The sequence below is a fragment of the Lathamus discolor genome, chromosome 5 (genome assembly GCF_037157495.1).
Source record: "Lathamus discolor isolate bLatDis1 chromosome 5, bLatDis1.hap1, whole genome shotgun sequence".
NCBI classification, from domain to species: Eukaryota; Metazoa; Chordata; class Aves; order Psittaciformes; family Psittacidae; genus Lathamus; species Lathamus discolor.
In genome coordinates, this window is record NC_088888.1 from 96,445,126 (window position 1) to 96,588,063 (window position 142,938).

At 45.8% G+C, this 142,938-nt stretch overlaps 2 protein-coding genes across 4 annotated transcripts; one reads left to right on the forward strand and one right to left on the reverse strand.

Annotated features, from left to right (window-relative positions):
* Nucleotides 1-44,020: 44,020 nt before the first annotated feature.
* HPCAL1 (hippocalcin like 1) lies at nt 44,021-108,436 on the forward strand. 3 transcript variants are annotated; one of them, XM_065681617.1, is made up of 5 exons: nt 44,021-44,275; nt 59,921-59,967; nt 102,461-102,863; nt 104,038-104,143; nt 107,242-108,436. In XM_065681617.1, exons 3-5 carry the CDS (start codon nt 102,486-102,488, stop codon nt 107,337-107,339), a joined length of 582 nt encoding a protein of 193 aa, XP_065537689.1. In that variant the 5' UTR covers nt 44,021-44,275; nt 59,921-59,967; nt 102,461-102,485; the 3' UTR covers nt 107,340-108,436. The 3 variants fall into 3 exon arrangements, with proteins under 3 accessions (XP_065537689.1, XP_065537690.1, XP_065537691.1); XM_065681618.1 differs by lacking the exon at nt 44,021-44,275 and adding an exon at nt 44,310-44,386; XM_065681619.1 differs by lacking the exons at nt 44,021-44,275; nt 59,921-59,967 and adding an exon at nt 79,076-79,180.
* A 16,318-nt stretch (nt 108,437-124,754) lies between these two features.
* ODC1 (ornithine decarboxylase 1) lies at nt 124,755-134,479 on the reverse strand. Its single transcript, XM_065681620.1, has 11 exons — nt 134,185-134,479; nt 131,217-131,367; nt 130,875-131,048; nt 130,534-130,706; nt 130,113-130,247; nt 129,885-129,966; nt 129,474-129,557; nt 128,099-128,261; nt 127,899-128,011; nt 127,404-127,618; nt 124,755-125,233 (listed from the first exon to the last, which is right to left on the reverse strand). The coding sequence occupies exons 2-11, from the start codon at nt 131,316-131,318 to the stop codon at nt 125,092-125,094; spliced, it is 1,383 nt and encodes a 460-aa protein (XP_065537692.1). The 5' UTR covers nt 131,319-131,367; nt 134,185-134,479; the 3' UTR covers nt 124,755-125,091.
* Between the last annotated feature and the right edge of the window lie 8,459 nt (nt 134,480-142,938).

The following is a 142,938-nucleotide window of genomic DNA, read 5'->3' on the forward strand; positions in this document are numbered from 1 at the left end:
CAAATACAGTAAAGCAATCATGCCATCGTGAATTCTCAACTCTCAGACTTTCAGGTTTACAGCGACTTTAACTACTGATCAGTGGCAGTTGAGTAGCTACATCTTTTCTGAAGAAACCATCAAAGGTTTTATTACTTTTCTACCATCTCTTATGGGTGAAGTTCTGGTTTCATACCAGTCTTATTCTAATTTATGAGACAGACAATCACAGCTGTAAGTGCTGACATTTGCTCTTCACAGAAAAGCCAAGTAAAAGGACCCAATTCATTGTAGTGGGTAAGTCCAAAGTTTGTCTTCCGCTGAAGTCTGCTGAGCGGAGTTACAAATATGTGTGCATTTCAGTATGTGTTTAATCACAAACCAGCACAGGATGACCACCTGACTTCCCAGCACAGATGGGCTGGTCTGAGGCATGCTAGTGTAGTGATGCTGAGAAACACATGGCAGCTAGATCCCCTCTGTAGAAAAGAAGGCATCTTCAGTCTCCAGGAGTGGTGCCTTAATACTTTTTGCAGTGTTTAAATAGTTTTAAAAGATCTTTAAGAATTTACAGTAAGCCCTTGAGTTCCTCCACAGGCCACAAATTAATCACCTTGCTCCTTAAATTCCAACAAGCTAAGTGAAAATGCTGCAGAGGTTCCTTCCCTGGAAAATGTAAAACATCCTTTGATTAACTCCCCACTTCATGATAATGAAGGCCCGGATTTTTTAAAGAGCTTGATGTGACTTTTCAATTTAAGTGTCAGAGCAGGTTTCCAGGCAGTGTTAGAGATTAAACAGGTACTTTACTCAAAGCTAACGAATTTAGTTGGCCACCAACAAGGAAAGACCCTTCTGCCATGAGAGGAGTGTCCAGCTCTACCGGCTGGATGAGGCAGCCTGGAAAACAAAAAACCCAAAGCAATGTATTGCAGCTGGAGATGAACCAAAGGCTGTGGCTGCAGGCCCTGGGGGTATACTGACTTCACATGTTAGCTGTCAGTTCTCATGCCTGTCTGGGTTTGTCATGAGTCTGGAGAATGGGCTCATAGCTCGTCAGACCTGTAACGAGACTTGTGAGCTCTTCCCCTGGGCCAGGCTATATGCATGTCCTACCAAAGCATGGCTTGCATTGCCCTGCTAACCAGTCAGCCCTCTTTCTTGAAGTAATCTCCAGAGAGCTGGGGATCATGCTGCCTCCTCCTTGTGTTGTTCTTCCTTTAGTGCTTGAACACAAGTCCATCCTTTTCAATTGCTCTCAAAGATAGCACTGGTTTTCCTCTCTTTAGTGCTTGTTTTTTGGCACTTTCTGGATCCTCTGGCTGACAGATTTGAAGTGAGATCTTCTTATTGATGACGGTAAAGGAAAAAAATAAACCTATTGCTTAGGTAGCTAGTAAATGCAAAGGTCAGACAAAATCTCATGGGATTTGAAAGGCCACTGCAAGAGAACATGCTCCTCAGAGCTGCTGAAAACCATGAGCTGGCCAGTCCCAGAGCAAAGAAATCATACTGTCATTAACTTGGAGATAAAATAGCCTGAGGGGAGCTGGGATTTCTTGCGGAACATCTTGTTCCAATCAACCAGCTGAGGTGGGTTTGTTGGCAGCTTCTGGTAGCAGGTCCTGTGGTGGTTGGAGCATGGAACTGCAGACATGGAGGTCAGATATTACTCCAATCCTGATGCTGAAGCCTTCTCAGACAAGGCCTTGGAAGAGCTCTGTGAGGGTGCACTGCAGAAGTGAATTGCCATCAGGTGCAGACATGGCATATCTGTGCCAAAATGCACAGCTTCACTGTGAAACAGAGCTGGGAGCCGTATCTGGTCCTCAAGCCGGGGAATGGCTTCATGCAAGATCTGGAGGTGCTGGCACAGTTTAAAAATCAACTTTTACCCATTAAAGCCCTGTTCTCAGATCCTCTCTGCAGTGAAAGACAGGGCTGGGGAGACATTTCTGTGGCCTTCTATGTCCATGATCACTTAAACACTGGTATACCAAGTCCTGGAGTTCCTGGTTCACTTTCACTAAATTCTGGATAAGAAAACACTTTCACAGAGTTAGCTGACATTTTTGCTTTCTAAATCATGACACCCTTCATGACCAAGAAACATTACACCTCCAATATGATGGTATTTAGTTTGTGCCAGTGCTGGTTAAGCCCTGACTGTAGGAGACGATGCCACAGAACTAAGTGCTGTACCATTATGACCAGCTAGTTGAAAGTGCAAAATAACAGACTATCCTACAGTTCTGAAATGCTTAACATTTCTGCTGCACCATAGGATCCAAATGTACAAGTGCTTCTAAGGCGTGAGAGGTCTTCTTCCTGCTCTCTGAATGGGATCTGTCTTACTGCCTCCCAGCCCATCACACTGCTCACCTCTCGGTAGCATCCTGGGTGAGATGTCCCATCACCTCCCTGCCCTTTTCTGCACAACCTTCACCCCAGATCTTATTTTTCTTCTGTCCACAGCTGCAGGGATGGCTCAGACCCACATTTGTGCCAACCCCCTGTGATGCTGTATTTGCCTGAGGTTCCCAGTTGTGGCAAGACCTGTCAAACAATAGGTGGACCTCAACAGTAAGTTTTAGCTGCCTGTCAGCTGTGGTTTAGCTACCCAGTTCAGTTTGGGCAAGGCAAGTCTTAGCTTTGTGTGTTGTTTAGGAATGCTTGTACTGTGTGTAGAGTGTAAAACCCCCTATAAACTCTCCTGCTGGTTGTATCCCTAATACACAAATTGCTAAGGTATAGAATCACAGAATCACAGAATCGTTAGGGCTGGAAAGGCCCTTAAGATCATCTAGTTCCAACCCCCCTGCCATGGGCAGGGGCACCTTCCACTAAACCATGTCACCCAAGGCTCTGTCCAACCTGCCCTTGAACACCGCCAGGGATGGCGCACTCACAACTTCCTCAGGCAACCCATTCCAGTGCCTCACCACCCTCACAGGAAAGAATTTCCTCCTTATATCCAATCTAAACTTCCCCTGTTTAAGTTTTAACCCACTGCCTCTTATCCAATCACTGCAGTCCCTAATGAAGAGTCCCTCCCCAGCATCCCTATAGCCCCCCTTCAGATACTGGAAGTCTGCTATGAGGTCTCCATGCAGCCTTCTCTTCTCCAGGCTGAACAGCCCCAACTTCCTCAGCCTGTCTTCATACAGGAGGTGCTCCAGTCCCCTGATCATCCTCGTGGCCCTCCTCTGGACTTGTTCCAGCAGTTCCATGTCCTTTTTATGTTGAGGACACCAGAACTGCACACAATACTCCAGGTGAGGTCTCACAAGAGCAGAGTAGAGGGGCAGGATCACTTCCTTTGACCTGCTGGTCACGCTCCTTTTGATGCAGCCCAGGATACGGTTGGCTTTCTGGGCTGCGAGCGCACACTGAAGCCGGCTCATGTTCATTTTCTCATCAACCAGCACCCCCAAGTCCTTCTCTGCAGGGCTGCTCTGAATCTCTTCTCTGCCCAACCTGTAGCTATGCCTGGGATTGCTCCAACCCGGGTGTAGGACCTTGCACTTGGCATGGTTAAACTTCATAAGGTTGGCATCAGCCCACCTCACAAGTATATTGAGGCCCTCTGGATGGCATCCCTTCCCTGCAGCATATCAACCGGACCACACAACTTGGTGTCATCGGCAAACTTGCTGAGGGTGCACTCAATCCCACTGTCCATGTCAGCGACGAAGATGTTGAACAAGACCGGTCCCAACACTGATCCCTGAGAGACATGACTCGTTACTGGTCTCCAGCTGGACATTAAGCCATTGACCACAACTCTTTGTGTGCGGCCATCCAGCCAGTTCTTTATCCACCGAGTGGTCCATCCATCAAATTGATGTCTCTCCAATTTAGAGACAAGGATGCCGTGTGGGACAGTTTCTAAAAAGGCGATGTTTTTTGTGTGTCGTTGGCTTCTCAACACAAAATCTTATTCCTGTACTGGGGTGACTCGGCCGAGTAAAGCAGCTAACAGTGAAACTATAGCTAAAGAGTCTTTCTGTTTAACTCACATGCCACAGAACTAACAATTTGCTGATGATTTTGGTCATTAGGGATGAGACTTGCAGGAGGGGAAACCTTTTCTACCTGATCCTTCTTGATAGCTGTGTAACACTTGACTGTATTTTCTAGAGAAAGCAAAGTGTGCAGCTGCCAATGTTAGATCTGAGCAAAAGACAGCTGAGGAGAAAGATGGGAGTATAATAAAATGGAGCCTAATGAAAAGGCATTCTTGAAGGGTAGACAGACCAAGTACTTGGGCAGTAGTTCATGAAAGTCTGAGGAAGATGTCCAGCCCAGCAAAACACTTCATTGCTACAGGATGGTTGTTTCTGTATTACAGCTATTTAAATGTTTTCATCCATCTTCCAAGTAATAATAGTGTAGAAACTCATACTCACAAATCAAAATGTGCTGCTTTATTTTTCCTTCAATGGAGACATTGTGGGAGGTTCTTACCTGTGTCAGCCTACTGCTCCTCTTACTTAGGTTGTAGCATAAGGGAGGATACAGATTGTGTATTTCAGTGAATGTAGTAGTATTTAAGGAGATAACAAAAGCCAAAGTAGCTGAAAGCAAACTACTCAACCTCACTAAAAAGGGAAAGTTTGCAAAGCAAGCATGCTACAAGGAAGGGAAATTGTATAGACTCAGAAAGTAGGTTAGGGTTCCCAAGAGATAATTTAAATGAGCTAGTAAGGAAAAACAGATCTGGACTTATTGTGAGACATTCCTCTCTGTTAATATTGCAGAAATTAGTAAATCCAAGGAGTGGGGAAATCACATTTCATATGTACTATTTCATGTCGTGCTGATTTCTTAAGACCTCTGTGAATCATCTGCGTCTAAACTGCAGGAGATGAAGATGCCAGAAGGAGACTGACATGTGTGATCAAGTATAATTTATGGCAAAAATTAGGAGGGAAGCCTAAGTTTGGTTTTCCATGATTAAATGTAGGGGAACATTTGGGGATCTTTGGTTTTGTTGTGCACAGTTGTGTATCCGTGCTAAACTGTTATTGTTGCTATCAATGAGCAAGAATAAATCCTGCCCTGAGTGGGATGCTGCGATTTAGCAAGATACAGAACAGGAGTTAACACAGTTTCTTGGGAGGATGAAGGAGAGGAGTGCATCATGGTACAAGTGAGATGAAGAACATGAATGCTGGCATGCAGGCTGGAAAAGGCTCTTGCTAAGGCTTCTCTGAGCACCATACTTGCAGCTTTGGCAGCAGTGGCTGAATGTAGGAGCTCACCCAGTGCAAACAGCAGTCAACAATCACAAAGCGAACCACTGCAAAATGTAAGCCATTGGTTTTGGCTCTCGTTAGCCAAAGGCAAGTCTTTATGCCTGAGGTGGCTGCAGCCAGCCCATGTTGCAGTTTTCATGGCTCTGAGCACCTCTGGGGGCCTGGCACTCTGGGTACTCCCATTCTGCCACCCCAAGAGAAGTTCATGATAGAGTAAAGCCTCAAACCTTTTCATGTTGCGAGCTGGTAACCTTCTTTCCTAATGCAGAAAGGATCTTCCGTTTTAAACACTGAATTACTGACAGGCAGAATATTCAGTGGTCATAGAGCAGCTTTTATTCTTTTGTTCAGTTATGCTCCAGTTGTTCCTTCAGCTGAGAACTTGCCATAGGGGAAAACACCACTTATGCCCTGCCTTATACTTCCATAGCAGTCCTAGGTGAACAACACAATTTAAAGACATCTCTGAGTATTACCTTCCATCGTCTTTGTGACATGGGTCACTCACCTGAAAAAAAGATATTATCTGTTGGAAAATTAGAAACCTTTGTGTGAAGTCGAACTTCTTTCTACAGCTGTTTGTAACTGCATTCATTTCATCTGGGATTAAATCCTGCAACTTCTGAAGCAGTAACTGTGAATGCTAGTGAGCCTTATGCAGCAGAACTGCAGTGCTGAGCCCATTACAGTACTCAGCTGGAGCCAAGATTACAAGAAGAGAACAGGAGCAACATACAGATTTTTGTCCAGACGTTCCTGGTTTTAACTGTCTGGTAATATCATAGAGCAAAAGAAAGGGCTTGCTTGTAAATAGAATCCCAAAATTCAAATGAAAATCTTGATGAAAATGTGGGTTAAAAGCAGAGGACAGACTTTGTCCAGCAGCACCAAATTAAGACAATTGGCCTTATCTGTTAGCCCTCAGGAATTCCAGAATCAAGTGCTAGTCATATTTCTACGTATTGGAAGAAAGAACAAGCTATTTTGTGTGCACAGGCACTGATGAAGCCTGTTTTCCAGTGGATTTGTCTGCCAGTTGACCACTGGCACAGTGGATGTCTTCTTCCTAGGGAACAGAGGGACCTCATAAAATGGCTCACATAGCTGGCACTAAGGTATGAGCTCGGGCTACAGCTATTCCGTTTGTCAGTGCACTTGCAGTATGCTTTCTCTCTGCTACTCACTCAGCCCCTGTGCCCACGAAGCTTGATTACAAACTAGATTATCTCTGAGTTTTGCTCTTCTTCTGTCGACTTCTGGCTGCGATGAGCAAAAAGGGTTCAGAAGTTACTAGGAGGAGACAAGAAGACAGCGTGGCTGCGTTAAGCCTTGTTCCCATAGAAACATATCTAAAAAGTGTATTTATTGCCAAATGGCAGGAAGGGAATGCTGCAGGGGACAGCTCGCTTGTCCCGAGAGCTTGGCCACAGGAAGAGGGACATGCGGTAGCTGTCTGGTTTGCATGTTCGTGTGCTCAGTCCTGTGTGCAGTCAGGAGGGCATAGTCAGGCACCAAGCAGGGAGAATCCCCCTGGCTACCTTCTTCTGGTTGTGGATCCTACATAAGGTGGGGACCCTGTTTTGGAAAAGGGGCTGCACCCAGGGAAGGCATGTTTTCAACACAGCCTCCCATAAAGCCAGGCAGCAGCGAAAGACACTGGGAAACTCCGGAGGAAAGCGTGCTGGATTCAGACAAGAAGGGATTCACACAAGAAGGGAAGACAGACTTTTCCCTAAGGCTCAGAGGAACTGCACAGAGCTCACTGAAAACTGGGAGCCTCATATAGCTAGGTGACTGAAGGTAACCTCAGAGGCTGGGATCTGTCCCGCAAAGCCATGGATGGCAAGGAAGGAGCTTGCTTACATCTTAGTTGGCATAGTTGAGTTTCTCTGCATAAAAAGCTTATTTTTCAAGTAAAACACAGCTTTAGAGAGTAGAGACTCTCTTGGTGGTTTTGAGTGTTCATGTTAGATCTGCCTCTTGGTTTGCGCTGTTTTTTTTGTGAACCAGCTGTCATAGGCACAGTGCTTTGCCATTGTAAGGTTTCACTACATCGTAGAATCATAGAACGGTTATGGTTGGAGAGGACCTGAAGATCAATAGCAAAAAGATGCATAGCAGCAGAGCATGGCTGCTTTGAGCTGAGAGAGGGAATGATTTCACTGTGCCTCAGTGACAAAGACTCTGTTCCTCGTGCACACACTCTGCACAGGTGTCCTGTGGTTCTTATGTCCCATCACTGAGAATATGGGGTCTTTTCTCGCAGTCTCTTGAGGAACACCGGGTGGAAGTTGGACAGAATGAACAGGGTTTCTGGAAATTTGGGCTGAACTTGCATATTTCTTCAATGCAACTTTGTAGAAAACTATATTCCAGCATCCAAGTTATCATATTCTACCAGGCATGCTGCAGCATTACAGAGCAACTTTTGCACCTGAGGTCCTCCTACATTATTTCTCTCTGCAAGCACAATACATCCTAAAGCATTTTGACTTGTTCTGTGCAATAAGCATGTCCTTTGAACTCCTGACCAGCTGCATGTGCTGGGTCACTGAACAGAGCAACAACATGATGATGAGCTGTTGAAGATGCAGGGTTTTAGTTCAGTAGATAAGACTCTACTGGGTCTGCATGAAAAGTATTTTCCAAAAAGCCTCTGCAGGGTCTTTCCTAAGCCATTTAATAATGGGGGAAGGAAGGGAAACAAAACCAGACTAAATCCCCATAAGAAACACCACACTTTTGGTTTACTCCACTGTTTTTCTGAGTATCATTTTCTGAGTAGTTACTAAAACCTTCTGGAACCACATCCTCTGCAGTAGAGTTCCTCTTTTTGACATCTTCAGCAGGATTTCAGGCCTTAAATAGAGTGCACTTAATATAAATCGGCATTCCTGTATAAATCTAAGCTGACATTCCTGTGTATGAGTGCTTACTGTGGTCATCTGGGCTCCTTCTAAACCAATCATTGTTCTTACAGAACTGAGCATCCGAAGCCTTGGAAATATGCAAAGGAGATGTAGAAGAATAATTGAAATGGTGATAGGAAATCATACGAATGCAGTTCATGGCTCCAGGTGACTCCTGTTCTGATTTTGACAGTGTGATTGTGTTAGAATTGTTCCTTTTTTCCCCATTGGGATGATATTGCAGCCTGGTGATGATCCAAGCTGTCAGAGTTGAAATGCCACCCATTTCTACCCTCCTTAGTTGCAATATTGCATGGGAGAAATGAGAAGTCTTCTGCATATAGATGGGGAGATGTGGCGCAGGAGTGAGCAGTTAGCATTCTGGTAAAGGTCTGATAATGCCGAGCCAATTAAAGATAATTCAGGATTATCTGCAGGCTGAAAACATTATTTTTTTCCCCCCAGAAGATGAATACATTTTCTTCCTCAACTGTTTGGAGTTGTTGAAGAATTTTGTTCTATTTTTAAAGGAACTTTTTTAAGCATTGATCTTTTCTTCCCTCCACGTCACTTGAATCTAATAACTGCATTTTATTTGGGTAAGAAAAGCTTTTTGCTTCTTTACACTGAAGTTCTTGCATCTTACTTTCTGCTGGTCTCTTTGAAATCCTGAGGTTTTCTATAACCAGCCTGAACTTGAGGAACTGATGAAGGCAATTAATTTAAATAAGCCAGCAGTGTGCACTCGCAGCCCAGGAAGCCAACCGTATCCTGGGCTGCATCAAAAGGAGCATGACCAGCAGGTCGGAGGAGGTGATCCTGCCCCTCTACTCTGCTCCTGTGAGACCTCACCTGGAGTATTGTGTGCAGTTCTGGTGTCCTCAACATAAAAAGGACATGGAACTGCTGGAACAAGTCCAGAGGAGGGCCACAAGGATGATCAGGGGACTGGAGCACCTCCCGTATGAAGACAGGCTGAGGAAGTTGGGGCTGTTCAGCCTGGAGAAGAGGAGGCTGTGTGGAGACCCCACAGCAGCATTCCAGTATCTGATGGGGGCATACAGGGATGCTGGGGAGGGACTCTTCATTAGGGACTGTAGTGACAGGACAAGGGGTAATGGGTTCAAACTTAAACAGGGGAAGTTTAGAATGGATATAAGGAAGAAATTCTCTACTGTGAGGGTGGTGAGGCACTGGAATGGGTTGCCTGAGGAAGTTGTGAATGCTCCATCCCTGGCAGGGTTCAAGGCCAGGTTGCACATGGTCTAGTGGAAGGTGTCCCTGCCCATGGCAGGGGAGTTGGAACTAGATGATCTTTAAGGTCCTTTCCAACACAAACCATTTGGTGATTCTAAATGTGCTTAGAGGAGAACTCGGTAAAAGTTTTGGCTTAAAATGTGCCGTGGCTTTTTTTAGATTATTTTCCCTTTGTTAAATCCTCTAAAACATTGGAATAGAAATCTTCAGGCTTTCAGAATGGCATTTTATATTCACAATGATTTTTTAATGTCAACAGTTGTTTGTGGGTGTAGCTCGCAGGTTTTGGAAAACTCTCTCTCTCTCTTCCATCAGAAAAATGTCTTTAATATTACATATGTTGAATTCAGCAAATTGCGCCTTCAATGATAATGTAGGCTGATGTGAGATCTTTCCCAGACTATACCCAGCTACCTTTCTCCACAAGGTTTTTTCATTTCTCAGTTGTCTTCTCTCCCATGTTTCTGGTATTATTTGTATAGACATGTAACCATTTCACAGAGTTCACACTTCTCTTGTTTTCTTCTTTTTATTCCATATCAGCATTCTGGGTTCACCATAAAGCTCTCCACCTAATGTGTGCTCTTAGGAACAGAAGTCTCACTGATAGGTTGAGTCTAATCACTAATATTATGGCCCAGCTCACTGTGATTGCCCAAGCTGAAGCTGATAGGCCCAACAATCCCTTCTACTCTGTGTTCCTACCAGTGAGTTACAAAAGGTAAGAAGTTATGTCCTTCTCCTCCTCCTTGTAAAGTAACAGCAACCAAGAGTAGACTTAACATGGAGATCCTATGAAGAAACAGGAGTTGCAAGTTTTTGGTCATGATATTGAAGTGAGGACAGGTAGTGTGGTTATAATAGTTGTGTAGCTGTTGTAATTTTAGAGTATTGCCATTATTTGTCATCCAGTATTACCTGGAAAAACTGCTGACAGAATTCAGGTGTAGCTTGTGCCCAGCGCTTTGTGGTCACTACTCAAAAGATGATTTGTTGGTTTCAGTTTCCTCATGTATTGAAATGTGAGGCAAATACTGGAGAGGAAACTCTTGCACAAGAAGATGAAGTGAGTCACTTGTGGTTGTACTGTCAGTCAGCTGCAGAGCTGGCACCAGTGCTTGGCTCTGGAGAGTCCAACCAAGGCAGCCAAGTCCTGTTACTAGCTTGAATTGACTGATTTTAACTACAGCTTCCAGATGGAAAGAGTGGTTGTTGGTATCCTGTTGTGCTTCTTGGGATGGTAGTAACTTGGTAGGGCTGAGAGCAATGTCTTTCTAATGCAAAGTCTGGGGTGTCATCTTTGGTGGCTTAAAATGGTTTTGCTGTTAAGAGGTGAGCTGTGCAATCCATGCATTTCTGACTGAACGTAGCCAGAGAAACCCATCTCATTAGCATTTCTACCCACAAACATCCTTAGTCTACTCAGAAATGGGAACTATTTAAAAAACAGGCTGTGAATAGAGATGCAATAAGGTTGTTATAATTACTGTACCAGACAAGATGGCTCATTTTAGGAAGGGAAAAGTAGTTACAAATACAGCATCTCATAAAAGAGACTTTAATTAAGTTGAGAGGCAAAATATAATAACAGTCTTTTGAATGTAGACATGCTGTATCAAAGATCCCCAGACTGACAGGAAGATTAAGCTGGTTATGGTTTCTACATCAGCTTAACTGTTGAATTCAGCACTTGCCAAAATAAAGCCTGGATCATAAAATAGGCAAGTTCCCAAATAGAAACCATGGAAAGTTTTCAGGATTTTTAGTGTTTTTAATCTGGATGAAACAGTTTTATTCACAGTGAATGGCTTAATACTATCAGCATTTGTATAATGAGAGACAGAAGATCCTTAAATTAATGAAAATTGCCCAGATTCTACTTCAGATCTTCCCAATACAACTAAAAGTTGGGCACATCTGTTCATACTTACAATGCTAGCCATATGTGCAGTGCTCCCACCAAAGCACTGCCGGTCATGACCACAGCTTCAGTGGCTTTTCCCATGTCCTTCAGTGGTGGTCCCGTGATCCCACCCACTAAACCTTTCCCAAATCTCCACAGCCCTTGGAACCTTTTGCCTCTCTGGAGGTGACTCTACTTCCTACCCCGACTTGTCTGTTCTTGCTGTCTTTCCCCTCTCTGTGTTGTTACCTACTCTCCATCCCAGCAAGGTGGCCTGGCTTCTCTGTCTAGGTTGGGTTTGGGATGCAGCAACAATCTTAGCTGGAAGCCAGTCGACCTTTATTCATACGCTTATTCTCTGAATAAGCAACTGCTTCCTTGTGTGGTTGAGAAAGCCAGGCTGTGTTGGATTGATCACTAGCACTGCCTTTTCAGTAGATGGTCCACCTGGGCTGGTTCCTGGACATCCCCCTTCTTGCATGCCATGGTTAAAGCCCCCCCGGGTTTGGCTGCTCTGGCAGCAGATGGGACCATCAGGGACTAATGCTGGAGCTTGTACCCTAGGAAAGAAAAGGCGAACTTCTCTGGCCAAATAAGCATCAAGTACCTATTGCACTGTGTGCTTGTGCTGCCAAGTCCTTAAGATTTTGGACTGAAATCAGAGGCACCAATTCCTACCATTGGCACAGAGTTTTTTTCCCAATTCAGGTAGGTCAATGTCAATAAAGACAACTTTAGAAGTTTCACTGCACTTGGAAAGTGATTTATTTATGGTTAACTTCAGCGTGACTTAATCACTTGAACCTAGACCTTTCCTATTTATGAGATGTGGTTCCTTTGCCGCTTATTTGCCAAATCTGGTAAGTCTGCTCCCCAAAGAGCTAACTTTGTGAATGTGAAATAATTTGCATAATAGGACACCACTACAGCAATACTATTAATTGTTAGTGAAATTCTGGCAGAAGCAGTAGATGAGAGCTGAGAATCACTATCTGCTTATACAACTTTGTTAGGACTTCAAAGTAGGGAGGAAAGCAAGAGTATGGTGCTATAGGCTGGACTGTAACTTCCTGATAATATTTATAATGGACCTTTTGGGTGAAAGATACTTTGTGAATGTTATTTGTAACCATTCAATACTTCAGAGCTACCCTTCTATTGCTAACTGTCATTACGGGCAAAAAGCAAGCCTTTTAGAATTCAAATGAGATGCAGAGAGCATCATTCACAGGGCTGACTCCACTTTTGTTGGCAGTCTATCAAACACACTACCAGTGGGAGTCCGATTCTGCAAGATGAAGAACCGTCAAATCCACTGGTCCTGCTGCACCCCACACTGGTTTTCACCCAGGTTTGAAGATAGGTTACTAAACACCCATTCTCAGCCACAGCTGGTAGCGGGGTTGGTCATGGCTGCTTGAAATTCTCTCAAAGGTGATAATGTTCCTGGCAACAGGGAAGATGCTGAAAGCTCCTGGACGAGGGCCTCTGCAACAGTATAAGCATTTTCATCCGAAAGACCTTCAGAAAAACACTGTCTCTACCTGTAATATTTCTGTTGCTTGGGTTTTTTCACTCCTCAGGCTTGCTGTCAGTTTTTAATAATGATGTGAAGGGTATCATCTGTTTTCACCAGGAGTATATACACAGCATTCTCTGGAGACAAGTAACCCTTGTCTCCTGGTTAAGGGTTTGGTTTGATAGTTTGTCCCACCCAACTTATCTTTCACTTAACTAGGAAATTACAGGGAGGTACTGGGGTAGTTTGGAGCCAGGAAGCAGTTTCCCAGGGCCGGGGTTGTCTGCCTGTATGTTTGGGTGAGCTCCCCCAGCACGGTCCCACAGGCAGAGCTTCTCCAGGGACATGTTGAGGAAGCTGCTATAGCTGTTGCAGTTCTGCTGGTTGTGCAAAGGCTTGTGCTGGTTGTTCAGAGCTCTGTCCTGGGCTGCCTGGGAGATCCCTCATTTGGGCTGCACTGCAGCTTTCAGCTGCTTGGCTTCTGCTCTGTCATCAGGCATGCTGCAAGCATCCCTCTTTTGCCCTCTTTGGGGGGCCACAGGCTCCAGTTAACATGTAAACCCATGCTGCCCCAGGGCTCCCCTCCTTTCTGTGTGCACTTCATCACAAGCATAATTCCTATCAACAACTGAAGGTTTCAACCCAGAACAGGAAAAGAATGGGTTAGAAGGTAGTTCCTGAAGTTAAGAGTTCATTCTTGCTTTCATCTTTGAAGACAAAGTGATGTGAGGACCATGATGAATGGATTAGGTTTTTGGAAGTCAAGGAGCATGCAAGGTATCCTGAAGAGTAAGTGAAAGAAAAGACTCAGAGATGAGTCAGCTGAAGGTACAACCCTCCTACCCAAAAGCACATGGAAGAATAGACTGTTGGAAAGCAGCTGGAAGGAGCAGGTAAGACAGGTAGCAGCAAATACAGTCTGGTCTCTTAAATTCCCAGGTGTTTTCTCTGTATAGTTAGATAAAAGCCAATATGCTAAAGGGAGAAGTAGGTATCAGAAATACTGACCTCAGATTTTGGATATTATATGTAAATGCCTTGTCTGACCAGGAAGAGAAACATGGTCTGTCTGAATCTACCGTGACATTGAAGTGAGGTTGGTTGATAACAGTGTGGTAATGGTTCACTTCAAAATGAGATGAGGGTACCACTAAGAATTGCCGCATCCATCTGGGACGTGGTTTTGCTGTGTTCTTCAGTGATTAACTGGATGGGGGGCCAAGGCAGACTCAGCTTGTTAATCTGCAGACACCAAACAGCCAGGAGTATTTGCATGCACATCAGTGGGCAAGGTGAGAATTAAAAATAACCTTATAAAATGGACTAAAAGTGTAGGAGGCAAGTCAGTGATGGCAAACATAAGGTGATGATGGGTGGGGGAAGATAGACAACATGAGGGTGGGTGGCAGCCCACCCTCTGGGGGAGGGATGGCAGAGGTGGCAGGCTTGCGGTGACCTGCTCGAGAGGCAGAGAAGAAAGAAGTCAGTTCTTTGTGCCTCTGGTGGGTAGGCAGAAAAATGGGAAGCTTAGATTTGCAGGAAGAAAGATTCAGGTTTTACATTATTGAGAAGCTCATGAACTGCCAGGAAAGCAAGGCAGTGGCAGAGCAGGGGGAGGAACTTTTCCTATGTCTCCCTCCTGTCAACCACCATATTATTAACAACTGAACCGTTTGCAGTGGTGGACACTGTAGTTCATCTGAATTGGTTTCAGGTGAGTGCTCCTTGTTTTTCAGACCAGATCAGTGCTCAGTCGTCTGTCTCCATGACAGCAGAACACTAATTCTGTGGGGAGGGAACACTTTGGGAGGTTTAAATCAGGAACCTTTTGGCTGTAGAAGCCTGGTGAGCAAACACTGGTTCTGCTCTTGGCAGATGTTCTTAGCGTGACAATTCAAGAATGGAAGATGTGAAGTTGGGCCGTGACTGAACGCACAGGCGGTGTGCGGCGATGAGCTGGCACAGAATAGAGGAGAGAGAGGTGGCTCTGCCTCTCTTCACGCAGTGCTTGGGAGCTGGTGAAACAAAGGGCTAAATATAAGCCTGGCGTTATTGTTAATGTTATAAATGAGATGTTAAGCCACAAAAAATGGAGAGACCAAGACATTCCTTTTTGTCCCTTACCCTCTCTACTTGTCATCTTCAGCTTGCCTCTTCTCGTCATGCCTTTTTCTCCCGTCCAGCAACCAGTCACAGGCTCTGGCAGGTTTCCCAGCCCTCCTCCATGGTCTGGCCACCACAGCTGGAGGCAGTAAGCTCTGTCGCTGGCCACACTGTCCCTAGAGGGTGGATGAAGACACTTTCCTCAATCCATGACTACATGATAACATTCTTTATAAATAATATATATTCTTTATAAAAAATCCTAGATTTTGCAAAGATCTTGACATGCCTCCAGCTGCACTTACTCCTCTATGAATCCTTATGCAGTGAAGGGTCCCAGTGCTTGCTGTGATAGGGTGTAGAAATAGCTCACTTATTTAAAGAAGCAAACCTCTGATAACTATGTTGGGTTATATTCCTGTGTCTAAATTCTCTTCTTCCACACTGTTGCTCATTCAGTTACTGTGAACACTGGATAGGTGAAAAGCAGTGTTGGGTTTCTGTTGGTTTATGTTCCTTCTAAGTTGCTTTCAAATTGGAAATTCAAATAATGTGTGGGTAGAGTTCCAGTCAAGCTCTAGAGATCCCATTTGGGTGCTGTCACAGTTATATTCTGATCCTTAGAGATGCTGAAATATGTTTTGTGAGATGGAGGCTGGCAGTGGTCAAGGATACTTGACTTTTTTATGACTGATTTGATAAACGAATCTTTTATTCTATTGTAGCAATCAGGCTAGTAGATTGAGTTCTGTGATTGCTTTCTGATCATTTAACAATTCCAAATGCTTAAGCACCTTTATGGGTTTTGATATCTGCAATATCAGAGTTAAATAGAAATGAAAGTAAGCTTTGCTTCTCCATGACAAGTATTTCCTGTTTTATTTCTGAGATGTTACCAATACCTGCGTGATATCATGCTCTGGGAACAGTTTTACCTTATAAAACATGACAACTATTAGCACATTACAGGTTACGGTTTTAGGCATAAGGAATCGTGCAAGTGCATAATCCTGCCTAGATGATGATCCAGCCCTTCCCAGAAACATGGTGATTTTCAGAGTGAAGAAGAGTGAAAGAACGGAGTGAGTATGTGGCAACATGTTCACAACCTCATTCCATCTGCATCTCCTACCTGTTGAGAGCCACACATGGTGTTTCTCCAAGTTGATACTCTTAGGAGGCTCCCATCCTACTCCATATTTAACTCCATTTTTGTGCACCACAGGATTTTTATAACCACTGGCAAGGTACTCTAGAGGTGTTTCATCATCTGATATTTTCTGCATGTTCACCATTTTGTCCAGTTGGAGAGCATTAAACAACACTGGTAGGAGCCAGGTTCACAAACGATCACCCCGTTTGCCTTACCTGTCCCACTTGGACTTTGTGGCTCCTCCCTGTGGTGCTTCTGATCCATTGTCTCTTCTGGCCTGAAGATAACCAGTGTGTTGAGTCTTCACTGCCCTTCCCTGTGTCCCTCCCAGCTCCAGCCAATGCTGCTGGAGGTGACAGGCACCTGACCCCACATCATGTGACAGATGACAGTGTTCCCTGCATGGTCATAGTTCCATGAGGACAATTTTTTTATGTTCTTTACTTCTCTCCTTACTTTTATGTTCCCTGTATCCAACAACTACTGTGTGATTTTGTCCAAAACGATCCTATCCATTAATTGTATGCAAAAAAATAATTTAAAATCCATCATTGTGCAGGATTACACATGCATTTTCTATGGCAAGTGAATTGAACTGGCCATTTTTTGCACGTGTGTCACTTTGTACATTCTCCGTGAATTACCTACCAGCTTGCTGCCAATCGCTGCCAGTGAGGTCCTGAATCTCCTCTGCCATCTTTAGATTTTCTTTCTCCATCCCTGGCAGTGTTCAAGGCCAGGCTGGGCAGCACCTTGGGCAATGCAGTCTAGTGTGAGGTATCCCTGCCCATGGCAAGGGGATTGGAACTAGATGTTCTTTAGGCCCTTTCCATCCCAAACCATTCTATGAGTCTATGATTCTGTAACTCTGTATCATCAGCAACTTTTTTTGTGTCATTATTCAAGCTCTTTACAGCTCATTACATCTATTATAACTTCAGGATCTTCTTCCTGAGTGTTAATGGTTTGTTCAAAAACCGCTATCTTGGAAGTAAAGCAAGAACTGTTCTCATGTTTATTTATCCACGGTAAATTTAATTTGTCATTATAGAAAATTACATTGCTTCAAAAACTAGAAGATATTTATTTAAAAGAAGCAAAGTTAAAATTAAACTATAATAACAAAACAGACGATCTAAGACATGAAATTATGACAAGTGTAGTAACGCCAGAACTTGCTGTAACATCTGAGAACTTAAGCTGGTGTAAATAAAATATATTTAAGAATGACAGTGCTTATTTCCAAAGTTTGAAAAAGTAATAGCATAAAGCTCATAAAAGTCACCAGACAAGCATCTAAACCAAGTGTTTTGTCAAAATAATGAGACAGTTTTACAGCTATTTCATCTCAGCAGGAAGTCGGAGGGGTTTTTGTTTCAGCATGTTCATCTAGTTCAGCTCAAAGACAAGTTAATTGAAAGATGAAAAACTGTTTCAAAATGGGAAAAGCAAAGTGCATTTTTTCTGCACTAACATAGAAGAAAGTGGGATGTGAGGAGACCAGCTCGTTTTAAAGGACCTTGTGGCTGGTAATAGCCAATTCAATTCACTTGCCATAGAAAATGCGTATGTTAATAAATTAGATACTTTTTCAATAGCAATTATATTTCATTCAGGACTTAGAGATATAAACCCAAAATAATTGTTGTTGTTGTTTGTTTGCTTGTTTGTTTGTTTTTCTAAGTTGCTGTTGTGCTTTGTATCTGTATTTTTAACCAAATACAGCTTGACCCCTGTTACCTAGGAAAAGAGTCACAAGCAAATAACAAATCTTTAACTTATATTTTAAAAGAGGAAATGATGATCTACAATAAAGATTTACAATCTGGATGTATAAATACAGCTTATCCCCCAGTCCTCAGACAGTACCATTTGTACTTCCATCTTTTACTAAGCTGTAAAATGTCATACCATGATAGATGCCCAGCAATGAGAATTTTGTGTTTGCTTGTTTTCAAGTAAAATATACAAAGTATGATTAAAGTTAATTCGTTTCTATCTGCAGTTGGCAGAACTTGTTGAAACTGGTGAAAATTCCAAGTGGTCAGAGTCAGTTCTTCAGGAGAGAGCTGTTCTTGTATGGGTACTTCAGCACCTTCTGGTCAGCCAGCAGCTTGGTGCACAATTCTGCCAGGCTGATGGAATTAAACTAATCTAATCTCAGTTCCAAGTCTGTAAGCAAGATTATCACAGCTAGAGAGTCACATATGATATCAGTCTATGGCAATAGGTTAAAAGCAAGGGCACAGCAGGAGGACTTGAACAATATCTTCTAGCTAAAAGTCCTAATGCAATTTTGCAGCTATTCCAGGTAAACCTCAGCACTGATACTCATAGAATGGTTTGGGCTGGAAAGGACCTGAAATATCATCCAACCCCCTGGCCATGTACAGGGACGCCTTTCACCAGACCAGGTTGCTCAAAGCAGGCAGGTAGGAACTACCTTATAATAATGGTATTAACTAGATGATAGATGAGTCTCCTGACTGGGAATGAACCAAGGATTCCATTCTTGATAATGCCTCTGACACCATGAACTTGTGTGAGTTTTCATTTTCAGGGACTCGGTAGTGACGTGCGAATGGCCACCAACACCGCAGCTTCCTCCAGGTGAGATCTGACACTGAGAACTTCCCTAATGTTAACAGACTACTCCTGGACTCTTTCGGCACCAATCCAAATCTTGGCCAGCACAAATCCACTTAGCCCCATTGACTGCAAAGGAGACCAATTAGCAGCATCTACAGACTGAGCCTTGGCTATGCATAGATGAGTTAATATAAAAGAAATGTGGTAATCGTTTGTGTCAGTAACAGCCTCCCTTCTGAATCTACCCCCTCTGAGGTATGAATCAGCTTTCTTGCTTCTCTGGTGAGCTAAGCAGGGTGGCCATCTTGGAGAAGGAATCACTTAGCATGCAAATATTAGATTATATAGAGAAGAGCTGACACCTCTGTCTCGACCTTTGTGAACTTGATTCATAAAGCATTGTAAGCAAAATAATTGCTTCTTTTCTGAGGCTGTAATTGCTGAGTGCATTATACTTGGTGTTCAGGAAGAAATTATCACTGTGCTATCAGACAAAAAATCAAGAACTAATAGGAAACACACAATTTTATGTCAGGGAAATACAAAACAAGGTCATGCATTTTCTGCACGTAATTGTGATAATGTAAGGCCTAATTCTGCAAGACCATGAAATTCACCCGCTGAACAAGAGTTCTGATCATTAGCGTAATTCAGGAGTGGGTTCCTATTAGAACAACATTTGTGAATAACATTCCTAACTAGATTTAAGTTAGGATAACAAAGCAGTGCAGAAAGCATTTGGATAAGACACATGTTGGATTCAATCATAAGATACATACATAGATATTGACATTTTAAAGTGTCAGGGAGGATAAAAGCAAGCTGACTTGTTTTTCTCCCATGTAGATTTATAAAGCAAACTATAACAGTCTGATTAGGGAGATAATATCTCAGTTGCTGATATGAGGCAGAACTTGAGAGTAGATGCTGTTACTCCAAATCAGTAATCAAGTATCATCAGGCAGATTGCTTTTGACTGCAGTATTTTTGTGGAAGCACTAGATCAAAGAGATAGAGCCAGTCTTAAAAAGCAGCTTAAAAATGTAAAAAGCAAGTGAGAAAAAAAAGCCATCCAAACCAAACAACTCTCAAACTCCAACTTTTAAACAAAGAAAATATGAACAGAACTGTATTGGAAAGGGAGAATGCTAGATGCTAAAATCTCGTGTACTAAACTTGGCTAAGCAAGACACCTGTAACAGTGTTATCAGCTTCAAAACAAGACTCATGTTGATAGCGTTGGCTTCTGAGCTGTTGCAGTGGTCCTGGGGTACCTCAGGTAGCCAGAACACTGACAAAGCTGATCCTGTAACATATGAAATGAGAAGAAATCTCTCTCAGTGTAAAGCAGGAGCAAGTAATGGCATGGACTGAAAGAGGGTAGATTTAGATGAGGTATTGGGAAGAAATTCTTCACTATGAGGGCAGCGAGGCACTGGAATGGGTTGCCCAAGAGACTGGGCAAAGAAGAGATTCAGAGCGGCCCTGCAGAGAAGGACTTGGGGGTGCCGGTCGATGAGAAAATGAACATGAGCCGGCTTCAGTGTGCGCTCGCAGCCCAGAAAGCCAACCGTATCCTGGGCTGCATCAAAAGGAGCGTGACCAGCAGGTCCAAGGAGGTGATCCTGCCCCTCTACTCTGCTCTTGTGAGACCTCACCTGGAGTATTGTGTGCAGTTCTGGTGTCCTCAACATAAAAAGGACATGGAACTGCTGGAACAAGTGCAGAGGAGGGCCACGAGGATGATGAGGGGACTGGAGCACCTCCCGTATGAAGACAGGCTGAGGAAGTTGGGGCTGTTCAGCCTGGAGAAGAGGCTATGTGGAGACCTCATAGCAGCCTTCCAGTACCTGAAGGGGGCCTATAGGGATGCTGGGGAGGGACTCTTCATCAGGGACTGTAGTGACAGGACAAGGGGTAACAGGTTAAAACTTAAACAGGGGAAGTTTAGATTGGATATAAGGAGGAAATTCTTTCCTGTTAGGGTGGTGAGACACTGGAATGGGTTGCCCAGGGAGGTTGTGAGTGCTCCATCCCTGGCAGTGTTCAAGGCCAGGTTGGATGAAGCCTTGGGTGAGATGGTTTAGTGTGAGGTGTTCCTGTCCATGGCAGGGGGGTTGGAACTAGATGATCTTGAGGTCCTTTCCAACCCTAACTGTTCTATGATTCTATGAACTATTCTAAGGTGTCCCTGCCCATGGCAGGTGGGTTGGAACTGGGTGACCCTTAAGGTCGCTTCTGACCCAAACCATTCTGTGATCCTAGACTAGACTCCTGCCCAGGCTCTGCTGGCTGGGTGGCTTGGAGCAGTTCAGAAAGCCCCATATCCTTCCTTCCCTTGGGAGCTGCCCTTACCAGGCGCTGGAGGGGGATCATTCCAGAGGCACCAGGGTGTGTAAATGCACACAGGGAATGGATGGGATCCCTGCTGCCAGCTGTGTCAGAAGGACTGCTAGGAACACCTCCACAGCTCTGCCAGCCCTGTGCAGCCTGTGGCTGGCCAGATCACACCTGCCCTCCCTCTTGGTGTTGACAAGGTGAAGTGCTTTACAAGAGTGCATAAAAGCTTCAGATGTCCCTGTCCACACCACATGAAGAAGACAATCTGCAACAGCAGCTGAGAGCCAGTAACTAACACAACTTGGGGCCTAGACCTGAGCTCACTTGTCCTACTGCAGAAACACGCTTTGTCTTTCCACGTGTGAAGCCTGATATGTGATACTTGCATTAATTTTGAAAGGAGGTAGTAAAGCCTCTTTAACTATGCTTTTTAATGCAGACCAATACTGCTGATGGAAGTGTGCATGGGCTTGCCTTGGACTAGGTGAGGGAGTAATCAAGCTTTGACACAATTGCTGTATAATGAGAGGTAAGATTGTCCCTTGGAGAGAGATTTTCATTGCTACTAGATTAATCTTGTTAGGCTTACTTGTGCCAGGCATTTATGAGCATGTTTAAATGAAGACAAGACGTGCTTCTTTTTCAGGATTCACTTACTGCATATGTACTGCTTGCCTTTCCTTGCCGTTCGCCCGTATGTCAGTGTCCAGTAGGAGTAGCCACAGCCTTTGTGAGCTGGAGGTGCAGCTTCTCACACAACGGGACCCCAAGTCAGGGCATCCCGATACAACTCTAGGATATACAGCAGCATATGGGTGGTAGTGTGTTACATAAACTAGGAGAGAAAGGGATGTTAATATTATTATGAGATATTCATTGTTTCAGAAGCTAATACCTGCTGTGTATGCACACCACTCTGCACCTGGGATTATTGATAGAATTTTAATTTATATGTTAAATACAATGCACTTACAGTATTGGTGTGATATTGCAGGAATCTTCTTATCTTTCATTACCAACTCCAGAAACAAAGAATATTTCATGCTGGCATCTGCATTATTTGTAAGATGTTCTCCCTATCCATCACAATAATTTTGTTTCTTCTCTCCTTCTATATGCATATGCAACATATCAGCCTGGTTTCACTATTTTCTTTCTCTTATTGTCCAAGATTAAATTCCTCAGAATTATATTTTCTCTTCCAAGTAAGACTGACCATGCAGTCTGATATTGCTTCTTTTCTGAGTATTAGATTTCTCAACAGATAAAATATGGACGCTATTAGATGGCATTGATTTTTTTAAAGCTGTAAGTAGTAACTGATAAAATCAGTAATACAGACCATTTTAAGTGACCTTTCATCCTAATAATTCTTCGGCTTAGTCTGATATGGAAATTCATTTCACATAATGGGAGAAGATACATTTGTGGAGTCTTCAAAGAGCATATCTTCTGAGTAATTGAGAAGAGCAGCTCAATTCACTTTTTAAGTTTGTGTCATTCTTTGTGGTAAATGACTGAAGATGCTATCCAGCTCTGTATTTTAAAATTGTGTGCAGTGGAAGATCTGGCTAATCTGCCATATAGTTATTACAGTCACGCTGGGCAAGTCTTGTAACTCTGTGAGGGTCTGCAAGAGGCAAGCTGTAGCTGGTGCTGCTTAGGGCAACATGGTCTAGTGGAAGGTGTCCCTGCCCATGGTGCAGTGGCAAAGGAGGTTCTGCAGTGCTAGAGTCTTCTGCTAAAGCTGTGAAAGCAACTGGCAAAAGTGTATGTGGCTGAGGATGATGGTGGTGGGGTGAAGCCAGCTTGCCCAGGGCTGTGTTGTTTAGGTAGGGTCAGAGACAACTTGGCTGTGTGTGTTTGAGGATGGTCCAGCAGCTTGTGTTCTGTAAGGAGGAAGGTTTGCATGCAGAGCTGAAACAATGTCTAGCAGATCCTGAAGCCAGAGCCACTGGAGTTTGCTCCTTTACCATAGATGGGCGGGTAGAATAGATCTGCATATCCAGGAAAACTAATGTCGTCCAAAACCGAGCAGCACATACTCATTAGAACAGCGCTCTCACGGCTGTCACAGACGAACATCTGGGTACACATGTGTGAAAGAGGACTGGGGTGGGCAGGGCAGCCTGCAGCGTTAGGGTTAGGAAGGGACAGGAGCCAGAGACTGAAGCTATTGCTGCTATTGAAGTGTGAGGAATGGCACCTGCTTCTGTGAAGGATGGAGAAGGAAACAAAGACCTGTGGAAAAGCTGTGCTGGTAATAGAGAAGTAATACTGTTGATTCATGTTGTTGTAACACTCCAAGGGCAAAGCTTGGGGGTCTGCTGTGTGGACTGCCCGGTAAATACGTAATTGCCGTCAGCAGATGAAAGCAAATGTCAACACTCCTTTGAGGTGAGAACCCCTTTCTAATTAAGGGTAAACTGAAGCCCATGACAGACCCAAATTACACGGAAATATCATGCTCTGCAGCATGGTACAGGGTAACAGAGACCAAGGTAAACGAGCGAGGGGTTCCTGAGCTATGAAAGGTCTTCCATCACTCTGTAACTCAAGCTTGCATTTTTTGTCTTGCAGAAGCTTGAACTGGGTATTTAGCAGGGGCTCAAGATGATTGCTGGCAATGAACTTGACATTTTCCCAGCACTTTATGGGATAAGGCTTGTTTAGTCTCTAATTTATTATTTTTTGTTACTAAATATGAAGACTTTACAGGTGACTTCTATTTCATCAAGTGTTACCTTTTCTCTGTGCCTCCAGACCCTTGGAAAAGGGCATTCTAAGTTGCACAGTTGAGTAGACTTGGAATTACTAAGCAATTTCCATTCTGAAGTCCTGTTTATAGTTGCTTCTGCCTTGTCAAATAAGATTGAATCCAAGTGGATTATGTATTATACTGCCTATCCCAGAGCTTGGTGGCTTTGCAAGCTTCAGCAAACTTGATCCAGCAAATCTGGAAAAAAGTCTGACACAAACCAACTCAATTATTTCCTTAATTCAGAATTCTTGCAGCTCTTTAGCCCAAACTGCAGCCCCTCTTTTTTGAGTAGGAATTACAGCTCAGTAGGAGGTGTGTGAGGTGTCCCTGCCCATGGCAGGGGGGTTGGAACTAGATGATCTTGAGGTCCTTTCCAACCCTAACTATTCTATGATTCTATGATTCTAGGAGGGATTGATTCACAACTGGATCAGTTTTCAGTTTTCCCTCTTACCCAAATCTGACCAAGATACAAACCTCTGAAAAACATTAAAGACCACTATTTCATGTACACTTTAGATATGTGGCGGTGCAAGGAAGTTCCTGGATTATTTAATCTCCAAACAGAAGGCTCCAGCCCAGCATAATCTCTGGAGCTTCTCCTTTGTAATTGGACACTGAAACAAAGAACAAAGAAATGCTGTGCTTGCAGTTGAAGCATACAGATGCATAAGGCAGAGTTGTGAAAGCAGGTGAAGAAGAGGCAGATTAGCGAGTGGGGATCAGATATAAAGATAGACAGGGCTATCTGGGTGGTAGGAATAAGGGCAGGGTAAAAAGCAGAGTAAGGAGCTGGGATATGAAGCAAGAGAAGATAGTGGGGAGGCAGGGGGGTCTGTAACCAGCAGGACATCTGACCTAAGATCAAACTCAGGATGAGCGGGTTTCTTCAGTATCTTCCCCAAAACAAGTGGACCAGAAATAATGTCAAGTAAAATGTGAATGTTTTCCGCTACAGAAGGCAAGAGTTTGTGGTCTCTGCTCCACTAGCTTAGTTTGAAGGGATTCACAGATTGAAGCAGCTCAGTTTGGGTAAGGGCTGCTTTGGGGTGGAGCATAGAAGCACCTGAGGTGCCCTGTACACACCAGAGACAACAGACCAGTGCATCAAAGGGACATAGAAAAGCATTGAGACATTTCAGTAGAAAGCCACTGGTGTGGGATAAGGCCACCTCTAAGGAGCACGACCACAGTATTAAGCAGACGAGTTTCTAGTGATAGCGTTTGAATAACATGATCAAAAAGCTGGCAGATGTGTTTTAGAACACCCTAATATCTTATATAATATCATCCGAGGACTGAATAGCTTTGCCAAGCTTCATCAAGACAACTAGGACAGATTGGCAGAGTACATCATGCCACGGGATGCATGATACTTCAAGAGACAGAAGTGCAGGAAAGGAGATACTGAACTTAGAATCTTTTGTATTAATACCAGCTGCAAAATATAGAGACCTCTATGTTTTGCTTTGCCAAACCTGAAGCAATCTATTCACCTTTGTACAGCAAACCCTAGCACTTATTTGACATATGGGTTAAGGATCTGCTTATCTCAGACAGGAGGTGCAACTTGAGTGATAATGAAAGGACTGTGAAGGGTTGAGAGCATTTGAGCAGGGTTGATGCAGGGATGCAATGGATGGACCAGTCAGGTATAAAATTTAGCAGGTGGCTAAGGGGCATTGATTACAGGAAAGTGACAGTCCTGCAGCTTGGGCACAGGCTGAGTGTGATACCTTGGCTGGGAGCAGAAGTGAAAGGCTGGGGAAAAAGCAAGGGATGCAGCTAAGCTGTGAAGGCTGTGGGCATGTGAGGGGTGTTTTGTGCTTCCATTCAGAGCCAGGGGGATGTGAACAGCAGTGTTTCAGTTGTGGATGGCTGATGCTGGCTTGTTCTGAAGCAGCAGCCTTGATTCTGAAGCAGCAGCCTTGAGTCTCTGCAAAATATTTGTTGGAGGTAACATTTGCAAGAGCAATACATTTCCAATACAAGATTAGTGCTCCTGAATTCAGCTGAGGAGGTGCTTGTGAAAAGCTATTTGCCTTACAGGCAGCACTGGGGTGCACCCCTGTTGGGGCATGGGGGACAGGAGACCATTCAGCAGTCTCAGCAGGGCCCCTGAGCAGCAGTGCGAGGGGCATGACATTAGTGCAGGGAAGGGACCTTCCCCTGTGCTCCCAGTTACATCCTGAGTTTGAGCACCTTGGTGGGGTGGAATGTGAATGATCCCATGGTTGCTGAATGATTGTTTGTAGAACTGCTAGAAAATAATACTGAATTTGTGAGAGTAAAGTCAAATAATTGAATTTACTCATTTGGAAATTTTTCCTGGAGCTTTGTTTGAGTTCTGCATGCCTTTAGCACATGCATATGCTGTAAGTGCCAGGAGAAATTCTATATGCAAGTCATGAAAGGGACCTTTGGGTGGCCCCCCTGGGAAATGCAGCGATATTTAAAATACGACTGAAAAATTCCCCTCCAGGGCAATGCTTCTCTGGCAGAGATGGCCTACATCGCCCTTTCTGATTGTTGTATCAACATGAAAAAGTGTGTCAGAGTCTTACTTTTAAAACTTTTAAAACTCTCAACTATTGGATTCAGCAGAAATATATAACTTAACAGCTTAATTTTATCAATATATTAGCATAAACTTCATATTGCGTGCTGCTTTATCTGCACTTCAACAGAGTCTAAAATGAGACATAGGTCTTTGTCCCTGTCCCCTGCAGCTTTAGTCCCCAGGATGGGACTAAACTCAGGGCTTCAGTTCCCAGGATGTAACTAAACACAGGGCTTCCTTTCTACAGAGTGGAGGGAGAAGCTGGCATGTGCCCGTGTCCTGACACAGACTTGGGGAATGCTTGTATCCCTTTACATCTAACAGAGCCTAACAGATATTGTGTGTGTCACAACAGGCTTTTTCTTGCCTGGCAAAGGTTTGCTTAAAAGAAACTAGCCTTGAGACACACTTTCAGTGAAGAAATAGTGTGCTTAATAAACACAGAGAACATAGGACTCATGCATAAATAACACTTTCCTGGAAACAAGTTTTCATGGGACAGCCTTTTCTGTCAGTATTAATGACTTACATTGGAAATATGAACCTATAACTCAGGTTATTCATATCAATAAAAGAAGATAAACGATGAGCTTCAGAGTGTGAATCAGAGGATCTGCAAACTGGTTCTGGTGGTGGCTGCATCATATTTCTGTAAGTGCTGGTTTCAGTGCTGATACCACCAGCATAGGCCTATTGCAGCGGCGTTGTGTGCGCAGAAGAAAAAAGAAAAGAAAAAACAAGAAAGCATCAGTTTGGAGATGAAATTTACTTTCCCCTCTTCTTTCAGGCTCATGGTTTTGTATAACTCAATTCTGTGGTCACTTTTCAGGAGCTCCTGCAGGGGATTTTGCCTCCTTTTCCCTGGGAGGAAGGTAACACAGGGAGTTTCCAGCCGTGTTCAAGTACTGTGCAAGTATGAACTGGTTTTAAAAAGTCTGTCTTTTTAAAATGTGAGAGTCAGACATCTGCACAAAGTTGCAGGAAATGATGGATGAAGTTTGGAAGCTTGTTAGGAACATGAGTGGTTCTGCTGTTTGATCTATTTGGTTTCTACTTATTTGTGGCTTAGCTTTAGCTGAAGCTAAATGCCAGAGGTGTCGATCTAGCACAGAAACGGTACAAAATCTGTGAATCTGGCTGCAGAGCTCATGTTGCTCAAGGCAACCTGCATTCATAGTCAGAGATAAAGGTAGCCCATCTTGCTTTTCCTACAACACAGTCAGCCATTCGGGTGATGTATTTGCTGCTGTCTACTGTAAGTGTTGATGATACTTTCCATGTAGAGAATGCCATCAGCGTGACAGATACTCACTGCCAACACATTGAAATGGAAAGCCTGCTGCAATTCGAATAGAAATATCCTGGGAGATTCTCAGCTATGTTGAATTAAGGAAGAAGAATAGATCAAATGCTTTTTTCTAAGCTCAGTTAACTCCATGAGAACAGGACACAGCTGTGAATCCCTTACAGGCAGTACACATTCTCTGCCAAGTTAGAAGGCAATTATTCTTCATAAATCTGTCTTTTTAAACTCAAGCAGATTGATTGCCTCGTCCATCCTATGCCTATGCAAGCACCCAGAAAAGCTCTTTTAGCACCTCCTATGACTAGGTACCCCGCTTACCAGGAGAGCCACACCATGGAGGCAATGAAAGCCCTGTCAACCCTGCGCATCTCTCTATAATGGTGGATGCAAAGGTATGTTCAGATTTTTAATGTTTTAACCAAGAAGTTTCTGTGCTGTTTTTAAACATTGTCTTGGCTTTAAAGATCTGATCCTTATGCAAAGAAATAGGATACTCCTTAAAATTTATTGTCTAGGCTAGTAGGCAGAAGACTGTTGCAAGAAGACAGGATGGTTTCCTTACATGTACTATCAGTCATGGTTTTATCAGCATAGGGATTCTAGAGCTGTGCTAAACTGGCTTGGTTACAAGACAGTCATCTCCTAATAGCTCTGTGCTGGCAGAGCAGCCTGGCTCTGAAAGTCAGAATGGCTTCTGCCCTTTCTGGTGACCTGCAATCACTGCGAAACACTCAGCATGTAAAGCAAAGGCAAATATTGTTTGGTGGAGTTGTGAGCAAAGCCGTGTAAAAGCATGTGTGAGACTGGGGAGGATTAGACATCTTCACAATAAAGTCTTGATGTTTTTTCACTTCTTTTCTGCTTTGCAGTCTTTGTAAAGTGCTTTTTGAGATTACAGCCATTACTGTCATGGTGTGTCTTCTCTGGCTGACATTTGGTGGATTTACTACAGCCCTAAAAACCAACAAACACTATGAGAAAAGGAGAGGAGTGGGCATATATTGTCTCCCATGCTGCAGTAGCACAGCACTGAAAGAACGGGTTTTCATTAATTTTTCACTTTCTTTTTTGAGACCATATTGGTATATGTACCTCATTTGCAATCTGTTATAATAAAACAAAGCAGGTAAACGAGATGTTTGTCCTTATCAACCAGCCTCCAGCGCCCAGCAAGAGAAGTGAGCCAAGGAGAGCTGAGGGGTGGGATAAGGTGTGGAACAGACCCAGTAGCAAGTCCTTGGTCAGCTGCTTGGTGGCACTGGGTAGGAGTGGGGCAGCCTGGGAGGACATGCTTATTGTTGCAACTTAAATCCAGGAGAAAAGCATGTTCAAGGTATGAAGAACTGTTGGAAATTCTGCTGTGACTTGGGAAATTTATGCTGGCATCATAGAGGAGTCCCGTAGGGTCTTAGTCCCACCTCTGACCACGGTATGGCCAACTTCAGAATCAGGGGAGGCTGTTCAAGGGCTTGTCCCATTCAGTTTGAAACTCCAGGGTGGAGGTACCACTGCTTCCCTGGACAACTTCTTCCTGTGCTTCACCACCCACCCTCATGATGAAAACTTCTTCCTTGCTTCTAACCAGAGTTTCCCTTGCTGCATCTGTGACAGCTGTCCCTTGTCCTCTTGTGGTGTGTATCTGCAAAGAGTCTGGCTTTGTCCTTCTCTGTCACACACCATGCTATTAGGTAGCGGGAGGCACTGCTCCCCCAGAAGTAGCAAATGAAGGAACTAGAATAGAGCCAATATATCCATAATAGCTTCTGGGGGACTGAAAGGCCATGTGAATCTCAATTTGTGAATCATTTCTGCTACAAAAGCAGAAGGAATTCAGAAAACTCAACAGCTTGGCATTGGCACTTCCAGGACAGGAATCTGAGTTTTCTTTTTATTTCACCTTGACTTTGAAGAGACCAAACGGTTGTTAAGGGATGATGGGAGAGAACAGGGTTAAACAACCTGGAAGCGGAACGGAAATACTGCTCTTATTTTGTCTCCTCTGTAATCTGTTGTTGATATTTTAGTGCCACAAAAACTGGAGAGAAAAGCTTTGAGTGTTACCTTCTCAGATCCTGAGGAGACCAGAGCACAGCTTGCTGGTGACTTCACGGGGGCTTTGCTCCAAAAGTGGTGGGTGTCACTGGGCTTAAACAAGAGGGTTTCCTCTTTCTCCCAACATCTCCACTGTGGTGCTGGCCAGTAAAGCTGCATTTTTAAACCGTGAAAACTACATCTGTGAATCCACTGATAAATCACAGAAAAACAGGGCCAGAAAGATTCGCAAGGGCTCATTTAATCTTTCCTCCAGCCTCAAGGCAGGTTGTACCACTTTATCATCTCTAACCACCACTTGTCTGACCTGTTTGTAGTGTGATGGAAAATTCAATAGCCTCCAGCCATCCAGTCCAGTGCTTCGCTGCCCTTACCTGCAGAAATTCTTATTCCTATGCATGCTCTGACTCTTACTTGTTTTAATTTAATCTCATTGCTCCTGTTCACTGCAGACATCCTCCTCCATTTAAGACAACATTTTATGTAGCCAGAGGATTATGTTTTCCTTCAGGCTTCACATATTTAGGCTAAAGCCCAATTCAGTCAGCCTCTGCTTTCAGGGTGTTTTCCATCTCCCTGTTTGGCAACTGGGCTCTGTGCAAGTGCCACTCCTCAAGCCACAGTGCATCACTCTAGCTGGTGTGGAAGGGGGCATAACATTTCCCGTTGTATGGGCTCTACTCTTCCTTTAGCCACCTTAGAACATCTGTCTTCTTCATAACAACATGATGTTGTTGACTCATGTTCACTCTGCAATCCACAACCACCCTCTCAGACCTTTTCTTGGCAGAGCTGCTGCAGCTGAACCCAGGCTGTGTTTGCACAGCTGATTGTTCCTGCCTACATCACACGCGTCTCTACTGAACCGCATCCTTTCTTCCAGGCCTTTTCCCCAACTTGTCAGCATTGCTTTGAATTGTCATCCTGCCTTCCTCTGTGCCTGCAGCTCCCACTTGCTTTAACTTGTCTATAAGCTCGTAAGGATACTCTCCATTTCTTCATTATCTCTACCCTTACCAGCTACTCTTCTCTTCGATTGACCCTAATGCTTTTGGACACAAGGGAAATATGTGATGCTTTACCTGCCACCCACTTAAGAGCTTAAGAGCTCTAAAGAGCTGTGTCTCATGGAGTCGGCCTTTTGTTCCCCTTTCATCAAGAACCACACAGCAGAGTTGCATGCATTTTTGACTGATAAAGTAATGCTTGCTTCCTCTCTCCAGTTGCTTTGTCTTGTGTCAAACAGCTCCTACACTTCAAAACGAAGGAGAGGATATCTGCTTATAGTACATGCCTCCTCTTATGCACATTTTAAGTTCAAGGAATGGCACTGGCTTAGAGGGGAGCCTTTCACTTTGAAGGATGCCAATGCTCTTAAGTCTATAAAACATCATAGCTCACCACTATGAAAAGAGTACTTGTTTGATAGAATGCTATGACTGTACCAAATAACTTTGTTCTGGGAATGAATAATGCCATAACAGGGAGCTCAAACATAAGCTGACATGGGAGAGACCCCTTTGCCATTCTGTCCTTGTCTTTGGCCAGGAGATACAACTGGAAGTGCCTGGCCCTGTGCACCAAAGTCACACTGAAACAGGGTACTGGACATTAAACTGCACTTCTGAAGTAGTGGTAATCTCCCTGTTTGTTAGTCTGTGAGCAGCCTGCCAACTCTGGCTTGCATAAAACCGAATTCTCAGGTGATATGTTGCTATTGCTAAAAAAAGGCAGCAAACTTCTTCCTCTCTGTGGGTATGCTGTTCTACCTGACAGCAACACCTGAAGGCCAGAGCCTGTCCTGGGGAGCCTTGTGTAGAGCCTTGGGGAGCCCACTGACATGCTGAGGGCACTGGGGTTTTGTGATGCCAGCCATAATCCAGTCACCCAACACTGGCTCCTCAAGTATTCAATTAAAATGTGCCCAGTATACAGCCTGAGTCCATGCGTTAGTATGTAGCTGAAAAAATCCCACATCCCCATACCTGAAAGTGGTGAGTTAAATAAGCAGTCCCAAGGATTCAACATCTTAAACTGGACACTGGACACTGTAATGACTGGAGTAAAAAATGGGAAAATGGGAGAAATCATCTTTGCTTGGTTGCTCGTGACTCAGGGCCCAGGGTTAAAGTTTTCAAACTTGCCATGAGAAATACAGACTAGGAATATAACTGGTTAGAAACCTGAAGATCTGCGTTCGCAAGCAACACGTGAATTCCAGCATCTGCAGCTTTGAAAAAAGCCCGTATGTGATAAGGTCTGCAAACAAACTGGGATGTTAGAGAACCAGCTGTAACACAGTAGACATGCAAGTGGAGGCAGGGTTGGGGGAAGCAGGCTAAACTAGCATTAAACCAAAATACTTCAGAAAACATCACTCCCCATTTGCCCCCGGGACGTGAATGCTAACCTGAAACCATTTCACTCCTTTCTTTTATGCTTTCTATATTAGGAGGTGCTATTTCAGATTTCTACTCACTTCATTACACTGCAGAGTCTCTCTTCTCTCCCTGGGCTGAATTAATCCCGGGAGGAGCCCTGCAGAAGTCTGTGCAGCTCTGCCGAGTATGAATTTGACCCACTGTGCTCAGTTGTCCTACTAATGCATCTGTCTTGGGTCCAAGTGCTCTCCTGATTTGTACTATAATTATCCTAAAACTAGATTTTTCTAAATTTCATTCCCTCACAGCTTTTTATAGTTCTGGGGATTAATTATTCAGAGCTGTAGACGTTCTCAGCAGTGCTTTTCCTCAGCTTCTACGGACACGAATGCGTCTGGCTCATGTAGAGTGGAGCACACAGTGATGCTTCAGACGGGGACAAGGGAATGAACTTTAGCCAAATGTTAAACACACCGTGTTCATGTTTTCTTTTCTGACACCACCTTCTGCCCTCTGCTCTGGTAAGACCCCACCTGCAGTACTGCATCCAGGTCTGGAGTCCTCAGTACAGGAAAGACATGGACCTTGTGGAGGGATGCACTAATTGAATTGTGATTGGAAGTTCCAGAATCAAAGTGCCAAGGACCAGCACAGGAGGTTACATTCCTGGGAGTCTGGTGGATTAAAGGAGCTGCTTCTGTCCTCTCCCCACCTTTCACATGACCTGTTGGAGAGGGTCCAGAGGGGCCACAGAAACGATCAGAGAGATGGAACATATCTCCTGTGAGGAAAGGCTGAGAGAGGTGGGGTTGTTCAGCCTGGAGAAGACTTCAGGGAGACATTATTGTCGCCTTTCACTACTTGAAAGGGGCCTATAGGAAAGATGGGGGTCAGACTTTTCAGCAGGGCCTGTTGTGACCTGATGGGGGGTAATGGTTTTAAACTAAAAGAGGGGAGATTCAGCCTGGATGTGAGGAAGAAGATTTTTACAGTGAGGGTGGTGAAACACCGGCACAGGTTACCCAGAGAACTGGTGGATGCCCCATCCCTGGAGATGTTCAAGGTCACGCTGGATGTGTTTCTGGACAACCTGATCTAGTTGAAGATGTCCTTGCTCATTGCAGGGGTTTGGACTGGATGAGCTTTGAAGGTCCCTTCCAACCCAAACCATTCTATGATTCTTGAATCTTTTGAGGCGCAGATAATCACTGCATTCCCTCGCTGGCGTTCACAGGCTTTAGAGTCTCTCTTTACCTGTTACAGCTGGATGTCACCTGTAGCATTGTGGGTCAGGAGGGACTGCAATGAGGATGGGGACCAGTGTGCCTGCAGAATGGGGCAGTGCCAAAAGCCCCCTGCATTCTGGCTGAAATGAAGTTGAGCTGGGGTGCAGTGAGTGGCTGAAGGGGACAGACTTCTAGCCTGGAGCCAGAAGCTGGGGAGAAGTCAGCAAACTCATTTTGCTGGCTGGGAGTGAGTGGACATGCAGTCAGGTGCCCAGGCTCCGGGGAACACATCCAAAGGGTGTCTCTATGGGCTGTAGGCTGCGGAAGATGTGTCCTTACAGCCTTAAGGCTTTGTTTGAATCCCTCTTGAGCTGGAAGTTAGGAGGTGTGTTTGGAGGATGTGGAGGCACCAAAGCACAGACCTATGAGGCTGTTGCCAGCACAGCTCCTCTGGCTTCCTCAGCTGGGGACAGAGCAGTCTCCAGCGCAGGTGTGTGGAGCAGTGCCTGCGATGCGGTGTCCTTCCCTCCCTCACCAGGCTCATCCTGTCTGCCCAGGGAGCCACCGTCACGGAGTCCTTTCCCTTGGAAGCTGCCACTCACACATGGGGGGGTTTCCATCACACAGAGAAGGGTGAAGGGAAGGGTCCATGCTGCGGCTGCCAGGCTCTGAGCAGGACCCCAGCTCCCCTGCAGTTGGCTCTGCAGAGGCAATACAGCAGTGGAAAATGATATGGAGCCTCTTCTGCCTCCCACATCCTCGTTTGGGTAAGTGCAGCATGTGTACTTTAATTAGCGATGATACATGAGGGAGACAGGAGATGAAGCAACGCTCAAATTAAATATCTGCAGTGCTGGTGAGAAGGTAAATATGAGCTCCCAGACTTGGGGGAGCTTTTTCAGTCCCTTCTTCTGCAGCAACAGTTTGAGTTTTAATTTAAAAAGCAAAGAAATCATTGTTGCACCATATTCTTTTCCCCTAAATCCACCACCTTTGTGGTCCACCTTCACAGGCCCTGGGGCTTTATGGCGTGGCAAAACCCAGGGAGGGATAGCTGGGCTCCCACTGCAGGGGAGGAGGCCAGATCCCTCCCAGACACAGCTTTGCTTCAGGCAAAAGGCTGCTGCTCCCTCGCTGCAAACCCACGGGCAGGGTGATGGACTGATGCCTGCATCACACCACCAACCCTCCTGCAGCAAATCACACTTTAACAGAAGCAAACACAAAAGGTTTGGGTCTTTCCCGAGGGATGGAAGCTTCAGTGATCTGTTAACCAGCCCGACCCCTCTCTGCCATCACTTTGCACTGCTGGGGGGGCTGTGGGTGCTCCTCTGCTCCCACAGTCAGGAAGTGCCGCTCACAGCCACGTGCTTTGTAGTCCTGCCCATCCCCAGGGCATCTGAACACCTCCAACTTTTATGCTGAGCATTCTGTGCCCTGCTGGCATGGATTGGGGCTTCAGACTGAAAGTGGATGGGATGCTGAACACAAATATTACACGTGTCAGGAGGATAAATGAAGGTTTATTGAAGAATAAATTAACCTTACATTTCAAAATTGTTGTTTCTTATATGCTTGATTTCCCCTGTGCCCTATATGACAGATTTTTGTTTGGTTTTGTAAATAACATGGTATTTCGTTACTGGACAAAGCATACTCCACAGTGAAATATGGTTTCTAATGCATTTTAAACTGGTAAGTGCAAAGTATCCACACCCCCTTTGTTACAATTTCACTTTAATAATGACTTTGGTGTTTCAGTATGAGTCAGGCAACAACACAGGAATCGCTGAAGAATTTTGCTGAAAACCTCTCTGAAAAACCAGTTATGAGTCAGAGGAAGCACAGACGAATTTTACCGGTTCAGGCCTGGTTTGGTTGGGTCTGTAATTTCAGAATCCAAATTCCACATCTGGAATTGTCTACAGCTCAGTTGTTAATAGGATGTCTGTATTGTCCTTTCAACACCACCACTGAGAGATGGGACCTACCTTGGGAAGGGGAGTGGCCACTAGGGCTGGCCTCGACCTGGAGGAGGGGACCCTACTAGAACGGGAGATTTCCTGCAGAGATGACTCAGGGGAAAAAACCTTTTTTCCAGTGGAAAAATGCATTGCCAATGTGACAGAAAGACACTACTCCAAAGGCTCCAGAGTCTCTACTTTTTGCCTTCTGCCCCTGCTAGTGTAACTTGTTTACCTACCTTTTTATTACCAAACATGAAATTTTATATGCCATTAAATGCTGGCTGTTCCCAAAAGGAGCCTAAAGCAAAGCAGCAGTTGTGTTGCTCTTGGAGTTCACGTGTGCAAGGGCAGAAATGTGCTCTTTGCACGGCTTCAGCCAAACTGTACATTAATTAATCAGTGATGAAATTCTTATGTGAAAGGTGACCCATTCCACCATTTTCTAGGAATTCATCTGGTTTAGGAACTCAATTACTTCTTAATCTCTGTCAGCATGAAGAGATGTCTCCAAAATCTGTGTCAGACAGAATTACTGTCGTTCAGATACCCCCAGCATGGAGTAAGTAACTGAATCGCTCTTCCTTGCCTGGGTATCATTTTAAATAAAACAGGACACCTGGTATCGTAATATGAAAAATCTGGTGGTGTTTGCACTGCAATCTGAGCGCGGAGGAGCTGCTGTGGCTTTAATAAGCTGTGCCACTGTTTGCCTTTGAACGCTGCTGGGCGGAGAAGCTGAGAGCGGCCGCACCAGCGGGTGCCTTGAGCACCAGGTACCTTGCCAGATCACTGTGGGATGCTGATGAGAACATGGTGTCATGCATTGTCCAGGATCCTGCTAGCAGGCTCTCTTATAGGATTATTATCTGTTTGTTTGGACGGGGAAGAAAATATCCTTTGCTTGAAGCAAATTGCCTCATGGTTTGTGTTGTGATACAAGGTGATTATATATCCCTGAAGGCTGCAACTGATTTTAGTTGCAAAGTTGCTGTTGGTCCTACAGAAAAATGCATGTTTTGGTGGTGCTGTGGTAAAGGTAGGGCAGGATGCTTGGCAAGGCTAGAAAGTAGCCTGCCCCTGGGAAAAGTCCTCCACTTCAGCAGGTGTCCTCTATATTTTGCTGTGATAACGCCATAGGGTGAGAAGCACAACCTGGGGGGATGCTGCTCCCCTTTGTGTCCCAGCCCAAGGGCCACCATATCAATGGGTCTTTCCGCTTCCCCCTCCTCCTGCACCCACAGGTCGGGCACCAAGTATGCATCACTGCCTGTCCCAGCTAAACCGATCCCAGCTAATCCCAGCACCCAGCAGGTCAGAGGCCCTGCAAAGCCAGGAGGCTGCTGCTCAGCCCACAGGCTGCTGTAGCTTTGCAGGATCATGTGTTGGGCTCTCCAGCCGATGGGAAATGCACGTGGACTTTGCAGGTGAAGGCCAGTCAGTGAAACACGGTTGTCTTATGCTTGAAATTAAGTATATTTTTCACTTGAAAACAAAGCTCGTGGCAGCAGAACTAGGACGTTCCTGCAGCAGCATGGAGGATCTGATGGTTATCTAAATGCAGAATCAATACCTCCGTTTAATTATTAGTACACATCTGTCAAATGCCCAACAATGTGATTACCCTATTTAAGTATTTTCTCCAGGCATAAACCAACCTTTTTAAAATTACTTTCTTTTTTTGTTGAAAGTGTTGTTAATTAATACTTTTATTGTCCTCCCGTGTGATTTGCTTTCTCTTAATTACCGACAGGAGCAATACAGGAGTGCTCCATTGCCTGTACCAAAATTAATCTGACTTCCTCCAAATTGCACTGAACGATCTACATGGCTTTGCCTTCAGGTACTGAGTGGGAAATCTTGATCCCATGGGAAATGCTGCTTTATGAGGCCCTCTGAGTTCACAGAATTACAAAATGGCTTGGGTTGGAAGAGACCTTCAAAAGTTCTTTAGTCCAACCCGCCTGCAATGAGCAGGGACATCTTCAGCTAGATCTGGTTGCTCAGAGCCCCATCCAGCCTGACTTTGAATGTTTCCAGGGGTGGAGAAACTGTTCCAGTGTTTCAGCAGTCTTGCCATAAAAAATTTCTTCCTTATATCTAGGTTGAATCAACCCTCTTTCAGCTTAAAGCCATTACTCTTGTCCTGTCCCAACAGGCCCTGCAAAAGAGTTTGTCTGCATCTCTCTTACAAGCCCCCTTCAAGTATGAAAAGGAATGTCAGTATTCAGTATTTCAGGGTGGATTTATGCAGATGGGAATGGTGTGAGGACATGGATGTCCTGGCAGGAACCTGGATGAGGGGTGCAAACGTGATGCAGAAGCCCCTTAACTCCAGAGTGGGGGGGCAGCAGCATCCTGATGCTGGTGTGTGGGGTCCCCCGGCTCTCACAGGGCTCTGGAAGGCATCCCAGAGCATGCAGGCTGGCAGAGCACTAAATTAGCATCTTGTTGGCTCCAACATCCCAGAAAGCACTGTCAGGTTTCTTTCTTTCCCTCTTTTGTTCAGCCATATGAAAAAAAGCGGTCTGAGCAAAACTGAAAGTCCCTGTGGGGAAATACCAGGTTTACTATATCATTCAGTATTGCCCTGATTGAACAAAAATACTTTGCTTTGTTTTGCCTTTTAAAGCCTTTGTAATGCCAGGCTAAACCACTGATTTTCATTTAGACACAGTGGTATTTCTCATACTTAATTTCTGACTTTTGCATTTTCCTGTTGTGGTTCAGAATGGAAAATGTAACAGCACTGATGCCTAGAAACACTTGAATCTTCTTACTCTATCCCACCTCTCTCAGCATAAATCTGCCATGTTGGATCACGAAACCAGTGTTCATTCTGGAACAGGTTGCCCAGGGGGGTTGTGGATTCTCCTACACTGGAGATATTCAAGGCCCGCCTGGACAAGTTCCTGTGTGATGTACTGTAGGTTACCCTGCTCTTGCAGGGGGGTTGGACTAGATGATCTTTTGAGGTCCCTTCCAACCCTTGGGATTCTGTGATTCTGTGATTCTGTGATACAACAGTCTTTGAGGGCTACTTTGCTCTGTAGAAGCTCATCCATTTCACAAGCTCCCTATTATTTTCTGCTCGGACAAATTAGACACGTCATTTTGTGTTTTGAAATAGCTGCTGCTGCCAGTGTGAGGAAATAGCCCATGTGGGGATGCCAAGTCCAGGTGGGAATGCAGCGGGATCATGGGCAGACACCCAAGGCCCTGATGCTCTTTCCTGATAGCAGGTATCCTTGTGTGTAGAGCCCGCAGGATAACTGGGTTGTTGGTAGATGCAACTTGAAATAAGCATGTGCAGGCTATGGAGCACAGGAAATTCCCCTGGCCCCACACTTTGTTTGATGACAAATCCTAGCAAACATTGTGGCAAACCCCTCAGTGCAAAACTGCACCACAGGGAGAAATGAGGCTTTTTATTTTTCCATATTTAGCAAGGTTTTTCCCTTTTTGTGTAAGAAGCTTTAATATTAAAATCTTACCTAAACCACCTAACTTTAGTGTCTCGCATAGCAACTGCAGCCTGGGAGGCACAATCAGGTCCTTTTTAGATTCCCATGTAATAAGCTACTAGACAACAGCAAATAAAATGAAAATGTGCCGTTTAATTCATAAATTCTTCATCCCTGTCAGGGCTGATGTTCTTTAATATTGCCACCCCCAGTCATTCTATTATCAGAGGGAAAAACCAGGAAGCCAAATTTCTTTTCATCATTACTCTCTGACTTTGAAAAGGACACCAAGTGTTCTTATACATGTAAATGCGCCTGATGGCTTTGGCTGTTCATGAGCTAAAGCCCCTGTAGTCGCTGGGATATCCCTGGGGCAGCCTTAATACAAATGTAGGTGGCAGAGTGAGTTTTTGTCTTTGTCCAGCTGTGCAGGCACACATCTGCTGTTCTCAGGCTTACTGCCAATCATCGCAGCTCTTACTGTTCGTTTCTCCTTGTAGGGGAAGAAAGCACCCAAGACAATCTCCTGCTAAGAGAAAGCAGAACAATCATGCAAAGATGGAGTACTGCCACTATTTCTGATACTTATTTTTTAATCTATCTGACGTTACTGGCACAGTGGCAGGCATAGCAAGTAGGTTGGAGACGAAAAAGCATGCAAAACTTGCATTAAACATTGTGTCGTAGCTAAATTTGCTGAACATCCATTTGCCCTTGCTCCACATTATATTATTCAAACTAGACAAAGAGACTCTAGAGGGTACTAGCAGATTCGCCCCTCCTGCCTCTCCCCATCCTCCAAGGTCATTTTAAACAGGCCAGGAAAGTGCGCTAGAAGGTACTGCAGGGAACAATCCTGCTTTGGCAGGAAAATGCACTGTAAAAATCTACCTGCTCATTTCCACCTCCAGTTTCTGTGATACAGACGACTGGCAAAACCCCTTGGTATATTTGTTTTGGTAGTGTGTAAATACTGGGTCTGCCTGCTCAGGCAATGCTGCTTGTCCATACTGAGGGTGAGAGCAATGTGTGCAGCTGGCATTTCCCAAGTTATGTTTGCTTGCCTGTTAAGTCCAACTTGGAAATGCAAAGGAGGGCAAAGAAGGGTTAAACTGATAAAGCCCATCATCTGGTAGCACAAAAATGGGAGGCTTTATAGATGAGCACTCAGGGGTTTATTACTGGAAGACAAAACTTATCAAAGAAAATAGTTCAGATGAACAGTTTTGTCTCTTATTTCCCCAAGCACGTGTCATCGAGCTTGGCTTTATCACAATGAAATAACAATTGGCTGCACCACTCCTTTACTATTTTATATTTTCTCTGAAGTGATTCTTCAGTGAGGGATTTCCAAAAGCAAGATTCTAACAGGATGAAGAAAATAATTACAGTGTCTTTTGAAAGGTTGCCTTCTTGCATCAAATGTAGGTTGTGAGGCAGCTCCATGATGGGGGGATGCTCCTGGGGGTGCTCCTCCAACCGCTTGTGAGAGGTTGTCCTGCAAACGCCCCAGCCAGGCAGGAGCTCCTTCCCAGGCAAAGATCCTGGCCAGTGGCTCCCCCTAGAGAAGTGCCATCTGCCTCCAGAAGGACAGTGTGGGTACGAGCAGGGGGACCGCATCCACAGCCCACAGCCAGAAGACATGCTTTTGCTGTCACTGCCTGCAGTGGAGGCACATCCTGGCTCTTATGACAGGCAGATCAAGGCCTCTCAGACCCACACAAGCTTTGCACCAGACACATGCCTTGAAAGTGGCTGGAGCAATTGTCTGCCTTCAAGGATACTACCAGCCTTTTCCATCCCAACAACCACGACAGGTATCAGGAGACCAACAGGGAAAGAGCGGGATGAAGCCTTAATCCTTGCTAGCAGTTTCTTTCTTTTTTCTTTTTGGTGCTGGGCTGCCCATGTCAAGCTGATGGAACTGCTCAAAAAAGGTAAATATTGCTTTAATCTCTTCCTTGAGTTAATCATGCCAAACCACAGGAAGGCAGGTAATAATTCAAGATTAGCAATAGCCTCATAAAGCTCACATTATTATGGCAGATATTAAAGAATAGCAGCATGCCACACAACTCAAACACTTTAGCTTCCACCTAATCCCTCGGTGATTAAACCCCAGACAGCAGAAGGAATTTCACATAGTATCTTCAAATCCAGCATAGTTAGAATGATGCAGATGAATCTAATTTAATCCATCTTTGTTTCTTACTCCTGACTGTGGAAATAGAATGAAAAGCAGAAAGAAAAATCAAACAAAAGGTGAAATGCCAGAGCAGCTATGGATTTAAGTTTGTGAAGGTCCATGCTAGGGCATCATGTATTACAGATAGGCTTAACAACATACACTATCAAAAGAAAAACTTTAAATAAGCCAGAAACACCCAATGGGCCCAATTTTACAAATGCTTTCATAGAATCACAGAATCAGTTAGGTTGGAAAATACTCTTAAGATCATTGATCATTGAGTCCAACCCTTAACCCAGCACTGCCAAGTCCACCACTAAACCATCTCTCTGAATGCCACATCTACTCATCCTTTAAATACTGCCAGGGATGGTGACTCCATCACTTCCCTGTGCAGCCTGCTCCAATGCTTGACAACCCTTTTGGTGAAGCCATTTTTCCTAATACACAATCTAAATCTCCCCTGGCGCAGCTGAGGCCATTTCTTCTTGTCTTATCGCTTGTTACTTGGGAGAAGAGACCAACCCCCACGTCCCCATCCTTCTTTCAGGTAGGATGAATACAGTATTTCACGGGACATTAAGTTCTCACCACAGTATACTCAAGTATGCATTTAAGCACTTAACATGAAAAAGTAACTACCTACATTCTCTGGTACATTCTTTGAAGAGGACAGCAGCACTGGGATGCTGCAGAGTGGGAACAGCGGCCTCCCCAAACTCATTGCAGGAATTAATATGAGGCTTCTTTTAATTTCAGATTGTTTGTGAGCAGTTGACAGTTTTCTACAGGCCATCCTTCCTTGTTTCCCAGGGGATTTCTATAACCTAGGAGCTGCATGTTATCAAGCAATGGGACTCAAAATGAGCTGAAATCTTGGCAGTGTTTCTTTGGTTGGATATCTATTGGGGTTGCACCATCCTGTATCCAGTTACAACTGGAAGGGTGCAATTCTTGAAGAAAGAAGTTTGGTATAAATGTCTCATTTGGTCCTTGTTATGTGTTTCCCAGTAACTGTTGAATCGAGAAAGCTTTTCAGTACTTGTGCAATTTATCATAGGATAATATACAAAATGCTAGAGGGCTGAAAGAGGGGAGCAGCCATGGGCACTTCTCATAAGTACTCACTGACCATGTCCATGAGTTTCCAAGCACAGGCAGCTCCTGACAGAAACATTTGAGCATTGTGCTGAGCAGGGTGCAGTGGGGACACCCACCCAAGAATCACCCCAAACTGAGGCAGGGTGCTTGCATCCACCAAGCACCATCGAACCAAGGCATCCCTGCAAGGAATCAGTGGCTGCAGGTCTCATCTCACAACCTGTCCATTGCAGGATGCAGGGTGGTGCTGTGCCGAGGAAAACGTGCTGCTGTTGGAGCAACCATGTTAAAAATGAAAGTGGAATTGAGTGCCATAAACTGCCTCCTCTTGCCAGATGTCAGCCCCAAGGGCTGTAAATCACAGAGGAGGCTTCAAGTAGGTACTTGCTCAGTTGCCACCTATTCCTGGGCTGCGGGTGGTGGTGTCACCCACGCCACCTCCTCCCTGGCAGGGCGGCTGGTGAGGCACAGTGACAGCCACAGCAGGGAAGGGATTGCAGGGAAGTCATGGGGATTACTCACATGTAATCATCTGCGAGGAGAACCCAGTTTCAAGTATGTGAAGTTGGCAACCACGATGGTGGTTGCATACAGTTTTCCATTATATGTTCCTGGTCAAGCTGCTTCTAGTTTTAACTTCAGGTTCTTTAGTTTCCACATTGTTCTTTGCCTTGGGCTGACATTTTTATTTATTTATTTTTTAAGCTGGCAAAATGGTTGAACTATTTCTGAAAGACCTTGGAGAAAATGGTATTATTGGGTAAAATTTAATCTGTTTGCGTCTATGTATTCAGTTTCAATGGATTCAAGCTTTTGAGTACATGTGAAAGGGTTTGGTGCTCTCTTTTTTATTTCTCTTTTTTTTTTCTGTCCTTATAAAAATCTGCTGGCCCCAGTGCAGATTAGCTTTGACAAACTGCTGCTTTGGGGGTGGTGGGCTTTTTCTCTTTGCTCCTATCCCTCTTTGCCTCCCAAGGTTTGTCGCTAAGATCTTTAAGTATCTTTTTCTTGGTGTGGCCTTGATTTCAGCTCGGAATAGTTCTTATCTAGTGACTGCGCTCAGCGTGCTCACCTAGTCTCCTGTAACGGGAGGCAGACTGAAAGCTACCGATAAGGCACAGTGGCAAACAACTACATGAAATTCTCCATACGTTTTTGCTTTGAAAACGTGCTGGGCAGGAGCTGGGGAGGGAGATGGGAGAGAGATATCCTAACAGCAAGATTCACTTCTTTGTGCTGCAGGCCATATTTCTGAGCAACGCTTCCAATTATCTCCCTCGGGAGGCAGATTAGCATCAAGCCCTAAACCCGCTCCATTTTGTAGTGGGGTGCGCGGGCAGGCTGGGCAAGCTCGTGTCTCGCACAGAGCCGCGACCGCCTGGCTGCAGCCGGACGGGACTACACCGACGCCGGACTCAGCCGAGGGTACCGAATTCACCTGCATCGCTGACAGCCCTGGTGGGGACACCGGTGGGATGGGAGGGGGCACCGCGGGTGGCAGGGGGCTCAGCGGGGCTGCCGTGCTCGTGTCCACCGGCCGCTCCGGAGCGGCCGCGTCCTCCCCGCTCACCGAACGCTCGCCACCTTCAGCCGCGCTGAGGATGCGCGCAGGGCCTGGCGTGAGCCGCTGCCGCGCGAGTTCTGCGGCTCCATCGTTTCCTTGTTTGCTTTGGGGTTAGAAGAAAAATAAAACCATATATAAAGAACAGAAAACCCCAAACTTTTTCCACCCTCCCCACACGCCGGCACGGACGGCAGCGAGCGCCGGCGGGGCGGGCGCGCCCCCCGCAAGCGCGCAGCCCCGCGGAGCCACCTCTCCGCGCTGCCCCGCCGGCCCCGCACTTCCTGCCCGCCGGCGGCAGCGGCGGCGGCCCGGAGAGGCGGGCAGGGCGATACCAAGTGGCCCGGCTGGGCGGGAGCGGCGGCGGGCGGGCCGCCCCTACGCGGGGCTTGGCGCTGCGCACGCCGCGGGGCGGCCGCGGAACAGCGGCGCGGTGCGGTGCGCTCCGCCCTCCCCCCCCCCCCGGCGTGCCCGCTGCCCCGCCGGGGAAGTTGAGCTCCGTCTCTCGCTCTCCCCGGTCCCTCGGCGACGGCTCCTTCCTCCCCCTCCCTCCAATGCGCCTCCCGCTCATTTCCTCTTTTCCTCCCCGCTCGCCGCCGCTCCGCAGGCGCGCGGCTCGCCCGGGCGCCGCCGCGGAGTTGTAGCTCCCCGGAAGCCGCCGCGCAGCCGCCGCCGCCGCGGGACCCTGCTCTGACAGCCGGGTAAGGGGCTGAGGCTGCCCCGCCGCCGCCCGCGGAGCGGCGCGGAAACTTCGGCGGGGCGGCGGGAGACCGCGCTGCCCTGCCTGCCGCGGGGACTGTAGAAGGGCGGAGGTGCGCAGCGGGCTGCGGGGGCTTTAACCGGCTTTTGCAGGGGGATTTTTGCGGAGCGAGGGTGGGAAGGATCCCGGCTGGATTGCGGGTGCGGGGCGCCCCGCGCATCTCTTACTCCCCCGCGGGGCGCGGAGCGGGGCGGGGCGCGCCGGGAGCCCCCTTAGCAGCCCGCGGACGCGGACCGGGACCTCCCGGCCCCGCCGCCCTGAGGCTGCGGTGACAGCGCTCGCCGCGCCCCGAGCCGTGGGAGCGCCAGCGCTTTCCCCTTCCCTCGGAAAAAACGCGTATGTGCGTATCTGTGCGCCTTGCTCTGTATGTTTGTGTGTGCGTGCATGTCTGTACGCATGTACACATGTGTGTGTTTATGCACATGCGGCCCGCGTGTGTGTCTGGGGTGTGTGCGAGGCTCGTTGATGATGAAGGGGGTTACGCAGCTCAGCTTTATGGTGGTTAATGGTTTACCCGGCGAAGTTCCCGCCGCATGAATGTTGCAGGGCGATTTGAGTCAACTCCTTGAGAGCAGGACTTCCTACTTGCCACCCTCCCAAACAACCTCTAAAAATGCTGGTCTTTGCCTCTGGTGAGTAGGATTTTTGGGCTGTCATCCCCTGGGAGATGTCTGGGGTGCACTGGAAGCCAGATGGCTGCAGCTGAGGTCACCCCGGCTCCCTGAACCTCTGTCTGCCAAGCATGGTTTGCATCTGGCTGCCGGGGGACCTGCAGGAGCGCGGGGCTCCAGCGTGCAATAGCTGTTGGGGTACCGAGAATCGCAAGAAATATGGGATAAAACAAGGCAAGTGTATTTACAAGTAAGTTTCCATGCAGTAAGTTCCTGCTCAGTTTGGGAAAAGGTCACGTAATGCATCATCTGGAGTGAAGGGCTGACTGGGAACAGCAGCTGGGTGTTCAGTAGGTCTGTGTCTTCTGCTTGCAGCTGGGTAATTTATGCCCTTATGACAAAATCCTGATTTTTTTCACAGGAATACTTAGTGGCAAGCACTGGAACTGAGTGTTACTCTGTAATCCCATTCACAAGTGAAAATCTGGAGGGGAGGTCAGATTTTCACTGTGGGGAAAAGAAAGAAAGGATCAAGTACTTGCTCCCCAAAATACTCCCCAGTTTTCCCAGTAGAAGCAGTTTGTTGCAATTTCAGGTTCAGAAGCTCTTCTTGCCTGAGGTGAAACTGCAGCAAAGACCAAAGGGTTATTCCAGCAGCCCGCTGCCCTGCATGGGGTCCCACCAGCATCATTCATTGCTTCCCGTGGCAGCAGGGGAGCAGAGCTAGAGAGGAGCCCTCTCTGGGGCCAAATACCCATCTCGCTCCTGGTCCTTCAACTCTTCTCAGGTGCTTGGATCAGAGCCCTTCTATTCGGGTGAAAGATCTTACAACTGCATGTGTTTGATTTCAGATAGTGTGGTGAGGCTTGGGGGACAGGGCAGATCATCTCCTCGCATCTTCCCTTTGGTCAGGTGAGGAGCTGCTGGCTAGCTAGCCGGACACATTGGCTATTCCTGATACCTGTTTTTTGTTTGTCTTTGTTTCTTGCCTTGAATTTTGGATTTCTGTGTGCAGGGGAGAAAGTGTAGGAAACTGGGAAGGAAAAAAAGCGTGTGCTGCTATAGAGTAGCTGTCGCAACGCTGGCAGCGGCTCAGCTGAGGAGTCAGCTATGCTGGCAAAAAAAAGTGTGTTTTGTTGGCACAGTTTAGTGCATTCAGGGAATTGCAAGGGTGAGGAGAGTTCTGCGAGCTGCAGGAGTGGGGTTTGCTCTTGCAGCTGGATGCTTGCACGAGCAGGAACTTATGTAAGGATAGACAAGCCTCTTGCATTCTCAACTCAGGCTGTCTCTGTGCAGGCACAGGCAATGGTTTGCTTGCAGCTGGCACTGCGATGCCTCCTCTGCCACCCGAGCGCATGGGCATGGCAGTAACATGGGCCAGTTGTTGGGAGCCTGTGGTAGAGATTACTTGGTAGCCTAAGCAACATTAAACTTGGATTATGGCTCTGCAAAAGAAGAAAAAAGCAAAAGAGGCAAAAAAAAAAAAAAAAAAGAAAAAAAGAGAGAAAGCATATGATTTGTGATTAGAAATGGTTGCAATTAAAAATATTCATGCAATGTGATCTATTTTTCTGTCCAAGGAAGACAGCATTCTTCTGAGTGTCAATTACTTTGACGTGAGACAAGAATGCTGGTGGATGAAGGGGGCAGTTGTGGATTAAATGTTGGGTATATTGGTATATTGTTGGGGTTTTTTTCTTGCTTTTCATGATGTGAGTCTGTAGGGAATGAGGTTGTGCTGTCTGCATGTGCAAGATGCACTGATATGGGAAGAGGATCTCACACTTTTCCAGAGAACTGCTGGTCTTTCTTTCAAGCATGACTTTTGGGGCAGATCCAGTAACAAATGCAATATGTTTTCCAGCGAGTGGAAGAAAACCAGACTTTTAAAAAAAAAATAAATGTGTTTTTCCTCATGTTCCTAGGATGCTTCCCATAATGTCTGTATGTGGGATCAGTTTCTTTGTTGTCTGCATTAGAAAATGGTGTGTGTCCAACTTCAGTATCTTCATGGAGCTTAACTCGGACTGAAGTTAAATTTCTTTCATCAAGAAGTGATTTATCTTAGCTCATGTTTACTATATTACTGTATTGTGTGGGATACTACCCATGGATTGTGAAAGGATTTGCTCTTGCAAAATTGTTGGGGTTTAGCCTTAATGAGCAGGAAATGTCTTAAATCAATGCTTGAAATTTTTGTTGTTCCAATAATCCTTCACCATCCTGAGAGGATAACAGATGCAAACAGTTGTCTTCAGTTCATCAGCCTTTAGCTGTATAAAAGCTTTCACAGGTTGGTCATGTTCTGTTAACCTGCTAATCAACCCATTGATTTCTGCATTTCTTGACTTCCCCAGATAAGTATCTTCTTCCTATTGTCACGCTCCGATAGCAAAGTGATTATGAAACCTTCAACAGTGAGGGCATATACTTCATGAAGGAGCTCCTTACCTTACCTCCAGAGTCTTTCAATGGATGGAGAGAACTTTCTTCAGCTGAACCTCCTGGAAATGTGACCTTTCAGGAAGTTCAGTGTTACATTGCTTAATGACTGGGAGACTCAGACTGCAGGATGAATTATTCATTCCCCTGCACTGATTGCACTGGAATTTGAAGGCAAGAGCAGATCCATCTCATAATCTAAGAAATATTGCAGTTCTTCTGGATTGCACTGCATGAAATACTCCTTTATTAAGAAATACTGCTTATAATTCACAGAGTAGATGTGTGAATACCACAGTGGAAGAGATGGCAGTGGTACTGTGACTGTTTCGGTGTTTCTTGTCCTCTAGGTGTGTATCTTTTAAAGTCAAAGAAAGCAGCAAGTAGTTAAAGGAAATCTCCCTGGTGATCTATGTTACTTGAGATACCGTGGAAACCCTCACCAGCAGCATTCCATGCAAAAGATGCTGGCTACAACCTGGTCAGCTTTTCTCTTCTCTTGCATGCAACATGTTTCCTGATGATCAAACTGCCTGTAGCAAGCAACACAGTCTACTTGAAATCTGGCTAGGGAAAAAAGCCCAACCAAAGAGTAACAAAACTTAGACATAGCTATAGTTACATACGGTTCACCGTCCTGCCTTTGAGACCTTCTGCCAGGTTTTTTTGTGACATTTACAAAAATGTTTTATCCTTATTTTCTTTTTCTGTGCCCTATTTTAAAGGGAGATCAGGCTGCCTAAATGGGAAAGGGTGCAGCTGTGTAAATGCGTATTTAACAGCTGGAGGGGGGGGGAGGGTGAAGAGAAGGATGCTTGCTAGTGTTGCAGTTCCTGAAATCCTGATGTAGTCAGAGGGGTGTTCTGAGCTGATGGTATCCCTTTAAATATTCACTTGGGTTGGAAAACACTGGTTTAGGGTAATTGGGGCACCTGGAGACTTCAACGGTGGAAGGCACAGCTTGCACCTACAAAGATGCCTGCTGTAATGAGGCGTACTGAGATCCTGACATGCTTGCCAAGAGCAACAGCTAAACTTGGGCATCTGGTTTAGCAATTAAAGTATGTTTTTGTTTTGGACAATAGGTTTTTCGTAATGAATTAACCGGACTGGTCAGAGTGGCAGAGGGGTTTGTTTTTGATTCCCCAACCATGCAGCATGCCAGCATCAGGAATGTACTTCCCACCCTTGGAAGTGCAAGAAGCATTTCATCCTGAGTTCCCCTGAGGAGAAGGGAGCACTCAAGTGTGCCTTCTGGTGCGCAAACCTCAAATTCTTGTAATGTCTTGAAAATACAAGCATATGATGGATGGTATAGCTTGGCCATGGGGTAAAGAAATACATTATGCTGAGGCTTGAAAGTTGGCACGTCTCATGCAAAGTCATTTTAGAATAGGCAGGGGTGGTGGCAAGTGGGAGGAGAAGGAAAAGAGATGCCTTCGTGGAGGTGGGAGCCAGCACACAGGCGTGCTGCAAGGCTTCCTCACTGCTTCTTGTTCAGCTCTGCTCCACAGAGGCTGGTGTGTCTGTGCAGAAGGGGTGCTTTGCCTTGCTCACAGGTAGCAGGATTTTTTCCTTCCCCTGTTTCTTTTTTTCCTTCCTTTCTAAAGGGCACTTTGCGCAGGATGCTCTGTTCTTGGCCGCTCACCTATGATGTGAGGGGAGAAAGCTCACTGCTTTTGGCCATATTGCAGATAGCCACCATCAACGCCAGCTAGCATTCGCAGGGCATCCTTTCCTTTTTCTCTTTAGTGAAGCTTTTATTTTAGCAGGTAAATTGTGTTTCTCCAAAGACTGCTCATTGTTTTTCTTAAAGCTTACCTGGTGAGGAGCAGACTTCCCTTTGGAGGACAGTTTGGGACTGGTTGATGCTAGCTGCTTGTGCGTGAGAGGGGAGTGGGACTTACAAAGGAGGACGCCGTGGATACATAACCATCAGCACTGACTTTAATCATAAAATGCGTGTTCAAAAGAAAGCAAGTGTACTTTGCGGTGCTTTGGAAAGGGTCTAGAAGTAACATCTGTTAAATATGTTAGAAGATGCTTGAAAACCATGTATCCCCTTCACCGGAGCTGAAGGGAAGGCAGCAGCCTGAGACGTAGGCCTGAGAGCACAGGCCTGTCAGGAGCTGCCTGGCTGGTGGGTATCGCAGGCAGCTGCCTTTCCTAGTCCTGCAGTGGTCAGAGCACCATCCTGGAACGAGCTGGGGCTTCTGCTGTTCCTTCCAGTTTCCAGTGCGAGTTTCTTCGTCGATGGTCAGTACCCCTGTGTCTTGTGTGGCCTCTCTCCTCTCCCTGGTGTCTGTCTTCTAAAGCTCTTGTACCAAGAGAGCTGGAGTTGCTGTGCAGGGGAGAGGGGGGAAGGAAGCAGACGCAGCGTAGAAGGCCCTCTGTGATTAGACACCACTTTGATTTTTGCTAGGCTGAGTTCTGCTGCTCCTGAGCTCGTGTACGTCAGCTTTGCTGCAGAGGGGTTCTGGGGGGCTTTCTAGAAAATGGATGCTTGTGTGTGTAAGAGTTTAGTAAAGGAGGCACTTACACAAAATAAACGGGGGTTGGAATGCAGGCCTTTGTCAGCCACCTTTTCATGACCAGTCTCTGAAAGCCAGAGCCATTTAGATGGGAATGAGCATGTGCCTCTCTCCTGGCTTTGCACAGTGAAGCCCGCTGATGGCTGCCTCCAGTGGAGGGTGGGAGGCCAAGCCTGTCCCTGGTTAAACAGCCCCATTAACCTAAACCCTATGGCAAAAAATTCCCCTTGGCTCAGTTAGGTTTGGTGTGAGGCAAACCCACTGAAATCAGTTGTGGGAAATCGTTTCAGTTGGCTCCCTTGCCATTGGTAACGCATCAGCTGGGTTTTTTTCTGGGTGCTGTACCCTCAGTGATGGCTGTGCCCACTTCTCAGGTTGCCAGGACAGGAGTTTGGTCTTTGCATGTGTGCCTGTCTCCCCAGGGAGCACCATGTGAGCCTGGGGGTGCTGCGCTCCTCCACACCGGGCTCACCCCAGCAGCAGCAGCTCTTCCTGAGCCATGCTGGGGCTTCTCTGAGGTTTTTAGGAGATGTATCACAAGGTCTATATTTTTTAATGGAAATTGGATTTCATTCCAGCGCTGGGTAATTTGAGCTGTAGTAGCAGTCTGAAAGCAAACGAGAATGAGCTCTGTAGCTGCAGCCACAACTTTCTGTTCTGCTCTCATTATACTTCTTAAATTGACATTCATTCCTATATCTGTCCCTGAAGTTCTGTTACTAAGAGCTGTGTTTTTCCCGGGGGATACGCAAAATGAGGGAAGACCACCCTTCATTTTTAATTCATCCTTCAGCTCTCCTCTCCCATCTCCTTAAGGATGCCCTGAACCTGCAGGCTGACTTGCTCAGCCAGGCTTGTCTGGTGGGAAATCACCTGATGCTGGTAGCCCTTTGCAAAGAAGCAAAAAGTGTCTTGTCCTGTTCAGATCACAGCAGCCCCCCAAAGCAGCTTGCATAGGAGGGATCTGTGACTCCAGTAATGTCCCTCTGCCAGCCAGGAGGAGAGGAGTCTTTGCAGGAGAAAATCCCATTGCTGACTGCTGGATCAGCCGGAATGGAGAATCAAAGCAGTTGCTGTGCCTGTTACAGGAGGGGGTCCTTGTTCTGACAGAATGGCTTACTGCACATCGGTTTTGCCTGATCTGAGCTTCTCAGTCGCATGGATTGTGATTTCTCCTCTCTCAGATCTGCTGCTTGCCCGTGTCTTTCATCACCCCCGAGGGGGACTGTTGGCGGGCTTTTTGCAAGGTGTGTGCTGCAGCTTTCCAGAAGTCCTGTCCCTTAAGTAAGGCAAGCTGTTACGAACTGACAGCATCAGAAACAAGTCAATGTAGTGAGTGCTTCATTTTATGAGTGTAATTCAGAAGGCATAGTTTGTAAGTGAATGTGCCCTTGCTGGCCATTTCCACAGCTCTGGCTTGTTGCAAGACACAATCAAGGATATTCTTCTTAGCTTAGCCGTTATCTTCTGGGAACTGAGAGCTTCACAGCCAGCCCTTGGCTAGTCCTTGTGTTGGGACATTTAGAGCTAGGTGCAAGCTGCATCTTGGTTCCAAGCTTTGTTTTTGTATGCTTGGTGCCCATGGCAGGTGCTGGGGTTTTGTATTCCTCATTAATGGCCTTGATAGCTTTTTATGCTTAGTGGGGAGGCATGTCTCTAACAGAAATGCCCCATTTCACACAAGCACTGCAGGAATGTTTTTTGGGAAATTTTAATATCCTTGAGCTGTACGCATGCAAAAGGCTGGGCTGACTATGAAATATTAGTGACTGCTCAGGGGCTTGTAAGGAGCATGCCTCCTGATGTAGCAGTCATTAGACGGTAAGGTGAACTGCCTGTGGCTTTTAAGTACCGTAAGGGGTTGGGTCAGTGTTGTGCCTCCTGATATCCATGCAAGCACACTTGCTGTCCTGTGCCCAGTGTTTGGGTGGACACCAATGTGAGGAAGATGTGTGGGTACTGGGGAGAGCAGTGCTGCAGGCTGAGCTCCTCAGCCTGGCCACCACTGCTGCTTCTGTCTGTGGCAGTGTTTGTGAAATCACCGTGCCAGGTTCTGCAGCTCTGGCCGGAGCCCATGGTTCAGTGTGGTGCGAGCTTTGCAGGGTGCACATTTGCCATCGCTTGTCTCCTCTCCTCTGCCAGCTCACCCTGCTGTCCACGTCAAGCCATGGAGATGCCAGCCTCCATTTAAACCCATTTCTTAATGTCAGTCAGCAGTAGAAGGAGAGGGAAAAATCCCTAACCAAAGTAGCAATGGTGACAGATCCTGAAGCATAGACTTCAAGGTGGTCACCCATCATTCTTCTCCGCGTGCCTGGTTTTACGCAGGTCGTGTGGCTCCCACCACGTATAAAGAGGAGGGGACTTCAGTGGGACAGCCCGTGCCAAGGTAAGCTGTGGGCTGCGGGAGGCTGTTCTGACAGACCCAGGAAGGCCCATTAGCCTGGAAAAATCTTTATCACCCGAGGTTGATATTTTAGAGCCTCTAAAGCCATGATGGATGTGTGCAGGAAGTTTTGCTCTTAATGTTGCTTTTCCCGCTCTGTGGAGGTTAACAAAACACCGGTGTGTCTGGTTTTTGCTTTGCTTTCAAGGTGGTTTTCCCCTTGTAATTATAAAGATGAGAATGTGTAATTATTTTTACATGAATAAATGATCTGCCCAGGGGCACTAGTTTGTGATAAACTCAATTTAAATGCAGCTGCATATTCTGTGGCTGGAGTGCATTTGTTATGTAGCGTAAAAGAGCCTCAATATGCAGAGAGGGTTAAGGTTATATGAGGCACCTTGTCTATGCCATAACAGCATTTATCACTGTAATTTCATTTTTGAATAAATTCAGGCTTCATTCAGGCCTTGGAAAGTTTTTGAACTCTTTCAACTACTCGGTTATGTGCCTCCACCTGGTATCTTAGCTGGTGCAAATTCAGAATCTCCTTTGGTAAAAGGTAGTTAACACTGCGTCCTGCATAGCTGCGCAGAAGATCCTGTTTTAACAGATACCTCCCTTCCCATATCCTTCCTTATTCACTCTATCCCTCCCAAATCGTTATTGTGTAACTTGAATGTAATGTTTAGTTTAGAGCATCCTGTGAAGCAGAGAAATGCAACTAAAAAGGAGGCTAAAAAGGGAAAGAGAGAAACTTCCTGGACAATGAATGTGTAATGACATAATTTAGTGAATTGTACTGAAAAAAAAGGTTTAAAGGAGGAAATAGAGTAAATAAGTGGCACTGTTCTGTCCCCAACTGCATGTATCCTTTTTACCTGTCGGCTGACTGCTTGTGTACAAGTGAGACCGGGCATTATGTGGCATCTGTAAGTAGTGTTTTTGGAAGAAAACCTGACCAAAACAACCGTGCAATTCAATAATGGGAAAATATTTAGGTGAAAATAATTACCTTGTTCTGACACCTGAAATTATATTAAAGAAAATGTAATTCTTTTAGTCAGCAGAGTGCTTGAATTTCCGTACCTTCCCTTCTTTCATGCAACTTCTAGGGAAATTTAGTGCAGTATGTGACCTTACTTTGGCAATCAATTCTGTGGTAACATCAATTTACCCAGCCTGGCTTCTAGTTTTAGCCCTAGTGCTGTCTTGAAAAAAAGCCTTTGCTTACGCTTGGATTTCTAAAGCTTCCTTACACTGTTGTGGTTTCCTTTTCGTTGTTTCTGTGGAACCCAAGTTTGGGGTGTGTTTAATAAGCCAGAGAGCTTTGCTTGTGTAAAACTGTGCTAAGGACTGCAGATATTAATTGCTCATTGAATTGGGTGGAAGAGATGTTTAGACAGTTTCTTCGTCCCTCTGAAGTGGGCACGATACGGGCATCCTCAGTGGCCAAAGGTTATCAGCCAGCTTGTGAGAGTGTCTATTAGGAGGGACTGGAGCCAAACCTAGGTGTAGTACAAAAATGCAGTCTTCAGCTTTAGGTTGAAATGAGTAAAACTCCTCCAAAGCCAGGGGAATTGTATCTGCCTTCACTGAGATGAATCTGTGGTGGTGTTGCCCATGGTATATTTCATGATATGCCTCGTTGGCATGTGGGTTTCTCCTTTGCATGGGCTTCTTTTGGTTTCCGTTGGCTTCCTGGTTGTTTCCCTGAATCTGGCAGGGATAGTTGTTTGTGTTATGATAACACCAGCCAAAGATAAGATTCTTGTACCACACACTTCAGGCTGTTCTTCAGTCAATGGTTTAACCACTACCTTGCAGCTGTGTCCAGTAAATAAACCTTCAGGGGTGCTCAGAGTGGGGTTTTTAGAGATGTGAAACAACCACTAATTTGTGTTCAAGCTTTTTGGATTGTACTCCAAGAGTGTCTGTGCTGTAAAGACAACTCCAGCACAGCAGACATGGAATGGAGATGTGCAGGGCAGCATGGAATGTTCCCTGAAATCCCACAAAATTTGAGGGGATAGATTAAAGGAATTTGATTTAGATTAGATAGTAGGAAGAAGTTCTTTACCGTGAGAGTGGTGAAGCACTGGCACAGGCTGCCCAGAGAAGCTGTGGCTGCCCCATCCTTGGCAGTGTTCAAGGCCAGGTTGGATGGGGCTTTGAGCAACCTGGTCTAGTGGAAGGTGTCCCTGCCCATGGCACAGGGGTTGGAACTGGATGAGCTTTAAGGTCTCTCCCAACCCAAACCATTCTAGGATTTCTGTGACTTCTGTGAGCCCAACTTTGATGTCTGTCAGCTAAGGTATGTTGTTCCTGCTTGGGTGGGAGCACAAGTCACAGTCTTCCAAGGGCTCTTACTTAATTGGAGAGTTGACATTTAAGCACACAGGCAAACATCTTGTCATGCTCTCAGGATAGTAGACTACCCCCTGATAGACTTGCGTGCCCAGGGAAACCAAAGAAAAACCTTCTGCCAGGGCAGAGATTACACCATCATCCCTGCAATACCCAGCAGCCCCACTCTTCCTGGGTTTTCTTTTTTCTTTTTTTATCCAGTGGTACAATATCCACCAATGTTTGTTCTGTCTTCTCTGCTGAGAGGTGGACCTGGCTTTGCATTTCAACCTCACTGTTACAGGTTAAATTTACCAAGCAGTGCCAGGGTGGTTTTGTGAGCAGGGGTAGGTATCGGTGATGCCACATCAGTTGTCCAGGTAGATTGCAGAAGGAGAAAGTCTGAAGGCAGAGAGGTGGCAGGAGTTGGACGCCTTCTGAAGATGAAGACTGCTTTACAGCATGAGAATTCAAAGTAGCCTGGGAACCTGTCCAGTCTGTTCAGTCAATAGATGCAGGAGGTGCTCCAAATAAGCAAACACAGCCTCCAAGGAATGTTTTGAACTCCTCCCGGATGCTGTTTCCAGAAACTGCCATTGCTTGGTGTTTCCTTCATGTTCTGACAGCCACTTGGTTGCAGTCTTCCCCATGAGAAGCAAGTGCTTCAGTATGGTGACTGCCGGGAATCTTAAGAGTTTTTGGGCTGTGCAACCATCTCACTGCATATGTCCAGTCTGATACATTCAAATTGAGATTCACTGTTGTTACTGTCATGGTGACAGCTGGAAGCAGGCATAGGGTGTGCTCCTGTCTGTTACCAAAGATGATGCACTTGTGGTTTGGCTGAAGGCCTGGGGCTCAAGGGAGTGACATTCAGTCTATGACTTAGCCCTGTGCCTCCTGAGATGTTCCTGGGACATCAGATTCACATTGCAGTGGTTGGATTGTAATACATTTCTGGGGGTGTTGCAAGCATGTGGCTTGCAACACCCCCAGCATGAGTGCTGGCACAGCTACATGTGCAGTCTGGATGCATCCACAAACATGTAGATGTGCGATAGCCAATGGTGAGGTGGTGAGTGATGAGATGGCTGGCTTTGGGGAGCTGGAGGAAAATTAGAATACAATAGTTCACATGGAAGGGACCTACAGCGATCACATAGCCCAACTGCATAGCAAGTGACAGGACAATTAATTTCTTGTCTGTCCATGCACTACTGTAAAGGGGACTGCAAAATTCTGTCTCACAAGCCCTCACCAGTTTGCATTTGCAAGATAAAAGAAAAACAAAGGAATGTATTTTTATAAAATAGCAAAGTCTAGTTGAAAAAGAAATTGCAAAAGGGAGAGCAAAGGCTTCATGTAGTGCTTCTATGCCGCATGCCTGGTTTGCAGGCAGATCACACCATCCCCAAACATAGCAGCATTAATAGCAGTATTGATTTGTCTTAATGCAGTTACGAAAGCTGAACCTTGGAGGTGTGGGAGGGCCTTATTGGGAATCAGCATCAAGACTGATGAAGGATAGAACAAATGGAGGCTAGAGCAGGGCAGGGTAAAGTAGTGGCCATTAAAGGGAGAAAAGTGTCCACAACACTTGAGGCTTCTCTATGGTGTAGAAAGGAATCTACTTAATGTATAACCTCTATGACTCGAAGCAAAGGAATGGGGTTAAAATCACTTTGAAAAACAAGAAGAAAGAAAAATAAAGGTGTCTGCAACGGTTCTGGTGCAAGCTAAGGCAGGTCCAAGGATGCTGCAGGATGTGGCAGAGCTGCAGCGCCTGCAGGGGAGATGGGGGTAGGTGATGTGTGACCGCTGGAGGGGAGTTTTACCCCTGCCAGATGGGTTAGAGCGTGGTCTGGAAAAAAATGTTTGTCACCTTGGTTTCTCCAGGCCATCAATGAAGCACTTTTTGTAAGGAGGATCTTCAGAAATGATTCTTTGGAGCAGTCTCCTCTTCAAAGCATTTTGCTAGCAGCTCTGAAATAGTAGACAGATGCACTCCCCTCTTCCTGCCTAGTCGCCAAAGTTACTGACATCTCTTCCTTTAATTCTGCTTTGTAATTGAATTTCTGCTATAAGTTGCTGCTTCTAATTCAGTTGTGCCTTACTTTTAATTGGCAGTGGATTTAAAGACTTCTTGTGCTGTTCACATAGAAATTTATGTGTGATGTCCAGTTACCCTCTACCCCATTGGGTTAGAGCAAAGGTTTTGTATGATTATAAGAATTTAAATAGCCATTATTTTTTTTTCTGAAAGTCTTTTGGGATGCCAGAATCTAGCTGAGGACTGGGAAATGCCATCTATTTTGTACATATACATATGTTCATATACATATGTACATATACATATGGCCAAATAATCTTGCACTATTCAGTAAGGTTTGTTGAATGGGCAAGGCATGACAATTTTGTATTAGAACACAGAAGAGAAATCAGAAGAGCTTCTGGGTTGTGTTTCCTATTTTTTTGGTGACTGGCTTCAATCCTTACTTCGCCTTTCCTCTGGGTTTCATCTGGTTGGCAACTTGGAGAGATAACATCCATCCCTGAATAAAATGGGGATACTAGGCTTTCTTCCTAAAAAGATGTTGAAGCTGAAGTTACTTGTTTAAATGCTTGTATTGCTGTCAGGTTGCAACATTTGTGAGTGCCTGGCCAGGAATCTCAAGAGTAATAGAAGATTTCATGGTGTCTTGGATCTTCCTTCCTGTGAGCAGAGGATAAATGTAGTTAAAATCTGCACTGACAAGAGAGGATACCAGGATAAAATAGAAACTCACAAAATGATTTAGGGAGCAGTCTTAAGAGTTTTTAGCTTTTTGTTTATTTTTAGTTCCAGGTTCTCTGGGCCTTAGGGAAGGGTTTGTTTAAAACAACCCCCCAGATGTTGGGAGGACACATGTAGAAAGGTTGGTCTTGAGTAAAAGCTGGTCAACCAGCACCAGCAGTGGTCCGGGAAGAGTGCACCTGCAGGGGGGTGGCTGGTGACCCTGGGGCAGGGGGAGATGCCCTGAGCTCACCTCCATGACATTTGTCTCGTTCTCATCATTTGTAGAAGGAGCTGGATTTCAGCTTCAGTCTGCTTCACTTTTGTTGTTTTCAGTTTCCTCTCTGTGATGATTTCTGAAAACCTGTGGAGAATTTGTGAGGTTTCCATAACAATGAAAAAGCAAAAAATATTGTGCTATATTTTTAATAAGGAGGAGGTGGAATTGCGGTACAGTCACTCTGACCTTATTATGGTATTTTCCTGGAAGTTAATACATTATTTCCCACCTAGGCATCTTCTGGGTGCTTGTGAGTAACAGCATGGATTAGTCTGAAACGAATCATGTCAGACATCCTTATTTCCTTCTACAGCAGGGTAGTGAGTCTTATGGATAGAAGAGCAGATGATAGGATGTACTTTAATCCTAGCTAGGTTTTTGACACTGTTTTGATATTCTCGGATGCTAGGGAAAAGAAATTTTGGTGAAGCTTTTGCCTTATGGATGGTACAGTGTAGGTGTGCTATCCGTGCTCCAGGCTTAGTTCCGGTATGTCATCAAGCTCAGAGGAAGTACCGTGTGGGAATTTGTAGAGGTGGACCCTGTGGCTTGGATCATTTTAATTGATGCATTTGATAAAATCCTGGTTCAGACTCAACATGTAGCACCAAACTCTAGGAGAGATTACAAGCACTTGGAGGAGGGATTAGATTTTCAAATGCCTGTAGACAAAACCAAAAAAATTAACTTGGAGGGTCCGTCATTCACACCAAAGACATTATGTGGGCTTGCAGTTGCCCTGGTAAATGAGTTGGCTGTATAGACTAATCAGGGGTGGTTGGAGGGGCTTTGCTGAAAAATGTCTTTGGATCATGGTCACAAACGACTTTGCCAATATTGTCCTGCCCCAACAGCAGCAGACATAGTCTTCCATAAACAGGAGGGTGGACTTGCTGTGTCCCGTGTTGCATCTCCTTCAGCATCACCGGAGCACTGGAACCAGTGTAGGGGCCTGCGTGTGAGGGGAAGACATGGAGAAAATGAGAAAGGCTGATGGGGATCTGAAGAACAGGACCCAAGAGGAAAGATGAGAAGGAGTAGGGTGTTGAGTCTAGAGAGAAGGCAAAGGATTGGCACAATGGGTTTGCAGTGTCTGGAAGACTGCTCTGAGGGGAGAAATAGGAAACCTCTGCTTCATGTCTGCGGGGGTTAGGGCAAGTGGTAATGACTTTGAATGGTGTCATGAAAGGAAGAGACTCTAGGGATGGTGAAGTGTTGTAGAAGACTGTTGGGAGGCTATGGTAATGTCTGGGATCTCTGTGGCTGGGGTTTTGTGTCAGGCAGACCAAATGTATGTGTTAGGGGTGGGCTGGAGGCACCTGGGAGTAGGGTCCCAAACCTGGTGGGATTTTGTTAGCAGAAGATACAGGGTTACTGGATCAGACAAGGTCTGGCAGGAAAGTTGGTGTGGTGGGACTGGGGATGTTGGACTGAACAAGATGAATGCTTCCCAGCTGTGCCTGACCTCAGCGGTGGGAGATACTATGGTCAGTGCTGTGGGAGGGTAGGAATCACAGTGAGTCACTTGTTTTCAGTGCACGGACTTGGAGAGATTGGGAATCACAGGAGCAGTTGAGCTCGCTCCTGGTACTCTCATCTCTGAGTCCTTAAGTGCTGATGACCCCTCAGGATTCACAACTGGCAGGTGCTGAAGGGATGCTGACTATTATACTCTGCTTCCTCAAGAAGCATACTCAGTGGAAAAAGAAGTGATTTCCAGCCTTTCAGAGCAATGCTTAGTGCCTCCAGAAAACTTGAAACTGGCACTCTCATATTTTGTTTCTTCTTCTCCTGGTTTAGATCTTGGCATAGTAATGTTTTGAGGGACATGCCAAATAAACCTTCTGGTTCTGAACTCCATACTTGCTTATTTTGAAAGATTAGTTTTTCAAAAGGATTTAGTAGGAAGGGTGGTTTTGACAGATTCTTGATTTCCAGAAGAATTTGCCGTCTGAATTCAAGACAAATCTATGTATTTTTTAACATGGGAGCTGTTTGCTGTTTCAGGATAAATTATAAAACGTACATGCAGGGAACAAAGTTGTTTCTGAGTGCAGGGTAAGAACTGGAGGAGGGGGGTTTGCATGTTTAGACTAATTCCAATTTCTTTTTCAGCTGGGAAAATTGTTTTTTACAGGGGAGGCCAAAAAGTGGGAAGGTTGTCACTTAAAGAAAGCTGTAATATAAAGCGTGTTTGGTTTACGTCTTTTCCTCCAGGCAATCAAGCCCCGTGGACCTTCTCTGAAGACGTTCCAAGATAGGTGGTGAGTACTTTCTAGAGCCTGCTCCTTTCAAAGCACTCCTTAAATTAATAATAGAGAAATTAAATTAGTAATAGAAAATGCAAGTGTTGGCTTTTGTTCTGCACTGGGTGCAGAAGTTTGCGTTTGCTGAGCTTGTGGCATGCTTGCATTTTAAAGCTGGCAGGACTAATCTTCAAGTGGGGGTTTGGCATCAAGCTGTTAAGGTTTACCTTTGCACCAAAATGAATTTCATGAGACTTGATTAGTGAAATAAATTGGATATTTTAAAAAATATTTAAATTCAAGGAAGATCTGTACAAATTATGCTGTACAGATAAAAAAAAACCCTGCACTTTCTAGTGGGGCAAAGAAGTGTTTTCTGTGGCAAAGAGCAACCTTAGTTTTTTTTCCCTTCTGTCCGACTGTGTTGATCTAAAGGAATTCAACTTCCAGAGGGTTAAATGAGCTGCATAACTCGCACTAATCTTTGACGTGTATGATTGATTTTGTCCTGCCTGCACCCAAGACTTCCATGTCTTTCATTTGTATGCACTTCATTAGATCCTTAGTTGTAAGCAAGCAAAAACCCTGACTCTGTAAAGAGCTGCAGGAGAATGAGATTGCTCAGAAATGCTGATACTGTGTCATTGCAGCCAGGGAGACACCTTTTATGCTGATGTAATTCAGTGTGATTTCTTTTCCTCTGGTGGAGCTGATCTCTTCCGGCGAGTGCTGGCCAGGACTCTGCTCTGTATCACCCTTTGCTGTTTGTTTTCATTGTTTCTAGAGAAATATGTGCTCTGTTTCCCCTTTCGGTTCTAGATTTCTTCCCAATGAGATTAACCAAATTATATCATTACCCATTAATTGCTCAGGAAGCTCATTCTTTAGTTGCATTTCTTTAGTGCACAGGATACAAGCTATTAGAGCTCCTGTGTGTTCAGACTGACTAATGAACTACAGTTGAATGTCCCAAACATCTAACGAATTTCTCCATTTTCAAAATCAATGTATTTTACATGGATAAGGGTCCTTTTGGTGCATATGGTCCCAGGCTGATTTGAAGTGTCTGTACAGCTGAAATGTAGCCATCTGCACTTGTATTTTGTTGGGGTCAGGGTGGTTGTTGGGGTTTGGTGTGCTGTACTGTGCTTGTGTCCACCTTAAATATGTGTTCATTTTGGCCAGAAAATGCTCATTTAGCATTTATAAAGGGCTTCTTTAATGCCCCTGAAGTATATTTGTTATCAATTGCATCTTTCATCAATGAAAACATCCACTGCTTACTAAAATGTTATCCATATTTTCTGGGAGGAGCTAATTTAACTCCAGACGTTTCTTCTGACTAAGGCTTATGGCCATAAAACATAAGCCATACAAGGCCAAATTGTGAATCCTGTGTACCTTTTGCCAAAATGTTCTTGAGTAGTAGCTTATGAACTCTTCCTCTCCCCCAGCCTCGCAGCTACCATTGGATCTGTATTATAAACCTGCATACTGGTTGTACTGGTAATTGCTATATTGGGCCCTGAACCATCAGTTGGTCTTTCTGAGATGTTGAAAGATGAATCAAACTATCATTTCCTGAGGGCAGAGGGGAGTATGGGGTTGGTGACTGTAACGCCATATGTGCAAAGGCAGGGTAATTTTAACCTGTCAGTTTAAATTGTACTTAGAACAGGAGCTTTTTGTTGTTGCTGTTTCAGGTAACACCTGAATAGGTTAAAGTAAAAAAAAAAAATCAATCTTGTTAATACTCCAGACTGTGCTTGCCATAGTTAATGTTTTCTTGCCTGTGTATTCCATTTGGGCAGTGCTTTCAAAAGCATGAAGGTCCTGTGTTATCTTTTGGGGAAACTTGGGCTCCCAGTGTACTTTTGCAAAGAGAATTTAGAGGTGTCTTGTGTTCATACATCACATTTTTGCTGCTGTAACAGGTGTGTCATTTATTCCAATTTGGGAATTGAGATGGTCCATACCAGTATGAAGGTACATCTCCAGAGCATAGCAGTTTCTGTATGGAGCCTTATGGTGATCTGGCTGTGTCAGTTCATGTTTAACATGCATTGATGATAACCCTCTGACACAGGCAGTGGAGGAGCCAATGAGGAGAAGTGCGCTGCTGAACCTTGTACTAACAAACAAAGGACTGGTTGGGGGTGTGAAGGTTGGGGCAGCCTCGGTTGCAGTGGTCATTAGGTGGTGGACTTCAGGATTCTTTGTCGAAGAAGCAGGTCAATAAGTAGGATTATGATCCTGGACTTCAGAAGAGCAAAGTTTGGCCTCTTCAAAGACCTACATGGAGGAATCCCATGGGTTTGGGCTCTAGAAGGTAGAGGGTTCGAAGAGAGCTGGTTAATATTCAAGCATCACTTCCTCCAAGCTCAAGATCAATGCATTCCTATGAATAAGAAATCAAGCAAAGGGGACAGGATACCTGCATTGGATGATCAAGGAGGTTCTGGCAAAGCTCAAACAGAAGAAGGAATTCTAGGGCATGTGGAAAAAGGGACAGGCTGCTTGGGAGGAATATAGGAACATCAGAGTATGCGGGGATGTGACGAGGAAGGCTAAGGTCCATTTAGAATTAAGTCTGGCAAAGGATGTCAAGGACAAGAAGAAGGGCTTCTTCAAGTACATCTAGTAGGAAAAGGGAAAATGTGGGCCTGCTCTGAATGAGGTGGGTGCCCTGGTGAAAAATGATACAAAGAAGGTGAAGTAACTGAGTGCCTTCTTTGCTTCAGTCTTTATTGCTAAGTCCAGCCCTTGGGAATCCCAGATGCTGGAGGCAAGAAAGTCCTGAGAAAGGAAAACTTCTGTTTCATCAAGGATCAGATCAGAGATCACGCAGGCAAACTTGACACCCATGGGCTCCAGTGGGGTGCACCCACAAGTGCTGAGGGGCCTGACAGATGCTGTTGCTGAACCACTCTCCATTGTGTTTGCAATATCATGGAGAACAGGAGAGGTGCCTGAGGACTGGAAGAAAACCAGTGTCACTCCAGTCTTCAGGAAAACCTAAAATTCAAACCTTTTTAATTCTTCACTGTAATGGGCAAAATTTAAAAGCAGGCTTTCTTTTAAAAATGGAAGTTACTAGCCAAGATTTCCAAGATAGAAGATAGTGGGGTACCAGGTCTGAATTATTCTGTAACAGCACTATTTTCCCACCATGTACTGTGCCTCCTACAAACACCACCTGCCTTCCACATTTTGTATAGATGTTGCTATATAGTGTGCAAAAGGAGTGTCTCCTATTGCAAGTATGTCGTGTTGATTCACTGCTATACAACTGTTCGTTCCCTAGCAGTGTGGGATTACAAAGCATTATCATGCTCAGATTGACTCAGGTAGTGCTATTTTTATTTAAGCTGTATTAAGGTATCATTGTGAATCTTTGGTCTTGCAGCAGGGGGGTAATACGATTTGCTATTTTTATAAAAAATCAAGATGGCTGTACAAATCCTGTTCATAGCAAGAGCTGCAAAGATTAGTCATGAGCTCAACACTTTCTTTTTTCCCCCTTTCCTCTATAGTGAATCGTTACATTTCTGATTTTCATGTGACCTCCATCATATTGGCCAGGCTTGGAATAAAAAGAAAGGGTGCTTTGGCTTGTGGTCAGGGACTTGGTACTTGCTGGGAGAAGCTTTGGTGTAGGAGGGTAGCAGGTTTGGGGATGCTTGGTGGAGTTACCAGGGCACCCGCCAAGGGAGTGCTGTGCGGTTTATAAATCTGAGCACTTGCAGGATCATCTCATTCAAGCAAATGAGACCTCCTGTGGGCATCATACGAGCACTCATGTCCATCCACCTTGCTGGCTTTTGTTTCAGGCCCTCTTAATTAAAATAAATGTGGTAATTTGTTGTGGTTCCTTTTCTCACTCCTCTCCTTGTCACCCTGTAGTAGTTTGGTGTCCTGATAAAGCAAAGATAAATGAACGCCCTAGGACTGAGGTTGGCTGAGTAACGCAGTCAAAGGTCTGAGCGTTTTGCTGCATTCCTGCTGCAGCCAATGACTTGGGTATCATTGCTTTGTTAACAGTTCTGTTTGGGAGGCTTGGTTTGGGGCTTTGTGTTTTTTTGGGGGGAAGGCATTGTTTTGTTTTTCCCCTGACTGCCACCAGATGTTGAATCTACATCTGCTGTCACGTCCGGGTATTGCCCTCCTTCTGCACAGTGTTCTGGTGAGGTTCCAGCAGAGCATCAGTGGGGTTGGTGGAGTGCAAACTCTTTTTTGTCTGAGCAAAGCCAGACAGTTTTGTTTCCTTCTCCCTTAGCATTTCATACTTACGAATACTGCCCTTGGATTACTAGAAAATCTTGTGTCTTAGCAATCAAAATCCCTGAGATTTTGATCCCTGAGAGCTGCCCTGTGTTGCTTGGGAAGCAGATGTGACCATCAGATTTTGTTGTTGTCATCTGTGATGAAGCTTCAGTCCAACAGAAGCATGCAGTTGGACTAAATGTTCATCGTAGGTCCCTTCTAGCTGCACTATTCTGTTCTCTGCAAGTGCAGACTGGGTTGGAAAGCTGGAAGAAGACTGGGCTGTCTATCCCAGCTGGTATCTCTGTTCCTACTTTGGTGCAGGCACTGTGGGAGAGATTTCAGTTGCTAGGTGCTTGCTGTCTGTCTGTCTTACACCCTGGTGCCTGAGAATTAATTGTCTCAATTTTGATTTCATCAGCAAATGGAGTGTAGTCACAAAATATAATGAATCTGCTGCAGTAAAAATGAAATGGATTCAACTACAGAATTCAAGGAATTTTTAATTCCACAAAAAGAAGGAAATGTGGTCTTCATCGAATTTCAAGGGGAATATAATTTGACATTTTATTCAATGAAATGCAAGGAAAAAATAAGAAAAATATTATTTTTTTGTAATTTGAGTAGGAAATTTCATTTCAGGGATTTACCATCAAAAACTCCTTTCATGGCATGTCAATATTAAAGCATGTATCCTTCAGGGTGTATATCATGTGTCCTTGTTTGTGATGTACCGTTGCTACCTATCTGTCAGAATAGTTACTTAGCTAGTTCTGATCATTTATATTGGAATCACGAAGGCACTTTGCTTTTCATGTCTTTTTTTCTATGTTAAAATATCTTCTTTCTGAATTATGATGAAATATTTTAATGCTGTAACAAGGAGCACAATAGATATGTTAATGTAAGAGTATGAAAATAGAAACTTCAGTATGCAAAACCTTGAGCAGATTGGGTTTAGAATATCCTAGGAGCACCTTCCCTGAGTTTGCAGATGCTTTTCTAAGTGTTCTGAACCTGAGGAAAAAAGCTTTTTCTTCTTGTTTTGCTTGAGTTTTCATTGGGGTTTTTGTTTTAAGTTTGACCAGATATATTTGACAGACTCTGCTCCTTGTGTAGTCAGGTAAGAGGATTGAATGGTCCCTGTACACCCCTGTAAAGATAGCAGGAGATGAATTTACCTGCAAAATGGCAACTGAGTGGAGGATTGATGAAAGATAGCAGCTGCAAAAGACATTTCAAGGCGGGAAGGTACTAAATGTTAACTTTTGTAGAGTACCCAGGAAATTACTTCAGGTTTTCTTTTTGAATCAGTGTGCTTTTCAAGATAGTGGTCATAGTCTCTAAGGAAAGGGTTTGGTTTTGCAGGCTGTTTTTTTGCTTGTTTCAGACTATCAGCTCTGTGATTGAGTTCCCCTCTAGCACATTGTCTCTCCACCCGGGATAAAGAGTGACTTAGTTGGAGAGTGAGCCTTACCATGTCCTCTGTCCCTCCTAAAACCTTCCCATGATGTCAAGGCAGTTGTTCTATTGCTAGTTAAACAACTGTAAAGGGTTTTTATTTCTCATTGCATCTCAAGAATCCTTCTTGCTTCAGCCTCCTGTGCTCTACAAGATGCCCAGCCAAGGGTGACGATGGGTCTGCCCGGTATCCCAGGTACCCTGTGAGAATGGAGCAGCATCCAGCCTGAGAGCACCCAGGCAGAGCCCAGGGGTTTTTATGCAAGTCAAACCTTGTAGGAAGTGGTTTAATAATGGGGATATCAGCAGACCCCTGAGTACAATGATGCTGCTGGATGCTTTCATAAATCTAAGGTTTAGGGATGACAGTTATGATGCATGGCCTTGGGAGAATGTGAAACTGCAGTCATTAAACAAAAATGGGCTTTTAAACTAATGACAGCTACCTAAACAGTTTTGCAGTGAAACGGATTCCCTGAGGCTACCATTCTTCAAGTAATACCAGTCCTATTGACTTTAAAAAAAAACAGGAAAATATTTTGTTTTGGTATTGTAGCACTGCTTTTACATTCATCCCAAAGGTCAGGCTGCTAAGCATTTGCTAGGTTTTATGCTGGAGGTGTTAGAAAATAACAAGTGGCAGTGTTTCCACGTAATTCATTCAGTTATTCCCCTGAATTAAGCCACCTGCAATACCAAGAATTCACACCTGTTCCCAGATTGGTTTCCAAGCAAATATGGGGGCACTTCTCTCCATCTGAACTTGGCTGTGATTAACCCAGTGGGTAGTTCACCACAGTGTCTCAGTTGTGCAGCATTTTATCCAAATACCTCCATCAAAACCTGTTCCAACTCCAGCTGGTTTAAAATGTTACACAATAAAGCAGCGTGTTGCCTTGTCTCCTTTGAAGCCATCATTCCTAGCCTAAAGCTGGATGCATAAAGATGCATGTATTGCCAGAGAGGTCCTGATGGACAGGGGCTACCTGGGATCTGAAGTGGCCAGTTTCCTTGAAGAGGCATTTCAGGAGGGTTTGGTGGTTTCAGAAGACCTACTCATTCTCAGCCACTCCCTTTCACATCTTTTTAACTTTTAATTTCCCCCTGCCCAGGCTTGGTTTCTTCCTGCAAATAGCTTAATTTTGCTCTGTCTCCCATTCCCCCTAATTCCTCATCTTGATCAGAGCTCATGATGTTCTTTCTTCCCTTTTCCCTCCCCTCTTTTTATTACAAGGAACAGAAAACAGAATAACCCAGACTGTGAAAGAATGCTGAACTGAAGAATTTGGTTGTTTTGTGTCATCTCTCTTCATACCATACACAGCTCAGAGCCCACTTCTCTCCCTATAAGCTCAGTTTCAGCCTGGGCTGGCCTTGCTGGCCGAGTAATTCCAGACTGATTTTTAATCTTTTTAAAAGTTACTATTTTTTTAAAGCTAGTTTCATTAGAAATGTATATGAAATCCATTGAGAGCAGTCATACTTCATTTTGAAGCCCTCCATATCATGAGATGAGGTTGGAAAAGGTGGGCTGGAGGTCTCCTGCTGTGTCAGGGACATTGAGCACAGCTTTCAAAATGATGAGTTCTCTGAATATCACCTGCAGTCCTGGCTTTCTACAGATTTTAGCTGTCCTGTGAGACCTAGATAACATCCTGCTTCTTATCACCACTTTTCTTTTCTCCTTTGCTTTCATAGTCTGTCCTAACCATAAGCATGTTTACTGTGGGCAGTTCTTTGTGGAAGAGGAGAGCTGTCTAACTGCAATGACTTTAGCCATGTTTTCTTCTTCCTGGGGAGCTTGAGTTAGGAGAGGAGAGTGGAAGAAGAAAGGTTAAATTAGCTGTAACACGAACATTTGAACAGATGGCCAACCTTTGTAACACCAAAAGCCATTTAATTTTAGAAATTTGCAGGCTGTTTTAAGCTTGTCATGGTCTTTACAACCATCTGAGCCATAGATACACAATTCATTAGCTTACAGCAAAGCTTCATTGCTTAATTTCCCTTCTGTTTGAAACACTGAACTTTAGGTGGAATGAGCAGGATCCTGGAGCACCTATGGGATCAGCTCCTTTTGTTCCAACTTTCTTTAAACCCCTGGAAGCTTAGGGAGGAGAGAAGCTCCTGGTCATGCTAGAAACTCAGCTCCTCTGATTCACTTGCTTTCCCAGCAGTGCTCAGCCCTAGCAAGACAAGGGCCATGGAATAGTTAATTGTGGGCAGGGAGGAGACAGATGATCATCCTGCCTCAAATCACTTAACCGTCTTAAGGGTCTACCCTTGCCTGCCTGAACGAGCCCACTAATCCTTCAGTGAGCCGTACAAGTGAGTGTTGAGCTATATATGTGCACCGTAGGCCTGCTTAATGGTGGAAGAACATCACTGTTCAGCACAAATTATTTCAGGCTCTAGTGGGTTTCTCCATCCTCTGGAGGCTTTTAGGTCAAGAGTTGCGTATCATCTGAGAACAGATGGTGTAGGCCAAATGGGTGGTGGCTGGATGGAGAAATTCTTTAAATCAAGAGGTACTGGCTGTATCAGTGGTTCTCAATACGTTTTGTAAGATGACAGTGAATTCCCAGGGGCTGTGCTTCAGACACGCGTGGCCATTTGGAAGAGCAGTATTTGCACATAAAGTCTTTGGTGCTGCCCTTGAGGCCTGCTGGGATGAGTGATGCCAAGGGTCCCATTTGGGATTCAGTGAGTCAAGGGTGAAGCAGCAACTGTCAAGCACTTGGAAATTGTCTGTATAAGGAGCGTATCATGTTAGTCCACCAGAAAGTGAGAGGAAAAAGAAAGCTGTATCAGTGCAGCATTTATTTCTTTTACAAAGGTCTGGCTCATCACCACAGTTGACTTTTCTTAATTACTGCTAATGCTTCTGCAGGCTGTGCAGTTGGAGCTGGAATGCAGCTGGCCCAGGGTCAGCGTGCAGAGGCTTTTATCGGGGCCACTCTGAGACAGGCCATCTGCAAGATGTATTTATTTTTTTCTTGTTTGTCCTCTCTAAATAAAAACGTGATGCTGTGAGAATGTCCGTTCCATCCTATTGCTTCACTCCACCAAAGTTGCCATTTTCTGACAAACTCTTTCAGAAAGTTACATTTGGCAAATGGCTGTTTACTTAATTCCTCTATCGTCGCTGCTTGTCCATGAAACCCATATCTGTTTGTGTGCCAGCTCAGCTGTAGCTCAGTTCAGAGCATTCTTTAAACCATAGCTGCCTTCTGCTCATCTTTGGTTTTTTTAGCTCCTTTTCTCTCACAATGGAGGAACTGCAGATACTTCATATCTGATGAAGGCACACCCAGTACCTGCAGAAGCAAGGGCTTTTAGAAGCTGTGACAGCCGTGTGGTTGGGTTTTCCTGTGTAGCCCAAGTGTTGGAGCTTCAACACTCTCGGCACCCCGCAGGTGTAACACAGAGTGTAACGAGGATTAGCTTTGCAGGAGTGTGTTTCTTCTGTCTGCAGAAAACCATGTGAAACTCCATGATGGAGCACTGGCCCATGTTCATTCCCCAGGTCCTGCTGGCTCAGGCCATCAGCCAACAGGGAGACTTCTCTATGGTTGCCTTCAGTAAAATTGGTTTGTCAGGAGGAGACTTGCAAGAAGCAGCTTTTTCATTTTTGGATGGGGGTGGGAGTGTTGTGTGTTTGTTTTTATTTGAGGTTTGTTTGGGGTTTTTTTTCTTTAGGAAAAGTGATTTCTTTGGGGTCAGTGCTATCTCTGAAGTGAATTTACCTGCTTGGGATACTGGGACTTGTTTTAGAAATAAAATGCTCCTTCATCATGGAGCTCTAAGCAAAACTGCTGTTCAAATCACCAGGTTAAAAAGGGACAGTCCCTTGATGACACTGGTTGTTGCAGGGTTTTTCTTAAACTGATAAATTTAAGGCTCTCCTTGGCAAAATGCAAGTTTAAGCAAGCCTTAATATGCTTTGCGCATAGTTACTGTGATATAATCCATCTCTGGCCACCCTAGCCTAGCAGTGGGTGTTTCTGGAGGAAGGTAAAGCATAGGGACTGTAGTTATAAAGGGAAATGCAATTATAAAACCAAAAGAGCAAACCATTGTTTATAATCAATGAAAATTGATGCTTGTTGCTCTCTGGTTCACCTTCCTTACCTTAAGGTTTTCTCATTAGAAGCCATTTCTGTAAATGCCATCTCTTTCTTTCCCCTTGGAGAGATCTCAAATAGCTGGGCTGGAATTGTTGTCTGGGTAATCAATAAACTTTAATCTACATGACCGGTTTTTTTCCTTGAAGTTGGTTCTTTCTGTACTGGAGATAACACGTCTAAAGCAAATGTAACATGAAGAAAGGTTAAATTCAGCTTTACTCGATCTTGCTATTTGTTCTTACAAGTTTGCAATATGAATGTCTTCCAAAACAATTATGGTTATTACTAGGTGGACACTAAATGATTAATCTACTAGCAGACAGCCCGCACAGTAGTGTCTTTGAAACAATTTGTGAGCCTCTTCCCTGCTGCTCCTTCCCTGCAGGAATGTTTTAAAGATAAGGCACTGACAATAAAATAAATTGTGATTTGTAGCCCATTTCTCTTTTGGTCTACTCCTTTGCTTCAGCGTTGTACTTCTGTCTCATGCTGAAAAGTGTGTAATGAAAGGGATTTAAAGTCTGCCCTCAGCCAGAAGAGCATTCAGTCTTGTATTTCATTTGAGACATACGCTTAAATTATCATGGGGTTGGCAGGATTTATCCGTGCATTTAGATGCATGCTTAATCTGGGTAAATAATGATACTTAGGAGCTTTTTTTTTATGGGAGGTCACAGCGCTCTTCTTCTTGAGTTAGCAGCATCATGTGCAGAGCATGCGAAAATATTCGTTGATTATTTTACCATCTGGAGTAGTACTTGTAATGGGAATACCTGTTTACGCCCTGGTTTTCTTCTCAGAAAGTCTCTCCTTTTGGCTATGTGGAGTGGAGAGAGAACATCCCAGCGCTTAGTTAAGGAGCTGAATTTAGGGAGATGAGTAAACACTTCAAAATGCAGTGGTTTGTAAGAGAAAAGGCAAGGCTGCAGAGACGACTCCAGTTTGGTTCCTCATACATTCTGTGAACTTGTACATTTTTAACATTTTTACAGCTACAAGTCATAACACTACGTACCATGTTGCATCGAGACACTGACTCAGAAAAATCCTCTAGTGTCTGTTGATGCCATGGACTTTCCTATGTGCTCATGCTGGTTTTAATTGTCTTTCTGTTTGGAGAAATGTCCTCAAATCTGACCTCAGGTTAGAGGTTAAGCTGTTTCTCATTACTTTGGATAGCAATGATACATTTGGTTGTATACCCTGTTGAGCCAGATTGGAGCTACTGAGCAGCAGTGCAGCTGGGTCATGGCGTTACTCATAATAGCTTCTTACTACTTGCTTAAGTTGTTCTGGTTAATAATATAATATTTTTGGACAATAATAGGTTTGCTTCCCTGGCTTGTCTGATGGCAGTTCTGTTGTTGCGCAGATTTTGAGTTTAACTCTCAATAAACTCTAGGCACAAAGCCAGTTACTGCGAGTAATGTTGAACACTGGCTTGATGGAGCTGCAAAATATTTTCTTGTCTCCTGAAGGCAGCCCTGTGCTCTGATCGTGACACTTTCATTCACTGGAGAATGATGTTGAAAAACTGGCTCATACTGCACACTTTTTAATCCCAGATTTCTCAAGTAAATTAATCCCCTTTTGTTAACTCCATGTGGTGGAAGAAGCAGTCATGACAGTGCTTATAAATGATGCAGTTTCGTTTTGCTCAGAATGCCGAAGTTTGGGAGTGAACTCCAGGCAGACATCTGTGCTATGGTAAGGTTATTCAGGGCAAAGCTTAGTTTTAGTATTAATGCATTTGCTACCAAATTTTAGAAGGTAAACTTGAGACAGACTGCTCCCACCCAGCATCAGATAGGATTGTTTTGGTGGTATAGCTTTGTGCCTGTTTCAAAATTACTCAGATGACCAGTGCTTAAAAATAAGCACCCTCCCCTCCTCCAAACCTGTGGGTGTGGGAGCCTGAGCTGCAACTAGTGCTGAAAGAGATCAAAGAGGGGTGATGTTGTGCTGAGGTCACAAAAGGAATCCAGAGATGCTGAAGGAGAGCACCAAGAGTGGTCTTGCCTTTGGATGCTGTGGGATGAGGCTGCAGGTGGCAGTTAATCCCATTTAATCTTATTTTTAAGATAGTTTTCGCATCTTAAGACTCTCATCATCCTGTTGCTTAGTTTTCTCTGAGAGGTCCCCCTCTCAGGTGCTTGGCCTGCTGAGAGGCTGTTCACCTCCCTCCTTAACTCGAAACTGCCCCACTTCTAGTTTTAACTTACTCATGGGCTGTTTAATAGTTTGGGGTTATTTTTTTGTCAGCACTATGGGTTTATTTTTTCCATATGGTGTTCACCATCCTGATGTGGTTACAGCAAAAGCTTCTCTCCCTTCTGTGCTTGCTTTTTAAGAGGCATCAGCCAAGTGCTGCTAGTCTCCCACTTTTCGTACTGTTTTTTCAGTTTTTTGTTTTAATTTGCATCACTGAAGAACATTTTGATGTTTGCTCTTTATTTTTATTTGCATGATCTAATTCAGCTTGACTTTGCCAATTTCTCTTTACCTGTTTGCTTCCTGACCTCTGTGACACAGCTGTCTTTGCCAAGCAGCCCTTCTTTTCCAGTCCTCGCAGTCACCCTGCTTAGTCCTAGAATCCTTTTTTTAGTGATTGTTTGTCCAGTTACATTGGGAATCATTCCCTAGATGTCTCCCCTGCTTTGCTTGGAGTAACAAGTACCAGCTCTTTTTTTTTTACCATATTCTTACCATAAAGCCTCTTACAAGTGTGTCCTTGAGCACTTCAGTCTGGTTGACTTCCGTGCCAAAGTCCTTTGATTCCTCAAAGCTCATGGGAGATTGAAAATACGGATTTCCATGTTTCACCTCAGAGTATTCTTCTACCCAAACCACCTCTCCATGTTTAGTATTGCCTCCAGAGTTGCTTTCTTTGAGCACTTATGGCTACTTAGAGTGTCTGAATTAGTATCACCCTGTTCAGGTTCAGAAGCTGGAGGGTTACAACTGCTGTCTGCATCTTTTGTGGTCAGCTTTTAATGTTAGTAGTAGCTTCTTCAGTTGAATATTTTGGGAAGTTACAGTCCCACAGTACGATAAGCCCTGTTAGCACTTTTGTTTTGCTGTGGACCTTGCAATCTACGCTACATTTCCATCCAAACTCTGTAGAGTGTAGGACAACCCCTGCTGGTGTCCAGCCTCCCAAGCAGTGTTGACCCCATAGCACCATAGGCTGGCCATGATGACATCCTTCTGAGTTTCTCCTCCTTCTGCTTCCTCACTTTCCTGCTGTATTGTCTTGGCTCCCAGTATCAAGTATGTTAATCCTTGATCTTATTTCTTACTCCTCATGTGTGCATTTCTGGCTAATTATCTGCTGTCCTATCTGACTGCTGCTGTTGATGTTAAGATACTCTTTGTTCTCCTAAGTTTGGATGATATTATGTGCTTTTTTTTGTCCATGTTTACCAATCTCCATGTCTGTTTATTGAAACCAGATGTGGGAATTAACTGATTTTCCTGGTTTTCGTGTCACTAGAAGGCTTTTTTTTTTTCCTTTGGTTTAAAATTCTCAGCTGTGCCTGCTGTGATCACAGAAGGCCATCTCTCATCCACAGAGAAATGTCTTTTTTCCATGAATGCCTTCTGGTGGTGGAACACCATAAAACTTCCCTTGCAGTGTCAGTTCTTGAGCCATATGGATGACATTAACTTGTAATGGCTTTTCCTTCCTTTTGTAGCATTGAAAGAAAGTCCCCAGGCTCAGAGGCTAATCCTGGTCTCCCCAGGCTCTCTCTTTAGCCTAGGATGTAAGCACCACCAGGGAGCATCTAAAACAGGCTCCTGCTCCAAATTGCCTTCCTAATCTGCTTCTTCCATTGGCAGAGACACTAGCCCCTTCTTCTGGGCTAAGTTTAGTCCTGAGCCTTGTTCATGCCTGTGGCTGAGTTCTCTGTCTGCACGCTGAGAGCAAGAGCACTTCATCTCTTACTGAAGGCCAAAGATGGGCCTCTCTGGGAAAAAGGAACTAGAATGCTCTTAATGATAAGGACCAAGTAAAGTGGTGTAAACAGAGAGCTGAGGACAGTACAGTAGAGCAGCCAGGGGCATGAGATGGAAAAGGAGATGGAGAAGTCAGGCTCCCATTCTGGGAGCTGTGGCCTTGCAGTCAGAAGCAGCCAAAAGACTTTAATGATGCAAAGACATCTTGCAGCATCTCTCCAAACAGGAAGAATGAGTCCAGATTGCTGTGTCTACAGAGAGCGATTGTTTTATTTCCTATTAAGAGGGTAGACATAAAATCAGATTTCCACTCTGAGTTGTCTTATATTTTTAGCCTGTGATTGGATTGCAAATGCGCACTGGATATTTACATTTCTGGAAGCAGGCTCTGGTGCTGTCTTCTTTACCAGGATCCAAGTTAATTTGCTGAACTTCCAGATGGGAGCCATTCATTTGTCTATTACAGATTTGCAGGAATGCTTAAATTAATCTAGATTTTCTAGCTCACTAGTTTGCCTGTTCTAACATGCAAATATTTTCCTTACTTCCCTTCTGCCCTTTATTTTTTCCCCCCTTGAGCTGAATTACCCACTTGTGCATAATAAAGAAAACTGGTTTTGCAGAAGGAGGAACCTGTCTGTCATCCATCCTGTGCAGAAGCTCTTGGGGAGTAGATTGTCCTTCCATCTCCTGCAGGTTTCCTAGGAGGGAACTAGGTGCAAGGCATAGCTGGTAGAGCCTTTTAGCTCTGTTTCACTTGGCTTATTGAGGTTTACTGTATTTTGCTAGCTTCTTTCTTTTAAATTATTGTGATCAACTTATTGTGGTCTGGTACATGTGTTGAATAAAGATGATGTTAAGCTACTGGCTCTTTCTCTGTTGTGGGTAGATAAGGGTATTTACAGGGGAAGGCTCATAATTTTCCTTAGCAACATTCAGCCTCCAGTGCATTGAGTGACTTGTGATTGTATTATAGCCAGTTGTTTAATGAAATTTTAAACTACATGTCTCTTTACAGTCACTTGTGCCTGGGGTTCATAGATAGCCATACAAACAGTATGTATATCATTGCCATGGTGGTACATGGTACATCCTGAAGAAGCAGGTGGGGTGTAGACAGGTGAGTTTAGCTCAGAGCCAGCCCTTTTCGTCATTATTGCATTTGCCATAATGTTAAAGACCGGTAGGAAAAAACGATGCACCACATTTTTTGCTACTTTAGTTTCAGAATGAATGTATTGACCCAGTTTGAGTTCAACTTTAATTTCTTCTTCTTGTGTTACAAATTCCCAGTGCTCTCAATAGCCAAACATCATCCCAGAAAAACACGGAAGTCCTGCACAAAGGCTGCATCCCTAAGCCCTGGAGCCACAGTGTGCCTGGAGTGACAGACATGATTGAGAGCTCGTCCTGAGTCAGTAGGGTCAGTAAGCTGCAATACTTAGCACATGGATGAGCATTTACAATTGTCCTGTGTGGTTCCTGTGTTGCTTATGGTGATGCAGTACCTGAAGGAACCTGGGTTGGTAGGGACTATGCAATTTGAAACAGTACTACTTCAGTCTTGCTGAAGGTTGTTGTCTGTGAGGCACTGATGATGGGGATGACGTAATAAGGTAGCAGAAGACATTTTGCTGTTCTGCATCTGTACAACATAAAGTCTTGCTGCTTCCTGGTCTTTCAGTCTCTGGCTGAGGCCCCAGGGTGCGGGGGTGATGTTTCAGCCAGGTGATTCTCAACCCTTGCAATGATAGGGAAAAGTGAGGAAGTTGGCTATGCAGTCAGGAGTCTCTAGCTGCTCACTTCTGGTTTAAATAGTCCTTGGCACTTTGACATTTTGGGGATGGAAGTGTCAATTTTTCCCACAGCAGATGAGTGGACAGGTTTTGGAATATTTTATCAGGTGATGGAAGCAATAGGGGTTCAGTTTTGGGAGGCAGATGATGGAGCATGAGGCAGGCATGTGCCTGGCAGCACAGCCCAGCCTCAGGACCCAGGGCAGGGAGTACATCTTGTATATGCTTGAAGGGTCAACGCACAACCTGGACTTGATTCTCAGCACCACTGGCAGGCCCTGAAACACCACAAAGGCAAAGGGGGAACAGTACAGTAAAGGATTATTTGGTTAACAGTCCTCGGGTCAGCATCTCAGATTAGCAGACAGTAACCCAAACAGGATGGAATTTGCTTAGGAGGAATAAAGTGATATAAGAGGTGTTTAAATTCTTATCTTATACATTTGTTTGAATACAGTTTTGACTCAGTGAGAGAACTTGTTTAGTTTACTTACAGGAGATGAGATGATGTGATAAACTTGAGTGGGAAAACAACCTAATACTTAACATTATTGGACATTATATAAATGGTATTGTAATATATATTTTATTAGAGCCTTGTTTTTTGTCTTACTCTACCACTATAAAAAAAGGATGACTGTAAAGGGAAAAGAAACAGCATCTGTAGTAAAACAGAAGCTTCTGAAATGTAGCTGTGAGATGAGCTTGTTACGTCGAAACAGTCAGCCTGGAATTTTTCTCCTCATTGTGCTGTGCATGCAAATTCATTACAAACCTCTAGGAATTTCTCAGTCCCCTCATGCCTTAGTGTGACCAGGACACCAAAACCATGGGATTATCTCTGTGCTCCCCCCAGCTGCAGCACCACACGGTATGCATGTGTTGTGAAAATTGCACAGCAAGGCTGCACTGCAGTAGCTAGAGGTAGTTTGGGCTACCAGACAAATCCTATTAAGTCAGGGGTGTCCAATACAGTGTGTATAACTTTGATTCAGAGAGGACTATTTATAGCTGCAGTAAGAGTATTGTGTGCACAGGGCTTTTCTTTCACACCTGATCAGGGACCTTGGCATATTCACCATCCCTTTCACATGCTCAGCAGCTCGGGAGCCAGACCTCTTGAGAGCACCAGTGCTTTAACTGGAAATCCTGGTCATCTTCTCAGGCCGTCTGCGGGCATCACGGAAGAGGAGGTCATGCTTCTCTGTACAGCATCTCTTCTCGTTCTCACTCACTGGGTTCAGTGGTTTAACTCTCGGGTGTGCAGCGCCCCACCATCACCATGAGCGCTGCAGTGGGAGGGAGGAGGGATGCTATATGTGTCAGTGGTGTCATTAAACTTCCCAAGCTCTTCTTAGTGATGAGTGAGTTTGGGATAAAGTGGAGCTGGAGTTTGGAGGGACCAAATGTGGCAAGCTGCAGGGACAGGATAACAAGGAGATGTGCTTGATATCCATGGGAAGGAGGGTTTACCTGCCCCACTGGTGATGTCAGTTCATGGATTTAGGGTCTGGCTGGGGAGGTAGGAAGGACTTGCCTATTAGAAGTGCCCAGTCTGGGGTAATCAAGTGGTGGAGTGACGACTTCCTTTGTGAGTGTGTGTTCACAGTCTGGTTTTAGGCTTTAGCATTTGGTGAGCACACTAATGCTATGCCAAGGAATCACCACAAATTCAATTTTACAATAACACACCATTAGTGGAGCACAAACAGCAAAGACCAGCAGGAACATGCTCGTTCCTGCAGCTGGTCAAGGCTGGGGTCCCTCCACCACCGCCAGCCCCCAGGATGCTGCTGTACAGTGCAGTTAGATGTGTTAATAAGGCCTGTGAGCTTTCTGCACGCTTACTGCATTACATCGAGCAAGTTGATTATAGGGACTCTTTATTTTATGGGGTTTTTATATTCTTATTGGGAGCCATTTGTCAGTCTGCACAGAAATCCGATTAGCTGAGAATTGCTAGCTTTCTGGTATATGTTGACTTATAAAGTGAAGGATGCAGCAATAAACAGTCCATTAGGCTGCAGGAGAAGTGTGTAGGCTTCTTTGGAGTTTGGAAAGGAGAGGTTTGACACATAAACGCCTTTCCCTTGGGAACTCATTCATGTTTGGTGTGGGGGTTTTGTGCCCGCAGTGGGTACTGGCAGCCCCTTTCAGCCCACTGGTGCTGTTTTCCACAGTCTCCTTCAGGACATGGGGATGCAAGCATAAGGCTTCCCCTTTGGCCAGCAAATGCACTTCCCCATCACTCTGTGTAAAATAATTTTCAGTTCTTAAGCAAGGGGATACTTAATCTTGGCATTAGGCACCTTGATGTGTTACCAGAGAGTGTTGAATGGGCTTTGTACGTGGTCAGATAAGGCACAGACAAGGTGACTAATGATACCCGCAGCCTTGCAGCGATATCATTGTTATATGTCTTCAGTGTAGCAAAAGCCTAAGGCTCTTCTCACCAATAGCCTCTTCTTTATCACAACAGAAGATTTAATTTTTTGTTAACAGTGCAGGAGAAACTTTTTGCCATAAGGTGAGCAGAGGCTGTGGACAGCTTTGCCCGTTGTGGTGATGTGTTCAGGGTGCTGCTACCTGCATCACACAGTGGGGTGGTTTGGCCAGCAGAGTGGTGCTGCTCACATCCCCGTCCTGGCATCCCTAAAAGAGGCCTGTGAAACTAAAGTTTGGGGTGGCTCTTGAGATCCTGTATGCTGTTTAACTGAAACACTCGAAGATACAAATAAGTTCTTTACTGTAAGGGTGGTGAGACACTGGAACAGGTTGCCCGGAGAAGCAGTAAACGCTCCATCCCTGGCAGTGTTCAAGGCCAGGGTGGACAAAGCCTTGGGTGACATGGTTTAGTGTGAGATGTCCCTGCCCATGGCATGGGGGTTGGAACTAGGTGATCTTAAAGTCCTTTCCAACCCTAACTGTTCTATGATTCTATGATTTTATACTATAAATTTAACACCTGAGGAGCTGGAGAAGAGAAGCAGCAGCCAAGTCCTGGTTAGCAGGGATTCAAAACTGTGTTTGAACTCATGGGAAAGGACAAATAATCTTATGCTAGCTCTCTCTCTCTGAAATGTCTGCAGCAAAGCTTTGGAGGTGTGAGCTGCCGGTGCTCCTGGATGTCTGGATTCTGACTGGTTTTTGGGAAGGAGGGAAAAGAGACAAGCTGAGAGGAGAGCCACCCACCTACAATGCAACATAGCAGTGCTAAGGGTGTATTCCTGCTCTGAGCAATCTTCGGGCTTTGCTTGCTTCATGGAGAGACTTAATTCATTGTTTGATAGACTCTAATTATGCCCATGTAGGTATGGGCATGCTGAAGGGGCTATATGGGGTGATATGTTGATGGCTGTTCTCCACTATTGCCTGGGAATTTCTGAGTGTTGGCAGGCTGTAAAACGTAAAGCCCATCGCTGGGCGGAGTGAGAGCAAACGTGTGGTTTGTGCATGTGTTTTTGTGTCGTATTTAAGAGAAAAAAAAGCATCTAAAAATAAACGCCGGCTCGCCTCCGCTTCCTGGCTTGTGCGGGGCTGTGGTGGAGCAGCCGGAGCAATGGGGTGGCTGGCCTGGCCTGGCCTGCGGGACTTCCCTCCTGAGCCTGGGGCAGCCAGAGGGACGAGGTGAGGGGCAGCTGGTGGGGAGCAGGGATGGTGGTGGGATCAGCCTTTCTCCAGGTGCGGGGGGACATGCTGCTGTCAATTGGTATGTAGGAACCTTTGGGTGCCGGTCATGCATGGGGTGGAGGCTGCATGAAGTCCTCTGCGCCTGTAAATAGATGTTGTGGTGTGTTCATGTAGGTCTTTTATCAGGCCCAAGCATGTGTTTCGGTGATGGGGGGGGGGGGTTGCTTTAAACCCTGAATCCCCGAGAGTAGTTTAGAGGTCTGGCTGCTGCTCTGCGGGAAACGGGTGAGCAAGAAGAGCAGCAGTGAAGCCATCAGAAACATATAAGGTATCCTCTCATGCCAGTGCAGCAGCATGGTGTTACAGTGGCATAACCTGCACTGAAACTTGGCTCGAGAGTCATCAGGACACTGAGCAATGGCAGCTGTACTGGCTCATGGAGGGCTTTGCTCTCCAGGTAGGGAGGAGTAGCACAGTGCCGGGGTGGTTGCTGAGCTGGGGCCAGGAGAGCTGCAGCTGGGAAATGAGAAACCACAGGGAAGTTGTGTTCACCGAGAGCTGTGTTGGGAGCTTTGTTTTTCATTAGGGATGTTGGATGCTAGGACATTTCCTACTATGTTGTTTTTTTCTGGTTTTGATATGGGGTTTTGTTTGTTTAAGAAAGCCCAGTGATATTGTACAGGGGATGCACAGGTGATTAAAATGTTTGTAATACTAAAATGTTTATGACTAAGCTGACAAAGGTGTTAGGAAGTTGTGTCCTTTTCTCTGCTCTTTATGGCAGGATTGAAACTCCCCTCACAGTCAGTAAGATATTGCAGAGCCTGGTTCTGGCCTGAGTTGACAGCAGGGAGTTTTACTTTCTTCTTTGTATGAGCTAAATTCATTTTATTCCATGAGCCTTGATGAACCTTATTTTTACCTCCATGGACCTAGTTTTTACCTCCCCAAACCTACCTCACTAATCTTAATCCAGAAGTTGATGGTGTGGAAAGCTTTCTCTGGAAGTCCTCCTATGTCTTACCAGTGATTTCTTGTCATTAGTCCTACCAACCTGCGTATCGTCTATATATTTACATTTTATACATCATAGCCTGTTAGCTCACGAAGCAGCCTCATGGGAGAATCAGTGGCTTCAGCCCTTCACGGTCTCGGTTTTCTGACCTGTATTAAAGTTATTTTTCTGCCAGCCCAGAGGAAGTGGTGCCTGGGGTCACCAGGGAGTTATGGGTTTGCCAACTGGTGGGTTGCCCACCTGGGAAGGCCGATGAGAAGCATCTGGCATTTTAAAAGCATTAGTGGATGATGGATATTACATCTGTATGTGAAAGGTACTTTAAAAAGGGTGTGGAGGGGTTGCAGATTGCCCATCTATCTGGCAAAGCATCTAGAATAGCAGAGCTGCCAAGGGGAGCATTTTGCCATACTTGGGGCTTTTCTGAGGAGGGGTAAAGTTGGCATTTAGTTTCCAGAAGAGTGTAGGCAGTTACGCACAAGTAATTGTGAAGGGAATAATTGTGGGTGGAAGGAAAAATGTGGCTGGTGTGGTGAAGCAGGGCTCTGACGAGCGTCACAGTGTGGTTTCTTTCCGCCTTTTTTCCCCAAAGAAAGTCCAAGCACTGGTGGCTCTGTCTCTGCTACGTGGCCCTGTGGGGATGCTCTGGGCTGTGACCCCTGGGTACCAAAGCACCTGAGGAAGAGGGCAAGGGATGTTCCTGCACTGACTTGAGTGGAGGCACAAGGCTGTCGCCTCAGCCTTGCTGATGTCCCAGCCCAGGGATGGCTAGCTGCTTTTTATTAACTGTGGGTTATTCACCTGGTTGGTTTTCCTCTGTGGGGGAAGAACTGGCTGTAGTGCAGGGTTGCTCTCTGGTGTATCTGGCAGTTTCAACTTGCTGTGAATTTTGTGACTAATTGCTGCAGCAATTCAGTTCAGTGTCTGAAGGCAGCACCACAGTCATGCGTGATGGAAAAGGACAAAAGCAATTTTTATATTTAGCTCCTCTGAAGACTTCTTTTGGTCTGGCCAGTTTAGCCAGTTTTGTTGTTGGTTGGTTGGCGTTTTGATATTTTGAGGTGTGTGTGGGTTTTTTTGTTATTAAAGACAAAATAATAGCTCCTTGCCTCTTTAATGTAATATAATTAGATGGAGGAGCAAGCTGTTGAATGGTTCTGGCTAAAGCCATGAAAAAGAATAATTTTAACTGCTGTTATGAGAATTTTCCCTTTTCTGCTTTTATGATGATGAATGCCCATTTGTATTTTAGCATCTGTTCCTGTAAGAATGTGGAAGGAAATGAGTTGGCTCAGCAGAAACTGAAACCCAAACTAATCTCACACTGTAGTAAATGCTCAATAGCTTCATTGTTTGTGGGCACTTCAGCAGCAAACTCAGAAAAAAACACCCCAGCAAACCAAACAGCACTAAAACCTGGGATACATGGCGGAGAAAGCATCAAAGCCCTTTTGTTGTTTTCCCCAGCATCCCGCAGGCTCCGTGCACATGCCCAGCAATCACAGAGCTTCACGGCAAACCGCTAGGAGGTTTGCCCTGCTGCCTGGGGATGCCAGTTTGGGGTCCCACAGCCAGTGGTGCCGGAGCCTGGCTTCACCGTCACTGGGGTGGCCAGTTCCTGCCAAAGCTCTTTATGAGCTTTCAGAGGCTGGCTGCTGTGCAGCCCACAGAGTCCTTCCGTCCTTTCACCCTGCGCTTCCCCACTTGCATAACTGACTTAGGCATTACCTTCCCTGCTCTCCTTGCCGTGTCTGTGGAGCTCCTGAATCACTTGGCCTCTTTGTTTCGATAAATAACTTTCCAGCCGAGTCGCTCCTTAGGTGAGGCTGGGAGTATTTCAAAGCAGAGACTCTAAGTTTACATTCTTGCCTATTTAATTTTGCAGATCTGTTTCATACCTAAGCGCACTGGGATTATTTACTGAAAGTATATGGAGAATAATATTTCTCATTTAAAAAATCCCAGTAGCCCGTGTGCTCATTATGCTTTCTCTGGTCAGAAACAGAAAGTGAAATGGATGTTTTTTTTCTGCAATTATCAGACAGAGAGAAGTGTAGAGATTAGTAGAGCATAAACAGAAGGAAGTAAAGCAGCTATCAAGTGTTTTAATGAACTGGGTAGCTCATTTGTTTAGTATGAGTTGTCACTGAGCCTTCAGGTTGGCACTTAGGGTTTTAGTTTGTTAAATACAAATAAATAAAGCATGGAAATGACGTTTCTAGAGAGTGGTCCAGTTTAGCTGTGCATATATTCTTTAGTCCCACATGTGGGATTGCTTGGTCTGCGCTGGTATTCCCTAGCTGAGCTTTTTTCTTGGGAGGTTTTGGTGTGTATTTTAACTTATTAATGCTGTTGAGAGTGGGATTGGGTGCTCCCTCAGCCACTTTGCAGATGACCCTGAGCTGAGTGGTGCAGTTGATACATTCGAAAGAAGAAAGGATCTCATACACAGGGAGCTTGACAGGCTGGAGGAGTGGGTCCCTGTGACCCTTGGGAAGTTCAGCACAGCCAAGTGAAAGGTTCTGCACCTGGGGCCCCCAGTATCAATATAGGCTGGGGAATGAAGGAACTGAGGACTTGTGAGTATGGGTGAACAAAATAATGGACATGAAGCAGCAACATGCACTTGCAGCCTAGAAAGCGTGGCCAGTAGCTCTGTTCTCCCCCTCTTCTCCACGCTTGTGAGACCCCACCTGCAGCACTGCATTCAGCTCTGGGGTCTCCAGCACAGGAAAGACCTGGACCTGTTGGATCAATTCCAGAGGAGGCCACTAAGATGGTCAGAGGACTGGAGCACCTCTCCTATGGAGACAGGCTGAGAGAGTTGAGCCTGTTCAAGCTGGAGAAGAGAAAGCTCCGGGGAGACCTTAGAGCAGCTTCCAGTGCCTAAAGGGGGCCTACAAGAAATCTGGAGAGGGGCTTTTTACAGGGGCCTGTAGTGACAGGACAGGGGGATGGCTTTAAACTGAAAGAGGGCAGGTTTAGATTAGGAAGGAGCTCTTTATTGTGAGGGTGCTGAGGCACTGGCACAGGTTGCCCAGAGAAGCTGTGGCTGCCCCATCCCTGGCAGTGTTCAAGGGCAGGTTGTTTGGGGCCTACTGGAAGTTGTCCCTGCCCATGGCAGGAGGGCTGGAACTCAGTGATCTATAAGGTCCCTTCCAACCCAAACCATTCTGTGATTATTCCTGTGAGATCTGGTGCCAAAACCTGCATTTGTTTGCTGGCAAAGGCTGATACTCATACTGTACTTGAACAACTGTTGGCACTGCTGCTTGAGGAAGGCAAGCAAAATTCCTGTGTCTGAGTGGAAAAAATATTCTTCAAGCTTAAGACATGAGGCATCTAGTATTTTCAGTCACGGTGAGTTTTAATGATATTTTATGGGCTGGGAGGCAACGGTAGGAAAGAGGTGCATAACCTTTTAAAGGAGAGGAAGCAGATTGTTATCTTAGGCTTTCAAAGTGTTGCCACTTATCAAGCAGCTCTTCTTTATCCCCAGCCTCTGTCCTTAGACCTGCCCAGGTCTGATTTGAGGGGACCCTCCACCTTGTCGATGTAGCTAGATGTTTGCTGATGTGTTTCTCCAGCTGGCTGCTTGGCAAAGCAGGGAATTCCCATCAGCTGTCTTTCTACTTAGATTACCCACTTTTTGGCACAGAGAAAGGCTCTTTTTAGCCCTGTGTATGGTGCCTGGCACAGCAGAGGCCACATCTCAGCTGCCACTTCTCTGCATTGCAGCAGGAGAGCTCCAGCTTCCTGCTTTTGGGCTGGCGCAGCTGCTGGCAGATGCGATCCCCTCTCGGAGCTGGAGCGGTGGCTTTGCCACTAGTCAACTTTAACGCATACCACCTAAGATGTGCTTTTAGCAAAGCATCTCCCACTGCTTGTATGAATACATGAAACCAGGCTGCTCCTATTAAACGTAGCACAGGCTAGAGTGTGTGCATGACGTAGTTTTCTCTGGGAAAGCTGCAGGCACCACTATTTCCGTGCCTGCAATAGCAGCATCAAGAAATCGGGTATGTTTTAGTGGAGTTATTTGTGGGTAGAGAGTGGTGCTGTTTTGTTGCAGAGCTCCCTAAGCTCTGCCTGCAGTGCTCCTGGCAGCCCCATGGCTTGCCGGCACAGCCTGGAGAAATGTGCGGCTGCAGCTCCCCTCCCTGCTGGAAAGAGCAGTTTCAGTCAAAAACCAGTCACTTTCTATAGGAAAAGTCACTCTGGGGGATGAAGCAGATTTTTTCAGTGGCATGCTGAGACATGCAGGGGTTTGAGGCTTTTTCACAACTGATGTGTTGTCAGTGGTGGGCCGTCGGAGCAAGTGCTTGGCTGAGCAGGCTTGTGCTTGGCCAAAGCTACCTGCGTGCCTCAGCGTACAGCCAAACACCCTTATGGCATAGCCTGAAGTTTTGGCAAACTTGTGGTGTTTTTGCATGGGTTTTCCCCATGCATTTGCTTGCACAATGACCCAATCCAGGGTGCCTTCCTGGTTTGCAGAGAGTCATGCTGTGTTGCCCCAGTGAGAGCACTGCTTGGAGCTAGGGGAGGAGTTGTGCCAGATGACCATGGTCCCACCCATGGTCTGGTAAGGCAGCAAAGGGCACACTTCTTTAGATGTCACCAAAAAACAGTGTTCTCAGAGGGAAATCTCTCATTGACTGTAAGCCCCATGTGTCTGTAAGCATGTGTGAGCATGTGTTTGCTGAACTGCTTCACCTGCCCCTGTAGCAGATACTGAGACGACTCATGCTCCAGGGGGGCTGCAACCTGCTCATAGCACTCAGGTATTTTCAGTCCGTTTTTCACTGCTCTAGTTAAGGTGGGTGTTTTTATTTTATTTTCAGAGCAAACTGCCTAATGGACTTTGTTACAGCTGTTCCTCTGATATGTGAGATTTTAATCTACCCCTTTTGGAGGAAAAAGACCTTAATTTTAGGTAAAATAGAAATATATGTGTGTGAAAAGCTGCACTTGCTGAAATGTTTTCAAATACACAGATCCTGTTGAATAGCAAATAGAGAGTGATTGTGGTCTCTTCTAGTTAAGGCTGTGGTTAGATTTGTTTGGTTTGGTTTTGTACAAGCCTGCTTTTTTGTTTATGAAACAAATACACCATTATTCCTGTTCTCACACTGGATGAACAGTAGAAGTGATCTTTCTCCATCTCCTCTCACAGCTGGAGAAGAAACTGGAAGGTCATTGTATGACTTGCACCAGTAGGTTTTACATGTCGAGATGTTCCAGAAACGTGTTGGATCACTTACTTCTTAACACTGTTTTTCCACTGAGCTTTTACATTGCTTTCATTAGACCTTTTCAGTGGATGGGCTTTGAAGCTCCTCATTTGGGAAGGCACAGATCACAGAAGTCTAATACCACAACACTGCCATTTGTGATTAATGTGGAGGAAGATCGGAACATGGTTCTGAGAGAGCTGGATAACCCTGGGGATAGTCACCGAAAAGGCATGAAATGCAGGGGCAGTACATCTCTGAATGGGGTAGAAGCTGATCATCTGGAAATGTAGAGAAGAGCCCAGACAGAGCTGAACACAGATTGACCCAACGCACTAAGGTGAAAAGTCAAAACCCCTTCTTGGATGAGTTCTCACTGCAGATAAGGAAACTTGGTGTTGAGGTGAGACCTTGTTCAGGATGGCACTTACAGTCCCAGTGGTTAGGAGTCGGGAGGCTGTCACTGCACTAAGAGCAGAGGAGGATTTCTATGGCATAGAGAAAGGGCAAATGTGTGTCTCAAAGAGGGCAAGAAGAGCCTGGTCAGTTAAGCCAGGAAAGCCAAGGCTGATGTGGGAATGATGGCTCTCTGTCCTTGTGTGTAGCAGCGGGGAAGACTGAGAGAAGATGGTGTTGGTAGCAGAGCAGATGGGGTCACCAGCACTGAATACAATTGGGCTAGAAGTTAAGATGATTTTGAGCTGGTAGAGGAGTGAAGCCTGTGACTGGGATGGTAGGAACAAAGCCTGGCTGGCTTTTGGGATGAAGCTCAGGAAGAAAGTCAGTGAGTGATGCTGCATCTGCCATATCAGAGCCCAAACATGGTGTTTCCAAGAGGAGCAGTTCATCTTCAGGAATATTGAAAACAATGAGTACATCAAAACACAAGTATATTGAGATACATCCATTCTGGCATAGCTGTGTATGGAAACGATTAGGACAAAACTGAGTAATGGAAGCTTATAGGACACCGAGATGGCTTGGAAGCAACAAGAGAAATAACCTGTAATAGACAAAATTTTGCAGGAACAGTGGCACTAAGTGTCTTTGCTTCATTGCATGCCCATGGTGGGTATGCCTCCTCTACAGGGCTGGCACTCAAGCAGGTCTGCCCCTGTCACTCCTGGCTGCGAATTTGGTGTTGCCACAGGCTGTTTTTTATTGCACTTCGTCTAATTTTAGCCAAACAAAGCCGCCTTCTCAGCTGGGTGCTCACTGTACTGCCATAATATGAATTAGTGGAGAAAACCCAGGAGTTTTATGACAGTACATTTACTGAGCGCATTTTCTTGTCCAGTGAACCCTATCTGCCAGAACCTGGCAGATAATTGCTATGAGAAATAGTTCTGACTCTTTTGCTCCCTGAAAAATGGGGAAGGAGTTGATAACTTTATCTCTCCCAGTTTTGGACCAAGCACAGTTTCGATAGCTATCTCAGCAGGTCAAAACCACAGACGTCTGTTCCAAACCAGTGGGTAATTGCTTTGTGCAAAGCCATTCATGAACTAATTTTTTCCTCCAGGAAGGTGAAGTTTGTTTATTCAATCCCATTTCAAAGCAATGCCTTTTCTTAACAGAGACCATAGCAGAAATGTGTGCTCAACTTGGTTATTTCTGACCTGACTATATCTTCATTTTCGTTTTGAGAATATAATTTGAAGTATATTTTTTCCACATTGCTTCTTAATCTGTCTAGCCTGATATTTTCCAAAACTGTGGTTTCCTTCCTTCTCTCCCTTATTTTCCACTATTAAATCTTCCACCTCATTGAAAATACCTGATACATAGATTTAAGCAACTTTGGCACAGCACAAGATTCTGCGGTTGAGTTAATAGGCAGTGAGTGCTCCAGCACACTAAGGATAGGTTGAAAGGCAACAAACAGCTTTCTGCTGTGGGCTGGTGCTCAGGATGGAGAAGAGGACAGGTGATAGGTGTGAAAACAGAATATGTACATTAAAATGGACAGATAACTGGTGTAGTACTGTACAGAGGAAAGCTCTGTATGGTCTGCAAATACATATTACTGTATTTAGGGTCTGTTTCTGTTAAATTCAAGCAAAGTAATTTCCCATTAGTATTCATTAGGAGTGGGTGTTTTTTGGTCAATGCCAGTATTTGCTTATCCATACTGTTGCCCAACCTACAGGTTGTCCTGGCTCCAGTGTTCATGGTCTACATATGGGACTATGCAAGAGGCAGGAGGAAGGTAATGGGGGAAGGTCTGGTGTGGCTGCTGAGGTGGGCAGGGAGGCAAAGAGCCAGGATGGATGAAAGGAACAGGTTGAGTGTCTCCATCCATCAGAATAAAGGGTCTGCTGAAGCCCTGTAGGCCATATGAGAAAGGGCTAAAAGGTAAATGGGGCTGAGAAACAGTGTGATGTTGAGGTGGCATTGCAAAGTGTAAATGTAGCTTCCAGATTTTCCTTTTTCAGCAAAGGATGTTCTCAGCAGGCAAACCTAGCTCTGCACTTCTGGTGGGGGAGCTGAATGCTCTGTCCCGGGCTTTCCACAGGCTTTTTTTAACAGGATGGTGCCGGTCACAGTGAGACTGTGGGCAGCTCAGCCTTCCCCTTCCCACCAATGTGTTGAGAACTGTTGCAGTGGAGCGGCTGCATCCCATGGGAGACCCCCGGCAGCCATTATCCAGGTCTCGGCCAGATAGGACTTTCTTCTAGCAGCAACCCTTTTGGTTTTCAGCAGAGCTTGGAGGAGGGTTATTTAAAGCCCTCGTCCTTTCTGTGGAGTATAGGAAGTAGGAAGCACTTCCTCCCCGTAGATCTCTATCCAAAGCTTTTGTCCGCTTCCTTACAGTCCCACCCTGCTTGGAGTTGCTCCAAAACCCAGCATAATGGGGCAATGTGCCGTTGTTCAGTGGGGTCATCTTCAGCTGCAGCTCCTCTCCGTGTCCAAAACAGAAGGTTTTGGCACCAGAATGCCAAAAAGGGCTGTCTTCGGCTGGACTGCAGGATATATAAATGCCTGTCTGTCCACCCTGCCCCACCAGCCCTCCTGCAGTTAGAAATGGTGTTGCAGAGAGGGAATATGGGGATTGACCTCTCTTTGGGAGCCTGATTGATGCTTGCTATATTTTAGTTGTGAAACTTAAGGGAGGTTTCAAAATAAGTCTTGACAAGTCATGATCTCTGCGATAGAGGGTCAAGAAGCTAAAAAAAGAAATAATGATGTTAACCACATGAATGGTTTTAAGGTATAGCATACTCTTCAGAGCATGGGGGGGAAATGTGGGACTATTTCTGTTGTGCTGGGTATATCTCAAGAAAGTCCAGCAGCAGCATTGTGCCTGTGTTTGCAGAGGGGAGAGACAAGAGATTGAATGGGAGGCTCAGCCTGGGCAGAGCATCAGCTGGGGGTAACAGGTAGATCCTCCAGATTGCCTTCAGTTGAGCAGGTAAAGCTTCACGTTCCTCTGCCAGGAACATCTTCCCCGATGCCAGTGTGATGCCAAACATGTACATCAGTTTCAGAGCAGACTCCCCTTGGCGCTGAGGTCGGTACATAAGGTGGTACATTTGTTGGCCATCCCTTTTCAACATTCATACTGCCGACTAAAAGCTGTTCACAAGCTTCAAGGCAAAGGGAAGTGGCCTCGCTGTTGTGTGCTGAAAGATGATGTCTGCACACCCCAGGAGAAGGCATCACTTCAGAAACTTTCAGTTAGTGCACATTCCTCCACCATCATAGCCCTCCTTTTAACCACTGCCGCGTCCTTTAAACACTTTTTTCCTGTTCCTCTCAGGAGGAAAAAATAAATGATAAATTATTGTGTTGATGTTACGCAAATGTTGCACTTACGGAAGGGTCTTGTTGACACGGTTTCTCACACAGGATACCTTCTCCTGGTGCAGAAAAGTTGCTGGAAATTTCCAGTAAAATAGGTATGTCATCCTTGGGGAGGGAAGATTAAAAAGGAATGGTGGCTATTGTGGATCTTTGTTTGTGAAAGGCAAGAAGTTAGTGAAAGTGTTAGGTTTAGTAGCATTTTCTGTAGTCCTGTTAGAAGTGAAGCTGGCTAGCACTTGATATCAGCTGTGGCTTAGGTTCTTTTCAGAGATCAGAGTAATGAGTCACAAAGTGGCTAAGGTCTGTATTCCGGTGTGCCTGGACCCAGAAGAGCTTTATCTGTCCATGGCCTGATATGTTAAAAACTTACTGATTAGATTCCTTTTTCTTTGTGTTCGCTAAAAAAATGTTCATGAAGATAGTGCCATCTAAGAGAGAGACCTTAAGGTGGTATCAGGAGTAGGTTTTCGCCCTTGTTCCCTTCTCCCCCATGCATGTCCACCTTCAACATTGCTGTTGAAAGAAGACACTCATTTCCTGTTTTTACAGTCAAGACCATCACCAGTGTGGCACCGAGACGGTGGGACAGGATGTGCTTCAGGTGGAGGTCAGCTCTTCTCATTCCTCCCGTCGGGGTGCTTCCTGCTTCACAACCATCCCATCTCCTTCCTGTTACCATACCCAGTTAGGGAGGAAAGTACACCCATTTGGCCACTACTGGCATCACTTAGAGTTGTAAAATTCAGCATGATTTGATTTTCCATTTGCTGTCTTACCCAGCCTGCTGACAGAGGCTCAGCTCCAGGCAGCCCTTACCTGCAGCGCTCAGAAAAGCACATTTGGTGTGGATACTGCTGGGGATGGAGCCCTGTGGTGGAGGTTAATGAAAAAACTGATGTCTTGAGTGCTGATTGCATGGTTTACTTATGAGGTTATATGCATTTGAGTGTTGAATGCCACACAGAAATGACAGAGGAGAGAAAGGATTTTCTTAGGGCTGTTATTGGTGCCCCTGAAAATGTGTGTCTGGGTCAAGGGGTCTTCAGCTGTCTCCTCTGGTATGGGGCACTGCCTTTCTCTGAAACAGGCAGCCATAATTCTTTTCTGCATAGTTTATAGTGAATACACTTAAAAACAAATCATACTGTTGAATGTTCAGGATTAATGAAAATTGCAGCTACTTAGCACATGGGCTGGGACTGGAGGTGTCCTGCCGTGCTGCTGCATTAGCCTCTGCTTGCCTTGGACTCAGCTGCTGGGAGAGGTACAGAATCATAGAATCAACTAGGTTGGACAAGACTTCTAAGATCAAGTCCAGCTGTTACCCCAGGACTGCCAAGGCCACCACTAAACCATGTCACTGAGGGCCTCATCCACACTGTTTCTGAACACTTCCAAGGGCAGTGATTCCACCCCTGCCCTGGGCAGCCTGTTCCGATGCCTGAGCACCTTCTCTGTGAAGAAATTGTTCCTATTATCCAATCTAAACCTCCCCTGGAGCAGCTTGAGGCCGTTACCTCTTGTCCTGTCACTTGTTACTTGGGAGAAGAGGCTGACACCCACAGAATCACAGAATCCCAAGGGTTGGAAGGGACCTAAAAAGATCATCTAGTCCAACCCCCCTGCAAGAGCAGGGTAACCTACACTACATCACACAGGAACTTGTCCAGGCGGGCCTTGAATATCTCCAGTGTAGGAGACTCCACAACCCCCCTGGGCAACCTGTTCCAGTGCTCTGTCACTCTTACAGTAAAGAAGTTCTTCCTGATGTTAACGTGGAACTTCCTATGTTCCAGTTTACACCCATTGCCCCTTGTCCTATCACTGGATATCACTGAAAAAAGCCTAGCTCCATCATCCTGACACCTACCCTTCACATATTTGTAAACATTGATGAGGTCACCCCTCAGTCTCCTCTTTTGCAAGCTAAAGAGACCCAGCTCCCTCAGCCTCTCCTCATAAGGGAGATGTTCCACTCCCTTAATCATCTTTGTGGCTCTGCGCTGGACTCCTTCAAGCAATTCCCTGTCCTTCTTGAACAGAGGGGCCCAGAACTGGACGCAATATTCCAGATGCGGCCTCACCAAGGCTGAGTAGAGGGGGAGGAGAACCTCTCTTGACCTACTAACCACTCCCTTTCTAATGCACCCTAAGATGCCATTTGCCTTCTTGGCCACAAGAGCACATTGCTGGCTCATGGTCATCCTCCTATCCACCAGGACCCCCAGGTCCCTTTCCCCTTCACTACTTTCCAGCAGGTCAACCCCCAACCTGTACTGGTACATGGGGTTGTTCTTCCCCAGATGCAAGACTCTACACTTGCCCTTGTTAAATTTCATCAAGTTTCTCCCCGCCCAACTCTCCAGCCTGTCCAGGTCTCGCTGAATGGCAGCACAGTCCTCTGGTGTGTCAGCCACTCCTCCCAGTTTTGTGTCATCAGCGAACTTGCTGAGGGTGCACTCAGTTCCCTCATCCAGGTCATTGATGAAAATATTAAACAGCACCGGTCCCAGCACCGACCCCTGAGGAACTCCACTAGTCACAGACCTCCAGCTAGATTCTGCGCCATTGACCACAACTCTCTGCCTTCTTCCTTTCAACCAGTTCTCGATCCACCTCACTACTTGATCGTCAAGCCCACACTTCCTTAGCTTATCTATGAGGATGCTGTGGGAGACAGTATCAAATGCCTTACTGAAATCAAGAAAAACTACATCTACCGCTCTACCATCATCACTCCACCTAGTCACTTCCTCATAGAAGGCTATAAGGTTGGTCATACATGACTTCCCCCTCATAAAACCATGTTGGCTGTTCTTAATGACCCCCTCATCCTTGATATGCCTAGTGATGGAGTCAAGAATAAGTTGTTCCATCATCTTTCCAGGGATGGAGGTAAGGCTGACCGGTCTACCTCACTACAACCTCCTTTCAGGCAGTTGTCGAGAGTGATAAGGTCCCCCCCGAGCCTTCTCTTCCCCAGACTAAACAACCCCAGTTCCCTCAGCTGTTCCTCATCAGACTTATTCTCCACATCCTTTGCCAGCTTTCCTGCCCTTTTCTGGACCCAAAAGGAGTCTTCTGGAGTCCAGTAAGTGGGGTCCATGACAGCTCAGTGAGGGGGTGTTGCCCATGTTTCTACTGCTTTTGTAGGAACTGGTCACAAAATAATGTGATATCTTCTGTTTTCTGGAGATCTCCTATTTTTAAAGATGGGAACTGAAGTAAGAGATGAGAGGGGGTATTACTTGTATCACTTAGCGTTATGTGTGGCCAGAGAGATGGTCTATCATATCACCACTGATTAAGCGAGGATGTCCTTCTTATCTCTGCAGTGGGTATAGAAAATGGCACTTTGTGGTCAGGATCCACCTAAGAGGAACATCAGAGTCCTTCTTATCCCTGCAGCCATTGGATCTGGAGTTCACCCCTCTGAGGCACACTACCTTAGGCAAACACCCGCATGTGCCCTCACCTCTAGGGAGCCTGTGGGGAGCCACCAGCCCAGCATCCCTTGGCATGAGCAGACCTTGCCACCCCGGGAGGACAGCAGGACATTTGCCCCAGATGGGTTCCCACATCCCAGCTTAGCATTATATTGCTATAATTCAGTACGGGGTGTTTGGGGTTACGATCTTAAGGCACAAAGGCTCGTGGCTGTCCTGAATACTAACTTGAGCATGAACCTCCTGTGATGCTCTTGTCCAAGATGTGTGCTGGGGACATGGCTTTCCTGCATGTGACTAGTCTCTGCACTTTTGGCTCTGTGATTTAAAAAATAAATAAATAAATAAATAAGATCCCTGTGAGGCTGGTACCTTCACCCCTCAGCTAGCATAGAGATTGGGCTGATTCCTACCACTAGAAGATTTGGTCTTCAGATGCCTGAATTGCTGCATCCAGCAGAACCAAGTTTCTTCTTTATGGGTGGAATGCTGTTCTCATGTAGTTATTTTACAGTTTTTCTTTCACAGGATTTCTGCACCTCTCCAAAGAAAAAAAATAAATTAAGCTCTAGGTTTGCTTTTAAATTTTTAACTTCAGTTTTGCTTTTGTCATTCAGCAAACAAGAATATAACAGTGTGAAACAAATAGATTACTATCACTGGTCGTTGCCACTGAAGACAACAGTGTTTTGAGAAGAATTTTGGTTTAGTGGAGTGTATTTTTACAAGCAGGTTAACCAGTGGTTTTGTGCTATTTTGAAGTGATGATCTCTTTAAAAAAAGCTTGATTAAAAAGCGAGATTAATCAAGTAATAAAATAATGCACTTATTAATTTGACATGTTTGGAACAAAAAGTTGGATAGTAGTAGAAATTGTTAGCAATATTCATGTATTCGGTAGGTGAAAATATTAGTGACAGTTGTTCCCTTTGGGTTGATTCCCCTCCCCCCTCCAGTGTTTCAGTATTTTAAATCAAGCATTGAAATAAATGTTGGTTGAAGTTTCATTAAAGGCAGCTAGTTGGCATATCTCCAAAACCACAATTCTGAGCACTTTTTACTAAGCATACTAAATAATGCTTCTTAAAAACAATAAAGTAAGAATTCATTCCATTCTTTGAGAAAAAAACCCAGCTCTCTTCCCTGTTTCAAATTAGCTATCCTGAAATCCCCTCGATTCCTCCAACCTCTGTATCCCAGCACATTAGCTACAATGGGAGAAGGACATCAGATCTCTTCTGATTTGGGGCTTGTTTGGGTTTTTTTTTTCATTTAGGCATCATTAGCAGCAAGGATGGTCTCGCAGACCAGCCTCTGAGGGCTGATTGTCATCCATCACTGTCTCTTTAGCAAGTGTCATTGCCCCCAAACTTCATTTTCTCCCCATGACTCGCTCTGATGCTATAGGGCTTGCTCAGGTGCCATTAGCTGGCTCTTAGACTGCCGTGTTTTGGCTAATTCTTCTAAAATTTAATCCAGCTTCCTTTCTCCCAGAACTGTGGGTTTTCTGCAGAGAATTATTCTGTGATTTACCTTCATCACTTAAATAAATGCATCATATGAAAATCCAGTGTCAACCATGCTAATTCTATGGGGTTACTTACATAAAAAATTAATGTCCTGTGCCGATTTTGACATTCTGTTCACTTTTTCTAAAAGGGACCCATGTTCTCCCTGATTTCCCAGTTCACATCAGGCCCCTTCCCCTATCCTGCAGGCCTGCACTCACAGAGCTTTATTTAGATTTACATATCACAATAGTATATTCAGAGAGAGTGACATGGGTTTTTCCTCATGCAACCCAAGCTTCTCAGAAGAAGACCTTGTGCGCTAAGGCATTGTGCTGACATGTTTTCCTTGCTCTGTAATATTGTGTAAACAGACTGTAATTTATTTTTGTTTAAGCCTTGCCAACTTTGCAGAGCGTCTGAAGACAAAATAGGGTTGGCTGCTTCTCCCTTGGCTTCATTAAAAAAAAAGGAAAGGGCGAAGGGAGGAGACGAGGAAGATCCACTCATGATTTTCTTTTCCTGGCTGCAATCACAAGCCACATTGCTGCCCAATCTGCTCCCACCCAAATTAACCCAATTTCCTAATTTACTTGAAATATTTCTGTGCTACTCTTATTGCATTGAGAAATGTGTCCTTTACAGTAATAAGCTCTCCACCCTGAGCTGGAGAACATTATGGAGAGCTCCCGGAGGAACTACCACTTTTGTTGTCCCAACACGGGTCTCCTTTTTCCTCATTAGCAACAAATTGTGAATGTTCGGGGGTGTTTTGTGGTGCTGTTTCTTCTTTGCAGGAAATTTCTAACCTTACCCTCACCTCCTGGTGATGGGGGTCAGTGTTGGCGGGCACAGTGGGTACCAGCGTGCCCTGGCTCATTGCAGTGACTGCAATGGCTGGGAAGGTGTTGCCACTGTCATCTGCAAATGCCTTTGCACCCCATACCAATAATGCAAATGTAAAATTGTTCACAGGTTAATGCACTGATGCTGGATGTCAGAGACTAATTGATTTTTTCCATATTAATCAGGACTATAATCCCAAGCAAAGTGACTTCAATAGACAGGAGCAATCCAGAGACCTGTAAGTGAATTTCTTAGGTTTCAGCCTGTGCAGCTGACTCCATGAAATTAATGGGCTAGCCTGGAAATAATCCTCTCACAGCTATTTGCAGGATTGGAGCCTTGTAATTATATCTTTGCTTGGCGAGCTAGGGGTAGGTGGTTATCTATAATGGGTTCTCATCCCAGATGTGCAATCAGGTTTTCAAGACCACACAGTTCCTGAGTACGTGTTTATGGATAAACTTACCAAGTGAGGTGGCTTGAGGTCTGTTACCAGTTCACTGCGCCTCTCGGAGGAACATTCAGTGTACATACCTGAATTGTTATGGAGTGTTCTGGAACTGAAAATGAGGGTGATCCTTCCCCTTCTCCCACCTTTTTTAATAAGCTTCTGGAAGGGGTTTAATGTGAAAATAAGTTGCAAGTAAGCAGTGGTACTTCCTTAAATAAAAGCATGATTAGCCATTGAAAGTGAAAAATGTAAAAAGCCCATTCATTTACTTAGTGTGGTCTGTTCTTCGCTTGTCAGGTTTCGTTTCTCTTTGTTTCCCTGAAGGCAGCGGAGGAAGGAGCTTCAGCTCTTTCTTGTCTCAAACTCCACAGCATTTCTGCAAGGTTTGAATTTTTTGCAGCATTATTGATTGAGGTTTCTCCTTTGTCTTGCTGCTTCTATTATTAAGTTTTCAAGAGGTGAAGATTTTCCTTGCTGTGCTTTGAACTCTGTCAGAAAGGTGTTACTTTTGACCCTATGTCTACAGCTTGGGAAGACGAAGCAGGTGCCGCAGTAGCTGGTGTATGAGTGTCAGCACTGCTTTTGCCACAGGGCAGGAAAGAAGTTCACATGACTTTTACCAGGCAGGACCCGATATCTATAGCAACGTATTTGTATATCCTGTGCCTTCGCTATTGCAGCGCTTGTTGCTTAGGATACTGGCATTAAAACATGCAACAAAATCTGCTCTTTATTCCAGAGTTCCTTATCTGTCCCAGGCCCGTGTAATTGCACATTTCCCATCCCAGTTCAGATCAGACCCATTGACCATGGTCCAGAGGATGTCGTTATAATCCCATTTTGCAGCCTTTTTGCTACATGATCTTTTATTACCACCAGGCATTTGTTGCTAGCTGAAGTGCTCAATAACCCATCTCCCTCTTGCAGCTTGGCCCACGGGAGCTGGAGTCTTCTTAAATACATCTGTGCATTGACTGGGTTGGTGAGCAGTGATGCACTAACAGGGCCCAAAACATTTTTCTGTAAGGGTGTGTTCCTGAAGTGTGGCCCCACAGATCTTCAGTGATTGAGGCTTTTCTTTGGGCTACCTGGGGGGTTTTTTGGTGGGGTTTGTGTTTTTTTGGTTTTTTTTTTTTTCCTTTTAAATGCAAGGATCAAACTTTTAAAAATACAGCCTCAGAGCAAGGCAGCATGGTGGCTGAATTGCCCTCTTCATGGCTCTTGTCTTCACCTGGCCACGGGAAAAGGATATTGAGGTTATTTCACAGAATGGTTGATGTTGGCAGGGACCTCTTGAAATTATCCAGTCCACCCCACTGTTCGGGCAGGGTCAGGCTGCCCAGGACCATGTCCAGTTGGGTTTTCAGTATCTCCAAGGATGAAGGCTTCACAGTTTCTCTGGGCAACCTGTGCCAGTATTTGGCTGCAATCACTGTGAAATAGTGTTTCCAAGCAAAGCCTTTCTTAACATGATGCTCACAGGGTCCCTGTGGGCTAAATCCTTTTGTCTTTTCTTCTGCACCCCAAGGCAGAAGGCATCAGTGACAGATCTGACAGGTCAGGTGTTTCAGTAAAAAAACCTTTCACCCCTCTAGGAATGGTTCTTGCATTTCAGACCAACTTAGAGCAGTATTTGCTGCCTGGCTTGTGCTGTTCATTTGCTTTGGGCTCCTGCAGTCCCAGAGGCACTGTGCTACAGCTTCAGGACCACAACAGATCTCAGACATGCTTGTTCTGTTTCATAAATGAGCACTGCAAGAGAAATAATGCTAGATTTCCCCCTGCAAAGCAGGTAGCTCAGATAATATAAAGAGTATTTATTCCGTGTCTCTGTGCACTGCCTTTCTCTGCTGGAAAGAACCTATGTCCTACAGACAAGCATTTCATCAATTTTCCTCTTTTTATTACCACTAAATCAGTATCCAAGGGGGTTGCACAAGGAAGGGCATCTCTGGAGTCATTCCTCCTTTTGCAGCCGTGACTAATTCACTAAGAGAATCCCATGAGGAGTTCAGCTCAAGGGGCTTTTGCCTCAGGAGGTTTGCAGTAAAAAAGCTGGGTTGGTCTCTGGCTGTCTGGGTTACGTGCTCGGAGAATGCTGCTACCCGCAGTAACTGGCGGTTGACAGAGAGTTCACACAGAAGTAGGATGCACTGAGCTTTGTTAGAAGTATTTCAAATACTTCAGTGTGTGGATGCTGACAACCAGTCCATCTGTCGGTAAAAACAGAAAATTGCTACTTCAGTTGTTTCGGAGCTAGCTAGTTACTCACCCTAGTGCTGCATAGCTGGCTGTCATGGTATAAGCGAGGCCACTCACTCACTCACCTCCTGCCCAGTGGGACAGGGAGGAGAATCAGAAAGAGAAGGTAAAACCTGTGTGTTGTGATAAGAACAGTGTAAGAATTACGGGAAGTGAGGGGAGGAATACAAAGGGAGACAACAAAAAGAGAAATAAATCCCAAGACAGACAAGTGATGCACAATACTATTGCTCACCACCCGCTGACCGATGCCCACCCCAACCTGAACAGTGAGCTCGGCCTTCCGTGTAGCTCCCCCCAGTTTATATACTGGGCATGATGTGCTATGGTATGGAATACCCCTTTGGCTAGTTTGGGTCAGGTGTCCTGTCTCTGCCCTCCTCTGGCTCCCTCTGTCCCTCCTCACTGGTAGAGTGTGAGAGACTGAAAAGTCTTTGATGAGGGTAAGTGCTACTGAGCAACAACTGAACCATCAGTGTGTTATCAGCACTATTCTCAGACTAAAGCAAAAAACCTCAGCACTGTACCAGCCACTAGGAAGAAAATTAACTCAATCCCACCTGAAACCAGGACACGGGTGTGTGTCTTGGCTTCAGTGAAAGACCTTTTTTCTCATTGCTAGGCTTTTGCTATGAGACTATTGCTTATATTTGGTGATCCTAGAAAGACAGAGGATATATTCAGGTAGGATTTCTCTGGCACCTCTGCTGGAAACTGAGCTTATTGCGGGCAGGCAGCAGCCCTGTATGATTTTTAACAAAAATTTTGGTGTGAAACAGGATCAATAATGCATCTGCATTTCTCCCTGTTCCCCATCATGACTGAGTATCATTTTCATGAGCAGTGGTACACTTGTGACGTCTACTGGTTTGCAATTATACTTCCAACCTTTCCTTGTCTGATCATCTCAAGGGTATTCCTGTGGTTATTTTTGTTGCTGCCATGATAGTGCTCAGTGCTCTGAGGGTTTTTGCTCTTCACACTAAGTAGGCATGGACCTCATTGCTGCGTATGTAGCATTGCTTCCCTGGATTTTGCCCTGGCTTGGTCAGAATTGAAGGACAAGCAGACCTGGGGCCACACTGGGTGCAAGGGTATCCCTCCTCCCTTGCCTTCTACACCCACTGCTGTGAATGATGTGGCTGGTACTGGCTACTTAAAAAAACACCCCACAGTCCTAATCACACGAGTGACCTGAGCATCCCAAACCCGCTCCCTGCGATTTCCATTAGCAGCAATCCTCCAAGTGGTCTTGTGGCTAAAGCAGCCACTGAGCCTCTGGAAAGTGATTTGATGAAAGCATTTTATAGCAATCGAATGAAATGTCAGTTGGATGCCAGCAGCAGGGGTTGCTGTCATGATTAATGAGATATTTAGGCATTTCATTTTGGAGGAGCTACCAGCAACACAATTCACAGCGAAGCTGGGTTTTTTAGATGGGCTTTAATAAATTAATGTTAATGTTGGTTATTTAATTACTTGTAACAAATTGGTTGCAACAACTGCAGGGTTACATTTGGGCTGAACGCATTATGAAGCCTTTCAGAAAGCTCATATGCAAAAAAGGATTGTGTTCAGAGCATTGCATATTACTTTTCTGATAGAAAACAATGTACAAGAGGAGAAAGGGTTGAAATAACCTGTAATTTGTTGAATGCAAAGACTACTTGAAAATAAAGCTTTTGAAGCTGATATTAAATGAGCATCCATCCAAATAACAGGATACATCTTACCGCTAGTAGAAGTAGTGAAATCTAATAAATGAAAATAACATCTTACAGAATCACAGAATCACAGAATCCCAAGGGTTGGAAGGGACCTCAAAAGATCATCTAGTCCAACCCCCCTGCAAGAGCAGGGTAACCTACAGTACATCACACAGGAACTTGTCCAGGCGGGCCTTGAATATCTCCAGTGTAGGAGACTCCACAACCCCCCTGGGCAACCTGTTCCAGTGCTCTGTCACTCTTACAGTAAAGAAGTTCTTCCTGATGTTAACGTGGAACTTCCTATGTTCCAGTTTACACCCATTGCCCCTTGTCCTATCACTGGATATCACTGAAAAAAGCCTAGCTCCATCATCCTGACACCTACCCTTCACATATTTGTAAACATTGATGAGGTCACCCCTCAGTCTCCTCTTCTCCAAGCTAAAGAGACCCAGCTCCCTCAGCCTCTCCTCATAAGGGAGATGTTCCACTCCCTTAATCATCTTTGTGGCTCTGCGCTGGACTCCTTCAAGCAATTCCCTGTCCTTCTTGAACAGAGGGGCCCAGAACTGGACGCAATATTCCAGATGCGGCCTCACTCTCTTATTTAGGGGCCTCTATTTTAAGGGGAACAGGAATAATAAAGGTATTATAGGAACGTAGAGAACTGGCATTAAACCTTTTCAAACCATTTGGAAGTTTTACAGTCCCTTAACCCTGTGCATGATTAAAGCTGAGGTTATTTCTGCTTTAGTCTGGCTCCTGCTTTAAGCAGGCTTTGCCATTTGTCCTCCTGCTCCTCTCCCAGGAGTCGGAGGCACTGGCTGGCAAGGCAGGGACTGCTTTTGGCAGTATTTAGACAGTAGTTCTTACAAAGCACGCAAGCATCATGAAGTGAAAGAGTTCACCAAAGGCACCTTGTTGCTCAAGGACAGAAACACAGTGCTACAATTTCTGCTCTTAAAAAAAGGTCCAAGGTCTATTCATTATTTGCTCCAAGCCACTGTTTTCTGCAAATTGACTGCAGCAGAGTAGAAGATCATGTTTTCTGCCCCTTGCACTGCAAAGATTAATATCTGGAGCAGGACGAGATTCAAAGAGGCGGTAGGAGCAGCTTGGAGTTAGTGGTTTAACTGGAGGACAGCCCAGTGATTTCCTAGGGCTGATACTGGCAGGGACTGGGAGCTGTAGCATCTCTCTGTGTTGGGAGCATGCAGAGGTATGTCAGGGGCCCCGAGAAAACTGCAGTGTAATGGACAAAAATAAAGCTTTGTAGCTGAAATACTGGCAGCTTTTCTAGAAAACACAAGTGCTAATGATAACACAGTTTTCTGTTAAGCCTGATGCACTGAACTAATGAGCAGCTGGCTGTTTTTTGTCTATGAGCTTTAAGCCACAGAGCAGGATGTGGATTTTTTACATTGCTGAGGCAATGCAGAGACTAAGTGGAATACAAATAAAACAAGCTTAAATTCAGCTGTTGAAAACCTCTCTGCTGTAGAGCAACTTATTTCTTGCTGACCTTTTTTTTTCCTCTTAGGTTCTTATGCATGCCTGGGATTTTTAATCTCTGGGAAGTGCTTACCCCCTCTGTTATATTTTTCCTGATCTCTGCTCAGCTCTTGCAGTTTCCAAATAGCCGTGTGGTGTTGGCCTGTTACTAGCCTGCCTTCTGCACTGGCTGCAAGCAAGCCTGATGGGCAGATGGGGCTGTGCAGAGAAGTGTCATTTATGCTGGACCAGTCGCAGGGGTTTGGATGTGACTTTGTGCAAAGCTTGTGAATGAGCTTCTCAAGTGTGGGGAAGGAGATGCAGCTCAACCCCTTACCTGGCAGCTCAGTTTGGCATTACTGGGAACCCACAAAAGGCTGAAAAGGGTAAAAGCCAAAACTACACTGTGGTTTTGTTGGGGTGTTTTTCTGTTGTTCCTAACTGCAGATTTACCATTCTTCATTTTGCTGAAGAAGCTTTCCTGTTGCTGGGCTGTCTCACCGGTGTGTGGTCACCCACACATCACGGCCATTGTCAAGGGAGGGGACAAACCCAGCCCCCTCCTGACATCCTGGTAAAACCTGAGGTTAAAATGCCCTTTTGCTCACGCTGGGGAATGTTGAACTTACTGAAGAAGCTTATGTAAAAGTATAAACCACAATAAGCCTGAAAGGAGTTGCTTTGCTGAACATTTTGCTTTAACAAGCCCTTTCTCTGCTTGTCTGTGAGGGTAGAGGGTTGCGATCTGCTGGAAAGGATGAAGTACCTTGTGCCAGTGCTGTTGTCGCAGCGACTCATCTACTCATGCAGCTTCCACAGCTGAGAAAAAGAGGGAGAAATCTTTCGGGATGATGCTGTTGAGCATGGGCTGTGCTGAGCTTACCCTTGCTGCACCCTTCTGTGACCTCTGGGGTGCCACGAGTAGCATCAGATGCTGTGGGGCTGCTGGGGGAGGAGAGATGCAGGGAAGAGATACTCCAGAAGCCAAGGGAGGAGATGCTCCAGAAGCCAATGGTTTTCAAAGAGCATCTGGACAATGAAAACACATTTGGCACAGAGCCGTCTGCCCTTCCTGCTTCTTGTTCACCCCCACTTCCTTTCACTTTTGAATAGATGGATTTACTTTGCATTGCCACTACCATCATCACAGCAGATCAGCCTGTTGGAGCGGGTCAAGAGTTGGAATCCAGACCTGGGCATCACAAGCCGTATGGTAGAGGGGAGGGGTTGTAGCAGAGAAACAAAATAATGACATTTATTATTTCCCAAATAATAATTAATATTTCCCAAATAATCCCTCACAAATTAGCTTCCCTTGTCCTTCCACAGCATCCTAGTAACTCAGAGAGCCGAGAGGAGATGAAAAGAGGCCAAATGAAATATTTTCCTAGTGATTTATAGCATCCTTTTTCTCCTCTTTTCCCATTGTCCCAAGCAGGCTCTGCCTGCCCCTGGCCCCTCTCCTCTGTGTCTCCAGTGGCTGGAGCTGAGGCAGATGCTCTTTTGCTTTGCAGCCAGTGAACCCAGATCCAGAAGAGGATGGGGAAGCAGAACAGCAAGCTGCGCCCTGAGGTGCTGCAGGACCTGCGCGAGAACACCGAGTTCACGGACCACGAGCTGCAGGAGTGGTACAAGGGCTTCCTAAAAGATTGCCCCACGGGCCATTTGACTGTAGAAGAGTTCAAAAAGATATATGCGAATTTTTTCCCCTACGGTGACGCGTCAAAGTTTGCAGAGCACGTATTCCGCACCTTCGACACCAACGGTGATGGGACGATTGACTTTAGGGAATTCATCATCGCCCTGAGTGTCACCTCTCGGGGCAAACTGGAACAGAAGCTGAAGTGGGCATTTAGTATGTACGACCTGGATGGTAACGGGTACATCAGCCGTGGGGAAATGCTAGAAATAGTGCAGGTGAGGCATTGTCTCTGCTTTTTTGTGTTCTACTTGTATTGCTATAACCTTTTTCCCCCGGGACAGCTGGAGCTGGAGATGAAGGGTGTGCTGAGCTGGTTGCTCTTGCACCAGGGAGGCTTTTGAGCCCATGGTCCCCGAAGGGACACTGGGGTCCATGGTGGGACCTATGAGATGCAGGTGAGGAAAGGGCCTGAGCCATGAACAGGGTGCTTGTGCAACTGGCCCGCAGCCAGTCTTGCATGTCTCCCTGGTGATTTCGTAGTGGGACATTGATAGGATCAGAAAACCCTAAATACAAATTTTACTGACCTGATTAATCTCAAAATTAATACTTTGAAATTTCAAATCTGAGTCAACGTGAGCTCTGAATGAAAGGCTGTAGCATGTCTTTGTCTCTGAGAGGCTGAGGACTCATAACCCATGGGCTATACTGGGGGGCAGGCAGAGCAGAGCCCCTGTATCCCTGCCCCAGGTGCCAGCCAGGGCTTGGCCTCAGCAGTGGGCTGGTTGCCATCTGCTCTGCAGCTGAGATGTGTCTCTAGTGCACTGCAGGGGACGCTGAGAAACACATAATGCACCCAGCCAGTGCCCTGGCAGTTGGTCCTCATGGTTGGGATGGGATAATTTAGGAGGAGGGCTTGGATTTTAGACATCCTAAAGAGATCTCCTCTTTATTCATGTTCTCATAAGTCTGAAAATGTGTTTCCTTACCCTTCCGCAAAGAAAAACAGCCCCTATTCCTATATTTTCATATTCACCTGTAATACATACAACTTATATGCATACGCATAACTGAGTGTATGCTGAGCCAGCCAAAGAGGCAGTGGCTTTGCTCAGTTGCAGAAAAGAGAATTATACACCATTACCTCCTGTATTTTAGCTCAGTCCTGCTTGTATATTAATCTAGACCCTAACATTCAGTTAAACTGACCCAGCAGCGTGGGACCTTCTTTTGAAGTGCAAATGAATACAGGAAAGAAAAATAAAGCTGCAGTCAGAAATTCCTGTTTGTTTTGGTTTATGAAGTCCTGCAGCTGCTTGCTGGGGTCAGCTGCCTGGTTTTATTGCTGCAGGCTTAGAGTCTTTTTCTCAGTCCTGATGCTTTTTCATTTGGGTCATGTTTTTCCTATATCTTTTTTTTTTTTTCCTTTTTTGTGTTTTTCATGCTCAGGCAATCTACAAAATGGTTTCATCAGTAATGAAAATGCCGGAAGATGAATCCACCCCTGAGAAGCGAACAGACAAGATCTTCAGACAGATGGACACAAACAACGATGGTAGGATCTCCACTGGCACCCCTTTCTAGGCTCTAGGAATAGAAGTTTCTAGACCGGCATTGGTAGAACCAGATGATGGCATTTGAGGAGAGGGGTAGAGGGCAGGCCTGGCCCCACCAGTGCCTCCGGTCTCTGCATGGCTTTGGTGGGCATCTGCGGTCCATAACAAATAGGGTGTGTAAGTGGCAGCGGGTGAGATATTTCTGCTGGGGACTGGGAGGGAAGTATTCCCTCCCTGACATCTCATGGGTAAATCCCCTTCTGCAGAGGCTTCTCTGAAACTCCCCTGACTCCAACATCTTTGGGTTATTTTCTCGGTGTAAGGTGAACTAGGCTGGAGATCTTGCTCTAGTTGCCCTTGACAGGGTGCACTCCTGGGCTTGTCATCAGTAATGTGGGTCGAGATCTGGCTGGGTACCTGAAAGTAAAAATTCTGCTGGGTCCATAATACTTATTTTCTGTGCGTGTTTGTGGCATGTGTACATATGCACACGGTCACATGCTAACCTGCAGTGTTTGCTCTGTTGCAGCATGCGTGTCAGGGGGATGTAACAGATCCCAAACCAATTACGGACACTTGATGAATTATCTGACAGTGTACCTGTCACAACCCCTCCACCTGAGCTAACTCATTTCCTTAGGCTCGAAAACATAGGCAAAAGTGAGCAATTTCCTCTGCCCATCAATCTGCTGACATGTTTCCTCTGTCCCAGTTGAAGTGGAGCTTTCCCTCGGAATTACCCCAGCAGCACCCAAGGTGGCAGCTGCCCACTTCAGAATTAGGAGCTGTATCCGACTGATGTGCTCAGCAGGAGCAAAACTGTGGTTTTAGCACTGAGATATGAAGACCTGGAAAAATACGATATTATCTATAAAAAGGTCTTTAAGAGAGTTTTAAGGCTGCGTTTTGTCATCTGCTGCTGCAGTCCCTGGCGCATACTCCTGGCGTTGCTGAAGTCCTTGAGTATTTTTACTGTTGACTTCATAAAAACTGGCACTTCATCCCCTGACTTCACATGTGGAGGGCCCTAAAATAACATGATTAAAATATTTTTGTTCTGCAGAAAGAACTGGCTCATGCAGATGTGCAACATAGTGGTCAGAAAACCTGCTACATATACATCCGTTGCACTTCGTTGCTCAACTGAAGTCATCCTATCCCCAGGGAAATGCCCTGCAAGCCATGCAGTGGCAGGCCATAAAGTCTGTGCGCAGAGAAGCGTATGTGCTCTTGGTGGATGGAAATGTTTCCCCTTCCCCATTTGACTGTCAGACATTGCAAGTAGATTTTGATTGATGCTTTGCTTTTAAGCATTGCGAGGAGGGGGGGAAACTAATAAATCACAGAATCATAGAATCATAGACTGGTTTGGGTTGGAAGAGACCTTAAAGATCATATGGTTCCAGCCCCCCTGCCATGGGCAGAGACACCTTCCACTAGACCAGGTTGTTCAAAGCCCTGTCCAACCTGACCTACTAGTCCTAATAAATGTCCTCATAGTTACGAGTACTCCTGTGGGCTGATAAAAACTTAAAAAAACACTTGGTTTGGGAATACTAGGTTAAAAGTAGGAAATTAGGACAGAAGTGTGCTATTCGTTTTTAAACTTCTGTGATTTGTACAAGAGGAAGGTCTCCTTGTTCTTCCCTGTTTGACCTGATTTGGATGCTGGCCACTGAGCTCAGTGCTCTCCCCATCCTCCTGCAGGCTGGGAGCATCTGGGGGCTGGTGAAAACCGCCACAATGAGCTTTGTGCTTCCCTCTCTTCGGGAACACGTGGCCAAAAGTGGCAGCAGACAGCTACCAAGTGCCAGATGTTTGTCCATGGGTCCTGCCTATCTCAAGCAGAGCAGTTTGGGTTGGGTAAGGATGGCCCTGCAGTGTTGCATGAGAGTGTGGGTAGGTCATGCTGGGAGCACAAGGTAGGTGGGAGATCACTGTATATGGTGTCAGGGATGCCAAAAATGCTTGTCTCCTCAGGTTCATAGGGAAAACTGTTTCATTTCTCATTAAAGTTGCTATGGCTCATTTCTGCCATGGCTCAGAGTGCAAGAGCAGGAGAGTGTTAGTGATAGCAGGGAAGGCAGAAGCTGCTCCCAGGTTTCTGATGGCATTTGTGCAAGGGACTGGTCGTGAACTCAGGAAGAACCTGCCAGAAGGCTGGATTCACCCCTGGATGAGGTCTGGAAGACCAGATGGGAACTTTCCTCCTTGCCATGCTGTGCCATGCTGTGCCATGGGACTGTTGGATGCCAGACTGGTGGTTGCTCCTCATGGTCTCTTTTCCAGACATCACCTTTACGGACCCACAGACTGTTACAGGGTCCCTCTAAGTCAGTACATCTGCCCTAAACTGAAGATGTGTAAACCCAAAACCACTCAGGAACGTGGCAATAGGTGGCTCCACCAAGGGTGGCATTTCTTGCTGCCTTTTGAAACCTGTCCTGTTCCTGTGTACGCAGCAGGGCACAGCAAGTGGCTTGTAGAATCATAGAAAGGTTGGGGTGGGAAGGGACCTTTAGAGGTCATCTAGTCCAACCCCCTGCAGTGAGCAGGGACATCAACTAGATTTTAGGTTGCTCAGAGCCCTCTCCAGCCTGACTTCGGAGGTGCACTAGAAGCCATCGCTGTTCAGCCCTACGTGTCACAATAAACAAGGGGGCAAAATGGAGAGATTTGGGATATTTAGGTTTAAAATTTCATACTAATATAAGCATCATTTTCAAAGCATGCATGTGTTCAGGTACCATACGTTGTGTTTATGTGTCATGCAATTTGTGTAGTCTGGTTCTGGGCAAAAAGCTGCCAAGTGATATTAGAACAGTTGGTTTTATATTTGGTACTGTCTTTTTAAATAAAAAAACCCACAATTATTATGCTAGGTTATTTTGCAGAAGAAAAAATCATCTGGGCTTAAGGGCTTGAGTTGGATTTGGCTGCTGTGCATTGCACGAAATTCCCCTCGATGCCTTTGTGATAGATTAAATATACATATGTTGCTTCAGTGAGGAGGGCTTTTTTTTAAGCCACAGCGATGGTGGCAGCAACAACGGAGTTTCCAAGAATGATTTTCATTCTGGTTTTTCCTCCCTTTCAGGTAAACTGTCACTGGAAGAGTTCATCAAAGGTGCCAAGAGCGATCCCTCCATTGTGCGGTTGTTACAGTGCGACCCCAGCAGCGCGAGTCAATTCTAATGAAAGGGGACAGTGTGCACAGAGAATCTCGGCTTGTGTCCTTCAAGCTTTGCTTGCAAACGGATGCCTTCTCAAACACCCCTCCACACCTCGCGGATAAAACCCCATTGCCAGATGTGTGTGTGTGCGTGTGTGTGTGTGTCCGAGCGAACCAGCGCTCGCTCCCCTCACTAACACCAGTGCAGCTCTCCTTCGGCAGCTCCGTTCCTGCTTCCCTGTAACGTTACGATTCACTCCTCACAGTTTAAACATTAATCAAAAGGTATGTTTACATGCAGCTGCAAAAGAGTTCAAACCGCTGGTGAGATACCACTTCACTTAGGCCGTAAGAAGTAGTTCCCAAGAAGATGCTAGGTAGGACTTTAACCCGACATAGCAGATGGTAGATAATTTATTTTGCTTGAGAAATTACTAAGTTAAAAAAAATAATGGACTGAATGGAGTAGAAAGTTAAAAAAAAAAAAAAAAAGGAAAAAAGAAAAAAAAAAAAAGCAGCTTTCCTGGGCATGGTTCCAGTTTTCTTTTTGAGGAAAATTGCTTGCACTTATCTAATGGTCTTTACTTTCTTTTAATATATATATAAATTATATATATATGGTGAAGTAAAATTTTAAATATTTAGGTCATTTATTTAAGGCATAAAATAGAATTCAAGCTTTGTTTCTTCTAGTTGTCTGTGATTTATTCAAATCTTGGAGATTGGGTTTTTTTGTGATATTTATGCATTAGCAAATTGCTGTTCCAAAAGAAATGCATGACTAGCAGTTCGTGGATATTTCACTCTGTTTAATTCCTGAATGCAAATATTTGTTCATTTTTACTGTCAGTTGTTCCAATGTTACTGTATTAACGAAAGACCTGAAAGGAGTTCATCCTCATTTTGTATTTCTCAGTGGAGTCCTACTTTCTGGTGGTCGCTGCATTAAATGGCTTTTGAGTGCCCCAAGGTGATGTGACTCGCACTGCTGTTCTCAACTTGGCTACACCTCCTCCCTTTTGCTGTCAATATGTTAATAGTCTTGTGCATTCCAGTGTTATTTAATATCTGCCTAATGCCAAGAAATATTAATTGAAATAAAAGACTACTTTTCTTGTCACTCCCTGTCTCAGTCTAACCCACGCAGTAAGTTCCTAGCATCACACGTTTAGGGGAAGGACAAGGCCAGCTCCTTGCCCAACATGTCCCTGTTTTGTCTGAGACACATCATCTTGTAAGTACGTAGGACTTTTGGGGAGCCCACTGTTGCAGTGGTGTTAGTGCCTGTGGGACCCTGCTCCATCCCAGCTGTGTCCTGGGTGAAGGTAGCTCCTTGGTGAAGACTGCAGGAAGGTGACAGCTCAGTTTCTGCTGGGTGTGGAGGAGCTCAAGGCGATGAAAGGAAAGCTGCCAGCCCCATTAGCCAGGCTCTTGTGATCACGAATTTACAAACTAAAAGTATCTCGATCCTGTCACGTACTGGGTTTGTGCTGTTGGAATAACATTTGACATTAGTAGCATGAAAAGCAGTTTTCCCCACATTCATCAGGTTAGCAGGTAGCTGCTTTAAGCCTGTCCTCTCTGCAAATTAAAGTATCAACAAATGATTTGGCCTGAGGTTAATGTTAAGGATGTAATTAAGGGATTTTTGCTGTGCAGGATTTCCTAGTTAGTGGTTAGGTGTTGAAACTTCTTTGATATTAAAAAATAGAGGTATGTTTGCTGTATACAATGACCTAATAGTGGTTGGGTGTTGAAACTTTAATGTTAAAAAAAGTTGGTTGCAATATCCAAATGGAAATGTGTTGTTAGGTCAGACTTAGTCTACAATACAGGCTCATGTCAGTGCTGCCAAGCAGAAAAGCTTGTTCACCTTTATCTCCTAGAAGTTCAAATGTGAGCTATTAAACCAACAGTCCTTTCAACCGTGACACCCTGCTGATGAGCGCAGCCCTGAAAGGGAGGTTGATCAGGAGCCTGCCTTTCTTCCCTGGCTGAGCCCAGCTTAAAAGCAAACTGTTGGAAAAAAAAGATGAAAATTCCATGGTTGCTTATAGTCTGTCTTCAGCTTACTTGTGCTCACACCCACTGGCTGTCTGCTGAAAGATGCTGTGGTGTTTAAGATGCTGCAGATGTTCTTACTCTAATTGCTCTTCTTGCACAGGCTGGGTAGCGGTTGTTTAGATGTGAATCGGCCACCATGGGCTTTATCATCTCTCTGCACTTGGGAGAACGTGAAAGAATGTCTATAATCTTGTTGCGTGATGGTGCCTTTGAGAGAGACCACAGCTTTTGAATCTTGTTTGTGTGATCTTGCAGTGAAGCCGGCATTTTTAATAAAGCAGTGCACAAGGTCTTTTTCTTAGGTACCAAGGATGTGAACGCTGTTTTGCTGTAGCATTCATAAATGCAGCAATGTCATTGTTCGTCTGCTCTTGCAGGTGGAACTGGTTTTTACCTTTTCCACTTTTTCCTGACATCTCTTCTGATTTCCACTTCTGTCTGCATTAAGTGGCAAGTTTTTAGTAGCTCTTTAACAAAGCCTGAACTCTTCTTATTTGAAAAGAAAAAAATACCTCCTTGCAAAAGCTCATTTTGACCTTGTTTTTGCAGAAACAAAGTGAAAGAATCTGAATTTCAGTGGTCAAAACCATTCCCTTTTCTTTGACATTGTAATTTTTGCTCTGAAACATGCCGAGATTTCAATAGTGGAGACACTGAGATTACATCCTGCTTCATCTGGCCTGATTTCTTCTGCCTTTCTCTTTGCCCCTTTAGATTTTCCAGTCACAGGTTTTATTTTGGGGGGGGGGGGGGGTGTTGCCCCCCACTGCTTTCCCAGCTTTTAAGGAGTTTCTTCTTTTCAGGGCAGGGTGGATCAGCTCCATTTTGGAGAGGGACTGGCACAGGATATGTGAGCAAGGCACTCCCATCTTGCCTTGTGGAAAGCAAGCAAGAAAGATTCCTAGTCAGTCATCATGCGTGGTGTCCTGGGGAGACGGGGGAGATGCTCTGAAGCCTAACCATGCTGAGCTTGTCAAAGGTGGCCTCTGATATAGGGAACCTTTTGATTACAGGCCAGCTAAGTACTGGAAAGGGCTTTATCTGCTGCTGCCAAGCAGCTCTCCTGAGAAAATCAGACCTGCTTCAGAGGCTGAAGTTGTGCATCTACAGTCACTGGGTAACTTTGAACATCTTGGCTGTGCTTTGAAGAGCTCCTCTGAGAACACATCTGCTTCCCTGCCTGGTAATGAGGATTAGGAGGGAGAGCAATTTTCAGGCTCATCCTCCAGGATGTGTTGTTTGAGAGTTGATCCAGGCGGAGTTCAAAACCAACGGAGAAATCAGTGACAAGCTTGCAGAGCTTTACTGCTCATTAGGCTCCACGGGTGTCTTTTGGGGAGGGACTGGTGCATAGAGGGGTTAATAACTTGCAAAATGATGTCAAGTGATTAATAAGAAACTTCAGCTTCTTAAGTGACTTTGGTGTTTCGGTGAATTGTGTGCTTAATCAAAAATGGAGTCTAGCAAAAGTGGAGTTTTGCACAAAAAAGCCGCAAGCCCATCAGCAGGTCCATTTTTACCTCACTTCAATAAGCTATGTAATTATCTTCTTGCCACGGAGATATCTAGCACTCTGAAAGCTCTGGCTAGTTATTACATAAACTCAGGCTTTTCTGTATGAATTGCAGGTCCTATTAAGCTAATTCAAAATTATGTCATTGCCTTTCAAATTAAGTTAGTGCCTGTCTGTTTGCAGCTTAACTCCAGCCTGGGTGGCAGAGGTGCTTGTGTTCAGCGTTGTGTTTCTCTGTCACTGGGTTTACACTGGCTCCTTGTTTTTAAATAAGGCCCTTTGCAATGTATTTTTAGCATTAGTCTCTGAGTAATAAACTCCCTCCCTGGGAGGAGAGGTGTTTCATTGAAAAGAAGGAAAAGGAGAGAAGGAGAGCAGAGCATCCCCCTGTGTAGGAGCTTTGGAGATGTGCCTGCATCGTTGGGAGCAGTGTGCCTGCAAGCAGACCTTCAGGGCCATGGGGGGAAGCCCACAGACACAAGTTGTGTGGGTTAATTTAACAGGCTAACAGCAGGCTGGCCCTTCCTAATGGAGGAACAGTTTACCCCAGACAGCACCTTTACTGCTTGCGCTGTCACTAGAGGGAGTCGTCTCTCCCCTGAAGGTGAGGAGCACTTCTCTGCACGCATTCCCACACCTCGGTGTTTGGTGCTCTCAGGGCTCAGGTGAGTTGTGGCTGGTACCCTGGGTCATTCTCAGCTCCCCCAAAGCTGTAGGGCTGTAGGGCTACAGCTCTGAGCACATCACTGGTGGGTTTTCTACCTGGTGTCTGGTGCTGGGAACCATATCACTGAATCTGGGTGCTGCCAGCTCACAGCTGTGCTCCTGTGTCCCTGCCCCAGTGTTTTTTACATTTCTTGAACTGTTCTTTTGTGGGATCTTGGCAGTTTCCTTTACTTAAGTGCATCTGACATGCAGCAGTGTAGAACTCGGTGCAGAAGGCAGGTCACGCTGTAAGTCCAAGTCGGTCACAGATATATTGCTACAAATACAACCAGTTACATCCTGGATGAAGTTTGCCTCTGTCTGCCTGCTCCTGACACCCAAACCGTTCTGCACATAGTACGGGGTAAGTGAGGGAGCCTGTTTCTCTCCACTGGTGCTGGCTGTGCCTGCTTTTCTACAGCAGTGGGAATGGGGTTGCACTGCAGGCGAGAGCAGGAAGAGGGACAGGTCCTACCTAAGGGTCCCATTCTGTCAAAGTCACCCACAGTGAAAACTTCCATTGTCTTTTCCATGTCAGAACACAGGTGTCTTTCCAGATACTGTGTCACCCCCTGTTATGGAGAAGCAGAACCGGTTCTGAGAATCCTGTGCCTGCAGCTGGGATTTGTCTTCCATTTGGGCTGTTTCTACAGGGGCAAGATGTCTTTGTTAGTGTTTTTAGAAGTGTTTTGAGAGCACACAGGGGTAGGCCCACGTGCTGAGCAGCACAGCATGGAGCTGGGGAGCATCATCCTCTCGGGAAAGCCAGGAGCAGCAGGTGTCCCCTGGGTCTTTGGCAACCCCAGGAATGCCATGCAGTACCACTGCTGTCCCCGCTCCTTGCTACAAAGGCTTAATGGCAAAAGGTGGTGGGAGAAGAAACCCTTCCTCCTCCTGCCAGACCCAGCTGATGAGAGCAAACATCCCCCTCCTGAGGCTCCAGTGATTGAACCTCTCAGCTGAGCCAGGCTGCTGCTGAACCTGTATGGTTTTCCTCTTTATTTGGTTTTCATTGCTTTCTTGGACCCTTTTCAGGGCAACTCATTGATTTCACTGCTGAGCGGATGCTGTGGGCAGCAGGCACAATGCTGACAGCTGGTTCCTCAGGGAAAAGGTGAGTGCAACAACTGTGCTTTAATATCCCATTAATAACCAGGAACAAAGCGCAAGCACTGCACATGCTTTCCTTGGAGAAAATGAAATGAACTCAGCTAATTTAGATGTTGGTGTTGCACAGACGTGGCTATTCCTGCACTGGCTTCCTTAGGAATTACTAATACCTGCAAGGCTCAGGACAAGCAGGTTTGATGCCTGCTGAAGGACACAGGTAGCAGCACCACATGTATATGGTGACACCAAGGAGCAAGGCTGCGCACACACTGGGTGCAGTGCTCATGCTCTAGAATGGGGTTGCAGGTGCCAGGGTTCACCCCAACACTTTGGCATCCTCCACCTTGCCAGTGTTACACACAGTGGTGCCCCAGTGAGCTGCTGCTGCTGTTTCACCCTAGGGAAACGTGGTCTTTGGGGGAACTGGCTTTGGTAGCCCCGCCATGCTCCATCTGGGGAGCCCTATGGGCTAAAGATAACTCTATATAAGCAAAGAACTTCATTTTTAAGCAGGAGTGGCTTAAGCCAGTTTAAAAACAGCCACTGAACTCTTCTGAGCTACTTGTCAGGTGTCACAGCCACTTCTTGCTGAACTGCCAGTGTTTTCAGCTACCATTCAGGCATGCCACCACCAGCCCACTGCCCCCTGTGGGACCCAGTGATGGCTGTGTAGTACAGCAAGGCTCACCAAAGCTCCCTGAAGCCCTCCTGGGCTCCTGCTCTCCTGCCAGGATCCCAAAGTCTTCTGTGACTGAGGCATCATGGACCACACTGGTGAAACCTGCCAGACTGCTCAATTGATGCAGTTCAGCAGCTCCAAGTCTGCTCAGCCCTTTGATAACTGCCAGTGCTGCTGCTGAAAACTAGCCAGAAACGGGGAAAAATAGTTTGGGCTCTTTTCTTTTCCCTCAAGTGCAATACTTTCCCATGATGCCTATGAAGGGAGATGCTGGACCTGGCTGCACCTGCTGCACCCACCACACGGTACCCAGGTGATGCTCTCCAGGCAGCAGAAGCCAGGGCCACCTCAGTTGCTATGGCAACACGCAAAAAGGAGCCAGGAGTTTAATTGGGTTTTTTCCTCTCAAAGCGAAGGAAAGCAACTTGCTTGAAGAAAGGTCTCTCTTTTTGTTTCGGATGACTTTGCAGTGCCCTGTGTTCACCTTCTCTGTGCAGTTCACAGCACCCGTGCTGGGCAGGATGCTTGAATGGGCAAAACCAACAGAGGGGACCAAAGCTCTCGATTCCTTTGCTCCACCATAGCAATCATCTGACTAAGTTACTCTCAGGGCAATTGTGCTTTGCATTCCCCTGCATTTTTTTTGCCGGGGTTGACACTATCCGGAATACAGGGGGGATCGTGATGAATAATTAGAATGAGTTTCCATAGTCTGGTAACTGATTCTCAAAGCTGATGTTAGACCATCACTCCACCAGCCAGCAAGGTTTGTGCTATTCCTTGCATTTCCACCATCACTTGTCTAGTGTTAACTCCTCCTTTGCATGCTGCTTCCACCCAGCTACAAGTTTCCGGGCTCTTATTTAGCTTCTGTTGTCAAACTTCCTTTTCACGCTTGAGCCAGCACCAATTGATGGTAATTCCCCCACCAGCCCATGCTTGATGAGCTTGGGTGTGCCACAAATCTCAGCAAGCCACCTCGCAGCTGAACCTGCCTGCGAGCAGGAGGCACGGGTGACAGCGATGGGTCTTGCAAACGTCTCCTACTCCTGGTTTCCTGTAGGACAGGTGGCAATTTCGGACATACCCGGTTGTCAGCAGTTGTCATTGTGAGTGGCATGAGCTGCCATGTCTGCTGAAAACCTTTTCTATACAGGATCAGCTCTTTCAGTCTACATGCACTTGCTTAGTGGTGAGGCTGGCGAGCTGCTGTCACCAGGGGTGGAAGCATGAGCATGGGCACTGACATGGCACAGGCAATATTGTTCCTTGCTGCATCACTTTATGTTGCTTACAGGCACTTTCCTAAAGATCAAGCTAAATGTTCTGCCTCTGGGTTTGTCTTGTTCTCCCCTGGAATGAGCAACTCCCACCTCTGTCCTGGAGTAGACTCCGAAGTCTTCCTCCATCAGCTGCACAGCTCTGTCTTAGGGCTTTTTCCAAAGCAAGATTGCAGGTTGGTTCCCTCCTCAGTAATCACCCTTCAATCACCAGTCATTTCCACACCTTGTGGCAATAAGGACCAATTAGTACCTTAGATGAGAGCAAGGTGCTTCTAGAAAATGAGTTTAATTTCTAATGGGTTTTTGAGAAGGAGCTGTCAACCTTGGACCAATTGGTTCCTCTGCTGCATGTGTAAGAAGGAAAAAAACAGGGAAAAATGGCACATCCCTGTGCTGTGCACAGCATTGATACAGAAAAACACTAAGTGCAGTGGGAGGCACCTGGGGGGGCTTTGTGGTGGTCCATGCCTGCATCCTGCCTTTACTTATGCCAGGAGCTAGCAGCCACAGAGGGTATGCTTTTCTGGATTGCCCAGCACCCTCTAAAGCTCACCAGCTCTCCCAGGGGATTGAGAGGATTTTTGGTACTTCAGAGACACTGAACGCACATCTTGGATGACTGAATAGTGATTGTCAATGTACTGGAGACCACAGGAATCCCTGACACATTCTGGAAGAGAGGATGGAGTCAGACACCTGGGTAAACTGGGGCTGGTTGAAACCAGGGCCCAAAGTCATCTGCTCTGACTTTATGTTTCATACAGGTAAGAAGAGCTGAACTGAATGGATTTGACCCAGGCAAGTTTTCGTCTCCATCCATATATGTTAGAGTAGCAAGAATCTTTTTCTGTCTCGTAACAGTGGCATTTTGCTATTTGTGCCACCAGCACGGCAGTGAGAATACAAGCTTCAACAGTTCATTTCCTTAAGCTAAAGTCGAAACCACGGTCCCCCACAGGCACGGGTGACAGTGAACCAGGCTACGGAGCCTGAATCACCACAGGGAAGGTTTTCCAACAGCCCACTAAAAGGAATAGCACAAATTATTCTGATCAGGTGGCGCTCACTGAGTGCGCCCAAAGGATGGGAGCATAACCTCTCATTTAACCAGCCTCTGGCAGACGTGGTACCAGGTTGTTAGTAGTATTTCTTTTAATGACTCCAGGACACGGTCTGAAAAGCTCTGGAGCGGTGAGCCTGATGTCTGAACCAGCAAAAAAGGGGAGAAACTACAGCAAAGTACCGGCATTGGAGATCTTAGGATAAATGTGATGTGCTAGGGAGGAGACAAAACAGGAAGTCTTTAGAAACTGAAGTCTTGCCTGATCAATCTGTTCATGGTCTCTGCAGGAATGAAGATGGAACACATTCCTAAATGGTCTGAAAAAGGGACGGATGAATGGATGAATACATTGAGATAAGGAAGTTTGCTGATGATACAAGATAGTCTAAGATGATCAGAGATGGGGCAAAACAGAAGTGCTTCTCCAAACTGATGACCAAGCAATGATAATGTTAGTTATGGTACCTATTATTAACTGTAAAAAAAAAAAAAAAAAAACACAAAAAAAAGGGACTCATAAAAAATACAGTTCTAACTTTTCATGCACTTTGGGTAAAGGTCTGAAAATATAAGGTCAGTGCTCAGCTTACACCACTAATAAGCTTTGGGGGAGCCTCCAGGTTTAGGATGCTACCGAGCTGGGTTCCTGGGCCTCCAAAACCTCCCTCTCCCTTTCGGGCAGAGCTGTCCCTCCCTGTGCAGCCATGTGCCCGTGTTTCTGTGCCCTTAGCTCCTCATGTGTCAGTTTTAACTTCCAGGCTCTTTACCTGGCTGAATCATGTATGCTGTGATCACACTGTCCTGGTGCAGACCCCTGGCAAACAGCTTCACCGCTGGCTAGTGCTGGCAGGGAGTTCTGATCAGCCCACCGTGATCCTGCAGCCGACACAGGCCGGCCACTCCGCCTCGGTAATTTGTGCACCTTTGGCCTGAGGCTGGAGACAGCACTAAACAACTGCCACAGACTGCTGGGGGTGACGTCAGTGCTCTCGTGTCTTAGGTCTGGTACCGGCTCGGCTGCATCCGTCTTTCCAAGAGATAAATTGTGCTTTATTGCGTGGCATTGCTCAGGACAAAAGAATCTCCTTAGGCACCAGGAGTTCAGCACTTAATGCTCAGAGTAATGAATAGATTGAACAGGCCAGCTTTTTGTTCCTTTCCGCTTTGTCTTTCCTTTCCTGCTTTCTGCCTCTCCAGCTCCTGGGAAGCACAGGGGTCTGGCAGGGTGGTGAAGGATCATTGCACAGTGCCCCTGGGCATTACGGGGAGCAGCATCAGGGAGCCAGGCCAGCAGAGATGCGATCTGCCCCACTGGCATCATCAGCCAATGCAGACTAGTTTTCCTCTCCAGGCAGTGACAGGAGAGGGAGAAACTCAGGACACATCTTGGGGTGCATCCAAGCCTCAGCTTACAGCCAGGCTAATCAGTCCATCCCTGGGTTTGGGATGACCTCCACTTCCCATATGCACTGTGAGACTGCCGGCTCCAGCCCTCCTTGAGCCATGGGCACTTGCCTGGCCCTGGGAAGGGGACACGGGCAGGAGCGCAGGGAGCTGGGCGCATCTCACGTGGAGGTTTTTAGGGAGCCCTCACCCCAGCAGGCCGCCCTCACCTCTCAGCAGTTATGGATACTCCAGGGAATCTCTGCTGTGTCCTGCAGACCCCTGGACTTGGTGGCATCAGGCAGAAGGATGCCTGGGCTCCTGACAACCCACCCTGGGCAGGGTAAGCTGGTGCTGTCTGCTCCCCCCTTCCCATCACCCCACCTCAACTCAACAGCCAAAGGTTTAAGAGGTCGCATTGTCCCGGTAGGCACAGTTTCCCTCGGCGCAGGTCAATTGATTTGCTGGTAATAAAGAAATTCCCTCTCTCCCCAGCAGTGCGGGCGGTATCCATGGGCTTGGGGAGCTGCCAGACCCGAGGGGCTCGGGCTGCTGAGGAGCCGGCGGCAGCAGACACCGGCTCCTACTTTTGGGGCTGAGGATGGGGCTTGCGAAGCGAGGTCCTACCGCGGGCTGCTGCTGCCACCTAGCCGTGCCCGCTGCCCGGGCGCAGGCAGCCCGCACACACCGCTCTCGGTTTCCTGTGCAGGGTACCGGGGTTTTCCTGGCCTTTTAAGGTCTCTCGGTTCAGCCCACCCTCTCTGACATTGCTGCCGTACGTGCTGCGGTACCTGGGGCCAGGACGTGCAGCTGCTTGGCGACCAAACCAGCGCGGGACATACCAGCTCTCCATGGCCACGGGCTGAGCGTTGAGGGGCCGCGCTTGCTGGGTTACATCCTTCCACCCTCCGTGCCCTGATGCTGGCACGGACATGGGACCCAGCAGATCTCCCAGTGCCCTGCCCAGTGTCCTAATGCTGAGGCTGGGAATGGGTCTCTGCTTTTGAAGCTGTTTGTTCCCTACAACATCCATAGCTATCAGCTGACTGGGGAGGAGGGGTGAAGGGTGTCCCCAGGCTGATGGGCAGCATGTTCAGCTGCGGACGCAGGGAAACTGTTTCAGGAAGGTGGGATGCCATCCTACGAGGGTCAGGGCTCCTGGATGAGGATCCTTCTTCACACCATGGAGCAGGATGTGGCTTTTTGCTCCAGCAGCCACACTGTGGCTTTGATTTAGCATCCGTTGCCACTTCTTGCCCTCCCCTTCTTTTTTTCTGAGGCAGGAATGGGTCCTCTCTCCTCAGCAGCTCCCCAGAGGCAGCTGCCCAGTTTAGATCCATTTTAACAGTGAAGGAAGGGCACCTCTCCAAGCAGAGCCCCAGCAGTGGGAAGGTAGCCAAGGTGGTGGTGGCAAAACCTGCTGTTGGACGGAGGGCACTGCACTGTGGGGCCCAGCCCCACAGCACTGCCAGGCCTGCAGGGTGAGAACAGGCATGCTTAGATTGGAAGGGGGTTCAGGAGGTCTCTGGCCCAAGCTCCAGGTTCAAGCAGATCAGGATCAGCTGCAACATCAACATTGCTCAGGTTGCTCAGGACATTGGTCCGTCATGTCTCCAAAGCCTCTGGCAATGGAGGCCGGCCAGCCCCAGCAGCAGCCTGGTCCCTTCCTGCCTGTCCTCATGGGACAAGATGCTCCTTGCACCCTGCCAGACCCCCTGGTTCCAGCTTGTGTCCACTGCCACCTAACACCAGCAATCCTGCAAGGCTGCTCCACAGAAGACAGTATAAATCGGTTCCATGGATTTACCCTAAACCAAAACCCCCGACAGCAGCAAACCTAAATTAACCCCAGCAGCAATAGTGGAGAAGAAAAAACGTCACAGAAATAGCTACTGGAAGATCCAAGCCTCAGCCTGGGCTCCAAGCAGGAAGCTGGAAGGGCATGTGAGGTAATGTTTAATAAACAAAGCAAAAGAAAAAGCCACTCATTTTGAAGTTTTCTGTATTAAAACCCTCAAATCCTCTGTTTCCCATTTCTCTGAATGGATGGGAAAGGAGCCTTGTTTGGGGTTTGGGGTTTTTTTGGGCTGTGCAATAGTGTAATTATTACTCTGTACATACTTTCCCCTTGTACTTTCTTATTTGCATTTGCTCTCCCTAATAACACCTCACTCATGCTGCGGTCTGACACGGGGAGTGTGGGATCCATTTGAAAGCTTTCCATTCCTCTCCTCTTTCCTGCCTCCCCCGGCTCTGGCAGTGGGGATTCTTGATGCCTTCTTTGCGCTGAGCTCCATCTCGCGGGCTTTCTCTGGCTGGTTCATCACCCATCCTTATCTGCCGGAGCATCTCCGTCGGCCCGCGGCAGAGGAACACCTCCGCTCTGCTTGCAGTCAGGAGCCATCACCCACTGGGGCATGAAGCACGCATGGCGCACGCGGATGGGTCCTGCAGCACCTACCTCCGGGGAGCCTGGCAAGGCACCCTGGCAGGCTGCAGGAGGAATTCCCCTCCCTGCATCAGCAGCCTCCCGGCGAGCTGGAATTTCTCCTGCTTTTCACTTTGGTCAGACACTGTAATGGCTTCGTGCGAGTTTTGACTGCAGGGAAGCAGGACGAGCGTTGCCGAGAGGTGTTTATGGAGCTGTTACAGTGAAATGCTGTTGCTACTGATGGACTGCAGTTAACAGCGAGTTAACTTGTGAAGAAGGAATCTTTCTATCTGGCACCACAATGGATGATTTTCTTCTTGTCCTCACAGAAAGGGCAGCAGCACCTCCGTTATCCTACTGAAAACTGCATCCATGTGATCTTGTTTAAGCGTTGCAACCCTGCTCCTTGCAAGACTGCCAATCTAGAGCTAACATCTTGTTCTTCCCAGCTAGCAAGCTTAGTACCCAAATATAAAAGGGTGATGCTTAAGCCCACTGGATGCCCTAATCCTGGTCTTCTCCCAAGGCAGGGAAATGCACTTTAAGGATGGATGGAATAATACCTGTGGTTACAAAGTACTTTGGGAATCCTTCATAATGAGCTGCTATGGTTGCCCCTTCTCAGCTCATTTGCGGTGGTTGCTGTGTTCCCTAGGTACACAGACTGACCGTGCACTTACCCAGCAATGGTAAGGTGTTGGCAGCAGCCCAGCTGGGAGCACTGGTCTCTGCACTGTTGGTCTGAAAGTGTCCCTGCCTCTGCTTCCTTCCTGAATGGCTGCACGGCCTTGCTGTCTCTTGACTGTTTTCTGGGCTGGAACATGGGAGCTGGCTCCTTACCACAAAAGCGGGGTGAGCCAATTGGCCCTTTGCAAAGCACTCTGAGGGCATGAATTGAAGGCAGTGTAACTGAAAGGCACTTACTTTTTGTGGGAATGCTGTAGGCAAGACTGGGACCAGCTCCCTAAAATCAGGGAGAGGAAGGAGGGCTGGTTTCAGCATGCTAATGCTTTTGGCTTTGGGGAAAGACTAACAGACTGAGGAAAACTGTTGGTGTAGTATAAGTGTAAAGAAAGACAGGCAAATAAGGCTCTAATAGTAGTTGGACTTCAGTGATATTTGCAAGACAACATGGACATATGATCCCAAGAGCTTCATTTGCCAGGGCTTGAGCAGTTGCTTGTGATGCGGGTGGCCTCTCCTTACCAAAACAAAGGAGATTCAAGGGATCACTGTTGTTCATACCCATCACCAGCTCTCCAAAAGTGCCACTGCTGGGGTTTAGCTGCCGCAAACACCTCCCATTTGCAGAGGACTCTAAATCCAGCCAAAGAGCAATAGCAAAGCTTGCCAAAATGGGAGTCCCAGACCCATATAAGCTTCCCGTTCTCCACGTATTTTCAGGACAGCCAAATGCAGTGTTTTATACTAGCAAAAGGCAAATTTGAATTCGAGGCATCTGGGACATGGGCATTGAAACCAGACCATAGCCGTTGAAGTACCAACTGCCCTCATACTGTAAAGAGAAACCAGGTGATGCTCGTTAAAACCAGGGTCACTTATCTCGAGCAAATTACTCTCACTTCTTTTGGTACTGATCAGTGCTTGTTTCAACAGAAAATTGAGAATACTCGTTATTACTGCAGTGATTGGTAACCCCTTTTTGACAGCCAAATAGCATATTCACCTGAGCTCTTCCGGCAGTAGTCGTGGATGACGATGATTGTTTTCGCCGGGGAGGGCTGGTTTTGACCCGGGGAGCAAGCTTTCCCTTCCACTCTCACTGCAGGTTGGTGCTGCGCCCAGGGCCAGGTCCGTACGCGCGGCGGTGAGGTCGGTGACAGCGCTGCTCTCCCGGCTGCTGCCACGCTTTGGTCCTGCAGATGGAGCTGTGCGGCCCCCGCTCGGCGCTGCTCCCGGCTGCGGGTTACGCTGCTGGTGCCGGGCAGGCGGCAGGCTTGCCTCCCCCGAGGAGTCAGGCACTGAAGCCGTTTGTCTGCAAGGCCTGTGCGGGAGTCTCAGCTTAAGCCAGACAACCAGCTACAAGCACCTTAAAATTAGACTGCGAGTTAAATGCTCGCGCAGTGACACGGGGGATAGCTGCCACGCAGTACACTGCCATCAGCGTGTGCCCGCTGGTTCCTCACTTCCTCTCCGTCTGCTCCCTCTATTTCAATATCCTTAAAGCATCCCCATCCTCAATTTTCCATCAGAGGACAAATGTTGCCCAACCCTTTTTGGTTTATGAAGCCACATTTGCACCAAAGAATGCCAGCTGAACTCCAGTACAGGCCATGTATAGCCAAAGGTGGACTTCAGATTCAGATCTCAAGTGCCTTCACCCCACTCAAGAAAAAGCAATGGGGTGATGAGAAGCCATGCCTTCGTCTGAGGGAGGTGTCCTGCTATTTCCCACAGATATTACTTGTTTTCCAAGAGCGATCCCAAGAGAACGGGCACCTCCATCACCAGTGAGGGACATTAGGAGCAGGAACACCACAGTCCCTGCAAACAGGCCAGCACCCATCCACAGTGAGGCACTCAGCACCGTACAGACTGCAGTTCGCAAGAAGAAAGCTGAAAGGCGCATTCTTCTTCTTGGCTGCAACTTTGATATTAGTTGAGCTAATTATCTAAGACAGAGGCAGCTGATCTCAGTTATTCTGGCACTGAGCTCCTCCCTCCCCTATCAGACAAGCTTGCTCCAGGGAGGCATAACTATGATCAACGAACGTGGCGAAACAGAGCAAAGGCTTTGATGGCCCAAGACTTGGGGAAGGGACATCATCAAACTAAACTATTCACTGCTTACTTTGTTACAGCTTTGCTGTCCTAGCGTAAACTGCTTCAGCTTACACTAGGAAACCTATTTCCCTCATTTCGACAGTAGGGAATCCCCACAGTCACCATATGACTTATTCTTAGCAATTAAAAACCAGTTGAAGTGGAAATGGACCCACCGAGATCCTGTGGAAGCCAAGAGCAGGGCAGCTGTTAGATGAAGGATATATAACTCAGTAAGCCCCAAACACCTGCCTAGCATAATCCAGCTTGAAATGAGAAACTTGGTTCTTGCTTAAAAACACACCATTACTACAAAGATTTATTGCTCTCGCGAGTACGAAGCCAGCTAGCCCCTTTATTAAAAGAACACCCACAGTAGATGTTCACAAAGATTAATAACTGTTTTGAACATTGGATGCTCTCCTTAGACATGGCTTATAGTGCACCAGCTGAGGCTATGACATACACCATGGAAGAAGGTAAAGAACTGAGGTGAGCTGCATCTCTTTTAGGGAGAGTTACTAAGATACTCGGTGTGTATTAGCACATTGCCTCTGTCCGGGCCTCCAGCAGAGAGAAACAGATATAGCTTGGGGGGGGGGGGGGGATAGTTCTGAGACAAAACCTCATTAAATAACCAAACCAATCAAGTTAAATGAAGACTGAAGGTAAGTAGCAGCCTGCCAAATTCCTCTGAGAAGCTAATTATCTGACACAAGTAATTGCCTTCAACCTACCTGCTAGGGATGGTCTCCACTGGCTGCAAGTAGCACAAGCCAAACTGTAGCACTGGCCCAGCAGGGCAGCAGTTGCTAATGCAGGTATCACATACGGTCTTACTACAGTTGTGCTCAACCATCTGGCTCAACCATCCCCAGCCTTCAAAGGGGCAGGTTAAAAAACGCTGTCTCCTTTAGACAACCACAGGCTTTCCAAGAATGTTTTCTGCATAGCTGTTAGGTTTTTTTTCCACAGTTCAAATGCAGTTAGCACTCACAGAGCAGGATCTAGATGTGAAATTGTTACAGTATTACCATCTAGTTATCATTCATCATCACTTCTGCTTTCATGGTAGGAATCATTCAGTTTCCACATGAAGTTGGAGCAACTAAAAGAAACCCTGGTGTGAATGCAGCGAGTTTCTTTAGGCTAGCACTCCACTATGTGAATGTACTGAAGTTCGCACCAGTGTAGTTCAGTAGCCAAACAGGCTACTGCATGCATGATAATAAAAGGCAGCGCTGCTTCAATCACAAGCTTGAAGCTAGGAGCTATGGTATTAAAAAAAGTCACTTGGGATGTTTCAAGACAATCAGGAATGACATACCACCACTTCTGTTCACCCTGCTAGTTCAGCTCATGAAGAGTATAGTCCCAACTGAAAGCACAGAATGATTAAACATTGTATTTCACAGCTGCTTGTAAGAAAACAGCTTTATTTCTTATCCTGCTGGAGCCACTGTTTCTACCAGTAATGCTCCCCTTTGGATCCCCTTTTAAAATGTAGCACTAAGTTGGCTTAGCTTTTACATAGTTACACAATACATTAAGGTTTTCCTCTTTACACCAGGCATTGCTAAGGTCCTGCAGTCTAGGACCTTCCGGCAAGCAGTACAGACCCAGATCCTAGACAGGCATGTTTGTCAGACAGATTTTGCAGTTTTAGTGCATGAAGTGACAGCAAACTAGCATCAGGTTAAACAGAAGTCAGAACACTACTCCAGTAAGCAGACTCATTGTCACCAACACATCCTCTATTAGCTCCTAGTATTTACTACTTAATGTCATCTTCACATTTAATCCAAAATCAGAAAACTAACAGGGTAGCTTGCATTTTCATGACATTAAATAAGAGCTTCTAACTGTACTGCACGCACAATGTCGAGTCCCACCTCTTATCACCCACTTTTATACTAAAGCTCTGGGCAACAAGGGTCAGAGAGTATTTGTCACCTACCAGTCAACTACATGAGAGTTGCAGCTTCTGAAGTTTTCCCATGACATCATTATTTAATCTTTGCACACATAACAAGCAGCTATGGTGCCCATGCCATATTCTCAATAAGAACTACGTGTGTTTAAGTAGCCATCAGTCCTGGCCACAGAAGTTACAGGCCAAAGATGAATGAAACCAGCACCACACTGAGTTTACAGTATGCCCATGTTAAGCCCATGTACAACAGCAAAAGACAACTGTGACTCCCCAAGGATTTGTGTACCACATATTAAAAAGACAGTTTAGTTTCCCCCCCCATTAAGGGGCTTCCTTCACTTCAGTTAGTTGGGAGGGTGGAGAAATAGCAATTGCATTATGCATTTATTAGTAAGCTCTGGGAGCACAGCCCTTGGTCTGCTTTCATACATGCCACAAGCGCCATCCATGACAGATTCGTTTTCAACAGATTAGCCAAACACAGGTCCAGTTATTTCAATATACTTTATTTTAAAACAGGTAGGTCACAAAAACACTAAGCTTAGCCCGTTCTGCCATACACAAGCTACAAATACTTGTTTGACAGTTGAGGGTCAGTCTTTAGTAGCATACATGAAAAGTGAATAAAAATCCATATAAAACAATATTCAAATAGTTTCCATAGGAACACAGATAATTGTGACCCATCTCCCAGTCGTTTTTGTTGCATTTATGCCAAACCTAAACTTTAAAAAAACCACTTAAAAATTCTAGCAAGAATTAAGTTAATGGTCCCCCAAATGCCCTAAATTCAATTACTAACCTTGCAGTTAATTACTAAATATTACCTATACATTAATACTAGCTGAAGCACAAGTTGCTGGATATTCAATTCCACTTTCCCAGGCACAAGAGAGTGGCAGACTAGCAACATCCTGCTCCTCCACTTCAGCTAGGAACCCTCGCTCCTTGATCTGCTGCATTAGTTGCCTAGAACAAAAGAAAATGAAACAGTCACAAAGTGTTTCACTATGATGTGCCAAAAAGGTAATGAAGTACTTTTCTTACTGCCAGGGAGCATGAAATGAAATATTTACTCATCATCTGCAATCCAGACGATATTACCAGAGGGGGAAGGGGGGTAAAATAGTTAAATAAATGAAGAAAAGGCAGAGTATGTGCAGGTCACTCATGGCTGGCTAGGTTTCAGGGCAAGTTCATTTCCCTGTTTCTGGGTAGGATCTAGATGTGCAACGATGCACCTATATGCCTGTAGCTACATTTATACACACATGCCATAGAGACTTAATGAGTTACTGCCCAATAGTTAAGAATTTCAGACCTATGCCACTGACTGTCCCTTATCTCACACCCTCACATTCCTGAGAAACTTGAATCACAGAAAGGTATGGATAACAGACTAGGAATGTAGGGGAGCTGATCAGCGAGAGCCACACGATTCCTTCCATACCCAGATAACTTCAGCTGACTCTGTTTTTTGATTCAGTTTCCTTATGCTATATGCAAGGCATGAAGTTTTGCTACTACATCCCTTATCCTTCACAGTTACCCAGCCTGACCTCATTGCAGAGGTGCTCCAGCCTTCTGATCGCCTTTCATGGAACAAGTCTAGAGGAAGGTCAACAGGTCAACATACTACTTACGTTGGGGGCCCCAGAGCTGGACACAGTACTCCAGGTGGGGTCTCATGAGAGCGCTACAGAGAAGGAAATCACCTCCCTCACTTGGCTGTTCATCCAAGGCTACAGACCTCTTTCAGCCTTACAAGACCACCTGCCTTTTCCATTTTGGCAAGAAAATTCTGTGATACAAGCTGGCCCTTAACTCAAGGGGAAGTATCAATGAAGTTACGGTGAAGATCTTTCTAGGAAAGGATGAGAGAGTTAGACTTGTTCAGCCTCCAGAGCCTTTCAGAGAAGGCTCCAGGCAGACCTTAGAGCAGCCTTGCAATGCCCAAAAGAGACCTACACAAGATCTGGAGAGGGACTTTTTACAAGGGCATGTAGTGAAAGGACAAAGGGGAATGGCTTTAGACTGAAAGAGGATAAATTTAGATTATATATAAGGAAAAAGTTCTTTACTGGGAGGGTGGTGAGGCACTGGAACAGGCTGCCCCAAGAAGCTGTAGATGCCCCATCCCTGGAAGTGTTCATGGCCAAGCAGGATGGGGCTTTGAGCAAACTGGTTTAGTGGAAGGTGTCCCTACTCCTGTCTAGTTCCAGGGGTAGATGATCTTGAAGCTAGATTGAGCTAGATGATCTTGAAGCTCCTAAACCATTCTGTGACAGTTATGTCTGCATAATTAAGCTCAGCATGCCTCACACAAAGCATTACATTTTAACAGAAACCCAGTGGTACAGTGAAAAAGCTAATTATTCTCCTGCAGAGGCATTTTCAGTTCAGTTTAGAGCCTTATGAGAAGTCTAAAAACTCCATTTGTTTGAGAAACACTTCAATTGACAGGAGGTTTCACTAAAGGAAAAGCAAGGCTCATTGTTTCCATCGTAAGGGCTTCCCTCTTACTTTTATGGCAGGAATTCCCCTGAACTTAAGCACTTTCAGTAAATCCAAAAGCAACCTAAACAGCAAAGTTAAACATGCTTTCGGGTAATGCTGCTGCTGTTTGGTACTCTGCACTGAGGAATAAGCCAGAGCTCAACCTAAGCCACAGACTAGCTCTCAACTAAACAGACAGATCACATTGTGAAGTGGCACTGTTGGATGTTCCTGCATCCTGCAGCCAAAATTTAGCAAGCTATCAGTTTAGACAGCATACTATTAAAACTGTTACTAACTGGCCTCTAATAACCAATCACAGAAGCTAAGTGTAAAGAATTATGTAATGATTCTGTATGTCATGCAAGAGTGAAACTAGAAGCCCAGGATAATGAAAAGACTCCTAACATTACCCCTTTAAAAGCACCTCTCCTGGAAATGAGTACATTGTAGAAAAGAGTAATTGGTAACGTTAGCATTGTTCTAAGACACAACACAACACATACACACAAGAAGGTTTTACGAGAGCTATGACACAAAACCCATGGCCCTGTGTGCTCAGGGACAGCCAACTGACATGAGCTATTCAATACAGTCATCTTTATCAACAGCACTGATGGATCAAGATACTTAAATTACTAACCATGCTGGTCTTGACATCACATAGTGTATTGTTGGCCTTTGGAATCCATTGAAAGTAGAAGCTGCTGCAACAGTATAGGCACCCATGTTTTCAAACAGGATCCAGTCACCAACTTGCAACTCTGGCATATTAAAACGCTCAACAATACGATCTAGGCCATCACATGTTGGTCCCCATATGCTGCAGGAATAGCAGCTGTCATCTGGTTTAGGCCGCTAAGGAAGAGAGTTCAGTATAATAAGTTTGACTGTCAAAACAGACCTTTCAGAAGTAGTATCATAATTAGTATAACATTCCAGAGAAAAGGAGGAAGAGCTGCTTACAGGTCCTTCTCCACTCCAAGCTTTAAAATTAGTTCTACTGCATGCTTCCCAACGCTAATGCCAGATTCTGGTAACATAAAGGGAGCAGTAAACTGAGAAGTAACTGCTGTGATGAGGATTCTCCTACATACATGATACATGACTAGTATGTGATATTTCTGACTGAGCATACCTTTTGCAGAACTGGTTTAACATGTGCATGATCATACAGGATGCAGTTGAATGATCCATAGACTCCATCATTCACATAGTACATAAGAGTTTTGTCATTTGCATCATCTTCATCTGTAAGAAGTTGAGATATCAGTAAGAGAATACTTGGAAAGAAGCACACAGTTGGCTAGAAGAAAGATTAGATCTAGATTTACATACCATCAGAACCTGTTTGTTCCTTTAAGACAATTTTTTTTGCAATGATGTTGACTGCTAGTGTGAATGCTGATGCAACATAGTACCGTCCCGGCTCTGCAATAATAGTTATTCCAGAATCTGAAGGGAAGTATTTATCCAGTGCTGGGTTGATAACACCTGTGATCTAGAGAAGAATCAGTTGCCGACATTAGAACTTCAAGCAGTTACTCAGGTGCTATTCTAGAAGTCCGAGTCAGACTTCCATGCTCAAAATGATATACTGGTCAAATGTGTGATAACTATTAGCATATTGTAAACAATATTGACTGGTTTTGCTGTATTTTCCCACTCAAGTTTTGTTTGCATTAAAACCAGACACTACTTGCAGCTTAAAAATTTAAGTGACCAAAGCACTCATGTTTCAGTCTAAGGAAATTACTCCTCCTAGACTCATAAAGTCAGTATTAATGCCCTGCAACTACCCACACTTCAATTTTGACTTCTAGCCCACTTGTAGTTCTGCTAATCATGCAGTATTCCCCAGCTTTCTGCATCCTAAAGACAGAAGGCTTTTTCATCCAGTTTCAAACTCAATTGCTTACATGAACAGTTATTTCCAAGTTCTGAAGTTAGTGATTAAGCACTATGTGTCATAGTGCTTATAATGTCATAGAGCCTGATGTCAACATCATTTGCACCTGACATTCCCAGTAAGCCAATAGTGCCCTACGAGAAGCCAGCATTCATTAAGAGGTATTACAACTGAGACAACATTAAGCCCACATCATTAGCAGAAATTCACTTTAGGTAACTTATTTGCTGACTCCTTGTGTAAATATGTAACATCATTTAAAACCACGTTAGGTTAGACTGGTAAGCGTTCTAATAACACTGCTCCAAGTGGAAGTCTGTTAATACCCAGCCACCTTGTCTCTTTCTGAAAAAGAGAACTATTTCTGCGTGAAAGCAGAGTAGAGAACACTGATCAGTTAAAAAATGGTCCAAAAGCCAATTATAAACCAAATCAGAAACAGATTAGTTTGCTGCCATCCAGAAGGGCAGCGTAGTCTCAGGACTATCTTTTCACCCTATTTGGGAGCACTGCCAATCTAAGACTTCTTCCAGTCGATGCTGCACTTCAGACTACACCAGTAAGAATCAAGCCTGCAATTAAAAGCTGCTTTACACACTTGATATCTCTGCATGCTTATGTAGTCATTTAGCTATGTATCTAATTTTCAGTTTTCAGATTCATTCCTCTCCTAAATTAAATTTCTGACCAAGCAAATTTTGTATACAGACATATTTTCAAGAATAGAAAAACAAAGATTTTGTTTAATCCAGATTGACATTCAGAATGACTCTACAACCTGAGAAGTTCTTAGTAAAACTATACCTCTTCAAATTTAAGCTTGACGTCTTCAGAGCCAGGGAAGCCACCACCAATATCAAGGAGATACATACTGAAGCCAAGTTCAGCCTAAAATGAGATTAACGGCAACACTGTCAAGAAAGCAGCTTAGTTTATAATTGTGGCTTAAAAAGTAATGTAAAGCCATTTCATTAATACTTAGAACACAGCTAATTTATCATGTTCAAGTAATAAGTCACTTGAGTTTGAGCCACTGATTTTAGCACATTTGTAAATGAGGCTTGCAGAACTGATCTAAGTAAGCCACCATGACCTCAAAAATTTAAACATGAGATCAGCATCTTAGCTTTTAACCCCACAACAGTTTTACACTTGATTCAGGTTTTGCCACAATAGCTGATCAGTAGGTTCCAGAGAAAGCAGAACTAGACTTACTCCCATATCAAACACACAGCGGGCATCAGAAATGGCTTGAACAAAGGTCTCTGGATCTGTACATCCACTTCCAACATGGAAACTATGAAGAGATACAAAATATCAGTTGTTATTTGGCAAATTCGTAAAGAAGTTCATACAAAATTCAAGTCACCATATGCAGAGGCATCTCTGTCAGGTATACCACTTAAACCATTTACTATGACTGCATAGCAACCTATCACACACCTTACTCCAATGATGGCAAGGTCAAGCTCTTTTGCACGCTCCAGAAGAAGCCTGCTAGTCTTAAGAGTAGCTCCAAATTTAACACTCAAACGACAAACTGCTTTGGAGTCATCAGTTGTAATGCGCAAGACTAACCTAGAAATAGGAGAAAAGAAAGTTTAAGTTCCAGTACAAAAGACATCATTATCAGGCAGGTATGACCTTAGAATGAGACTGAACTTAAACATACAAGTTTTCCTGTACACCTCTTCTTAATGCGCCGGTAAGCTATACAGGATTAGCTTTCACTGGCTAAAAAGTACTTTTCTTGTAGTTTTGCAGCCTATCTTAACTAACAAAAAACAAGGTTCAGATAACAGCAGATGTTTCCGTAACTTGGGAACCCAAGCAAGAATTACACAGAACAATTAGCATAACTTACTTGGCTTTTGGATGAGCCCTTGCAACTTTCATTAGTTCTACTTCACTATCAAATGTCATCATCTGTACACCACTGCTGGCAGCATGTTTGATTTGAGATACTTGTTTGCAGGGATTTGCATATATTATTCGCTCAGGAGGTACACCAATGCTCTGTATCAGTTGTATTTCCGTCTAAAGAGAGAACAGATTACACTTGTGAAAAATACTTCTAGATGGATGATTAAAGTAAACAGTACAGCGAAAGAAACACTGCTTGGTTATGTTTAATTTTACATGAACACATCTTGCAAAGCTGAACATACTCCAACATCACAGACTAGAACACAGTCAAGATCTTACCTTACTGGCGCAATCAAATCCTGCACCCAGAACAGCAAGTGTCTTCACTACAGCTTTGCTGTCATTACATTTGACGGCGTAGAAGGGGGTTACCCGAGGAAGGGCTTTATGCCACCGCACGTGCTTCTTTACAATATCCCCGAGGTCAGCAACATAAAAGGCATCTTTATCATCCTAGAGCAAATACACGTCTTAGTTACAAACGACAGATAACAGGATAAGCATAGAGGTCAGCATTTGAGTAGGAGGTCGCCTTACAGATAATCTGCAAAGACAACTTGTTCCCCTAGTTTATAAAGTTTGTGGCATCACAAAATGCAGCGATTTTCCCGTCATACTTACAGAAGATGACACTTCATTGATTTTTTGGTCAAGGATATCCTTGGCAGTAAAGCCTTCGTCAAGGAAGGTGAATTCAAATTCTTCATTGCTGAAGCTACTCATGATTTCCAAGATTTCAGCTTTAAGCAAAAGGATTTAAGACAAACTGTTGCTACAAAGAGAAACAAAAAAAAAACCAAAAAACCCCACATTCAATACTTCACTTAAACTCATACAATTTACATTCACTACTTCACTTTAATGTACCCATTGTATGACTACTACATTGTGGTCATACAATTTACAATTATACAACTCCTACAGTGATTACTAATAGTGGCATAGATTAGGATTTTACATAGATGACAGATCAGATTTGATCAGAACCAAGGAAGCACTCCACAAAATAATCTTGCTAGCTTGAAGGCTAATTCTCCTCTGTTCAGCACCTGTATTAACTACTCAACCTAGTCAAAGGGAAAAAAAGAAAAAACAAATACTGTCAGATATTATTAGTCTAAGCCCCTGGAAGTTTCCACTGTCTTCACCTTCCCCTCCACATCAGAGCTATTAATATTAAGGCTAGTGACAGTGGCAAGTGGGTAACTTCTAAAAGATACCCAAACTCTTGAGCACTTTTGTAGCTCACCAGTTCCTGGGAAAAGGCCTTTGTGTTACTACAGACTGAATCTGAGGATGCTACTGACTTCCGAGTAGCAACAACTCTCACTTGGTCTAAACCAGTTCAGACTATGGATAAACCATCCATGAGATGACAGCTTTCCTTGAATTTGCTCTGTTGGTGGTTAGAGCTTCCCTGTTATACCCATGACCTCCAACCTACACAAGGAAAACCTCAGCTGTCAGGAGTGGCAGATACACACTAACAGTGGTTCCTAGATGTGACCTCTTAGCAGTGATCCCAATTAACACTTTATAACAGGATTTTATAGTAGTCATACATAAGAAATATTCATTGTTAACAGAAATCTATCAGCCAAGTAGAAAGTCCCTTGAGAGCCAGAACTAAAAAGCAAAAGCACATTCCTCTGCCATCCAAGACCCATGAAGCCCATGGCAAAGTGTATGGGTCATCCTTTTACCGGGTAGACCAAAGAGAGAATTAACAGCTTGATGGAGTAGACTGTCAACTTGAGCAGAAGTGTGTGCTACCTTTTAAAGACCTCAGCCTTGCAAGTGACTCATAGGGAAGATATGGTTTCATGTAACCAGGTCCAGCCCTCTTACTTCTCTCAGCATTTTTTACACTCAATCTCATCATACAGTTTGGAACTGAAGATTATGTAAACTCTAAATTATTCTCTAACCTTTAGTTACATCATCGTTCCCTCTATTTTCAAGAGGGCTGGCTATAAATTGTATGAAAAGTAACTTATGTTTTATAGCTGTTCCAGATTAATGAAGTTCTAACACCAACAGAATCACTCATTCCTTATACAAGAATCCATTAAACTTTTTATCTACTGATTGATTCTGAAAAGTCAGCATATATGACTTCACTTCAGCCTTCAGAAATATATGGCAGCTGAACTGCCAGTGTCAAGACCTACTTCGCATCTTTTGATCATTTCTCACTTAGAGACAAACCAGATTTGAGATTCAAACTAGATTAAGCTTTAATGAAATAAAACCCAACAATCCACCAAGCCTTATCCTCTTCTCTGCTCTCATTCACATGCAGTGTTAATTCTCCCAGAAACTGGATTAGTCTTCTCTTAAAAGCCTCTTTGAAAGAGCTGTAAGAAGCAGCAAATTAAACACTTCTCAGGAAACTGTTACTAAAGGGCCACAGCAGCACATTGTAAGATAATTTCGGGAAGATGTTGCAGTTTTGCAGAAAGTAGCTCAGGGACTTCCAGCTGTGGTTAAGAGAAGCAAACACCACCAGGCAGCATTTAGTTTATCCTCCCCTCTGCACAGTGCTGCATGAAAAGCACTTTTCCTATTAACGTCTAAGATGGGAATTACTTTTGCTGGACACAGCAGACTGAGAAGTTCTTGCAAGCCTTCCATCTCCACTATTGCACAATTTTAACTGCAGTGTAATTACACATAATATAGACAGAACATGATCATGTAGATGCAAACTGTAGCCTCACAGTGTATATTTCTATTTGGACTGCGTGCAAAGTGTCCGCAGCTTCCAAAAGAAAGGCAATTCGTGCTCATTTAGAAGTTACTCTCCAGAACATTCCCTTATTCAGCAGCTGTATTTAGACACAGCTGAGTCATGCCTGCAGGCTCTGTACTCAAATAGCGAACCTGCGTCTCGAACGCGCGCCCGAGGCGCTCCTGACCCGGGCGGCAGCAAGTTGCTGCTGACTGCTACCGGCAAGGCAACCGCTGGCGGCCCCGCTCCCACTGACTGCCTTTCTCCCTGTACAGCCATGCGGTGCGTAGCTGTGCTGCCTGCCTGGGCACTGAGCGCTCCAGCCGCCGCAGGTGCTGCGGCACCCTGAGGAATCACCTCAGTCTGCCCTGAGGTCGGCTTTACTAAAGCCTACTTCACCTCGCAGTTACCCCACACCGGAGACCCCGCAGAAGAGCCGGGCTGCCGCCTGGGGCCGGGGATGCGCCGAGCCATGTTCTGCCGCGCACCTGCCGCTCCCCACGCCGGAAACAGCCCGGCGGGGCCGACCCCTCCCCCGCTCCCGGGACGCGCCAACACCTCCCCAGGCAAGCGGGCCTGACCCGTTCGCGGCCGCCCGGAGCCTGCGTTCTCCCCCCAGTTCTCCCCTCCCTTCCCCGCCCCGCTGGCACTGGGGATTCCCCGGGCGCGGAAGCAGGGAGGCCCCGTGCCCGGCGGCAGCAGCCGGCGCCCAGCCCGGGCTGCTTGGCAGCGGCCCCGCAGACACGTGGCTCCGCGCCGGCCGGCTTCCGCCGCGCGCGCCTGCCCCGGCCCCTTCCGTCCGCCCCGCTCCGCTCCCCGCCCGGCCCGGCACACGCCGCCCGCCTCACCTCACCTCACCTCAGGCACCGGTGGCGGGAGCTGCTGTGAAGCCTCAGCGGCGGCGGCCGGTACCCTCGCTCTGAGCCGCCTCCTCCTCCTCCTGCGAGCTGGGCGCGGTGCGAGGAGCCGGGCTGGAGGCGCCCTGCCGCCTGAGGAGGAGCGGGGCCGGCGGGGCTAGCGGCACGCCGCAGCTGACAAAGCTTCACCGGCGCCGCCGCGCTCCTATATATAGGGCAGCCCGCGTCGCTATGGCAACGCACCAGCTCAAACCAGCCCCGATCGGCTGCGACCGGGTAGGGACTCTGGCCAGCAGCTATTGTGACGTCGGCGCGAACATGCGCAGGGCGCGCCACGCCCCCCCCGTCTGTCCGCCCGCCCCTCCCCGGGCTCCGCTGAGCGGTGAGGGCGCCGGCCCCGGCCCCGTCCCGCAGCGCGGTGTGCGCCATCCCCAGCGACCGCCGCAGCCCCCCCGCGCGTCCGGCCGGGGGCTGCGGCTGCGGCTGCGGGCGGTGCTTTGGCAGGTGCCCAGTGAAGCGCCGAGCCGGGGGGCTCGGGAGTGTCATGCTCGTGGCATCAGTGGGGTGACACGCGGGAAGTGTCGGTCTCCCGCGAAGCCGTCCCATGAGGTTTGCGCGTTGGCAGTGGTGCTGCCTGCATGCCTGTCCACCACGGATGGCACCCAGAGCACTACTCACAACACTGACCGTCTTTCTCTCTTTGCTTTGACACTGATACCTGTTTCAACTCTAAGGTTAATCTGTCTCCCTGTGTGCTGGCTTGATTTTTTATAAAAAAGGGCTTTGGTGGAAGTTGCAAGCAGGTATAAACTCCGCTCTGCTAAATTCGTTTCTGCTTTAGCCGTGGAATGACTACTTACTACGCTTGCCTGGACAGGCACTTTCTATCTCTCTTTAAAAAGTGCAAGTCTTACCCCATAGAATGAAACTCCATGGAGACCAAGTCCCTGTTCTGCCACCGTATGCAGGAGCTCTGAAGGATGGAGTTGCTCTTGCTATGCTGAAAAGGGAATTTTTACCCCACCAGCTGTAGGGTATAAGAAAGCAGGAAACCTTCCTGCAGCATATGCCACAGGATGGACCCCAGGGTGCTCCTGCTCCCCATCACAAAATCACTGGTCCAGCCAGGTGGACAGCACTACACGGGGAAAACACTCAGCCTTGCGTGGGGAAAGGTTATGGGAGACACTGGCTGCTGCAGGATGCAGGTTCATCTCGTGGAGGTGCTGAAAAGGCTGTGCCCACCAGCCTTGGAGGTCGCTTCCTCCCACTGAGACCAGCTGGGAAACCCACTGCATTTCAGGCAGAAGTGGATCAATGGGATGTGCCTGTGTGTCCTCCCCAGACCCTTGGTGCTGGAGCTGGGCTGGGGAGGAGGGCAAGACTGGCACTGCACAAAAATCACTTCAAGAAGTAAAATAAAGGAAAACACCAAGATCAAGCAGATAAGAAACAAAAGGCAAGGTGGGCCACAGCCAAGAGAAATGCTTTGGAACAGAGCTGGCTTTGGTTAAAATGGTGAACGAAAGAAAGAACAAAAGCTCCTAACAGATTAAAATATATATTTAGTGTGTGTGTGGCCACAAGGGCAAACTGGGGAAAGTTTTCTGAATAACAGCAAGCAGGCAGTGGGGAAAACTATTCCAGTGTGTAGCACCCACATCAGCTGGTCCCCAGAACGCTACATTCCTTCTACAGCTACTCCTGTTGCTGCACGAGCATTGCCTGTACTAATCCACCAAAAACCCAGAGGAGTTTCACATCACCTCCCCTGCCAGTTAACGGGGCAAGAAACAGAGCTCACAAACCTATGGATTCGGCTCCATGGCCAGCAGATACAATTTACGTGTTGGAAAAGCAGCCGGAGAGGAAAGCGAAGGGCTGTGTCACCACCGCAGGAGCCAGCAGCTCACTGAGCTGCCAGAAAAGCAAGGGCTGAGGCTGGGATGGGGGTGATGGCCATCACCCATCCCCAGCATTCCACTTGCATCCTTCTGGTCATTGTTCCCTCTTCTACCCTCTGGTTAGGGCTGGAGGAGAGCCTGTGGCTTGATACCCACTGAAGTCTGGGTTGACCAACCTCAGTTAGGGCAGGAGGGCAGCTGCTGGTGGGAAGGCACCTACATCTCAGGTAGGGACGTGAGGCAACACAGAACAGTACCTGAGCCTGGAGAGAAAAGGCTGGACTGTTCCAAGGGAAAAAGGCAGCAAGAACAGCCGCAGGTTGTAATAATCCAAGGAACTGACACATGTCAGCTATTTGCAGGTGATCAATAGTAATGTTGTATCAGCTCCTCAAAAGCATGGGATTACTGAAATGTTTTACCCCCGTCAGTTTTTGTCTCTGGAGGCTCCTTGAGAGCTTCCGGTGGCAAGGGCTGGCCTGTGAGGAGCACAAGGTTTGCAGGAGGTGTCCCAGCACAGGGAGGGAAGGGGGGTTGGACCTGGGTCTCCATGCTGGAGGGCAGCCAGGGATAGCTTTCGGGCGCACCAGATGAGAACAGGGAGGCATGTCCTTTGCTACCCATTCTCTGACTAGTGCCCTGAGAGTCTGGCTAAGCTGCTCTGAAGAGTGTGAGGAGCTGCACAGGTCCATGGGTGACAGGAGTAGAGCAGACCCTGGGTATGAAGAGCTGGGAAATGCTTCTGCAGCTCCTCGCAAGTCACTGCCAATCTCAAACTACCTCACATGAAGCAGTTGCTTGGGCCAAAAATGTTTTCCAGAAGAGGGCACTGGAAAAGCATTTGTTGGCAGCAGACTGTGACCACATCTTCCTGATGTTTTCCCTCCTTGCTTTCTCTCCAGGCAGGGCCCTTGCTGCTGTGGAAGGACAGGGGACAGGCAGCATTGTCTGGCTACCCTGTAGCTGACCATGTCTTCTACAATTTACAGCAGCAACAGCTTAGTGGTCCCTGGTCCTGCAAGTGGTGGGTCTCCTGGATCTTGCAAGCCCCTGAATCTGGGAGGAGCTGAACCCAAATCCCAGGTTCCTGCAGCTGCCAGCCGAGCAGTGGGAGCTGCCCAGTGGGAGAGGGACAGTCTCCCCGGCCAGCACCATCGCAGCAGCTGGAGGAAACCTCGAGGTAATGCCAGGCATTTCTTGACTGCTGTCTTTCCCTCTGAGCCTACCAAGGGCTTTGCGCTTCAGAAATTAAGCCCTGTGACAGCTCATGGAGTTAATAGTACCTCCACTTGACAGATGAGAAAGTGGCACAGAGTGAGATTCAGTGATTTACCCAGGATTGTGGAGACTAAAACCCAGACTGGGCTGTGGACCTGTGCAAGGTGGGGATCCTTTTCAGGCTGCGGCGTGCAAGACACATGCATGGGGAACTTCTGTGGGGCTGCCCCAGGCCCTATGGGGGCAGCAGCTCCTCACTCCCTTTCAGTTTGTTGGCCATTGAACAGAAAAAACGAAAGCTATAAATTGTCCCTGCCATTCAAAAAAGACCGTTAGAGGAAACAAGGTATTTGCAGGATACGTATTTGCCATCTTTTATTACATATTTTCTAGGCATTTGAGTGCAGTTTCTTGTCTCTCAGTGCTGCAAATGTGATGTTGCATGCTTTCAAGTCACAGCAACAAACTAAAATAGTTCCTTGCAGTGGCAAAACTAAAGGAGACTGAGTGACTGAAAACCTTGTGGAGTGACCAAGAGCCTTGTGAAGTGACTGGAAAGCTTTGCCTTGCTTTGCAGCTCAGCTGCAGAAACGCTTACTGTTCTGTTTCCTACCTTGCCTTTTTTAGGAGAAAGTAGCCCCAGTGTGCTCAAAATGAGTCATTCACAGACACGTACCATGAGGTGAAGCACATAGCTCTGACATTACAGCACCACTTTCATGTCTGAGGCTCTTCCAGTCCTTCACATTTACAGATTTGAGATAAAAAAAGAAACATTTTAAAAAGTCAGTGCTCTCACGTGCGAGTTGTTAATATACTTGATACAGGAAGGTGTTTGAGTATCATCATCCTTTGTATGAGCTCAGCACCCACGGAAGGTGAGACAGATCGTAAGATTTGGCTCTAGCATGTGTTATATTTAATACACGGATTCTATAGACAATATATAATGGTATAATGGAGATTTAAAACACCTTGTACTTTAACAGACTCTTCATATGATCTTACTCTCAATAAAGACAACGTCAGAATTCTTTGAGAGTCAGGAAGTGTGAGAAGACTCGTGAGCATTAGGTTGAAAAGCAGAGGTCAGCCTGTACTGTGGGATCAGTGGAGAGGAAGCCCTGGAAGTGACAGATTGATCTGTGTGTGCAGCCAGCAGAGTGCTGTTTACACCAGGATGTGGGGAGGCAATGGCCAGTCCTGCTAGCACAGCACTGCGGTGTTCAGCCTGTGGGCTGCATCTCTCTCACATAGAGAACTGTTTTCTGCACGGTGAAGAATTGCTGGGACCAAGAGGCATTACTGACACACATAATTCACAGCCAGCTTCTGAGCCCGCCGCAGACAAGACCTTCATTTACCCCAGAAGCAAGCTGGGAATTTGAGCAGGTTTCAAGTTTTGAGTGAAGAAGCATTTGGTGCTTTTAAGTGTATCAAGTGTCACATCAGACAGTGACCACTGACACTGTCAGTGCTGGATCTGACTCCTGTATGCATATTGTCAATGGCTACTCAGAGAGTAAGATGCTGCTTGACAAGGAGAGTGGCAGCAGGACCTGAAATATACCACAGTTTGCAGAAATTCACTCTGCAGATTTAAATCCTAAACTCTCTCCATGGATCAGATCTTCAGGTGTTGTGCAAACACAGTGAGGTTACGGACTGCTCCAGTGAACTCGCAATTGCTCGTGTGAAGTTCAGTGCGGGACATGAGGGGTCAGGGGATCATAGTACATGTTGGAGAGGAGACCCAGCCCTTTAGGACTTTGTATGTGTGTGTCATGCATACTGACACTTGCTCGCGAAAGTTTGTCTTCTGGTTAATGTATGTCCCTGTGCAGAGCTCTGAGTACACCCTAATGACTTGCAGTAAAACTAAGGACAGGTGGAAAGCTTAGTGACTTGGTTTTCACCACAGCCATCCTCTGACTTTTACTGTCTTCAGATAGACAAGTGACAGGAACACGTTTGACATCTTTTTCTCTTACAGTAATGCAAAATATAAGAAACCCATCAGAAGTCAGCATGGTTTCTGGGGTTTATGGCAACATCAGACGTCAGTTATTATCTCCAACAGGAGGAATTGGTGATGTGAAGTGTAGAAGTGAATATATTGGATAGTGCATCAAATCTGTATCAGGGCCCAGAAAATCTGGAGGAAAGAGACAAGTGTAAAATTTAGAAGATTATGAATTCTGGATATGTTAAACATGACAACTACTCATTCTCTTCTGTGTTAATACTAGGTATATATCATGTAGCAGTCAGCTTTCCAGACTCAGAACTTCTGAAGGTTTCCATGTCAGGGGAAGGGAATAATACAGTACCTGCATCATACCTTCTGCCCCTGGAAAGGCTTTCATGTGTCAGAAAACTTTTGAGGCTACACAGCAAATGGCAACAGACTTTGAAGAGGCAGTGTGTTTGTTCCTTACTTTTAATTCATCTTCGGGGGGATGTAAGGATTGAGATCTCACCTACACAGTACCCACTGCAAACAGACATGAAGCAACACCTCACAGCTGAAAGCCTCACATTTGGATTACTGTTACAGTTTAATCCAGGATTAGTTTTATCCTGGTGAAGAGCAGTTTTCAAGAGCTGTCTAGCTGAAGGGTAGCTACAAAGATGGTGCACAGGTCTTGCTGTATTGCCAGACAGTCTAGGGAGGAAAAATGAACATAAATTGTGGCTTTAGGGCTTCAGGTTGGACATCATGAGAAACTTCTTCTCCAGGGGAGTAGTGCAGCCCTGAGACAGAGGTGGGGTAGCCATTCTTGGAGATTTTCAAGCTTAAACTAGAAAAAGCAATGGCTGACGTGGTGATAGCCCTATGAGTGCGAGGCTGGTCAGGAGACCTCCTTTCCTGCTGGCATTTCTTGCTCTGTGTTCTGGTGATGCAAACAGATCTCACAACATTTTTCTGACCAACCCACTAAAGGTATGCATAGAGGTGTCTGCATGCTAGGGACACGGCAAGGAGGAAACAGAGGATGTCATAATGGGAGGTGGGTGACCTTCTTCTGCAAAGAACCTGCTTCCTGGCTGTTGTGCATCTCCTGTGTTGGACCAGTGCTTCAGAAAAAGGATGCTGAGCAGGACGGTCAGATGCCCTTGCAGGCAGGGGACAGACATTGTGGTGCTTCAGGCCTGTGCAAGCGGGAAAGAAAAGCAGAGAGCTTTCTCTGGGAGGGGACATGGCACTGCCAGGCTTCTGGCTGTGGTCTTGCTCCTTGCTGTCCTTTGGCAACTTTTGCAGCGAGTGCCTGAAAAACTGTATTCCTCGTTCACTTGCAAAAGTACACAGTTGGAAGGGCCAAACAAGCACTTCTCATGCTTCTGGAATGGCATTTGGCCATGCTGATGAGATTCTATATCCATTAGAGACAGCAGCAAGTTGCAGTTGAGCTAGGCTTTTACCTCCCGTCCTCTCTAGCAGGTTAAATAAATCTCTGAAAACCCAAGCTTTAGGAAGGTAAAAATTCAGACCCAGATTTTGTCATCTGCTTGCTCTTTTCGTGAACAAGATGGATGTAACTACTGGCAGCAGCAATGGTTTTGTGGAATGAGAGGTAAAGTTCTGTGTCTCAATGTGAAGCTCGGGGGCACACAGTAGACAGAACGTTTTGTGCTGGAAGGGACCTCTAAAGATCATCTAGTCCAACCCTCTCTGCAGCGGAGAGGTACATCTTTCACTACATCAGATTGCTCAAAGTCCAGTCCTGCCTGCCCTTGAGCACTGCCAGGGATGGGGCAGCCACAACTTCTCTGGGCAACCTACTTCATTGTAGAGAATTTCTTCCTTATATCTAATCTAAATCTACCCTCTTTTAGTTTAAATGGTCCTTTCATTGCCCAAACACACTGAACCGCACAAGTGTCCCATGGATAGGACCTGTCTGAAGTCAAAGGGAGCTGTGTGCATGAAGCGGTAGAGCAAAAGGAAGGATCAGGCCCTCAGAGGTATATTTTCATCATAATGTTTGAAGATTTACGTGTATAACTACGCAACTCAGGGTGAGACTGTGCCTCTAAGGCAAAACATATGAGCTCATATAAAGAATTTATCATTATAATAACAATTTGCATTTCTATAGAACCTTTGATCTCAGGATCTCAAAGTGCTTAACAAACACAAATTAATTAATCCTCACAACTCTCCTGCAAGGTAGACATGTATTATGGAGAGACGCTAGCAGCTAGCTTTCCATTATAGGTCTCATTTTAACTACCTCCTAATTTTGCCAAAACTAAACCAATACACACAAAAATTTCACAAGCATGATCTTGTCCTTGGGTAGGATCTTTTTAGAAATCATGGGGCAAATAGGATAAGATAGTTTAAGATAAGCAGGTTAAATGGGGAGACCAGGCATACATCTCTGAATGAACTAATGCACATGCTCCATTAGTCCAGAGGGGAGGGAAATGCAGAATTTAGGGAAGACACTTGCTTCTCCATAACTTGCCAGCATGGAGATTCCAAGGTCGTAAATGGTTATTCATTATGCACTCTATTATTTATTAAATCAGTGAGCTAGATGAGTGCAGGAGGTGGCCTGCTTTTCTAAATGAAAGAGTCCTTCTCCAGGATCTGCACTTGGCCCTGACTATGAAGAGGAAAGCACCGAGAGCCACATGTTACCTCCCTTGCAGAGTTGATCTTTAAAACCTTTGGGAAAGGCTGGGTGAGCAGACCCGCAGATGCTCTGGTGTCATGGGTGGAATACCACCTCTAAGAAGCTGCCAAAGACACACGGAGAGGCAGTGTCTGGCAGTGTGCCCATGTGAGGGATGGAGAGCAAGAACAAATTCTTCCTCTGCACGCAAATAATAAAACCAAAACAGCCGGGGAAAAACCACCTCTGACGACTCAGAGCTGCTCAGTCCTGGGGCCCGGGCGTGGAGGAGAAAGCAGGAATCTTTCCCGTTCCCTTCCTCCCAAAACGGGAGGACAAGGTGTAGGTGGACAACAGGGCGGAGGCCTGTCCCTTGGCCATGGATTGGAGTTAGCAGTTTGCTCCGGCAGGCTTACGCCGATAGCAAATTGCTGCCACTCCCAGGAGGAAGGAGGAGGACAGGGGATTATGACTCAGGTGTTTTTAGGGTGGTACAGCCTCCAGGGATGCCTCCTTCACAGGGGGAGCCCATGCCCCACTCTCACCCCAGGGCCCCACTCAGCCCCTAGCCCCCATGGAAGCGATGGGTCCAGCGCTGTACCTTGTACCTCTTATCAGCTACATGCTTTCGTGTGTGTGGGAATGACTCAGGCCCCTCAGTGAGGGACAGAGCCCATGATGGTATGAGGTAGGTACGTCACCCAGTTCATGCCCACGTGGTGTTGCAGCCTTTGGCCAGGACACAACACCGCTGCCTGGCTTGTGGGCGCTGTGTTTTGGTGACTCTTCTTCAGCCTCGCATAAAAAAAATAAAGTGAAATCCAAAAATGACTCAGAAAGGTTTTGTAAAATCTGCTATGAGCTGGTTGTTGTTTTTCAAGGTTATACAGCAGATAGCGTCTGCAGTGTTGAAATACTCGGTACAAAGTCATTAGGGAGAGCCAGTGAGAACTGGCTATTAAAAAAATGGGATTTTACCCAAAATAGAGGGTCAGAGAGGCTCTGCTCCCA

Bases quoted from the DNA above. Each gene is read 5' to 3' on its own strand.
- HPCAL1 (XM_065681617.1), top strand. From the start codon at position 102,486: ATGGGGAAGCAGAACAGCAAGCTGCGCCCTGAGGTGCTGCAGGACCTG. The intron at 102,864-104,037 runs GTGAGGCATTGT...TTTCATGCTCAG, and splicing joins AAATGCTAGAAATAGTGCAG to GCAATCTACAAAATGGTTTC. The intron at 104,144-107,241 runs GTAGGATCTCCA...CCTCCCTTTCAG, and splicing joins GATGGACACAAACAACGATG to GTAAACTGTCACTGGAAGAG.
- ODC1 (XM_065681620.1), bottom strand. From the start codon at position 131,318: ATGAGTAGCTTCAGCAATGAAGAATTTGAATTCACCTTCCTTGACGAA. The intron at 129,967-130,112 runs GTGTGTGATAGG...ATCTCTTCATAG, and splicing joins CTTGCCATCATTGGAGTAAG to TTTCCATGTTGGAAGTGGAT. The intron at 127,619-127,898 runs GTATGCTCAGTC...TCTCTTCCTTAG, and splicing joins TTAAACCAGTTCTGCAAAAG to CGGCCTAAACCAGATGACAG.